At 39.3% G+C, this 144,179-nt stretch overlaps 7 protein-coding genes across 13 annotated transcripts in view; 6 read left to right on the top strand and 1 right to left on the bottom strand.

Moving 5' to 3' along the window:
* igsf10 (immunoglobulin superfamily, member 10) overlaps window positions 1–28,116 on the top strand; it is a 29,627-nt gene extending 1,511 nt beyond the window's left edge. Inside the window, exons 2-8 of one of the 2 annotated variants that reach the window (XM_067365567.1) lie at window positions 2,092–2,211; window positions 8,060–8,323; window positions 8,416–8,545; window positions 20,216–20,606; window positions 20,760–24,491; window positions 24,646–25,546; window positions 25,886–28,116. In XM_067365567.1, the coding sequence (XP_067221668.1) occupies window positions 8,124–8,323; window positions 8,416–8,545; window positions 20,216–20,606; window positions 20,760–24,491; window positions 24,646–25,546; window positions 25,886–27,800 (7,269 nt within the window). In that variant the 5' untranslated portion in view covers window positions 2,092–2,211; window positions 8,060–8,123 and the 3' untranslated portion in view covers window positions 27,801–28,116. Of the gene's footprint in view, window positions 1–2,091; window positions 2,212–6,701; window positions 6,808–8,059; window positions 8,324–8,415; window positions 8,546–20,215; window positions 20,607–20,759; window positions 24,492–24,645; window positions 25,547–25,885 lie in introns of those variants that run through there. The other variant, XM_067365566.1, reaches the window with a different exon arrangement.
* Window positions 28,117–34,930: 6,814 nt separating this feature from the next.
* On the top strand, window positions 34,931–39,447 carry p2ry12 (purinergic receptor P2Y12). Its single transcript, XM_067365366.1, has 2 exons — window positions 34,931–35,043; window positions 37,185–39,447. The coding sequence occupies exons 1-2, from the start codon at window positions 35,036–35,038 to the stop codon at window positions 38,272–38,274; spliced, it is 1,098 nt and encodes a 365-aa protein (XP_067221467.1). The 5' UTR covers window positions 34,931–35,035; the 3' UTR covers window positions 38,275–39,447.
* A 19,291-nt stretch (window positions 39,448–58,738) lies between these two features.
* On the top strand, window positions 58,739–71,334 carry p2ry13 (purinergic receptor P2Y13). Of its 3 annotated transcripts, none has more exons than XM_067366115.1 (4): window positions 58,739–59,054; window positions 63,822–64,009; window positions 65,923–66,632; window positions 69,255–71,334. In XM_067366115.1, exons 3-4 carry the CDS (start codon window positions 65,931–65,933, stop codon window positions 69,594–69,596), a joined length of 1,044 nt encoding a protein of 347 aa, XP_067222216.1. In that variant the 5' UTR covers window positions 58,739–59,054; window positions 63,822–64,009; window positions 65,923–65,930; the 3' UTR covers window positions 69,597–71,334. The 3 variants fall into 3 exon arrangements, with proteins under 3 accessions (XP_067222216.1, XP_067222214.1, XP_067222215.1); XM_067366114.1 differs by lacking the exon at window positions 63,822–64,009 and adding an exon at window positions 64,762–64,856 and having other exon boundaries at window positions 58,740–59,054; XM_067366113.1 differs by lacking the exon at window positions 63,822–64,009.
* Window positions 71,335–73,174: 1,840 nt separating this feature from the next.
* mlf1 (myeloid leukemia factor 1) lies at window positions 73,175–91,434 on the top strand. Of its 2 annotated transcripts, XM_067365767.1 has the most exons (7): window positions 73,175–73,279; window positions 75,043–75,202; window positions 85,483–85,560; window positions 86,312–86,440; window positions 86,517–86,676; window positions 87,109–87,247; window positions 90,759–91,434. In XM_067365767.1, the coding sequence occupies exons 1-7, from the start codon at window positions 73,233–73,235 to the stop codon at window positions 90,835–90,837; spliced, it is 792 nt and encodes a 263-aa protein (XP_067221868.1). In that variant the 5' UTR covers window positions 73,175–73,232; the 3' UTR covers window positions 90,838–91,434. The 2 variants fall into 2 exon arrangements, with proteins under 2 accessions (XP_067221868.1, XP_067221869.1); XM_067365768.1 differs by lacking the exon at window positions 85,483–85,560 and having other exon boundaries at window positions 73,177–73,279.
* Window positions 91,435–93,342: 1,908 nt separating this feature from the next.
* On the top strand, window positions 93,343–110,302 carry gfm1 (G elongation factor, mitochondrial 1). Its single transcript, XM_067366207.1, has 18 exons — window positions 93,343–93,507; window positions 93,603–93,755; window positions 93,882–94,014; window positions 94,090–94,294; window positions 97,854–97,970; window positions 98,062–98,212; window positions 99,908–100,062; window positions 100,146–100,230; window positions 100,311–100,448; window positions 100,539–100,640; window positions 101,092–101,148; window positions 101,224–101,361; window positions 101,443–101,525; window positions 106,725–106,887; window positions 108,913–109,057; window positions 109,135–109,295; window positions 109,430–109,483; window positions 109,625–110,302. The coding sequence occupies exons 1-18, from the start codon at window positions 93,439–93,441 to the stop codon at window positions 109,754–109,756; spliced, it is 2,241 nt and encodes a 746-aa protein (XP_067222308.1). The 5' UTR covers window positions 93,343–93,438; the 3' UTR covers window positions 109,757–110,302.
* On the bottom strand, window positions 101,610–113,014 carry lxn (latexin). Of its 2 annotated transcripts, XM_067366211.1 has the most exons (8): window positions 112,986–113,014; window positions 112,458–112,530; window positions 105,692–105,847; window positions 105,539–105,601; window positions 103,809–103,986; window positions 103,601–103,737; window positions 103,305–103,367; window positions 101,610–103,218 (listed from the first exon to the last, which is right to left on the bottom strand). In XM_067366211.1, the coding sequence occupies exons 3-8, from the start codon at window positions 105,827–105,829 to the stop codon at window positions 103,102–103,104; spliced, it is 696 nt and encodes a 231-aa protein (XP_067222312.1). In that variant the 5' UTR covers window positions 105,830–105,847; window positions 112,458–112,530; window positions 112,986–113,014; the 3' UTR covers window positions 101,610–103,101. The 2 variants fall into 2 exon arrangements, with proteins under 2 accessions (XP_067222312.1, XP_067222311.1); XM_067366210.1 differs by lacking the exons at window positions 112,458–112,530; window positions 112,986–113,014 and adding an exon at window positions 111,372–111,571.
* Window positions 112,992–125,354, top strand: mfsd1 (major facilitator superfamily domain containing 1). 2 transcript variants are annotated; one of them, XM_067366209.1, is made up of 17 exons: window positions 112,992–113,201; window positions 113,412–113,464; window positions 113,650–113,762; window positions 113,872–113,914; window positions 113,998–114,065; window positions 114,149–114,257; window positions 114,489–114,591; window positions 117,918–118,016; window positions 118,102–118,213; window positions 118,362–118,418; window positions 119,034–119,190; window positions 119,275–119,372; window positions 119,453–119,565; window positions 120,051–120,098; window positions 120,180–120,231; window positions 124,974–125,085; window positions 125,280–125,354. In XM_067366209.1, the coding sequence occupies exons 1-17, from the start codon at window positions 113,054–113,056 to the stop codon at window positions 125,337–125,339; spliced, it is 1,545 nt and encodes a 514-aa protein (XP_067222310.1). In that variant the 5' UTR covers window positions 112,992–113,053; the 3' UTR covers window positions 125,340–125,354. The 2 variants fall into 2 exon arrangements, with proteins under 2 accessions (XP_067222310.1, XP_067222309.1); XM_067366208.1 differs by lacking the exons at window positions 124,974–125,085; window positions 125,280–125,354 and adding an exon at window positions 123,226–124,899.
* The last annotated feature ends 18,825 nt before the right edge of the window (window positions 125,355–144,179 follow it).

Genomic DNA, 144,179 nt, shown 5'->3' with positions numbered 1-144,179 from the left:
ACTGTCGCCTCTGGCATGCTTAGATGGGGATGCTTAATATTCAGGAATATTATAGATTGTCCAAATATTATTGATCAAAGGACATTTGTTACATATATCATTGGTTTGGGCTCAAAATATGTGCAGAGTTTAATGATTATGAAACACAATATCTGACGAATATCAAACATAAATCTAGCTTTACCACACTGTCAAAATTTAAAATTACTTCAGTACACAAGTGAAGTTTCCAGCTGCAATGTTCAGTTTAGACATATTTCATAAGAAAACATATCTCCACTGTGATTTGAACAGTCAGTGTGGGCCCACTTATCTCACTTATGACACATTTCACATCAAATCCTACCCCCACCCCCTCACTTAATTTAAACCATTCATATATATATATATATATATATATATATATATATATATATATATATATATATATAAGAAGTAGTTTCTGCGACACTAGTGGCATCTAGCAAAACCCTTGACTCAAACATCACAATTTTAGTGTGTGTGTGTGTGTGTAACCTGCAAAAAGATGACTAACAAAAAAAGATCAATGGACTCTCCATCACGGGAAATCTGAAGTTCAGCCTTTATATTGCTCTTACGAAAGGTTCCCGTTTACTCCAGTGACTAATTCTGCAGAGTGAGAGGACAGGATAGTGGAAAGCATTACTCAGATTGTGCAGATGAGCCCCCAGACACAAGCTGAGAAATGTTTTATTTAGCACTGCTGTCTTGACTCACTCCGACAATAAAGAAAGTGAGGCACAGGTGTACACCTGGAGAGGTCTTAGTGTCATAAATTAGTAAAGTATGTCATCGTCCTCTGGTCAACAGGAGATGATTTGGGAACAAAAGGAACTCCAGAGAGTTGTTTTCTTTCCCAGTTCTGGGTCATTACAGCCATATTCACCAATCCAAAACACATGTTTCATTGTTCTAAAAAATGTTCTCTTGCCCAACACTGGATAAATCTTCATATTTGAGAAGAGTCAGTTGGCCAGACAGGGCATTATGACACACTTTGATTAGAATAAAACATGTTCAAAAAGACTGCATCAAACCCTTTTCCTGATCCAGTCTTGCAGAGCACCCAGCTATCATTCCAAGGAATTATCTGTTTAATTGACATAATGGATATTCTTGTTATTGCTATGCATTTTATTTTTAATTTTAAATCTCCAAAGAGGAGAATGCTCTTTGGCATAACTTGGGGCAGTGAATGCAATGTGCCGATGTGTTCTTTCTTTATTTATATAGTGCTTTATACAATACAGATTGTTTCAAAACAGCTTCACAGTAATAAACAAGAAAATAACCGTGTTAATATAGCAAATTTTGCCAACTTTAATTTCAGCTGTAAATCGGCTCTAAAGAAGACAATCGGGCCATTGATCAGTTGAATGGTGATTCAGTTCAGTTTAATGAGTGTTCATTATCTGAAACAAACTCTTGTGATCCCATCCAATAGTGTCAGACTGATTGGTTATATTTTCTGAATATTAATTGTCTTTTAAGCCCCAACTGAGTAAACCACAGGCTCAAGGAACCAAAACTCTATCCAGTGACAGTAGTGCAGAAGAAAACTTTGGGAAAAACCAGGCTCAGTCAGGGATCCAGCTGTTCTCTGGCCTAACTGAACAAACACAGCATGTTTTATGATTCCAGACTGCATCATAAGTCAGTCATTTTGTGTACTGATATTTTTGAGTAAAGCTTGCTGCTTGGAGACCAGAATTAGGTGAAATGTTCTCAATATGTGGTGCAAAGAAAAAATACAGATTTACAAATGCAGCAAAAGGGGGTTTCATTAATATTGGTTAAAGAAAAAAAAAACACAAAGAAGGATGTTGCTGACATTAAACTTTGATAGTTCACCTAAAACTGAAGAAAACAACATTAGACCCCACTGACTTTGACTGTTATGTGTGAAAAATAATTGTTCCTGCCATGTCGGAATTACTGTAATTATGACATTCCGACTGTAAAAAGTGTTCACATCCTCATAGAACTTGTAATTACAACTTGCAAACTCGTAATTTTCTGAGAGCTCCGACCTTTACCACGTGTCTCATTTGAAGTCTGTGTCCTTCGCAGGTCACATTTGTCAGCCGCATTCATCATAGAGGCCGTCTCCTTTCACAAAAGCAAGTGGGACACTCTGAATGCAGACTTTGAATGCGTCCTGCTTTCACAGTAATTCGGAAGATGCATAAGGTTTATTTTTTGTTCTTACAGATAACCCACAATTCTTTGTGTCACCTTGAACAAATGTTGTTTATTTGAAAAAGAAAAAAAAATCTGACAAATTCGTGAGTATACAGGTGTAGTACACAGGATAACAAATAAACATTTAGAACAGTACAAAAGTTAAATAGAAAACCCTATGGTACATTTTAGGGGTCACTTTCGTATTTTCTTCTTTAAGATTTTGTATTGGCTAAGGTCTGAAGAGGAGGTGGGAGAGGGAGTCTGGGAGGAAATACTGGAAGACCAGGAGAAGAATCAGCGGGGGCAGTGGATCAACCTCTTCAAAAAAGACACATATCTGAACATCATCAGTTGCATCTGGGAGCACATGAAGAGACCGAATCAGTTGAGACTACAGCCTAAATTCATGAAGAACTGTGACCATTTCATGATGCTTGAACCTACCTGCAGACTACCTTAAAACTATATGTGCAAAACTTTTTTAAAGCCAAAGGTTGATCATACCTAATATTGGTTTGATAGTTATTAGAAAATAACTCTTCATGGACATATTTTTTCTTTTTTTTTTTCACTTTATTTCCGCATTTCCTTTCTTTTAACTCCAGCATACCCAGGACTATGCGACGGATGGATGGATGACAACATTTTCCCTAAATCATTTAAAGTAAATTGTTTCAATCATCTTGGCCACTGATGGAAGCCCTTATGGAAAACAAGTTTATTCAAGTGTGCTATTAGTATACATCTTTTAAACTAAAAAATAAGTATACTTTCAGTCTACTTTTTATGTACTTCACAGAAATAAACTTAAAATTGCACTTAAGTATACTTGACTTGTGCTCACAGAAAAGTGTTTATTTGGTGCATACTTGTACTCAATCTTTTGACTGAGATATACTTAAAAGTCTTAAGTATTTTTAAGTATACTTGGCTTATAGTTGTTTAATCTCTTGATTGAGTAGCCTATTAAATACTACTTTCACATAGTTTTACATACTGTCATAAACTTACACTGTTTGAAAATATTGTTTTGTAAAAAAAAACATGTTCATAATTCTGAGTATCTGAATTTTTGTGTAGGCTAGTCCTCATAGGAATTTATTTCAGATCTACTTTACTCTTTCCCCACCACTGCTGGAATTTTCCAGCTATCAGTATTTTCACTGTTATACTGCAGGGGGCGCTATTACACATCATCTGAAAGAGTACACAATTTCTGGATCAAAACACAGGTCAAGAAGAAACAGAAACAAGCACATTACAGCACCATATATGCTGCGTCCGAAATTGCATACTTCCCTACTATATAGTATGCGAAAAACAGTATGCGAGGCGAGTAGTATGTCCGAATTCATAGTATTCGAAAAATAGTAGGCGAGAAGTACCCGGATGACCTACTGCTTCCGCCCGAATTCTGTAGTACGCATTCGATGGACGCTGCGCTATCCCGTGATGCCACAGGAGAGGATTCTTCATATTCAAAAATGGCGGAAAGCGGCGATATGCAGCTCATTCAAGTCCTTAAGTACCTCAGGGAAAAACGGTGTTTATTGTGGTTAAATTGCACTTGTTTAACATAATGTAAGTAAACGGCTGACTTATTGAAAGTTTAAACAATGTAATGAGAAGATTAAGAGTTGGCTGTAAAAAGATGTTTAATCATTATTATTAACAGCACATCAAGCTAACGAACAGGTCGAGATAATGTTAACGTACATCCGCTTGTTAACACTGTTATTTAACAGAGACGTTCGTTGTTAAGCAGTTTAATGAGATTAGAAAACTTAACGGACAGCAACATTCAGGCGGCAGTAGTTTATAGGGCTCACAGTTTGTAGTTTTTTTAGAATATGTATATTATTATCATTGTATTTATTTGTATTGTATATAATATTTAGGCCATGTTGTGCATTTCTCTCGCCCTCTCTGTCTATCTACACATTATTTATTTATATATAATGTATTCAAGTTTGTTTATTGATTCATGTCTTTTGTTTCTCGTGTATTTTTATATGCATTCATTTTAACAATAAATTGCTTAATTTCGTTGCTTCAAATCGGCCTCTGTCGTGATATTCACAGATGTATTTTTATTCTGAGGTAAAATTTCCTAGCTAAATAGGTCATTATACTTTGACATATTTAAATTTGCGCGCTGTTGTGACGACGCATGACAAGTGACAACATTAACATGGCGGATGTAGTACGTCCGAATTCCATTCATACTACCCATATTCATACTATATAGAACGTACTGTTTTAACGGTCGGGAAGTACGTTCAAATTCAAATGTAGTACCTACTCATGTAGTATGCGATTTCGGATGCAGCCAGAGTTATATGAACTTATTTCTTCTCTTTAACTCCAATGACAAGTTTGGGGTTTTGAACTTTAAACTTAAAGTAATGCATTGTCTTGACTATTCGTCGGAGTTGAAACAAAGGTTGTCTTCAAGTTGAGTTAAGTTATGTTTAGTTGAGTTAACTCACATTTTTATGGCTGCAAGTGAACTTACATTTCTAAGTTTAACCAGCTGGAAATGTTTTACAGTATAACGTTACCACATATATATATATATATATATATATATATATATATATATATATATATATATATTATACCTATACTTACCACATAAAGTATAATTAAAAATGTACTTGAACATTACTTAAGGCGCGTTCACACTGTGCGATTTATAACAGTCCTTTACGATTGTTGCTTGTCAGACTGTAGGAACATGATCCTCATGTCACACTGAGGGATCTCAGCTGTCATTTATGACGTGTTAAAAACGGACGCGTGCTTGAAAACTTGTCCAGAGTTTTACATCATCAACCCACACACATTCGGTGACAGTGAGCTGCATTACACGTGCGACTGAAAAGGTGGCTATAACAAAGACAGAATTTCGTCGGAGGTAAAATTTGATCGCAGCGTACGCAATTGGCTGTCGGTGATCATGTCAAATAGCGATCAAAGAGACAGATTTTTGCCAAGGATTATAGGAATCTGTGGCGAGCGGGGCGGGCGAGAGCCGTGAGGGAACGGCGTGAGGCCAGTGACGCGAGAGTTAATGAGCTCCACCTGTGAGGCGCACCGGTCTTGAGTCTCTCACGGAGGAGCTCCGGGAGCATAAAAGGAGGATCGACGACAGTGAAGGACGAGAGAGGACCAGGCCTGGACTTTATTTTATGTTTTATTATGTTTTATTATGTTTTCAACCGGAGGAGCCATCACTGGCTGCCAGGAGGCGGTCGAGGATCGGGCTGTCCACCGAGCGTCCAGTGCCACCGCATGGCACCGTGAGGAAGAGCCTCTCGGCAGGCTGAGGACCGAGCGGCAGTGTGTCTGTGAACCGGACCAAGAATTTTTTTTTCTCTTTCTTTTTCCTCTCTCCCCTCTCTCATCCTGTCACTCCCCTTGCTTCCGTCTCCTTTCTCTCGTCTCGTCTGTCCTTACCCCCTGGTGCTGCGGCCGCCGAGACGCCCCGGGAGGGAGTAGAGCGCAGTCTCGGGAGACCTGTGAGGGGCGATGGGGGTATGTGACGAGCAGGGAGGAAGAGAGCCGTGAGGGAACGGCGCGAGGCCGGTGACGCGAGAGTTAACGAGCTCCACCTGTGAGTTAACTGTTGCGTCAACGGCCTCGCGCCGTTCCCTCACGGCTCTCGCCCGCCCTGCTCACCACAGAATCTTTTAGGATTCTCAAAATTTGTCCACAACACATGCAAATAGAGAAACGTGGGGACATTCTAAAACGCTTAATGTGAAAAAAGGCTTAACGTGGCTTAATGTACTAAGACAGTGATTTTAACTGACCAAACTCACTAAATATCATTATAATAAAGTATACTATGTGCAAAAAAAAAAAAAAAAATCATATGAGCCCAAAATATGATCTTAACACGTTTTTGCACATAGTATACTTTATTATAATGATATTTAGTGAGTTTGGTCAGTTAAAATCACTGTCTTAGTACATTAAGCCACGTTAAGCCTTTTTCACGTTAAGCGTTTTAGAATGTCCCGAAACGTGCTGCAAAAGTGGCTTCGATCTGGTTTGAGATTTTTTTATCTGAATATAATGAAATAATTTCTAATAAGTGCAAAAAATGTGTTTCAGTTGTTTGCTTCAACACGCACTAAGAAAAAAAATATATGTTTAGTACTAGGATAATTGCTAGTACTTTAAGTTTACGGACATTTTCAGAGCATCGCGTGATTTAAAATTGCTAAAACACCTGTAAAAAATCAATACGGAAAGTTCAGTCATATCAATATATTTCACGGACTTTTCTTTGAGTGAAGTCGCGTTCATATCTGTCCTCATGATGATGATGTTTTCCTTTTACTCCGTGTGAACCTCTCGCACTAAAGCGCAGTACAGACTGAAGAAGATCGCGAGGAGGAGGAGGATCAGTCTCTCGGTTTACACCATCAGCAGACGCGCGTTCTGAATGAAAGCTGACTTGATTTCACTTGATGTTCTGAACTGTAAAGAGACAGTAAAGGATACGACTGTTCCTTGCTAGGATTCTCTGGATTATCAGTTCCATCATGTGGACAGTGTTTCATATTTTATCTGACTAGTTCAGCTGTGCATTAGGTAAGTGTGCTCATGCTCTTTCTGTCGTATTAATTCATTTTTTGCTAATTCGTTGGCACATTAAAACAATTAAATCGAGATGTCGCTAATGATTTTCAGTACGTGTCAAAAGTGCATTTTCTGGTTAACTAGATGTTTGGGAATTGTTCTGAGACATAATAGCCTAATTAAATAAGGTTAACAATATTCATAAACACATAGTCATAATGTTTTCAATATCAACATAGGTACAAAACAGCCAGGTTTTCCGTATATTGTAATCATTTTTATCACATTATTTCTTAATGTGCTCATGATCTGTTTTGTCTTAGAAATGCACATTTTTGTCATATGGACATTACTTCGACAGTCACCTCTGATAACAGATTACTCTTGATATAAAGTCTGTAGAAACATGCACTGCTTTGAAACGATAGGCCTATGTATTGTGAATAAATGGGAATTGAATTAATAAACATGCATATAATATTTTGATATATTATGAATAATTACCTTTTTATTGTTGAATAAACATACTTTTTTGTAATACGATTGGCACTAAACTATAAAGATTTTTTTTTTAAAGGGTAATGCTTAAAATGTACTTTTGTCAAGGTCTCAGGAGAATATTTTAAAGTTATTTTGCATGTAACACTTTGTTAAAGCATTAGTTCACTTCAGAATTAAAATTTCCTGATAATTCACTCTCCTCCATGTCATCCAAGATGTTCATGTCTTTCTTTCTTCAGTGGAAAAGAAATGAAGGTTTTTGAGGAAAACATTCCAGGATTGTTCTCCATATAGTGGACTTCACTGGGGTTCAACGGGTTGAAGGTCCAAATGTCAGTTTCAGTGCAGCTTCAAAGAGCTCTACATGATCCCAGACGAGGAATAAGAGTCTTATCTAGAGAAACCATGATTTTCTAAAAAAATTTTAAAAATTTATACTTTTTAGCCACAAATGCTCATCATACATTGGAAAGGTCACGTGTGATGTAGGCGGAAGTACCGCGGTAGAACATCGAATTTTTTCCTCCAACTTCAAAAACCGTCCAACATTGCTGTTTTACCTTTTTTTGTAAAGGGTGTTTGACTAAGTCTTTGAATGTTCGCTTTGTAAACACTGGATCGGTACTTCCGCCTACGCCATGCGTGACCTTTCCAACATGATTACGTCATGCGTGGAGCATCACAGAGCATTCTGAAGTGAACTAATCCTTTAACGGTGGCGAATGATAATGTAAAAAATTTATTCATTATTTTCTTCTTACAGAAAGCTACTGATTAATGGCTTGAGCTTGTCACAAATAAGGAAGAAACAGATCTCCTTCTCCAGAATGTGTGACCCAACAGCAGAGTCGTGTGTGCTGTGGAGATTCATGGTGCTTCTGTGTGTTTTGGCCAATATAACACACAGAAGCAGCGGCTGCCCCAAATCATGTGCCTGTTACGCTCCATCAGAAGTGCACTGCACATTCAGATACCTGAGTGAAATACCCAGGGACATTCAGCCAGCTGTGCAACGAATTAACCTGGGGTAAAACATACCACATGGAACTTTCTCTAAAAAATATCACAGAAAACGGCTTATATTGGGCGGATTCCTGCATTTGTAATTTTGTGTTTCAGGTACAACAGTTTATCAACTCTTAAAGCGAACGACCTCTCAGGACTAAAAAATCTGGAACTATTAATGCTGCATAGTAACACTATCAAGATTGTTGAGGACAGCTCGTTCCATGACCTCACATCTCTGCAGGTAAAATACTCAGTTCACTACTTTGAGATCAACATTATATAAATCAAATTCTGTTTTTAAGGTATGTTATCCAAGTTTTTTTCCTTTTTTTTTCATATTTGAAACATTTACACTTAAAACAATGAATATGTGATGCAGACTTCAGTCATATCACTGTTCTAAAAAAAGCTGTTTTATTTAACACAAGGGCTATTCATCAATATTACGTATGTCATGTTGGGATCACATGACCAGCCACATTCTAATCACTGCTCCAGAGTGTTCAGAGAGTAATTTGCTATGGCTAGGATGCATGTATCTTGCATGTTATCTAGTTAGCTTCACTGTTTTTAAATAGCCCAGTGTTACGTTCACACTGTCAGTCCAAATCTGTATTTTTGTGTATCCGATTGGAATCCATTCTATAATTATTGACGTCCACATTGTGTGTCCATTCTGTGTTTATTCTGTGCTGTCGTCTCCATTGGTCTCAAAACATGTCTCCATTATATTGTCATTTTCTGCTCGTCTGGCACTTTGCAACAACAAGACCTTGTTTCTGCAGCGACTTTCAGCATGTTTTCTGACGTCTATAGTTTACATGGCGTGAGAAAGACATATAAACCATGCAAAATCCAATCAGATTGTGATGGGAGAAACATTGCTTGCTGGTCAAAACAGTGCAAAAGCAATGAGATCTAGGCCCAAACGTATTGACACCTTTTACAAAACAATTTAAATGTTTTCACAGCATTGTTTCCAATATAATTTACTATTCATTAAATATTAGTGCCTGTATTATGCGTTTTATTTAGGGTCTTTGCTAATCATACCATTTACATGTAATCTCCATATTGGGTTAATCAATCAATCCAAACTCCATTTTAAAAAGTAATTAGTTAAAAAGGTTAATTTTCAAGATGAAACAATCAACTAATCAGAATACATCCTTGTCAAACTGACATAAATGTAAAAGCTCGTACACAGGGAGCCGCGTTTAGATGTATACGTAAAAATTACATATCGTATCTGCATTTCATCCAGACGGATCCGGCATTTTGGGAGTCTGAAACCGCTATTTTTTAAAACCAGGTCCCAGAGTGGATAAATCTGAAAATGACACCCTTGCATTTTCATGTCTGTATATTTTGTGAAACAAAGAACGATGAGGAAAAAAGAAGATTGGCTTTGTGTGGATGTGCCCTAATACATTCTCATATCCTGAGGGATTCAATCAACAAGCATCAAGGTAACAACTTCCATTAAAAAAAAATAAAAAATCAGACAATACACACAATACATTCCAAACATCACCAAAAAAAGTAAATAATCTTAATTCATACCTTTTGGAAATGGATTGTTCAAATTAAAGATCCTTTGTTGCATGTTACTTCAGCCATTGCATCTGCAGTGACACTGTGGACCTTTTTTGTCTCACTTATCCTATTGTCTAAGAGTTCCCATAAGTTCTCCTCTGCTGAAGCTGATGGCTGGGGTTACTGGTGGAAGCAGTGTTGAGGTTTCACGTATCACTGCACTGCATTAAGCATTGCAATCCTTCACTGCAGCATCGACTTAAACCTGAAATCCAAAAGTGTGCCAACATCCTTATGGATTCTACACCTCCGAAGCATTGCTTTATCTTTGTGCTCAAGTCATTTGTGAGATCAATTGCTGTCGGTGTGCTTTCCCAGCAGGCACCTTGATGTTGAAAAGACTCCAAATTGACTTCAAGTGTTGTCAAAAAACAGGTCAAAAATGTAAATCAAAAACTTGACGTCCATTTGACATCCACACACTGATGTTCTTTTGACCACCAAAATAATGACACAAACGCAATGCAATGAAAGAACTTTTATTCAGCAAACTTGAAATCGGTAATACAAATATAAATTAAAAAATGGATCTATTCTGATTGAGAACAAAGATCAATGGCTGTCTGGCTCTTTTGGCGTCCCATACCCCCATATCTGTTGGGAGCTGACCGGAGATAGTTCTTCATGTATTTGTTGATGTCAGCCTCAGACGATGCTGGATTTGACTGCTGTACAGCACCTGAATGAAGATGGAACAACTTTGTTGTTCGTTGTATCACTCGTTTTAAGCCTACAGATTTAATTGCACGATTTTCAGACACCATCACTCATAGTAACATACTGTATCAAACCACAAAATAATTAAAGCATGTATAATCTTGATCAGTAATTTCTTCCAAGTGAGCCACACCAGCAGGATAAAGTCAACAAGCAAGTCGCCACAATAAAAAACAAATAAAAAAACACACACTGAAATACACATCTGCCTAGTACGCCACTGCCATTCTAATAGTACAAAACTGTTAAGGTGTACAAGTAAGTCTTATCCACACTCAATATTTGTGTAAGGCCTGAACAATCGTCCCAATGATGGTTTCCCATAGGGCGGGGAAGGTTTCTTGTGCATTCAGTCTTTTCAGCGTCGCATTGTAGTTTAATTCCAATTAACCTTGCATCTGACTACATTTTATAATGACCTCAAATTTAGGTTAGAATGCCAATTGATTATAGAACATTTATATGATAATTTATCTAGACATTTGCTTATTCTATTTAACTCTTTACTAGTGCTGGGCAACGATTAAATATTTTAATCGCGATTAATCGCAGCATGCGCAAAATTCAATAATGAAATCAAGAGTAGTGTATTGCGTAATTTTATTCTTTCAAAGTACTGCTGTATGAACAAAAGTGCAATAGAGAATATGAACCGACGTCACACCTCGTTGCATGCCGGGGCGGCGCCGCCATTTTGACAGGATCGCCCTCTATTACTCGTACTGAAATTAATACGGATTCTTGCTTACCTTTTGTTTTGTTTCTGCCATTAAGTGGAACGTTAACACTTTTAATGGTATCGTTTGCAGGGAATAGAAGCTATTTTATTGCATCGCATGATAATTTATTTTTTATTTTTTTCACTGAAGTTTTGTAGAATTTCGTTTACAGTGTTGATCTGTTTACCGTGTCGCGCGCTGGACGCTCACCGCTGCTTCAGCCATCGTATGAATATCCAAATAAATCTATGTAATTAACACACTGAGAAAAGTCGATTCATTTATTTGTTGGAAACGTTTAAATGATGCTTAAACGAGCATATTGAGTAGGCCTACAACTGTTGTCATTGTAATTCCCCTTTTCCACGATCACAGATGAGGAGAATCAGAGATTATGGGTCAAATTCAGCGGACAGACGGACACGAACACACTGTATTTTTATATTTATTTTAACAAATGACAACCACACTAAGCCTTTATAAAACCGTTATGAAGAAAATTTATAAAATGGTTACATTTTAAGTGATACTGAAAGTTTATATTTTGGTGTCATCCGTTTTTCTGCATGTGCTTTATTTGTAAATAGAATTTGGTCTCTTTAATATCAGTCTAAGTGCATTAAGCGTTTTCTTGAGATGACATGAGAGGAAACCGTTTAAGATATAAACGTGTTGCATTCATATTTTGGGCTCATTTGTGTATCTCCACACAGTATGCTTTAATAAACATGTACAGAATTGTTGGTCACATGAAGCGTTTTGTTAAGCATTTGAATGTCCCCGTCAAGTTCTGCTAATTCACGAGCGCAGTGAGAGTCAGACTCGCAAAGGTAATGTTAATTATTAAATCAAACGAAACCAAAACGTTCAAAAACACTTAGCAATGTGATTCTTTTATTGAGTGATAAGCAGTGGGTACCTTTTTCCATTTTTCTGTCCGCACCAGATATTTTCTTTTTCGCGCTGTAGCTCTCTTAGGCACACAACAAGTGCTTTCATTGGTTGAGACGCGTGATGACGCTCATCCCAAGCAGCCAGTAGCCTACTGACAAACATCCCACCCCTCCTGTGACCCATGGTTTGTGTTGTATTCGGTTGTAGTCTATCTATGTGTATTAAAAAGCAGTGAGCAAAGGACTTTCAAAATAAAAAGTATGTTAACGCGCGATAAACTAATTGTCGGCGTTAATTAATTAATGCGTTAACGCGATAAAAACGCGTTAACTTGCCCAGCCCTACTCTTTACTCTTATTATACTCGTTCAGCTGTTATGCAGGCCCATGATCAACAACCAGAGGTTATGGCTAAAGCAATTTAACAATGCTGCCCATGCTTGCTATTGATCTAGAATCTCGCCTGATGTGCCCCATGATCCATACAATCTGAGATCTAGTATGTACTTAACCATGGTCATAGATTTGCGGTAAAAACTGATACATCAATACATCAAGTCAATAACTTCAGAGTAAGTCAGAATAAAACCAAATGTAACAATTTATTATTAGTCAGGTAAATGTATCATGCCAAGTACATAATCAATTCAAAGATGATCAATACAAAACATCAAATGCTCAGAAACAGAGTAAAAGATGTACCTGACATCTGGAAAATACATAACGATGAGTGTCTGGAAGACACTGCTTTATGCGCGGATCTGGCTACAGAATCGCACCTTGAGCTTCTGCAATCTCTTTAAATACTCAGACCAAGACAGAAGCTTCTTTCAAATGGAAAAATGAGTTCACAATTGGAATTTGCATTAATCGGGGCCCCAGACTGGGTAGCTTACACCTTTTTGGGGACAGAAATCTATTTGCACGAAAGACGGTGTGAAATGGGGCACACCCACTACAGAAAGCAAAATATCTCTAAACTATTAAAACCCTTATTACCTTCTGGTTTACTTCAGTGGGAATGAGACCTTTGTACCAGTCGCACTGAGATTTCAAATGATGCCAAACATGTATAGCATTGTGTGAAATCAGTCTTAAAGGGTCATGAACCAGCACTCCGAATCTTGCCGGTAGTACATGATGACGTCAGATTTTGTGACATTTCTCCGACTTTGCTTTTCAAACCGGAAGATAGAAATAATAACTAATTTTAACTTTTAAATAAAATTAATGAGTACCTTTAGTGTTTTCAATGATGTGCAGCCTATACATATCTGTTCACAGCTCAAAAAATGTGTTCTGGGGTTTAGCCATATTTACATGAGTGCATTCTAGAGAACATGTATGAATGTTCCCATATCATTTACATTTACCAGGAGATGAAAATGAATGAAAGTGTGGTATGATGTGATACTGAAGGACATTGCGCTCACCTGCAGGGTGTGTTGTTGTTGTGAGAAAGCGGAGCTGATGTGTTCCTGTGCGCTCCAGCCCAATTTAACCTCTGCTTTTGGACATGGAAAGCACAGGGATCCTCACGCTATCTTTTGCACTCAAACGTTACTATCTCTAAAACAAATTCTATCCAACGCTAGGCTACTGTAGACTACGACAGTACACAACAGCTTTGGGAATCAACAGCATAGAGTTGAGTAGGCTACTTTTAAATGTTTCCATTGTGCATCTGCAGTGCTGAAAAGCTTGCCGTGCAATGAGTAACACTGATACACATAGACATTATATCCTCTAATCATACTAGAAAAGTAATGTAGTACTATACGTACCAATTATAACTTGGCAGAGCCATACTTTGGCCCTGTGCCATCCAAGTTCATCATGGCCATCAACCTTTTAGAACTCTGCCAGTGCAAAAAAAAAAGTGCAATCAGTAACCACTTTGTGTTTTCCTGAATGATCAATAAAAATAAGTGACAAGAGTAACTGAGTCTTCAAGCAGAGGAGGACTGTCTTACAGTTTTTCTCAGTCACTTTAATGACGATTTGGGAAATGCACCAACGTTTGCATAACATTAAGTGCATTGCTCAAACTAATTAGTGCAAACGACACCACACAGTGGATTACCTCTAAAATGCTTAGTTTACATCTCAAAAGAAACTAGCTATGCCAATCAACATGTCAGTGGCAACAGAATGAACTGTTAATGAATCACTTATGACCAAGTTGGTCAAAATGGTTAGCAATGTTGTCAATATGACACTTTATTCTGTGAGCATTTTCTTACAAAAAAAAAAAAAAAAAGGTACAAGGCTGGAGTTTTTCTGTTTGGCAATTTCAACAGTAAAAAAAATGCACACATAACTGAATGTGGCATGTGGAATGACATCAGATATAATTCTTATTTATTACATACTTTTGCAGTTCTGTTTGTACTGCAGTTTGACATCAGTCATTGTCATAAAAAGAGAAAGACTACTTACAATACAGCAAATAATTCTAGAAAAGTGTAATAGAAAATGGCAAAATGTACAATACAGATATTGCATTTTGGCTGACATGACATTTAATTGAAATTTGGACACTAGCTATTGCATGTGTGTATGAAAGCATTTGCTGTTTGGTCGAAGACATGACAAATAGCTTTATATGATGTGCAGAAATGACTAGATCATGTCAAAATTGAGAAGATCTTCAATTCTAATCTGACACACCAAAGCAACTAACAAAACTGCATTATGGAGTTTCATGTACCCTTTCATCACATTTTTCACACAGTACTCAAGGTTTGCAGCCCCGACCTTGACCGACTCTGACATCTAAAGACATTTTTTTTTTTTTTTTTTTTATAAAATAAAAAAGGAACAGCATTACTATTGGCCTGGCAAAGTAATCCTGATCGTGAGATTCCTCTGTCCTTCATCAGCCAGTTGCCCTTCCAGATTCTTGCGCTCACACCTGCTGTTAATCTTCTCCAGGTGGAACTGAGAGTCTGGGGGCTCAAAGTTTTGGCCCACCTGGGACAGCTTTGCCCGAATATCGGCGAACAGATAGAGGACCCTTTTTTGGAACTCTGAAGGTCAAATGAAAATGAAATTGCATTCATCCCTTTAGCCACAACAACACGATCTGTAAGAAAATAATGAGGTACATTTAATTCACTTATCTAAAGAAAATAGGTCATTGCCCTGTTGGTGCTGGTTCCCTTCTACATGAAGTGTGGGACCACCAATGAGAAGAGCGGGAGCGCTGGTGTGGTGCGGACAGTGGGATCTCTGCAATGGAGCATGGGTTCTGTGGCACTGCTGGTGGGGAGTGTGGGATTTCTGGCACAGACTGTGGAACTGCTGGTGTTGAGTGTGGGATCTCTGGCGTGGACTGTGGGACTGCTGGTGTGGAGTGTGGGATCTCTGGCACGGACTGTAGAACTGCTGGTGTTGAGTGTGGGATCTCTGGCATGGACTGTGGAACTGCTGGTGTTGAGTGTGGGATCTCTGGCACGGACTGTAGAACTGCTGGTGTTGAGTGTGGGATCTCTGGCATGGACTGTGGAACTGCTGGTGTTGAGTGTGGGATCTCTGGCGTGGACTGTGGGACTGCTGGTGTTGAGTGTGGGATCTCTGGCATGGACTGTGGAACTGCTGGTGTTGAGTGTGGGATCTCTGGCGTGGACTGTGGGACTGCTGGTGTTGAGTGTGGGATCTCTGGCACGGACTGTGGAACTGCTGGTGTTGAGTGTGGGATCTCTGGCACGGACCGTGGAACTGCTGGTGTTGAGTGTGGGATCTCTGGCATGGACTGTGGAACTGCTGGTGTTGAGTGTGGGATCTCTGGCGTGGACTGTGGGACTGCTGGTGTTGAGTGTGGGATCTCTGGCACGGACTGTGGAACTGCTGGTGTTGAGTGTGGGATCTCTGGCACGGACCGTGGAACTGCTGGTGTTGAGTGTGGGATCTCTGGCACGGACTGTAGAACTGCTGGTGTTGAGTGTGGGATCTCTGGCATGGACTGTGGAACTGCTGGTGTTGAGTGTGGGATCTCTGGCACGGACTGTAGAACTGCTGGTGTTGAGTGTGGGATCTCTGGCACAGACTGTAGAACTGCTGGTGTGGAGTGTGGGATCTCTGGCGTGGACTGTGGGACTGCTGGTGTTGAGTGTGGGATCTCTGGCACAGACTGTGGTTCTGCTGGTGTTGAGTGTGGGATCTCTGGCGCTGATTGTTGGACCAATGGTGTGGAGTGTGGGATCTCTGGCACGGACTGTAGAACTGCTGGTGTTGAGTGTGGGATCTCTGGCACGGACTGTGGAACTGCTGGTGTTGAGTGTGGGATCTCTGGCACGGACCGTGGAACTGCTGGTGTTGAGTGTGGGATCTCTGGCACGGACTGTAGAACTGCTGGTGTTGAGTGTGGGATCTCTGGCACGGACTGTAGAACTGCTGGTGTTGAGTGTGGGATCTCTGGCACGGACCGTGGAACTGCTGGTGTTGAGTGTGGGATCTCTGGCACGGACTGTAGAACTGCTGGTGTTGAGTGTGGGATCTCTGGCACGGACTGTAGAACTGCTGGTGTTGAGTGTGGGATCTCTGGCACGGACTGTGGAACTGCTGGTGTTGAGTGTGGGATCTCTGGCATGGACTGTGGAACTGCTGGTGTTGAGTGTGGGATCTCTGGCATGGACTGTGGAACTGCTGGTGTTGAGTGTGGGATCTCTGGCACGGACTGTGGAACTGCTGGTGTTGAGTGTAGGATCTCTGGCGCGGACTGTGGAACTGCTGGTGTTGAGTGTAGGATCTCTGGCATGGACTGTGGAACTGCTGGTGTTGAGTGTGGGATCTCTGGCACAGACTGTGGAACTGCTGGTGTGGAACCGCTGGTGTGGAGTGTGGGATCTCTGGCGCGGACTGTGGGACCACTGGTGTTGAGTGTGGGATCTCCGGTGTGGACTGTGGAGCTGCTTGTGTTGATTATGGGACCGCTGGTGTGGAGTAACCACCCTTGGTGGAAAGAACAGGCCTGATGGATGATAGAACCAAATGGAACAATTGCATGACAGAATTGCTCCAATTATATACACTGGAAAAAGACATAATAGAAGTTATGATGCTTAACAGTTTGCTTACTGTGTTGTGCTTGTGCTTCCACACATTGCTTCTGCAAATTACACCCAGTTCCAGAACGATCTGGGCTGCTGTCATCTGTGTAAGAGAAACAACAGTATTATTACAATGCATAGTGTCACAAGACATAATATTCTCCAGCACCAAAAACTAGGGACCTGTAGGAGTGTGCACTTATTGTATACCTAAGATAAACCCTGAGTAGTTTTTTTTTTTCTTTTTCTTTTCTTTGATATCCTCGTCAGGACTGCATTTTTCTTCATTCAGCTCTGCAGTTGTTGTTTGGTTGAATGCCTCATGCATTTTCTGCTTCTCTGAAGTAAATAGAAAACAACCACACTTTTAATAACTTAATTTGAGTATCACAAAAAAATAAAAAAAAAAATAAAAAAAAAAGGACGCAAGCTTACTTGACTTCAGTTTGAATTTCAGCAATGGAAACGTTTTCCAGTTGCCTGCTGGCTGTCGCATCTCTTCGACTGCTTTGGTTACGTTTGCCCCTGATGGCCAGTGAACCATGCTGTTCTTCATCCAAACCTCTGGAATGACTCCGTCCTCCTCTCCATTTGGCTCTGTCTAAACTGTCCTGATCCACATCATGAGACCTGTAAAAGAACCAGAATCATTATGCATAGACCATTGGTTTTATTTCAGTTGGAACTCAGGCAACTGCAAAAAAAAAACAAAAAAACAAAAAACTTACTTTAGCCAGCTTATTCATTCTCTGAATGTGTTGGATGCAATCTACATTAGGGCAGCACTTTACCCTCCACCCTTAGGGTGTTGAAGTTGTATGTTTGTTCTAACTGGGATAATGTCTGGATACACCCTTAGGAACATTAGTTTTACTAACACACTTACAATTCAGTTATTTCCACATGAAATTCCGGCAAGGGGAACAAAATGTACCCTGTTTCAGCTTCACCAGGGTTGGCTATCAGACAACTTTATGATTCAACTGCTGATGTCTCTAACATGGACGATGTTAAGCAGTTTAGAATCACAAGGATCAATGAAGAAATTCTCTGTGCTGCATGGGTGTACGGAAGCATTTGCTGTTTGTTTGAAGACATGAGAAATAGCTTTTTATGATGTACAGAAGTGACTAGATGATGTCAAAGTTAATCTACAAGTTGAGATTTTCAATTCTGATCTGAGACATACACCAAAGCAACTAACAAAACTGCATTATGGAGTTTCATGTATCTTTTCATCACATTTTTCACACAGTCCTCAAGATTTGCACCCTCAATCTTGACCAACTCATCATATGAAATACTTATTAGGATAAGAAGGAACAGCATTACTATTGGCCTGGCATAGTAATACTGATCGTGAGATTCCTCTGTCCTTCATCAGCCAGTTGCCCTTTCAGAGTCTTGAGCTCACACCTGCTGTTAATCTTCTCCAGGTGGAACTGAGATTCTGGGGACACAAAGTTTTGGCCCACCTGGGACAGCTTTGCCCGAATATCGGCGAGCAGATAGAGGACCCTTTTTTGGAACTCTGAAGGTCAAATGAAAATTAAATTGCATTCATCCCTTTAGCCACAACAACACAGTCTGTAAGAAAATAATGAGGTGCATTTATTCCATTATCTAAAGACTTACCCTGTTGGTGCTGGTTCCCCCTACATGAAGTGTGAGACCACCAATGAGAAGAGCGGGAGTGCTGGTGTGGCAAGATGTGGTGCAGACAGTGGGATCTCATAAATGGAGTGTGGGATCTGTGGTTCTACTGGTGTGGAGTGTGGGATCTCTGACACTGACTGTTGGGCCGCTGGTGTGGAGTGTGGGATCTCTGGCACAGATTGCCAGACTGCTGGTGTGGAGTGTGGGATCTCTGGCACAGATTGCCGGACTGCTGGTGTGGAGTGTGGGATCTCTGGCACAGACTGTTGGGCCGCTGGTGTGGAGTGTGGTATCTCTGGCACAGATGGCCAGACTGCTGGTGTGGAGTGTGGGATCTCTGGCACAGATTGCCGGACTGCTGGTGTGGAGTGTGGGATCTCTGGCACAGACTGTGGGACCACTGGTGTGGAGTGCTGTGGCATAGGGACTGGGATCTCTGGCATGGAGAGCAGTAGCTTTGAAAGCAGAGTGTGGATGAACCCCCAAAACCCCAGAGTCTTAAGTTCCTCTGTCTCCCATGAAGGCAAATGTTAGTCTAGACATCCATTAAAGAGCTCTATTATTTCTGAATCCTTATACTCCAGCCCCACTGCCAAAGTCCAAAATAGCTGAGCTAACCACCCACCTCCATTCCCTGCTTGTGTAGGGCAGTCAAGTTCTTAAGTCGTGCCCCCCACTCCTTCTCAGAGGTAGGGGGAATGATCCGGATTACCATGCTGCTGGATCTAAAGATGATCAAGGTTTTTGTCACATTTGCTCTGAGACTTAGGGTAAGATCCAGAATCATAGAATACAGCCAGGCAAGAGTCAAAAACCATGAAAACAGTCCACACAAAAACAAGAAAACAAAACCAGCCAGAGTGCTCAGAAGTGCAAGTAACAAATACAAAACCTCAATGAATAATGGCTGGGACAAACTGGGTATAAATAATGCAGAAGACATGAGTGAATACAGCTGAGTGCAATAAAGAGTAATGTGTCCAGTACACAAAATTATGGGAGATGAAGAATTAATTTATTTAATTATATATATGATATTCAAGTGAACTTTTTAAAATGTAATACCATAACTGTAATATGATACTAATTAGAAAAATGTGTATTTTATAAGAATTGTGGTATAACTGAAGTCCTTTTTTTATAATTTGTGCTCTTAGCTGTGGCCATTGAAACGGTCTGAAGCTTATCTGAAATGGAGTCAATTTAAAAATCATATACAGTCACTTCATTTTCACATCTTAATGATTTTTATTTTATTTTTATTTTTTTGTATGTCTAGGTTCTGAAAATGAGTTATAACAGAGTTGAGAAGCTCAACAAGAACACATTTAGAGGCCTGAACAATCTTGTACGTCTTCATATGGACCATAATCACATTACCTTCATCCACCCAGAAAGTTTTTATGGATTAAAAATGCTGCAGTTGATCAACCTTGAGGGAAACCTACTCCAACAGCTTCATCCAGATACATTTATATCACTCCGGTTCAGACAGATTTTGAAATGGTCATCTCTCAAGACCATTTACTTGTCAGATAATGTTTTAACCACATTGCCTGCAACTATATTTGCTGGCTGCTACAAGATTGAGAATCTCTTCCTCAGTGGAAACCCCTGGTCATGTGATTGTCGGATGGGCTGGCTTGTCCAGTGGATAGAGAAACACCCTGGTGAGATTGGTATATATTGAACTTAAAATAAAATTAGCAGGAAAAGCACAGAAGTGTGAATAATCAGGAACTGGACTTTTTCCTAATCCCAATAAATAAAACTGTATTTATTTTTACATATACATATAATGAGAATTAATTTTGCTTTTGCAGGTGTTCTAAAATGCAAAAAAGAACAGTGTCCCCACTGTGACTTCCCAGTTTCCTCCAAGGGCAGAAGCATTGTGCAATTGCAAAGTGATAGCTACACGTGCACCAGACCATGGATTCATCTTCACTTGAAACAGAGGAATTTTACATTGGGTGATAGTGACTATACATCAGTCTCTCCAGAGGATTTTGTTGCACCCCTTGGCATGTTGGAAATGAACATGACAGATCAGTTCCACAATGATGCTAGGATAGTGTGTAATGTGCAGAGACCTACAGGAATTGAAAACCTAACTGCAACCTTTCAACAGAATGGCAAAGATTTAACTGCCCTGAGTGCAATAGTTTCTACATCGCTGATCTGCAACATTGATTATGATGATGTACGCCAGATTTGGAACATTTTGGCTACCTATAGTGATTCCCCAATGAGACTTGAGCGAGGATTATTACTTTCTTTTAAACCAGATACAGTGTACGCATATAAACAAGTACTACCGACTGCAGATGATATTTTTACAGAAATTGAAGCAAAAATCAAAGCCAATCCTGAATGGTTAATGCAAGGTACAATCCTGCTACAGCTGGACCGTGTTACAACAACATTCCCGACCCTTATTATCAAATATTTATCCAATGTTCAAATAGATGTTAGCAAAGATATTAGAGACCAGTATAGCTGGGCAATGATAAGAAGGGACAACCAGACCAAGACTGAACACTCAGTCCTTGCTGGTGGAGTGACTGAATTGAATTGCCAGGCCATTGGGGATCCTAAACCAATTGTAGAATGGATTCTACCAGATGGAAGTAAATTACGCGCACCATACAACAGTGAGGATCAAAGAATCATACTAACTCATGAAGGAAGACTTACTTTAAAATCGGTCGAAATCTCAGATACAGGTGTCTATCATTGCATTACAACTAACTACTGGGATGCAGATGTTCTTGCCTTCAGGGTAACTGTGCTGCCCCTGGATACTGAAGAAGAAGAGATCAAGGGGAATAAAGTCTCACATACCCTTGGTCAGGACCTTCTTCTTGACTGTACATCAGCCAGTAGTCCACAGGCTTCTATTCAGTGGATACTTCCTGACCACACAGTTTTAGACAAATCCTATGGCAACAGAGAACTCCACAAAAATGGCACTTTGGTAATACATGAACTGACATCTAGAGACACAGGTTTTTACAGATGTTTAGCTGGAAATTTTCTAGGAGCAGATATGATAGCGTTTCAAGTAACTGTTCATGATTATGTGTCATATAGCACAAGGCCAAATTATGTAAAGGAATCTGGTGATCAAGTTGTACAAATTATAAATGATAGCCAGAAACTTGGAAGTAGGTATCTCTCACAAAGGGTTAGTGAAGAGTCAAGAAGCATTACCTCAGGGAGACCATACACTTGGCTACAGTCCAGATTTCAAAAGGTTCCCACTCGCAGAAGAGGGAATGGAAGGAACCCTGGAAGAGTCTTTAATAAAAAGTACAAGAAAGAAGGTGTCACTTTAATCAGAAAGTCTCAAATTAAAGGAGGAAATAAAAATACAGTCAGTTTAGAGGGGTCTAAAACACTTAAAGGACCCTCTGATGACAATGACATAACCTCAGGGGATGGTATCTCTGAAGATGAATTTATTGTAATGACAACTACTCAAACACTCAAGCATAAACCAGTTAGCACCATTACAATCAAAGATATTAAAATCCCAGAGACTTACAAAACTGTCACCAGTGCTTCCATTGAAGTAAAACCTGAGAACACTAGTAATTTCTTAAGAGCAAAAGAGAAAACAAATTTGGTTGAAGCACCATCACACTCTCATTCTCAGACACCTGCCACCCCGATTATGGCCAGTTATACTTTGAGTAGTTATGAGACAACCCCAAATACAAACAAGTCAGATTATAGGTTGAGTCATAGTGATTGGAAAACCATCATATATGAGAGAGCAACAAATGGACCCTTAGGGAATCTCATTACTCTCAAACCTTCTCTGACAGAAGTTGCAGATCTTCAGTTCTCTGGGGACTCAGAAGATGTTGCCACTGGAGCTACACCACTTTACAACTTCCAGGGCCCAAATGCCACCTATTTGGAACCTAAGAGTCAGACCATATTAACAGCAGTTACCACAACCGAGCAAGACAGAGAAAAGATCACATTTCAGACCACTCAAAGAATCAAGTCAGAGCTCCTTCCTGGGTCCACCATCATCTCCAAACACCAGATCCAAATTGTTCCCTCCAAAAAGATGCAATCAGGAAAGAGGCGTAACTTTCATGGCAGACGTAGGATCATTCGGCCCAGCAAAATTACAGACATACAATCTTTACTTGATAAATTTAAACACCTTTCTATAAACAAGGAATACAATCTTACATTTTCACACACTATGGACAAAATCACAGATTGTGAATATGGGAAAAGAGTTACATCTGGAGTGTCTACAGATAAATGCAAAACATCAGTGGATCAAAGCTTGGTCAACCCTACAGCTAGGTATCACATGCCAACTTCCTCTTTCACAGTGACAGAAAAACCTGTCATGGCAACTCATTTGTCAGTCTCTGGAAAGACTTACACTGTCACTGATTCACAAATGGCAGCAACTATGGTGCACTCCATTTCTGAAGAGTCCAGTGATTATAAAAGTTATTCTAATGCCATAGAGAAAGAACTAACACTCACAACTACAACCACATCCACATCCGTGATGTCTTCTAAAACCACAAAGGGGAAGATTCCTTGGCATAGACCATTTGGACACAAGGGGGAACTGAAAGAAACCCACAACAAACATCAAAACCCATTTACGTTGTCCTCAAATGAGGAGCAGATGGTCTCAGTATCCACAACAGAAACTTACAAGGCAAAAACTGCAGTACCTACTACAGAACTGCAGCTTACACATATTGTAGCTTCTCTTCCAGTGACAAGACAAAATATTAATACTCCAGAGACATCATTTGATGACTCATCAGGTTCTTCCTCTTTTACAGAAATACATTTTTCTGACAATGTCATAACCCCATCTACAACACCTGAGTTTTTCAGCTTTCCAGCCTCCCATAAGCTGTCCACAACCACTGAGTCACTTCGGGTTTCTCACTCTCTATCAGCACCACCAACAATGAGAAGTGAACTAAAGAAAGACACTGGTCAGAATAACTTGTCAGGTTCTCAAAATGGATTGTGGGGAAACCAAAAGCCTGGTTATCATAGACGAGGTTCTAGAAGGAGAAGGCCCATAAAGAAAACAACCACAAAACCTCCAATTATCACAGTGACTAAAATCGCTGGCAAATTGGCCACAACTGGAGTGAATATGAGGAATTCCTCAGAAAAAGGTTGGAGATTTACAACACAGAGACCCACGATCAGAGTTCAGCCAACCATACATGAACAGAAATACAAGGATTGTTTAGAGTGTCCTCAGCCAAATGCTTCTGGTATACCTCGGAGTAGAACTGTTACTTCATACATAATGATTGATTCAACAGCCAACACGTTCACTCCATTTCCATACAGCAGTAGTACTGCCAATGCACATGATAACACAAGGTATGACACCTCATCTATTAGGGATTTTACCTCCAAGCCAAGGATTAATGGCGGAAAAGCTGCCAGTTTTACTGTTCTGGCAAACTCTGATGCTTTCCTCCCCTGCAACGCCACTGGCAACCCTGAGCCCATCATCAGCTGGAACCGATTCTCATCTACCACAGGTACAAAATTGAAACCACAAAGCTTACCCCTACTGTTATACCATGTTCATTTTCATAGTATTTTATTTTACATTTTGGAATGTCTTAAGTCACAACATAAAATAAAAAAGGACTTTTTTTTGCTGATCCTTTTTTGTCTCCTTTATATCATTAGGTAATATGTTGACCATCAAGGGGAAAATGGGTAAATTTGAGGTTTTGAAGAATGGAACATTGCTCATCCAAAGAACAAACATTAAAGACCGTGGACAGTACATATGTTTTGCCCAGAATGAGTATGGTTCTGACAAGCTTGAGGTTACATTGTCTGTTGTGGCCTATCCTACCCGGATATTGGAGAAAAAGATGAGAGAAATGAAGGTTTTTGCTGGGAAAACTGTGCACTTGGAATGCAGGACAGAGGGCAGGCCAGTGCCCACTGTGTCATGGATTCTACCTAACCACACTGAAGTTATGGGTCTGAACACTGAGCATGACAGAGTAACAGTAACCACATTGGGGACACTAACTATTCAAGAGGTGTCGGTTTTAGATCGTGGACATTATAAGTGCATTGCAAGTAATCCAGCTGGTACTGACACTGCCACAGTCCATCTACAGGTGGTAGCAGCACCCCCTGTAATACTGGAAGAAAAGCGACAGCTGGTGAAAGCTGATACTGGGCAGAATCTCTTTTTTCCATGCACCACTTATGGTGACCCGCAACCCACAACACACTGGGTCTTACATGATGGCAGGATAATATGGCCTCTAACTTACTCACACAGCAAAGTTTCAGTTTTTGTAAATGGTACACTTTACCTGAGGAATGTAGGAATAACTGAAAGTGGAAAATATGAGTGTATTGCAACAAGCTCTACAGGATCAGAAAGGCGTGTTGTCACACTTTCTGTGAAGAAGGCAGAAACTACCCCTCAGATCACTGAGACATCACAAAGAAGAAATTATGTGATATATGGTGATCTTCTTCATCTGAACTGCTCTGCAGTTGGGAACCCAAAACCTCAAATTATTTGGAGGCTTCCCTCCAAGGCACTTGTGGATCAATCACACAGGTAGACTATAACAATTATTTTATTTTTGTTTGATTGCAAATACTTGAAGCTGAAGTTGGTAATGTTTAAATTACAAAATATTCTCCTCCGTCTCTGAATGAAAGAGATTCCCCAGAGATTTTTTTTTGTTGTTGACGAAATGTTTTAGAACTGAACATAATGAGTAAAAGTGACTTTTCCAGGCCTATTTATTTTTTATTGTATTTTATTTTATTTATTTTTTTTATTACTGACTTAACCCTGGAATCAACAATTAGAGTAAATCTCAATAAGGGTAAAAGAATTAAACATGAGCATATATAAATGCATTTTAAAAAAAATAACACATTCTCATTTCAGAATGGGCAACCGTATCAAAGTCCTGGAAAATGGTACCCTCATCATTGAATCAGTCAATGAGAAAGATGCTGGGGACTTCCTTTGTGTTGCACACAACAAAGTTGGGGATGATGTACAGCTAATGACGGTGTCAGTTTCTATGAAGCCTGCTCGGATTCAGCCAAACGTCTTTAGTAGGAAGCAAGTGCCTTATGGCAATGACCTAAAAGTGGATTGTATGGCTGCTGGTGTCCCCATGCCAGATATATCTTGGGGACTTCCTGATGGGACCTTGGTGAATAGTGCCCTGCAAGCAGATGAAACAGAAGGAGATCAATTCAAACGGTACATCTTGTTTGATAATGGAACACTGTACCTGAATAATGTGGGTACTGATGAGGAAGGTGATTACACCTGTTATGCTGAAAACAAACTGGGTAAGGACCAGATGCATGTTCACATAAGTGTGGTATCTGCAGTGCCTCGCATTCAACCCCCAAAGCTCTCCTACGCCAAAGTGAAACCAGGTGAAAACATTCGATTTGACTGTAAGGCTATAGGTGAGCCTAAGCCAAAGGTCCTTTGGATGCTGCCTTCCAAAGACATGATTGCTGCATCAAATGAGCGTTACTTAGTGCATGCTAATGGCTCCCTTGATATACGAAATGTTAAATTAGCTGATGTTGGGGAATATGTGTGCATGGCTCGAAATGCTGCAGGTGAGGAGAATAAAGTATATAAGCTGGACATTGATGGAAACCCACCCATCATCAATGGCTTCAAACAAAATAGAACTGTGATGAAAGATACAGCAGTCAAACATACTAGAAAGCTGATAGACTGCAAGGCTGAAGGGAATCCAGCACCAAAGATCACATGGATCATGCCTGACAATATATTTCTTACTGCTCCATATTATGGCAGCAGGATTAATGTCCATAACAACGGTACGCTAGAGATTCGTAATGTTCGGCCGTCAGATACAGCAGAATTTATTTGTATGGCTCAGAATAATGGAGGTGAAGCAGTCATGTTGGTTCAACTGGAAGTGATTGACAAGCTCAGAAGGCCCATTTTTAAGAACCCTTTTAATGAGAGAGTAGTGACTCGGGTAGGGAGAACTGCAGTGCTAAACTGTTCTGCTGATGGGCAACCTATACCTGAGATCATATGGATGCTACCCAACAGAACTCGGTTCAGTGGAGGACCTGGGTTTGAGGGCTCAAGATATCGTCTGGGTATGGATGGCACATTTGTTATTTATAACTCCAGCATAGAGGACACTGGTAATTACCGTTGTGCTGCAAAAAACAAAGTGGGGTATATTGAGAAGCTGGTTGTTTTTGAGGTGATTCAAAAGCCTTATATTCTAACACGGCCAAAGGGGGTTATTCGAGGTATTTCTGGAGAGACACTATTCCTACATTGCCTGACAGATGAAATCAAGGCTAGTGTTTCTTGGACCACACCAGGAGGTTTTGTTCTTGCACGTCCGCAGGTGACTGGACGCTACCATTTAATGGACAATGGGACACTTGTTGTACACGAGACAACCATGCATGATCGCGGGAATTACGTGTGCCGAGCAAAGAATGATGCTGGTGAGGCAGTTCTTGCTGTGCCTGTCATAATTATTGCACATCCACCACGGATCACTAATGGGCCACCAGCAACTATGAGAGGAGTGGCTGGAGTTCCTCTTCATCTTAAATGTATTGCTAATGGAATACCTACACCAGATATAACCTGGGAGCTGCCAGATCGGTCTGTTCTTTCTACAACTGGAAAGGAAAGACCTGTAGGCAGTGAGCTTCTCCATGCACAAGGGACACTTATAATACGAAATCCCACAAGAGCGCATTCTGGTAATTACAAGTGTATAGCCTTTAATTACCTGGGCAGAGATACCAGAACAACATACATGACAATAATATAAGGATGGTCATGATTTCATGACTTTACCACTGTGACTCCTCAAAAGGAATGGCCTGCTAGGTAGTGAGTGAAGGTCTAGCAAAGACATTTAACAGACGAAACATGGGTAATTATGCTGTAGGGGAGGAAAACAAGAACTGTGAGGATTCTATTCTCTCTATATAAAATGATGATGCATTTTTATTTAACAGCGCCTTTCATAACACCCAAGGTCACCTTTAATTATAAAAATGTAATTTTATATGTCATGTAGAAGAGTGAATCAGAGTGAATGTTATCAAATTATTATGATTTGCCTAACTGACATGCTTATTTCTGAGACAAACTAAAATAAATATGTATAAAAGTGATATGTAAATGATTGAGCTTTTTATAGCAATTGTAACTTGAAATAACTTTTTTATTGGGAATTGTTTATTCGTATACCAATAAGAGTTACAATACAATATGGTTTCTATCTCTCTTTGTGTAGTTTTACTGTTGTTGTTGCCAAGATTATTAAGTATGCCTTACTGTGGTCGTGGAACATATTTGTAAAAAAATTACAAGCTTAAGTTCACTGCTCAAGATGTTTATTTAAAATGGGACCACAACATGCAATGTTCCTATTACCCTTTTGAGAAGTGTCCTGGGGTCAAACAACCAGGCTTGCCACAGAAAAATGTATATGATGGCCCTCTTGGGTTAGCTTGAACTGCTTTCCTTTTCACTATGCATGTATTTCTTCATTTCTGTAGATTGTTTTGTTCTGCCAAGTAGTGTTGAGTTGAAAAATAATGAGTTTAGAAACATTTATAAAGATTGTGTTCTCATAGAAAGGTTCAGTTATGTAAAACAGATGGATGCTTGCATGCGCATACACATTTTCACACACACACACACACACACTTAGGATGAGCATGATTCCAAGAGCAGACTCTGGTGTAAACTAAAGGCTCTCCAGGTTTTCCTCTCCCCAAGTAACATTCCATGGCTTCCCACTTTTCAACCTTTGCTTGGATCAACACCTTTCACCAGCACCCCTGGAATTTCACGATAGGATTTTAAAATCCACACCTCTGTTCTTCAGACACAAGGGACAGATTCATCTTTAGCTCAGTACCTCATTCTTCCTACTTTCATGAAGGATCTTATGTGCCTTTTTGAGTGGACATAATAAGGACACACAAGGGAATAACCTTAAAGTTTAATTTTGTTCATGTAATTAAGTAAATCTTACACGAGTCAGGTCACTTACTTTGACTAACAGAGTGTCAGTGTGTGAGAAGGCATCGGTTCTGAATGAATTGTTTTCAGGTGTAGTGAAGATCAGTAATGAGTGTTGCTACATCATTCTAAAGGAATGACTAATTATTCCGAACAGTATTCTAAAGTGCAAAGCATGATAACTCTCTAGTAATGACTGAAGTCATTGTAAGCTTTTGGGGTTTTGGGTTTTGTAATGCTTTTTACTATAGAATACTGTTCCAAATATTAGTAATTCCTTTAGAAGGATGTAGTAACACTTCAGTCATTACTAGTGGGTTACCATGATCTTCACTAGAATTAATTATGCATCATTCACATTAAGTACGAACCTGTATATAGGCCCTAGCAGTTCTTATTAGTCCTCTGGGGAGTACATTATCAGCTGAATGCACGAGTGCTCTTCTTCATGAGCACTTCATCTGCACTAGCCTAGAGTGCTATCTGCTGTTAAGTTTAGAATTGATTCAAGAGAGAATCGCGATGTATTCGGAAAATCTCAGAATCAATCCATGAATCGGGATGAATCGATTTATTGTCCCAACCCTAAGTGTTACCATACTGAAAACCATTTTTTGTAGAGTAAAAACTACTCCAGCAGTCTAATATAGTCATTCACCTTAGTTACATTTGATAAAATAGAGGAAAATTAGCTAATTATGCTGATTCAGCGTGTAGTCAATGTGATGTCACTATCAGGGATTAAACCTGCCAGATTAGGTCATGGTTTGGGTGAGTTGCTATAAATTTTAAACATCATCCTTTATAAAATTTAATTCCCATCAAAACCTGAATCTTAAACTTCCAAAAAAAAACTCTCAATCAAGTATACAATCAAAGAGCATGTGTCCTTGACAGACTTTATTGATGGCGTGACCTGATCACCTTTAGAGGTCAGGGTTTATGGTTGGACTAAAGTGGTGAAGTGTAGATTTATTGCCTGCCAAGGGAACTGGAGTCTTAACTTTCAAACTGTCTGGAAACTGGAAATTCTGACAGAACAACACTGGATGCTTTCTATAATTGGCCTGTGAATGGGTCTAAATGCAGGTTTCTGTGTTAATGAAAATTATAGATATTTTAATAGGACTGTCACCAGCAGGTATATTTAGGCTATAGGTCTTGACTGTGATAATAATACCTCAAATAAAAGATGATACTGAGAGCGGTGCAGGGCTATTCTATGTAATCAGACATTTTATTATATTCTCTATGTTACTAGCGCTGATAATGCTACTGGAAATGTAGTACTATTAGAGCTTGAAAACGTTGTAGTATGGGGTTCATTAGAGTAACAAAGCGTCTCTGTTTATTTGTAACTCCTCATCTCCAGTAAGGGTTGTCTTGTGTGTTGAACAGGCCTCAGTGTGTTTGCAGTGGTTGGAGGTCATGTTTTTGCTCCATCTATCAGGCAGATGTTAACCTCCCCACTTACTACTTATAGACGTGCTCATTACTGGATATTTGACCTTTGAAGCTTCTCAAGGAAGGAAAGTCAACAGAATGTGTTTTGTGGTGGTGGCGTGTGTGTAAGTAAATATTCTGTAGAATCATATTATTATTATTACTGTTTATAATGTTGTCTAACACATTTAATCTTATATGCAAGTGTTTTTTACATTGCGATTGAGAGAGAAAATGAGAAAAATGGAGAAGGTGTATACAAAGAGTTCACACATGGCCAGTGGTGGACCGTGAGGGAAATGTTTTGGGAATGCTGACACATAAATCATTGACCAAATATTGCTCAGCCTTACAGTATGTCAAGATGAATTTTGTGAGATGGATCTGCCTGAAGTGTACATAAGAGTAGTCTCGGATCATTTGAGCTGTAGCCCCACTTACTGTTTTGGAAGAGGACATTACTCAGACCATTTGTGAGAAAATCATTACTGGTGGAAAAAAGTAGCCAAAAGAGAAAAAACATCCAAAATGTACAGTAGTGGACAGGTTTGAAAAGCACTAATCCAGAGGTCTCCAAACTCAGTCCTGGAGGGCCACTGTGCTGCAGAGTTTAGCTCCATCACACCTGCTTGAAAGTTTCTTGAATAACTACTGAGACCTTGATGAGTTGGTTCAGGTGTGTTTAATTGGGATTGGAGTTAAACTTTACAGGACAGCGGCCCTTCAGGACTTAGTTTGGAGACCTTTGCACTAATCTAACCCGTGGATTTCAACTCTTGGTGCCATGTTCAGACTGCCACTAAAAATCAGATATCCAAATGGGTTTTTGAACATCTGGAAAGCAAAAACAAAGACATGTAATTGTGAGTTGTTGTTTTTTTTTTCAAATCTGATTCAAACCACATATGGAGGTGGTTTGAAATGCGATTCCAATCAGATTTTTTACAGATGTGTCTCAGTCTAGACGCTCTGGCTGCTCAAATCAGATTTAAAAATTTTGCGTCACACTTAATGTGACATACGACGATAATGTCAAAACTGGTGACGGAAATGCTGAAGTATTCATACGGTGTTCAAATGGTATGTCCAATGATTTCAGCATTGTCCTGTGTGACAGAGGAGTTCTGACAGGGCGCTTATTTGTAGAGTGAGATTTGCACCTCTATGTATCCTGCATCCATTTTGAAAGCCTCGCCACATTCAAGGGTACGCCAACGTCATTACCAAAGCAACTCATGCAGATAGGCTGGTTATGTCTGGACACACAAATCTTATATGATCACTTGTGATTAATAATGTGGACAGTCTACCTGAAAAGATCTGATTTAAGAAAAAATCCAATATTCCTGCAGTCTGAACATAGCTTTGGAGTCTCAAGCTGATGAGTTGAATCAGGTGTGTTTGTTTACACTGCGTTTCAATTTATGCAAGTGACATATCAGTAAGATATCAGTAGAATAAACATTTAGAATTTAGTTTTTCTAAGAAAATGTTTGTTTGTTTATTTATCCATGTCTTTTTAGATAACTGGTATCAATCTCAGACAAAATAATTTGCCAGGTCTATGGAAACCCTACTTAGAGGTTGTTCCACATTATTAAGCAAGTCACAGTTCTCATGCAATATGGGGAGGAAGAAAGATCTTTCTGAAGATGAAAAGCATGAAATGGTGCAATGTTGTGCAAAAGGCATGAAAACAACTAATATTGTGTGAAACTGAATGGAGATTATCGAATTATCATAGGATTTGTGAGTGATTTAGAGCACAGCAGAACTCAGTCAGATAAAGGCTTATTGAGGAAAGTTCCTGTCAAAAAAATGAATTGTATTAAAAGGGCAGCTATAAAAAAAGCCAGTGTTGAGCAGCAAACAGGTATTTGAAGCTGCTGGAGTCTCTGGAGTCTTGAGAAGCTCCCCATGCAGGCTGGCAATTGTGCGTAAAGATGCATTTCAGCCACTCCAAACCAAACCTTTTCACACAATATTAGTTGTTTTCATGCCTTTTGCACAACATTGCACCATTTCATGCTTTTCATCTTCAGAAAGATCTTTCTTCCTCCCCATATTGCATGAGAACTGTGACTTGCTTAATAATGTGGAACAACCTCTAAGTAGGGTTTCCATAGACCTGGCAAATTATTTTGTCTGAGATTGATACCAGTTATCTAAAAAGACATGGATAAATAAACAAACAAACATTTTCTTAGAAAAATTAAAATCTGAATGTTTATTCTACTGAAATCTTAATGATATGTCAATTGCATAATAATTTGGAACGCAGTGCAGGAAGAGTTCAAGATTGTGTACTGTTGGTGTACCTCCAGGAGCTGGGGAAAATGTGCATGTGCTCCGAATAAATTTATACTGTTAAATTAGCCAACTAATATGTAACAAAATATAATTGCCATAGAAGTGAGGTGTACATTGTGACTGACAGAAGTCAATGTCCATGCTCAGAGCTTCATGCTCATGTCTATGGTCAGCACAACTGTACCTGAGTACATCAGTCTTTAAGTTTCCAAGTAGTCTGAGGAGCCATATGTATGGATTTCAGCCAAAATAAAGTTCTGTGGGTTACATGTATGTAAAGTTGGAAGCATTTATTCTGAACCCTACCTTCTGTTTTTAGTTGGACTGAGATTCTTCTTCAATAATAATGGTAGCACAAAACTTCAGTCTGTGTTGAGCAAAGAAAGGGGTCTATGGAAAAATAAATCTGTTCATAGAGCGAGCTGCCAACATTTTTGCAGAAGCAGTAACCCTGCACTGAACAAACACAGACCTGCCTACTCATTCAGCTAGCCTTTACTAGTCTGCGTGTCTGCCAGAGAAAATGTGCTCTTCACAGCCATATTATGAAACGCCGAGGATGCTTTAACCATTAAGAGGTTTTGTGTTTTTGTTGGTTCTATGCTATCTACATTTTCTCGTGCATGGACGGGTTACTAATTCAATACTTTCATATCTCAGCATCGTCCATTTAAAGAAAGAAGAAAGGTCTCCCTCCAGGGCTGTGGAAAGAGAGAAATGTTTCCTTTCCTTTCTGGACAAAGTTTCAGATAATTAATCTGGCAGATTATAGAAATGCAGATGTTGAAGAGGAGAGTTTCAACCCTTTTTCATAATTTCTGTGTAGCTTACTGGTGTTTTTAGACAATGATATTAACAAGAAGTCGGAGGCTGGAGCTGAGGTCTAGTCAGTGCACATGCTCCAGAAGTGATAACACAATTTTGCCCTGTTTGAAGGTAAAATGGGTGTCAAAATACCACAGATTTACACTGAAGGATAACTAGAATGCACGTTGGAGATGCAAATGTTATTGCATGTGCACACCAGTGTGAATATTTCATGCCTAACATGTTCCTCTGTTAATCAACATGTGCGTCAAAATGGTGGTGTAGTAGATGGATGTCTGTCTATTGTATTGTATCTTCTCTTCGATTTTGGCATGATGAAAGTATCCGTTACCTTTCATGAACAAAATGAAAAGATTTTTAGAAAGATTAATAAATCAAATTTGTGTGGGATATTATTTTATTATAGTTTTAATAATACAGATTTGTGACAATAGAAGCTGCACATGTGTGGGATGGTAAGTCTAAGAGTGATTGGGAAACTGGTTTCCAAGCCAAATTGGACCATTTGCTGCTTTGACAACAGTTTAATGATTTGGCTCGTTTTTATTTTTATAACTGTGTGATTTAATATTAACACCGTCAGGTGCACTTAGATCACAAATATATGGTATATCCACTCCAATACTGCCGCCTTTTGGTGCAGTTGTGTAACCTACACCACTTCTTGCAGTCTGACACCCATTTCATGTCTTGGAGTCTCTGTGCATGAGCTGATTACCTGAAGACACTTTTTTTGTGAACTAGTGTAAAGGAGTATGAGTGATTGGATGATAATGAAGGCTACAAAACGAAGACTGCCTTCCAAGGATCATTCATTCAGATGAGATTCGGCTGAACTTGATGACATGGCAGCCGGGATATGCCACCTTTAAGCCAAACGTTTAAGAAAGCACCCAATATGTGCAGTGAGAACTGATAATTTAATCTTTTCAGCATGACTTGTACAACACATGTGTACAAGTAACTGTGTAACTGGATAATATTTAGCATATGTACATTCATTATAATGCCAGAGGATCATGAGTTTCGCCAGCGGAGTCCGGTTCCTCACAGGGTGTTTGAAGACAAATTTTTATGAAAAATTTGCTTTGAAATAACACGTATTGAGAAAAGCTCTACATTTTTGAAAATGAACATTGGCACTCTTTAAATACATTAAATTGAAGGTCAAACGTGTTGTATTTTCAGTGGTTTAAGGCTCACAGACTCATGATCTTTTTGGCTTGGTCAGCAAAAACAGTGTTGAACTAACACAGAGTCGACATTATAGCAGATTTTAGACCGTTTTAAACTTCCCCTTGTGTCTGCATGGCATGGCAGGAAGCAGAAAGCAGAAGGGAGAGAGTAAGATTCATTTCCTTTCAGAAAGGTCCAAAATAAAGATTGTTTGCTGAAACCATGAAGTGAGACCTGCCTCAGGGAAAACTCATCACTCTTTATCTTGGAGTCATGCTGAGGTACGTGTTACATTTGACATAATACACTGACACTTAAGTGATTTACAAAACAATCAAATAATAATAATAATTTCTGTGGAACATCACAAAATGTTTCACAGTGTTTTAATGAGTACTGCTATCTTCACATGATGCATGCATTAACCTCTCTTTCTCTACACTGCTCTAAATGCTATTTTTAAAACGGAAATGTATTTCTTTATATTTACTGTTTACGTTAAACATTAATATTGAAGGTAATATTTGAAATAATTTGTGTGTCCTGGCAAAAAAATAAAAAATAAACCAAAAAAAGTCACACTTTATATAAGGTGTCTTTAAATACTATATATATATAAAGTAAAATGTATTTATTGTGTAAATGTTGTATTGCAAAACTGTATTGGGTATTTTACAGTGTCACTTTTACAAATGTTACATGCAGTTGCTACAGTAATAATCATAATTTTTGCATAACACTATCCCTAAACCAAACCAATATAACTTAATATTACTCAGCACTTAAAAGTATTTTAAGGTGTCTCTGTTACACTGTAATTATACATTTAAATACTGAGTAATATTAAGTAATTACATGTATTTACTACAGGATTAGGTTTAGGGTTAGTGTCAGTGTTAAAGTGTAAGGGAATTAATTACAGCTGTAATTATAAGCAGGTATTTTTTAAATATAAGTAACAATGTAGAAACGTGCATGCACACAAAATGTGGATTATATCAAATGAATGATTTAACCCTCATGTTGTGTTTGGGTCATTTTGACCCAGAGAGGATTTTCTTTTTCCCGAAAATGTTAGTTAACGTTATCGCATTGGACTAAAATTTTACTTTACTGGGTATAATTACTTGCACCATTTTATGAGTTTTTCTTCTTTTGGTGTTCCCAGTCAAAAATGACCGGCCTACTAAATCTTTCATTACTCTACAATTAGTCAGTTTCAAAAATAAATACAAAACTTTGAAAGAAAACAAGTTGACAAAAAGATTGAATCCTATATTTGGTGATAATATAGCATAACGAGCAAATTACAAGCAATTTTTGACCGGGAACACAAAGGTGTTATAGGGTTTGGGGTAACACTTTAGAATAATGCTCCGTCATTAATAAGTAACTATGCAGGACTAATGAGCAGTACTACATTAACCCTTCAGCTACTACTAATAACTAATATAGAAACAAGCTTAACTAATCAGTAATGTCAAATTTAGAAGATAGTTCCTTATAAGCTAATCAATAATACTATACCTATTAACTAACTGACGAAATGTAAAGAACATTATCATGTGTCTGAGACGTAATCAGTCATCATTTTTACTCTGAATATAGTCATAAACAAGTGTCAAGTGTTACCTAGTCACTATGCAGGAACTACTAGTGATCTGCACCATTATTTTAAAGTGAAAAACATCTTTTTTATTTTAAAAACTTTCATTTTAAAATAATGGTCCAGATCACTAGTACTTCTTGAAGAATGACTAATAAATGATTCATTTTATGACCACGTTCTGAGTAAAAAAAAGGAACTACTAGTTCCTTCAAGAACTACTATTGATCTGTACCATTACTTTAAAAGTGAAAAAGATGTTTTTGAAAAAGAAAATAATGGTCCAGATCGCTGCATAGTGACTAGGCAACACTTGAGTAATTAATGATGCATTTCATGACCACATTGAGGGTAAAAAATATATAATTGCTCATATCTCAGACACTTTAAAGCTTTATTAATTAGTCATTCTTTATAATTTGTCATAATGATGCCAATCTCGTTCTCTAATTACTGATTAGCTAATAAGGAACTATCTTAGTCCTAAATTTGATATTACTTACTGATTAGTTAAGCTTGTTTCTATATTAGTTAATAGTAGTAGCTTATGTGTTAAAGCAGTACTACAGATTAGTCCTGCATTACGTCCTCCATAGTTATTTATTATTGACGGACCATTATTCTAAAGCGTTACTGGGTTTTCAACACCGCACACGGGTTAAATGTAGTACATAGTAGCTAAAGACACTTAATATAAAAATTGTGATACAGTAAGTCCTTTGTATTATACTATTAAAAAGAATATGCTAAAAATGTTCTTTAGTCATTATGGTAGTATGCTCTTCTAAATATAGGCAGTGTGTGTTTGTGTGACAGGAATTACTCCTCCGTGGAGCTCACAACAGTGCCGGCAGATGTCACGGACACTTACTCCAACCAGACCGACAGGAATCAGACGTCGGAGGCCTGTTCCCGCGACAGCGCTCTGAAGACGACCGTGTTTCCCCTCCTCTACACCATCCTCTTCATCCTGGGCATGTCTCTGAATGGGCTGGCAGCATGGGTGTTCCTCCGAATCCCCAGTAAATCTCACTTCATCATCTATCTGAAGAACATTGTCGTGGCTGATATTATCATGACCCTCACCTTCCCCTTCAAGATCCTCGGCGACGCCAACTTAGCAACCGTCGGCGTGCGAGTGTTTGTCTGCCGCGTGTCGTCTGTGCTGTTCTACCTCACCATGTATATCAGCATCCTGTTCTTCGGCCTGATCAGCATCGACCGCTGCAGGAAGACCATGTGGCCCTTTGTGGGCACCAACGCTAGACGGCTGTTCCGCAGAAAGCTCCTCTCGGCCTTCATATGGACGTCGCTGTTTGCTCTCGCGCTGCCCAACGTGATCCTGACCAGCCGTCGCAACACTTCGGACCGCTTCAAATGCAGTGACCTCAAGACGGATCTGGGACTGAAGTGGCATGAGCTGGTCAACCACGTGTGCCAGGTGATCTTTTGGGGAAACCTCATAACCGTGATAATATGTTACACGCTCATCTCAAAAGAGCTGTACAAGTCTTACGCCCGCACTCGAGCTCAACACGAGGCAAGGCAGGCAGCGAATGTGCCGCACAGACAGCTGAACAAGAGCAGCATTCAAGTGAACGTGTTCCTGGTGCTGGCCGTCTTCTTTGTTTGCTTCGTTCCCTTCCACTTTGCCCGAGTGCCGTACACGATCAGCCAGACACGAGGACGCATGTTCAACTGCCAGCAGAAGCTGTTCTTCTTCCAGCTGAAGGAGAGCACGCTGTGGCTGTCCTCCCTTAATTCAGTGCTGGATCCTCTCATCTACTTCTTCCTCTGCAAGTCCTTCAGGACATCCCTGTTCAACACCCTGCGTCTGTCTCCTGGCCGCTGCGGGGAGCTTGGGACGGACTCGACCAGCACTCCTCTGGGCAACACGCAGACATGATGGACAGACGCTCTGTGCGATCCATGTGACAATGTTGTGGATCTCCTACACGTCTACTCTTCCGTTTAAACTGATTTACACAGCAAACATGGTGAATCAAAGCTTTTAACATCATCATCATCTGTCTCTCTCCTCTTCACTCTGGCTCTTTCCACTCTCTTTCACACAGTTACCTCAGTCTGACCCTGATTCAAATCAAGAGGCTTTACCTGCCATGATTGGCCAGCGGAAGAAAGGAGGTCAGCTGACACAACGGCAGGAGTGATCAATGTTCTCTGTGTAGATGTGTGACCTTAAAGCTTGTGTTAAGATAAACATAATGTGCTAGTGACAGAAGTACTACTGATTTGTAAAGGTGTGGGATCTGACAAAGCTTCTGCCAGATGTGCAAAAGTACTAACATTTTTCATGAAAACGTGGCAATGGTGATAATGAGAATTTTAAATAGATGCAGTAAATAGAAAATCAATGCAACCGCTTAACTGATCAATGCCACAGTGCATGCTGGGAATCTAAGTACTGTACATATAACACTATAACAGGTAATGTGTGAATTAAAGACATTATTGTAATGCAGACACAGATGATCATTTTGATTCTCAATGCTGCTACATCAGTCATTTCCAGCTCTAGCTCATTGTGAAGTCACAGTAGCTGATATAGTGGTCATATTTGTAATGAATATAAAAAATAAAACTGTGACTATGGCAAAAAGCTGAGATTTATTGTAAACCATTGGCAAAGGTCTTTGGCTGTTGCAACACATCACTGTTTTTCTTCATCTTGTGCTTCACAACTGAAAGTTGCTTCCCAAACCTTCTGTTCCAGGATTGTTGCACAATTTAACATAAAATGTAATGTTTTTTAAGATATGAACTAATAAAATTAATACACCAGAACAAACTAAATAAATACATCTCAAAAAATAGATCTAAAAATAAATCATGTATCTCTTCTTTCTTTCTTTTACTCAAACTATAAAAACACATTTTGTCTTTAGCCAGATGTCATTAAATACGGTTATGGGAGTATTATATTTAAGCATAAAAACAGGCCTTTACACACTTTACCTATTTATTAAACAAAACTGTAAAATGTCATGTGGGACATCCGTGACTGCTTTGATGATTGGCGGCTGAATGGAATAAAATGATTTATTTGTGGAATTCATTCAAAATAAATAAATAACTTAAAAGAGATATTTTCAAAAAGAATATAAAAGGCATAATTTACTGACTCAAGTGCATTTCTACCTTCACTGGAACATAAAAGATGTTGTAAAAATGTATCTCTGAAATCCAGTAATCTCCAAAATATCTTGTTTTAAGTTCCAAAGAAGAAAAACAGTCATTCATGTTTGGGATGACTTGAAGGTTGAGTAAATGATGACAGAAGTGCCATGATTGTGTGTTACATTTGAATTATATTCACTGCATCTTCACCTCAGAGCCTGAGCATCTGTTTTCTCTCAGATGCTGCCATCACACACTAAACATGTCAAACGACGATCATTCAATACAGCAGGAAATCGATGGCAAATTTGGCTAGTGTGAAGAAAACATGAAGCAGGTTTCCTAAGGTATAAGTGGGAATGGAAAAAGTCTTAAAGCTGCAGTTAAATTATATTTGAGCCTTCAAGAAATTTTCAGGGCACCACAACAGACAGGATATGATGTCAATAAATAAATAACACCCATTAATTTCATTGAAAACGTGAAAATATTTCAACACTTGTTGCAGGTTGTTTATATCTTTCATTGGTCACTCATGTTCATGTCATATGAACTCACAGGACAGAATTCCTCAAAGTGTCATATGCCCGTGGTCTCCCACATTCACATGCGGTCAGTGAATGTCAATGGAGAAAAGTCTAGCCTGACTGCCTTTAAACGCATCAGTGAGAATCTGCATTAATCTACATCAACAGAATTCTGCAAATAATCAAATATTTCATAATAAAGACTTTTTGTTGTAATATTTGAGCTATCTTTAAGCATTTTAAGGTTTTAATGACCCATGGGAGGGCCCTTTTGGTGGAATGAGGTTTGCAAACCTCAAACCAATCTGCTGACACCATCACAACTTTCGAGAAACAGCGGAAGAAGCTCCTCTTACAGGAACTAATCCATAACCATGAACACACTTTGTTTGTTTGTTTGTTTATATTTGGCAGTGTGTAATATGTATGAATATTGTTGCTCATGATAAATTGCTTGTGACGTTCCTTAGGATAAAAGCATCTGCTAAGTTAATAATTAGAATTGTATGGTTTGTTGAAGATATTGCTTCAGAGGAATAATTCATCTTTCTCCATGATCATCTTCATTAAATCTAAAACTGAAGTATCCTTCCTTTATTGACAGATGTCACGTTCCTGTCTGAATTCTCTGTTATGAAGCTGAAGTCATTCACTTGGTCTCCTCATGCATGTTTGCTGCAGATAACTGCAAGTACACTTAAAAAAACCATCACTGGCATTGACACATGATGTTCAACCAAAGAGAAACCACTTGAACAATGTTTTCTTCATCTGTTCTTTACTGTATTTTACTCAAAAACTGAGTGCAAAAACTGGCTGTACCATGCAGGGATAAAAATAAAGGATAATTGTGCAAAAATTCTTATTTTATTTGTAAAATCTGATATGTCATAATTATGTGCACATCTAGCAATTGTACATTTATATACAGCAATGTTCAAAACAGAAAGAGAAAGATAAGTATGTCAGTGTTTGGTGGTATTTTCAGCATGACAGCCAAAGCAGAATGAATTCACCATGCTGAGTCTTGGTTTCATTCTTACCAACAGGGAGATTTTGCCAGCCGCTGCTGCTCTAGTTTTGCACACTGGGAATGTTTGTATGGTGCAATATGAACTGTGAAAACCAATACAGAAATAAAACTAAAATATGTGTTAAAATAAACACACAGAGATAAAACCCTGAGCATATGAAACTTCTAATTCTCTGTCAGAAAGACACTAGCCCCAGTGAGAGTATCTGTAGCAGTGTTGTTGTGTTGTGACAGATCTGGGCAGGCATGAGCACAGATAGTGTGTTTGCTCTGGGCTTCGACATGTTTATCACTGCTATGAAATTCAACCACTTTTAAAACGTCTCAATACAGTAATAGCCCTCCATTAAGCTTAACAACAAGCAAACGAGTCTGGCGTAGGCATAAAATAGTGTCATTCAAGCAAACGCCACCACAATTAATCAAAAATATTCTTGTTTGTTGTATTTACAACAATTAATGTCTCTAAGAGTGCTGTTCTCCCGAACTCGGATCACTGTTCTCAAAACAGTGAACTCATGAGCTCTTTGTAAATGTCCTTAACTGATTGTAAGTTTTCATTCATTTGACACAAATGACAATCATTTACTCAAAACACTGCGTACAAAATTCTCAGATGTTTTCATAATAGTTCATACATCCAACCAAATCTTTAATATATCAGGAAAAAATGATCACAGCTTTTTTATTGGCTTTACACAAATCACAAACAGTACAATCTGTCCAAACACAACAAACTAAACTCTGGAATTTGTCATATTATCAAATGAACATGGTATGTTTTCAATTAGCCCCAAACTGGATTTAATAATACACGCAACACAGGAAACGCAGTTTTACCAAATGATTACGCATTTATTACAATTGCATTACATAATAAGGAAGATATAAAGGAGAAAGTATAAATAGAGCAAGAAAATATGTAAAAGAAGTGGGAAAAAAAGAGGTGGAGGTGTGGGTAGAGGAAGGGGTGTAATGAGAAGGAAAGGAAGAGTGGAAGAGATAGAAGGAGATCAGATATGAGGATAGGAGAAGAGCTGAGTACAGTGGAGGACACTGGTGTACTGGAAAGAGCAAGAGGAGAAATTGTAAGAAGACATGAACATAGTGAATGTGGAGGTGTAGAGGTGGATTTCAAATGAAATCATTACCCTAAATCAGTGGTTCTTAATTCTGGACCTAAGGAGCTATATCTGAGGGTTTGCGGGATTTTGGATTCAGCCATAAGATGTTATATAGATATAAATATTCATGAAAATAAACTGGTGGAAAACAAGTCAGTATTGAGCTTGTCTGAATTTATTATGAAAGTAATGTTTTCGGACATGAAAGCATAGATGTTTTCTTTGGTTTTGGTGTAAATTACTCACTTAACACTGAACTGGCAATAATGTAAGCCACTGGGAGACACAGACGGCTGTGATTCATTGTATTGCATTAAAAGAAAGCCAGATAACATATCAATTTGTAATAAAAATATTTTTCTAAAAATAAGTTTTACATGCACTTACTAGACCCTCTCATTCTAGCATTTAATGCCAAGGAGGACTTGAGTCTACAGGCCTTTGAAGGACTGAACTAGGAAGGACACAGCCTCGGCTAGGGGCTGAAGACATCGCTGGACTCCGGTCAGGGGCTGGAGCCATCATTCAGGCCCTCCCAAAAACAGGCATTGAGCATTTGATCGCTTCAGATCACCAGGTGGGAAGACTCCACAAACTTCTATCGTCCTATTGGATGTCCTCCTCAGCCAGTCTCCGAGTTCATGTCCATTGGTGGTCAGTTCTTCTGTCACGATTGTTTACAGCTGAGATGAAACAGGATCTCAGTGCAGCAGTCTTTATTCAAATTCAAACTCAAAACTTCACATGACATGCATGAAACTGGAACTGGAACAGGGACAAAACAAACATCTTGACACAACGTAGAACTGACAATGAACTGAGAGAAACACAGGGCTCAAATACACAGCAAACAGAGGAACTACTGAGACTAATTAACAAGACACGCCTAAAACTGAAACTCAAATCAATCTGCAACTCAAAACGTGACAATATGGATATTGAAATAAAAAATAAATATGTATTAATTTAACAGATGTTTTATAGTATGTAACTTTATGTTTTATAAATGATTACGCGATTGGTGCCTTTTTTGCCCAAAATGTCTGAATAAACAATTGTGCTGTGGTTTTGTTTTGTTTTTCAAAAGTTAGTATATTTGGGTGTGAAAGAAAAAACAATGCTAGAGAAGAGCTTGAGAGGAACTGAGAGACATGATACATGTTTCTGATAAATAAAATAAAATAAAAACAGGTCTTGCTTGACTATTCATGGTATTGACTAATCAGTAAAGTAGTCAACTAGTCTGCATGCCATTATCAATGACTCAATGGATAGCACAGCTTCTGTGGTCTTTACTGTTTCTGTCAAGTTCAGCTGATGGAGAATGTGTGAATGGAGAGAACGTTCGTGCAGCTCAGATCAAATCACACATGCATCTCAACTGACATGCTCCCGATGCTTACATTGTCATTTAAACCGGGTAAAGATTCAGAACGCAAATGAACTCAGACCTTCTCTGAGGTCCACGGTATGTTATTTGAATGCAAGTACATGCATGTATTCCAATAATTAGAAATATATTTAGCTGTTACTGGTCACTATGTAAGGTGTTAAGCACAAAGCAGAAATGACTGGAATTTGTACCACGCGATGCTAGTCAACACAGACCAAACACATCTCCTACTGGCTAACTAATGAATTACATTTTACTCCAGACGTCATCTGACTGCTGTATGAGTCACACTAATGAATTACATTCTACTTTAGATGTTCTCTCATCTGACTACTGTAGAAATGAAAGCTTTAGAGAGTTTGTTTTCCTCCTAGCACACTGACACTTATATCCTCATTTTAATTCAATTACTGATAGAAAAAGAAGCAGGATGCTGCAAACATCTGGCAAGAAAGCAATCCTAAATCAATCCTAAGACACATTTATTCATGCACCGCCACAGAACATCCATTCGTGCTGTAGTACTTCACCACCATCTGGTGGCCAACTCACAGACTCTGACAGCTCAAAGCACTTCACTGTCTTTGGCATGTGCACATTACACACTACTAAAATGCTCTTTCTATGGTATCCTCAAGCAGAGACTGACAGTCATAAAGCTTAGAAAGCGATTTAGTGTCATCAAGGCTATGATGAGTTTACGAGACACTCGTGATTTAAGGTGACTATAACTTTCTCCAGTAGAGTGTGTTGCTGTGTTCATGTGTGAATTACATCAGGCTTGTTGGACTGGAAGCGGCGCTGCACAGACCGATCGGTGAATGACATTTACGTACCGCGAGAGTGATTCAAAACAGAGCCGTCTGCTCTCTAACCGCTCTACACTACCACAGTGATCAGCACATAAATCATTACCAGATCAACGATTGATCAATCAACAAAACTCACTCGTACTGCCAAAAATGACTAAAACATCATTCAAATTCATTTTAATTTGACGACTCATTTTTCTAATCAAAATTATGCAAGTGTACAATGAAATGCAGCAGTGCTAAACAACACAAACTATCAATATATGAATCAAACTCACTGAGACTGCCAACAGTTTCTTTTTCACACACTCTTTTATTATATCCATGTACAGTTGTAAGACTTGATTTTCCTGCTAGACAAAAACTGAGATCAAGCGCCCTGCAATAAAGCAATAAAACTCATCTGGAGAGAAGATCTCAAAGAAATAGCATAGGACAACGCCTTGCCCTAAACTGTCCTCACACGTCTTCAGTATGCTTGAGTCTCAGAAAGCCTAAAAAAATGACAGATGACACTAAAAAAAGAGCTTTTTGGCAGCAAACCCACCAGATGGGTTTGGTGCACACATGGATAAAAAGCACCCCATGCCCACGGTTAAATATACTGCTGGATCTTTAATGTTGTGGGCCTATTTTTGTGCTGGAGGTCCTGGACATCTTGTTCAGATACATGGTATCATGGATTCTAGCAAATATCAACAGATAAAAAAATCAAAACCTGACCACTTCTGCTAGAAATCCAGTAATGGGCCGTTGTTGGATATTCTATCAGGACAATGATCCGAAACAAACATCAAAACCAGCACAAAAATGTGTCACTGAACACAAAATGAAGCTTCTGCCATGGTCGTCCCAGTCCTCTGACCTGAACCCTAAAGAAAATGAGTGGAGTGAACTGAAGAGAAGCACCACCAACATGGAGCTGGAATCTGAAGGATCTGGAGAGACTCTGCATGAAGGAATGGTCTCTGATCTCTGGTCAGGTGTTCTCCAAACTATTCAGGCATTATAGAAGAAGTACTGAATAAAAGGGTGCCAATAATTGTGGCTAACATGTATTAGAGAAAAACATTTATTTCATGATGTGATTTCCCACCCACTATCATTTCTTTCCCTTCAATGAAAAGTTAGATGTTTGCTAATTTAATGAATTAACAAGGATAACAAGGCAGATTTATTTTTACATTCATCTGTGATCATATTTACCAAGGGTGCCAATGATTCTGAGCACCACTGTATGAGGGTACAGTCAAATAAATCATATAAAACAGTGAAATCAGTCTTGTCTTGCCTGCACTCGAGATGGTGACATGAGCTGCTATTGGTCGTCACTTGTGAAATGTGCTGCTGAATTGCATAAAGTTAAACTTTTCTTAACTTTTGTTGTGTGACTCCTGTCGCTTGAGAGAGCACAGTTCAACTGCAAAAAAATGCTACCTATCAGTTTGTGCTTCCAGCATGATATTAAAGGTCCCGTTTTTCGTGTTTTTTTGAAGCTTTGATTGTGTTTATAGTGTGCAATATAACATGTGTTCATGTTTCACGTGTAAAAAACAGTATTTTTCACATACTTTACTTATCTGTATACCGCTGTTTCCACTGTCATAAAAACGGGCTGATGACTTCCTTGTTCTATGAAGTCCCTCCTTCAGAAATACGTAATGAGTTCTGATTGTGCCAGCGGTTCCTGTGTTGTGATTCGACAGCAGTTTAGCGCTCCTTGCCCGGAAAGGTCACGCCTCTTACCATAACGTGGAGATGCACGCGCTCAGTGTTATTGTAAACATGTCTTTAATTTGACCCTATCAATTTGAGCCGGAATCAGACCCGGTGATTGGACTGCGGGATGAAAATAACAGCGTTTCGACGACATGGCGACAAACACACTCTACAAACGCAACTCTTGTGTAGTCCTGTGGGCGGAGGTTAGTCAAAAACTGTTTTAGTGACGTCATTAAAGAAGGAAGTAGAGCGATGTAGTCCAAACTGGCCGTTCGATGTAGGCGACTTCTGTTAAATAAAATATCTCGCTTGGCATTGAACTTTGAGCTTTAAAATTTTACAGACTTTATTTATGCTCTAACAACAACATTACACACTAACTAAAGTTTGAAACATGGGATCACGAAGAACGGGACCTTTAAAACGGTCATGAACTGCATTGTTTTATTGTTTTATAATGTTTCCTGGGGTGCACTTATAATGTTAGTATGCTTTTTACATCCAAAATTGTCACAATTTAGAAATAAAAGGAATTTTTCCTACCCCTGCTCTGTTTTAAGGGCCGTGTCTGTGCTGTGATTGGCTGACATCTTTCCATATCAAATGGTCAAGTATTACTCTCTCATTTAGTGCGTTTTTACTGTTACAGCTCTCAAGGTGTAATAATCGTGCTGCATTACATTTAGATTGTGGCATGAAAGGTTGCAGTGATGATCATTGTAGTCGATCACAGACATGATGTTGAGCGAATGAAAGCAGTGATCTCGTCATTGCAACTTAATTTCTGCACACTAACGAATGCTTTCATCATCACAGTAGGCCTCTGTTACTTAGGCCAAAGAATATACACTAACAAGAAGTGACACTCAATAGAAAGTTCCACTGAAACAGCGGCGCCTGACAGCAGACCGAGTGGTCTGTAATTTTCTTGCATTTAACCAGAATGAACGGATGACTGTAACTATATGTTACTGCCTCTGAAATAAAGCAACATGCAACATGACATTGATGTTTTCTGGCTCATCCTGGACTGAAGCACAGGCTCTACTCTCCAGCACAATGGTGACCCACAAAACACACGATAGAAACCCTCTAAATCCCAACAGAACAAGAAACACTAACAGATCTCTCAAGATCTCAGCATCTTCACTTATTACAATCCAGACTTTATTTCATATTAAAGTTATTATTGAGAATTAACAGAGGTTTAGATGTTGATGTTTTATTGAATAAAATAATAAAGTCACCGTTCTGGTGGTCAGTACTTGCTTTAGTTGAGCTCTTGACCCTTGACACTTTAACATTAGTGTTTCTCAGATTGCTTTAACTGTGTGTCTCTGATACACGTTTGTTATAGCGAAAGAGAAAAAAAAAATCTCAGCTCAGATGATGTTGGTCACTTTTTAAGTGATGACAGTCCTCATAAAGTGGTCTAACTCACTGGTCTTTAACTAAATTGTTTAATATCAATTGTAATTTAAAAAACCAAAACTTCTGCTGTAATACTATAAACAAAATTTAACACAGAAAATGTTCTGTCAGGGTCATGCAGACTCACACAGACATCAAGAATCAGTGTATGAATCTCAACAATGGTGACAAAAAAAATTCAGATCAACTCACAACGTCACAAAACAAGCTACTAAAGTCACAAAAAAAGCTTTGTTGATTGGCCATTTTTTACGCTTTTAAAGTGAAGGTATTTGATCGTAATAATTCAGGAAATACCTGTAAAAGTTTTTCGGTTTATTTAAATAGGATATTTTTCTTTAATTCTACAGGTTTTTTTTTGGCTGCCATTCATTTGACCGTTTTACCATTTAACTGTTTTGTTACTGTTTAATTACTGATTATTTTTGTAATTTTACATACATTTGTTTGTAATTTAAGAAAACAGAAAAAAAACACTGTATGAAAATACAGTAAAGTTTCAGTAAAAAATATGTGAATTACTGTAATTTTTCATTAATGTCATAACACATAAAATAACAGCCGAGTTGTTAATTTACATACATTGTTTGTAATTTTACAGAGTTTTAAGTATAATTCAAAATAAAAGATAATGACTGTAAAAAAATAGATCACAGTTATCTTCCATAAAATTAGGATTTTTTTTACAGTGTAGGAGCCATACAATTTAAAAATGAAATTGTGAAGATGTGAAGGATTCTATGGTCCAGTTAATATTTTCACCCCATAATGGCGGTCGCGCTACCGGAGCGCCATCTAGTGGTTGTTACCCAAAAAGTATCAAAGTGTCGCCTCTTGAGTTCTCTTTACTTAGGCTACCTATTGCATGTCATGTTTGATTCGGTGGGCGGGGCTAAACAGGCAGTGATGAAGTAGGTGTTGATCTTCTTCTGCGGAGGCGGTGCTTGCTGCCCTTTGGTGTCATAGATCCCCACTTTGTAAATCCTGTCGTTTGCTGGGTCTGGTGTCAATTAAAGCAGCTTTTATTGGACTAACAAGGAAGTTTACAGGATATTCTTAAAGTATGATGACCTCTTCTATGTCAAAAGCTCAAGGAAAATTTTATTTCTCAGTTCATCACCCCTTTAATGTTAATATATTAACAAAGGGTTATGACACTTACACGTTTTGTCTATCAAGATAATCTTTACAAGTGAACACAACATTTATAGATTTTGAAGCCTAAATAAAGTGGTCAGATATAAAAGGCTAACAGTAGGCTATAAACTGACTACAGCACACCATGGTCGCGGATCAACGTCGTCACCACCAAGCGTCCTCAAACTGTATTTAGAAAACAACTTTATTTAAAAACATGATTATGATCTGTGCTGTGTATGAATACTTATCCACTTTTTCATGAGCAATGCTGTCCAAATGTCCCGTTTTTAATGATGACGTCCCCGCTAAAGGAAGTAGTCCCTTTTAGCAATTTGTTAGCAACCGCCGATTTGAAGACACAGTAAAAGTTTAAAAAAATCTCAAGTGGGTTATAACTGGTGTGTTTTATGTCATAGATCAAAACGTGAAAATATTTAGAGGCTTTGTTAACACAGACCTTATTTCAGGCGATTTAGCAAAAACCCATAGACTTTACGGCGGTGGAACCGGAAGTCCTAAAATGCTAACTCGCTTCCGGATTTTGCCTACAGAAATGCGTCATCCCTGGGGCACTCTATTGTGTATAATTATTTAAAATACATGAATGATGATGCAGTCGTCTGGCGGAAGTTTGATACTGCTCCAAACTGAGGTTATTGCGTAACATGTCAACGCCCATCGTCGTACGTTTTACATTCAGTTCATCCATCTTCTTTTACAGTCTATCCCTGCATCTCAATCAGCTCCCTAGCTGCCTAGGTCATGAATCAGTATATCATGTAAATGAATGTGGCCGACTCCCTGATCAGTGCCCTGACTAGTGAACTAGGGAGCTGATTGAGACGCACCCTGTGTTATAAATGAATAATGGTAAATGTCCCACAGTAGGGGGAGGGGCAGTCTTAAAAATAGTGATTAAAACATTTTTATAAACCTTAAATTCAGATATTTATTCTTTATAATATGTGAAAAGAATTGATATTAAAAGTTAAATTTTTTTACCTGACTTTTTCATAGTGTGATTTTTGGGGAATTGTATTGAATCAGGACCATACAGGCAGTCCTGGACCTCCCATCACTAGTTGTGAGTCGGCTGATGTACGTTCATGATTTTGGATTAAATTACTTCAAATGCAGTTTTGCAGGCTCTTACTATATGACGAAACACTAAATAAAGCAGCAAAGGGAAAGAAAACAGAAACTACAAGGGGAAAACTGAAAACTACCATTTACACAACACCATTTTCAACTAAAAACAGAAAACTTAGTTCACTTACATAACAACAGCGTTTTGGGGGCCTGAAAACACAAACTTTTGAAAATGTGTTTCAAAGTGTCTGTGTAAGTCATTGAGTCATTCATTCATTCGATTCATTCAATCAAATCACCATGACTGCAAAGATCACGCATTTGTTTCCTTTCCTGAGTCTCTTTTGTCCAGAACCCATCCACAGCAAAATGATTTCCACATCCCTTCTCATAAGACTGGGCTTCAGCTAGAAAAAGAAAAGGTAAAACACAGCACCTACAGGACTGATGGGTCAAGGGCAGAAAGAGATGAAGAGTTTGTGAGACGACACACCTCTGTCTGAAGGAGCCAGATTTGGTTGGTTTCCAAGCCACGTCTTGTGTTGTCATGTCATTTGTAACCTTGTTTTCTATTTATTTACCTCGTTGTCCTCCTCATTTCCTTCTCTATTTAATGTCTTTGTGTTCTCAGACGTGTGGTTTTGTGTTGAGGTTGATGAGTTGTTTTGTGTTGAGGTTTACTGTCCTTTTCTAAACTATGCTTGACCTTATTTTGTTTGGTTTATTTAGACACAGACTGTGTTTTACTGAAGTACGTGCTGTTTTATGTCGAATGCTTGTCGTGAAAATTGAGTGTGATTTCCGCTGGTCCATTCAATGCAGAAAAAATGCCAGACAGGTTGAACAACAATGCTAATTCTCTCTAGCCGTTTATCAAACAACATCAAAGACAGAAGTTGCTCAATATCCACCTCCACTGGTGCTTATGGATTTTTCCTCTGCTATTCTGTCAGTTTGTTCATGAGCGCCACCAAGTTGTAGGTTTATATAACTGTAGCTGCTCTGGGCACATGACCAAAAGCACAAAGCGTGGTTGGCCACCTTTTTTCGCAGTGGGCAGCCATTTTAATTCTGTGCATTTTAATCTTCCATGTGTCTCTATCTATATGCACATGTTTATGACATCTAGATGTCACACCAGAGAGATAATATCTAATAATAGGTGTTTTATTTTAAAAATGAGGGTTTCAGCATCAGGACCGGACAAGGCCAACACAATGTAACGTCTGGACCAATCAGCCACACAATTATTCATTGTATTTAATGAATTACCCATAAACTCACTCTCCCTATCAAAGTTCTCTGAACTCATCCCCCTAAAACTGTAACCAGCATCCCAATGTTGCTAGCACACAGGCCAACCTAGGTGTCCTGTTACAGTTATATGGTACTTTTATGATCCAGAAGAATTCTGGAGAGACTAGTGACTCATTCTTCCTGAGAAGGACAAATAAACTCTCTTAATCCTATGTATTCTCTATATAACCACTTGGGAAATGTATAAACATGTATCCAAGTTTCCCATCTCATGACTTTCCTTTTATAGGCTTTATTCTATATGGTATTAATTAGGTATAGGTATTAATTCTCTCTTTTGAACTATTTTGGTATTAATGTTCCATAGTTGCAAATGTATAGTTAACTGAGATCACATTGGCAGCATGCTTGGTATCTACGGACTCCAACTTTCATTTCCTATTTGGTAATTTATGTTACATGTTACTAACTCTGTGACACATTAGTATTATAAGAATCTAGAGGGTTCTTCTCTCAAACATCCAATCCAGTGTCTTATGCTAATATCTTGCTACAGAACAAAGACTCGTAAAACTTCCCTCCGAGGGGGGAACTCCTTATTGGCTCAGACACCTCAAGAGGGTGTGACATCTTCACCCCTTATATTCACTGATCACAAGATCAAACTCTTCTCTTCCTGCTCTTCCTCCTCTTCTTCTCTTTTACTGATGAATGCTGACGTCAAGATGATGCTTTAAGAAGCTAGAAGCTTCTAAGGAACCCCAAGCTTGTGCCAGGCCTCGGCCTAGACCTTCCATTCACCAAAGATCCTCTGAATCCAACTGGTTCTCTTTCATCAAGACAATATCAGCAAAGATTCAACGGGAGCCTCCACAAATTGCATCAGGACACTTTAATTCAACTTGGAGAGACATGCAAGTATCAAACTTAGTCTCATTATCGGATACATTGAGTATCCTTACCCCTTTTAAAGAAGGGCCGGTTAAAATTAAAACTGATGGTTTGCTCAAGGCTGTTGATCTGCTGAATGTCCAACAATGCTGTAACCTCTTGCTTCCTGTACTCTGCTTTAGCTCTCTCTCTCTTGGTAAACTGTATGCATGTATGTGTGTGAATGTTAGAGTAGTTTAAGTGTTTAGTCTAGTTGATAAAGTCTTGTTCATGTCACACGTAAGGTTGTCCGTGTTTTGCGCTCATATACGGGAGTCCCTATTCATGTCGGTCCTGACTACAGGCTTTTAGTAGAATAAGATTATTTCCCATAACCTGGAAATGAACATTTCTTAGTTAATAAACAATTAACACTGTGTGTTCATTGAACAACAGGTTAATTGATTGTAATATTAATTTTATTACATTAAGTTAATTTTATTAACTGATTAAAATATTAATAATTAATTATAACTAGTTATGATTAATTATTCATATTTATTTTGAGCTAATTTGCTACAAATGGTGGAGAATGCGGGCATGAATAAACAAAGATTATGAGCTTAAACCACTGTCAATTTAAAAGTGTGCATTTGATAATTCCAGTCAGAATATGTCAGACGATGCGCATTTTGGTCACTAATTGCTGGCTTGTTAGATGCTGATAAAGTGATAGCTTGAATTGACATCTCTACTGTAACTGAAAGAGTCTACTCTTGACACATTTTAGCATATGTTCAAATGGTATCAGTGTAAAGTTAATCTGATTTTAGCGAAGAAATCCTAATCTCAGTATTAGAGCGTAAGCCTGTGTTGACGAAGGAATCTCAGCTCAGCGGCATGTAAACTGTACCAGAATTGATTATTCTGCTTTGGTTGGAGAAATACCAATTGCAGTATTGCTTAACCTGTTTCTGATGAATGAATCTCAGTACAGTGTTATATAAATGTAGATTTGGGTAATGCTCCCCTGTTATAGTTAAGATTGATGTCATTCATCTAAACTTTGCCTGCACCTACAAGCATAGCTACCTTTTGACCAAAACTGCATTTCACTCGCTGAAAGGAATATCAGTATTCATGCACAAGACGGACTTAACTATATATGCTTAAACAAGCTTTGACTTACAGCAAACTGTGTAATTACCCTTTAAACAAGTACAAGACGTTGTTTAAAGTAGAGAGAAGAGTTTACATGAGTAAAATTTGCAAATGCCAAAACATATTTGCATTTTACTGAATGTAATATCAAGTTTTTGAAAATCTGAAAGTATAAGCGTCACATTTTAACTCTATACGTAACTTGTTTGAAATGAGCAGACAGTCTCAATAAACTGTTTGAATTGCCCAAATGTGCATTGGTTCCCATGACAACGACTTGTCACAGGAAGTGCTAACTCATCACCCTGTGATGCCATATTGTAAACAAACCAGGCTAGGTGGCTAAGCTAACCTCACCTAGCAGCCCTGCACCTCAGGCTAAGCTAACTAATAGCTTCTACAGTTAGTGGTTAGCATCATTTACGTGAAGCCTTTAACTATAGCTTGTGTGTATGCAGTGTGAACTGATCTAAACCAATTTCCCTTAACCACATTCCTGGTTTTCTGATTTCTTTCTTTCCTTACCTTTAATTCTTCTCAGCTAATTTCACCTGCACTTAGGTGCATTTCTCCCTGAACACTGTTCAGCTAAATCTGCAGTTACTAGGGTGATTAAATCTAAATTTAATTACATGTAAACTGTTTAACTAAAGAAGAATTCTAGGATTTATTGAGATATTTCAATAACACGTTGACTAAACTTCTGGGAGGGACACACACATGGTGTGGTCCTGAACACGCTGCAGCTGTGACCAACTATAGAGTGATTTCCAAAGCTAATCTAATTGTTAATCACTAGTGCTATTGACTATTCCCAATACCAGGTCATTCTGCTGTTTTAATCACTTCTTTAAATATTTTATTGATTTTAATTATAATAGCAGTCAGCTATTTGTTTTTACTAGTATTTCTTTCATCTATGTGATTTATTTACATTTTCCTGTTTAGTCTTGTGTGGTTTAATTTCCCAATATAACCACAAGCAACTAGACATACTCTCCTTCTTGATTTTGTTTATTTACAACAGTTGCTTCAATTTTATGAGCCAGTTACAAAGGAATCCGAATGATTGCTATGGCATAATTTTGAGCACCACTAATAAGCACAATCTAATAGGAAAGCTCTCCTCTTCCTCTCTCTTTCTCTTTTCCATTTGTTCGGAGGTCAAGCCTGTTGTGAGCCATCAGTAAGAAATACTAAGAAATAATCTGACCACAAGAACCATCTTAAGTCATTTATTAAAGCTAGCTGTATTTTATACACCTGGCTGCTCACTGTGCCTTTAGCCCTAAATTCTGTTTGATCTTGCAGTAGTCTCTTGCCCTTACTCTCACCACAAGCGTGCCTAAATGTTGCAGATGCTCAGCCTAACTGCCCAGATGGCAGACCAAAAGGACTGGCTATGTGTCGTGAGGAACACCCTCCTAACCAGTGCTGCTGAGCAATTACGGCACCAGAGCCAAAAGCAACTGGACAAAGATGGAAGAGAAGTAAAGGCAGATGACTCAAACCAGAGGTGTGATCACAATGATCTGACTGAAGTCAACTTTTTCTTGGCCCACATCCTCACTGTTTTGAAACAGGAGGTGGAAAACCTCAAACTCCAGATCACAGAGACTCACAAGGAGCTGATGCATGCTAAAAGCCACATAGACCAGCTAGAGATGGAGGCTCGGGACAGACACAAGGACCTGACAGAATAGAGACACAGAAGAAAAGAGAACTGAGACTCTCTTACCTGCAGCAAACAGAACCACTGCAGGAGAAACGTCTCACTTCACCGCATGGAGTCAGCAGAAGAACCTCCCCCAGCCAAGCACAGAGGTACAGAGGGGGAGGCCAAAGCCTTCTGCTTGACACCTTATCAGCCAATTTCCTGAAATCCTCTGCAGCTGCAGAAGGAGAAGGATTAATTCAGACAGACCCAGGTACCAGACCTACCACAGGGAGAAGCCAGGGATGGGAGCATCCTCTCCCTGCAGACACAGCAGGATCTCCAACAGCAGGCAGCCCAAGGACGACTGGACACGCCTGCATCGGACCTGCAGGAGCTTCTAACGCTAGTAAGATAGCTCCTTGAACAGTTCTTACCTGAGGAGTACTCAGCAGTACAAGCTTCTGACCACTCACACAACACCAGCTCAGAGACCTGAGCTTGTCTACTGTCTACATCAACCGCAATGGAACGACCACCACTCCAGGAGACACATACAACCAGAGCCCATCACAGCCTTCCAGCCTTGTGTGCCAGTGGTGTGTCTGATCTCTCTACACCTTCAACGTCGCTCGCTGGTGTCCATAGAAAGAACAACAACGACCGAAAGGGGGGATGTAACGTCTGGACCAATCAGCCACACAATTATTCATTGTATTTAATGAATTACCCATAAACTCACTCTCCCTATCAAAGTTCTCTGAACTCATCCCCCTAAAACTGTAACCAGCATCCCAATGTTGCTAGCACACAGGCCAACCTAGGTGTCCTGTTACAGTTATATGGTACTTTTATGATCCAGAAGAATTCTGGAGAGACTAGTGACTCATTCTTCCTGAGAAGGACAAATAAACTCTCTTAATCCTATGTATTCTCTATATAACCACTTGGGAAATGTATAAACATGTATCCAAGTTTCCCATCTCATGACTTTCCTTTTATAGGCTTTATTCTATATGGTATTAATTAGGTATAGGTATTAATTCTCTCTTTTGAACTATTTTGGTATTAATGTTCCATAGTTGCAAATGTATAGTTAACTGAGATCACATTGGCAGCATGCTTGGTATCTACGGACTCCAACTTTCATTTCCTATTTGGTAATTTATGTTACATGTTACTAACTCTGTGACACATTAGTATTATAAGAATCTAGAGGGTTCTTCTCTCAAACATCCAATCCAGTGTCTTATGCTAATATCTTGCTACAGAACAAAGACTCGTAAAACTTCCCTCCGAGGGGGGAACTCCTTATTGGCTCAGACACCTCAAGAGGGTGTGACATCTTCACCCCTTATATTCACTGATCACAAGGAACCCCCTCTCTTCCTGCTCTTCCTCCTCTTCTTCTTTTCTTTTACTGACAAATGCTGACGTCAAGATGATGCTTTAAGAAGCTAGAAGCTTCTAAGGAACCCCAAGCTTGTGCCAGGCCTCGGCCTAGACCTTCCATTCACCAAAGATCCTCTGAATCCAACTGGTTCTCTTTCATCAAGACAATATCAGCAAAGATTCAACGGGAGCCTCCACAAATTGCATCAGGACACTTTAATTCAACTTGGAGAGACATGCAAGTATCAAACTTAGTCTCATTATCGGATACATTGAGTATCCTTACCCCTTTTAAAGAAGGGCCGGTTAAAATTAAAACTGATGGTTTGCTCAAGGCTGTTGATCTGCTGAATGTCCAACAATGCTGTAACTTCTTGCTTCCTGTACTCTGCTTTCTCTCTCTCTCTTGGTAAACTGTATGCATGTATGTGTGTGAATGTTAGAGTAGTTTAAGTGTTTAGTCTAGTTGATAAAGTCTTGTTCATGTCACACGTAAGGTTGTCCGTGTTTTGCGCTCATGTACGGGAGTCCCTATTCATGTCGGTCCTGACTACAGGCTTTTAGTAGAATAAGATTATTTCCCATAACCTGGAAATGAACATTTCTTAGTTAATAAACAATTAACACTGTGTGTTCATTGAACAACAGGTTAATTGATTGTAATATTAATTTTATTACATTAAGTTAATTTTATTAACTGATTAAAATATTAATAATTAATTATAACTAGTTATGATTAATTATTCATATTTATTTTGAGCTAATTTGCTACAACAACAAACACAATCTACTTCTAAAACCCTTTAAATTTCCTGAAAGCAAAATAAACTTACCCATCTGCCTAAATCAAAAACTGTGAAAAGATGCATACACAAAAATGAATGTCATCTCAGCCCCTACTGTAACAAAACTACATTTAAAAAAAAAAGTATTTACAAAAGAGATGTACAAAGTGATGGCAGAGAGAGGATGATGATCCAGAATGGATGTTCGTTTTACAGGGAGACACAAATGAAGCTGAATTGTTAATAATGGCGGACGGGATGCCAGTGAACATGCTAATAGACCAGGGAGCGAGTTGTTACTTCGTCATTACTCACATAATGTGCATGATGACATTACTGTTGCTTGTGTTGGTAACGCTTTAGATTAAAATCTCGACTTAAATCCTAAGGTGCCAGAGCTTTCTCCGTTCTTGGTCCTAAGTTCTGGAATTCCCTACCTTTGTCTAATAGACTATCCCCTACTCTATCTTCATCTAAATCTTCTCTTAAAACATACTTTTTTTTCTCAGGCATATGGTTCATTTGATATTAATTTTCGTTTTAAATTTTGTTTTATATTGCATGATTTTTTTGTCTTAATTTCATTAATTTTGTTTCGGTTTCTTTCGATATATTTTATTAGTGTTTAAATTGTATTGTATGAGGACGTTTTGTCTTGTATGTTGTGCAGCACTTTGGTCAGCATTGATGTTGTTTTAAGGGCTACATAAATAAACCTGACCTTGAACAATCTTACGTTTGGGAGCAATTTAGAGAAAGTGCACTGATTAAGTTGTGTCAAGGCAAGTAGAAAGAACTATTGCAATCTTTTTTAATACATGGGGAAATATGCTTTTGTTTCATGTAGTTACAGGGTAAGTATGACATTGCGGGCTGTTAAAGTGGAGCTTGTTACAGGGTGAGTAATATAATAACTGATATCACTGACTCTGAAACCTTTATTTGAAAAACAACTTAATTAAAAACTTTATTATTATTCATTTATTCATTTTTAAAATTAACTTTTCATTTCAATAATTGTTGGGAAATACATACTATGAGCACGTCACCACACAAGCAGGCCTTTAAGTATATAATGTTCAATCAGTGCTTACTTCACGGTCTCCTGATCCCCCTCAATATAGATGAGGCCTCCTCATCCTGAAACCAGCAATCAAACTAATGATCCCCACTTAACACTGACAATAAATCAGTGCTTTAAAGTCTCTCATACTCACAGGGATCAACAAGATTTGGCATCACAATGACACAAAACATGTTTAACATTTTTTTATAGTGACTCCTTCTATTAGGTGACATGGATTCAGAAGATGTTGCCCCTTCTATTCCCTCAATGACTAGCCTCGTCTTGTTCAGTTCCAGCTCCTCTGCAGGTGTGTGCCGGTGGTGTGTATGTGTGTGTATATAAATATATATATTAAAATAGTATTTCCTGTTTCACTTCTTTATAGGTTTCTAATAACAGGCTCTTCTCAGTAGAAAAAGTGTGCACACGCAATTATCTTGACTGGATCAAATTAGTGGGATTGCTTGAAATTCAATTACCTTTTGTGAAACCGTGCCCTTATTTGTGAGGAACAATTACACTGACATATTTTAAGATGTATACAGCTCAAACATGCATTTTAGTCTGCAACTAATCTCAAACCTTGTCATTGAAACCTGGGGAGTGAGTGTGTATATATTTGTTTCTCAACAAATTATGCTCAATGTGTTTTTATGGACTCTGTGCTCTTTTTCAACAGACATAACCTCAGTGAACAGAACTTTACCAGCACAATGTCAAGGCTTTATTAATTTATGGACTAAGTGCTTTTTTGAGAATTCTAAACTGATTCAGAAAACTTCCGCACAACTGCACTGCAAAATAAGAGAACAATAAGACACAAGACATACGATTTTAGCTGAATGTGCTGCTACTTAATAGGGCAATTGCTATAAATGGGTACATTTAAGTAGGTCTACTGAAGCTTGTGGTTAGGTATAAATACAACAGACTCTACTAGACTCACGCTAGATTCTGCATTTAGCTTCAGTCGCATTTTCTGGTAAAAAGCAGTGCATGGAAGTTTTGAGGAAACGACACAGAATTAAACGCTGAGGAAGAATTACACAACTGGACTCCACAATACTGATATGATCCACCTTCATGCTAAAGGTAATTAAAGCTTTAAATACATTATTACTAAAATGTTATGTTTTAATATAATGTAGGGTAAAATGGGGCTTAAGACACACCTCAAGAATAATGTGTTTTACTCTATAGAGTATGACTGCAGAAAAAAATACATGTTTTTATTAAACACTGATGGATCAACAGATTTTGTGTGAAAATAAATCATAGAAGTGGTTTATTTGTATAAAATCTTATAAATGTAAAAGGTGGTGATGGGGTCTTTTACCCCTCAGACACACGGGGCAAAACACGCATGGGGCAAAAGACACAGTATTGATACAAATACTTTAGCTAGAATAATATGTTTTTAATAATGTCTACGTTAATATTTGCTCAAAACAAACACTTTAGCTAAGTTTGTACTATTTTCGTTTTATTATGCATTTGTGTTCAATAAATATACTCTCATTAAAATATGTTCATTTTAAAAAAAACTGAAATTATTTGTCAAAGTCTGGCTTGGTTGATCATGTGATCTATTAAAGGGTTAGTTCACCCGAAAATTGAAATTCTGTAATAACCCTACTCCACATTTAAGATCTGAGCTGAATTTTGTGCAATCTAGTGGTTTAAAAGAGAATAAAGTCAAATGTGCTTTTTTCTTGTTGAGTCTTTTGCCTTTTGTACCCTACTAAAATGTTAGGCAAGGATCTGTTTGCAGCTCTTAATCAAAACAGGAAGGAAATTAAAGTATACAAGAAGAATACAATCCAAAGGGGAATAAAATCCTTCCAGCTGCTTGTTATAATCACGCTTAAAGTCTGTGTGAAATGGAAGAGATAGTCTTTACTTCCCTATTGTGATGTATATCTGAGTCTCGAACAAGAAACAAATGTACGGTGTGTCCTTCAGCAATTGATTGGACAGTTGGATCGTTGTGGTTTGCTATTAATGTGACCTCAAGTTCTTCCAAATGTTGATCAAGAAGTGCAGGAGGACACAAGGATCTGCAGCTTTTAATAAAGAAAATAAGCACAGGGAATAAACTACTGGCAACGAAACAGGGAAACGAGGGCTTAAATACACAAGGGTTAACAAGGAAACATCTAGAGTCACAATCAAGGGCATCCAAAGAACACGAAACAGGAAACCCAGAGACAAAAACAAGCCTACAACATAAAAATCAAAACACAAGAAAAAATCCGGGAACATGTTTAGAGAAGTGTGTAGCAGGAGGGGAAGTTATTTGATTAAACCTTATGAGGGAACATGAATTTAAATAATAATAATAATGACGTGAATGGATAAATCATTTATATAAATACTGCAATATTCCATAAATAAATAAGAATTGTACATTTTGATTCTATGGTGACTTTAAAGGGCAAATGAGAAGACACTTTACCTGCTGCTAGATTACCATAAACTTCAGCAATATTATTGAGTTGACTGTACTGACACTATTGGATGAGAACGTCTTAGGATGCATATGCGACCCGGTTAACTGAGAAGAGATGCGGTGTCTTGGTACTGATGATATGGGGATCAGTGTGACTGATGTATGATGCACGAAAAAGCCAAAAATCAAATATAGGGCTGAGGGCTCTTCCGGCAAAGGAGAGAGGAAGGTGACTCTCCGGGACTCCCATTGCTGTGGAGCACAGAAGCTTGGGGATCTTTCCTGGTTTATTGTCTTAGGCAGTAGCGCACATGGGGTTGACACGCTTCTGATTCCAGCTGGGTTGGGACACTCTTTGGTTATTAATGTTTTATTTAACCTCACAGCTGACATAACAAATGCAATACTTGGAGTAAGATACACAGATGATTAGGTTTTGATGTCACTACCAGGAAATAACCTGATTTATTAATAAAGTCTTGTGCTGCCGGGTTTCCACGCAAACCAGAACAGCTGGTTATTTCAATAAGCTGATTTCTTGTGAACATGCTCAATATACGTTTCTGGGAAAGTAATTTACAGTTAACAAATTAACCTATAACACCAATTATCATTTCAGTGATCCTGACTGTCCATTCCAGTCAACTTTTGTCATTTGTGGTGGACAAATCAAACCAATCCATTACAGAGGTGCACATGACAGACTCAATGACTGTCGAGTAGGACTGTGAAGCTGCTGGGAAAGGAAGTGCAACGTCTGCTGGCCTTTTTCACAATGGAGTCTTAAGAAACAGTTTGGCTTTCAGTACTGAAGTACACATTTGGTAATTTTGGAAAAACTGCAGTTGTTAAAGGGATAGTTCACCCAAAAATGAAAATTTGATGTTTATCTGCTTACCCCCAGTGCATTCAAGATGTAGGTGACTTTTTTTCTTCAGTCGAACACAAATTATGATTTTTAACTGCAACCGCTGCCGTCTGTCAGTCAAATAATAGCAGTGATTGGGAACTTGAACAATAAGAGTCGAAAAAACTTCCATAGACAAATCAAAATTAAAACCTGCGGCTCGTGACGACACATTGATGTCCTAAGAGACGAAACGATCGGTTTGTGCGAGAAACCGAACAGTATTTATATAATTTTTACCTCTAATACACCACTATGTCCAACTTCGTTCAGCTTCTGGCTAGTGAGGTCTGATCGCCAGAACGCGTTTTTTGACCTCACTAACAGGAAGCTGAACGGAGTTAGACATAGTGGTGTATTAGAGGTAAAAAATTATATAAATACTGTTCGGTTTCTCGCACAAACCGATCGTTTCGTGTCTTAGGACATTAATGTGTCGTCACGAGCTGCAGGGTTTCATTTGGATTTGTCTAAGCAAGTTTTATTTACTGTTATAGTTGAAGTTCCCATCCACTGCTATTATTTGACTGACAGACGGCAGCGGTTGCAGTTAAAAATCATAATTTGTGTTCGACTGAAGAAAAAAAGTCACCTACATCTTGGATGCCCAGGGGGTAAGCAGATAAACATCAAATTTTCATTTTTGGGTGAACTATCCCTTTAATACTAGAAGTGGGAAGCGTTCTGAAGCACAGAACAGAAAAACAAAAAGTGAAAATGGAAAAACAATGCTCTGAAATGTGTCCAAGTGGATACACAGAAAAAACGCTTACATTTTTATCACTGTAAGTCTTGAAATCAACATTTAACGTTGTTGCCTGAGAGGGCAAAGTGATTAACACTCATTCCTGTTCACGAGTTCACACTTGATCACAAATCATCAGAGTATGTGTATTTGCCGTGTTGTCCGATGGGAGTGCTCCAAGCTCTGAATTCGGCCGATCCCAACGTACTCCCCCTGTATCCCTGGCTGGGATAGGAACCAGCCAAAAGTGATCAGTCGGGGTGGTGGAGGGATGCTGGAAACTGATGAGGAACATAGGTGATTTGGCTATTTATCCCACATAGCAAATATTGTCTGGCCCAGCTCCGGGTCACACTACTAGTTTCTGTCGGCCCAAATACAGCAAAGAATGACGGCCCTGGGATGGCCCAGATCTGGACTACAGACATGAGCCACACATGAGCCGTAACTGGCCCAAATCTCGACCAACTGAGCCTCCAAACTGAGCCTCCCACCACCAAGCACAACCTTTTTGGGCTCTTCACCCTATCCACTCTTAGGGACAACAAGAAATCAAAATTGTAGGGCTGGGACAATAAATCGTTGAAGAAGTGATTCTTGATAAATTCTGAGATTCGTCACGATTCTCTCTCAAATCAATTCTGAGCTTAGTTTTTAACAGCAGATGGCATTACATGCTTTTAAAAAAACCTCTACCTCCTTGTAATTCCTTGCACACAACACTTGAACCTAAAATAATCAAGTTTGAAACCATTGAAGCGAATTACAAGGGTGTTTGCAGTGGGCTGTTCACATTAATCTCATGTCATAAAAGCTTTCTGAGGTGTAAGTACTTTATCAGACTCGAACGCACGAGCGCTCTTCTTCATGAGCATTTGAGCATGTGTTTAAAAACTAGCCTAGAGCGCCATCTGCTGTTAAAACTAAGCTCAGAATCGATTCAAGAGAGAATAGCGATGCATTTGGAAAATCTCAGAATCGAGATGAATCAATTCATTGTCCCAGCCCTACAAAACTGACCATTCTTATTTTTTTCCTTTACAGAATTTTACAGTGTTTAGAAATGATTTATCCGTGCACATAATTATTTTTAAAATTCATATGCCCTTGTAATCTTTAATGAAAAACATGAACCTCTTTTCCCCTCTAAATGTTCTCTTCATGACATTTGTCTCGGACACGTCACTACCAGCTGCAAAATGCCAACTTCCTACAATTCAATCAATTCCTGAGGACAAAATCAACTCCCGTCCTACATTTTTTCTAATTTTAAAAGCTGTTCGACTTGGATATATGTCACAATAGGGAAGAAAAGACTTTCACAACTTCTGTTTTACGCTGACTTTAAAAGGTGCAGTAAGCGATTTCTGAGAAACGCTGTTGAAAAACAAAAAAAAAGCGTGAATATTTGCTAAATGTCTGTTCTGTGTGTGCTGAAGAAAATTGTGTTTGTACATAGTCCTGTCTGTGTAAAGAGAAGAAAAACAGAAGTGGATCTAACTGGGGATGAGAAAGATCAAGACATTTGGCCTATCACTCATCACGATAGTTTATAAGTTGCACGTTTTTTAAGTCTTGTAAATTTATACATTCAAGTGCAAGAAGATGCAAAAGGGAACTCTGTGTGCTAACACTGAATGGAGTTTTCTTTCACATCTTCTTGCGCTTGAATGTTCTGCTTTGCCGACCACACCGTGGTCTCATCTCCGCTGGCTCTGTCATGGTCCCTTGATTCTCTGTGGTCTCTTGCTCTGCCAGTTCCCCTTTGGACCCATGCTTCATCATCTCCACCTTGGTGATCCCGTCACCATCTTAGTGGTCTTCTGCTCATTCTGGTCCACTGTGGCAGTCTCCTAATCTGCTGTGGTGCTCTTCTGCTCAGCTGAAGCTCTCAGGTTCTCTTGCTCCACCAAAGGCCACCCAGTATTCCCGTCCCCTGGCTCCAGGTCCACTGATCTTCATGCTCTACATCTCTTTGTTGTTCTCCTAGTGTGGCTTATTCTCTGAATATCTCCTGCTCTCCTTGATTCATCTGTCAGTCTGTTATTTACCTGTTTCCAACCTTCAATAAATGGCTGCAGTTGGATTCACAACCATTGTGTGTCTGTGTATCTGTGATAATTGCTTCCTGTTTCCTCTCACTGTGTCCTTTTGCAAATAGACGTGTTACCAACTATATGTAAATGAATATGGATGATTTTTCCCAGGAGTGAATAACAAAGTTCCACCACATCATATGATGGGCAGCCCACTGCAGCAGAACAGGAAGCTAGACAGGAAGAGTAACTGACTTTACTATGATGAGAAAAGTCCTCTGGGCAGCAGTTTGTAAAACAGGCATGTGTGTGTGTGCTTAACTGTGCATGTGCTTGTGTACATACTTATCAAAAGTTTAGGGACAGTCTCCAGCAGTGAGCTAAATCTGACAAAAACCTCCCACGAGGGACATCCGGGGATATCTTCAATTGGGGAAACAAACAAACAAACAAACAAATAACAAATATAGCATATAATGTTAGCAATATCCAATGATATATAAGTATATACTTAAAAAGTTTTTAAGGGTAGAGTTAGAATGGGTATTAGTCTGTAGTAATTATAGTTATAAACTTTATATAAAACCAATAGAAGTATATGATATATCCACACTCTTTCTGTATGTGTGTGTGTGTGTGTGTGTGTGTGTGTGGCTGTACAGAAGTGCAGAAACACACTGCGCTGTGGATGCAGCTTGCGGAAGGCGTTAACACATTTATTAATTCCTCTTTGAGCTTTGCCAAAACGCTTTTCCTGGTGAGTGTTTGTTCTTGCATATATACATTTGAAATTGTATTATATGTATTTTTGATTGTGTACGTCTGTGTTTGTTTCCACTTTCCCCCCAAATGAATTGCAGAGTGCCAAAATGATTGCCATTATAAGCAAAATGATATACTTTAATGCGTTTTGTTTAATGCTGTTTTATATACATGTTATTTCTGGTTTCCTTTTCATGTCATAAAAATATTTTTTCAATAGATTTAAAGGATTAATTCACTCCAGTATTAAATTTTCCTTGCTCAAGTAATTTACTCTCCTCCATGTCATCCAAGATGTTCATGTCTTTCTTTCTTCAGTTGAAAAGAAATGAAGGTTTTTGATGAAAACATTCCAGGATTTTTCTCCATATAGTGGACTTCACTGGGGTTCAACGGGTTGAAGGTCCAAATGTCAGTTTCAGTGCAGCTTCAAAGAGCTCTACATGATCCCAGACGAGGAATAAGAGTCTGATCTAGAGAAACCATCGGACATTTTCTAAACAAAAAATCAACATTTACTTTTTAACCACAAATGCTCATCTTGCACTGCTCTGTGATGCTCCACGCATGACGTAATCACGTTGGAAAGGTCATGCGTGACGTAGGTGGAAGTACCGATCCAGTGTTTAGATAAGACTCTTATTCCTCGTCTGGGATCATGTAGAGCTCTTTGAAGCTGCACTGAAACTGACATTTGGACCTTCAACCCGTTGAACCCCAGTGAAGTCCACTATATGGGGAAAAATCCTGGAATGTTTTCCTCAAAAACCTTCATTTCTTTTCCACTGAAGAAAGAAAGACATGAACATCTTGGATGACATGGAGGAGAGTAAATTATAAGGAAATTTTAATTCTGAAGTGAACTAATCCTTTAATGGGAACAGGAGATCCGTTGTAAAGTTCAGGGTAAATCATTTGTTGTATTTGTGTGTCTCCCCATAACTCATGAATTCTCCCAGTGAGCATGAATACTTATTCTAGTAAAGCCGTTTGTAGCAGTATGTGGATATTACTTGACTTTCCCAATGCTGCGTTCAGCTCTATTGATGTTTTTCCTCCAGGCATCAAGATGAACGTGAGTCAGGTGAACACTTCACTCAAGTGCGAGCGGGACACTAGCGTAACGTCCATACTCTTCCCTTGCCTGTACGCTGCTCTCTTCCTGGTTGCTTTTGTGTTGAACAGTCTGGCCGCCTGGATCTTCTTCCAAATCCGCAGCAGCTCAACATTTGTTGTGTACCTGAAGAACGTAGTCATGGCCGATCTGTTGATGACCCTGACCGTGCCTGTAAAGGCGTTGACCGATGCCGGGTTGGGTTCCTGGCACCTCCGGGCTTTTCATTGCCGGTACTCAGCTGTACTCTTCTATACCACTATGTACATCAGCATCCTTCTTCTGGGATTCATTAGCTTGGACCGCTACCTAAAGATTGTGCATCCGTTCTGGAAATGTGCTCTGCAGAGGGTCGGGGTGGGTCGGATCCTGTGTGCAGTTATCTGGGTGGTTATGCTGTCGCTGGCTCTGCCGAATGTCATCCTGAGTAACCACATGCCACCGATCTCTGCTGGTGGTAAGCTGCGATGCACCAGGATGAAGGGGAAGATGGGACTCATCTGGCATGAAGGTTTCAACTACTTCTGCCAGGTTGTTTTTTGGGGAACGTTGGCACTCATGGTTGTCTGCTACACCTTCATCAGCAGGAAAGTGTTTGAATCGTACCGTGCATCACAAAGCAGCAGTGACACCGCCAGCAAACAGACCACATCTAAGGTAAAGTGCTCTTTCTTCAACCTCTCTTATGCAGACACTGAAGTTCTGATGCAGATGGTAGTCATTTGGGATTAGGAAGAGTTAGAAAATGTGTACTGCCTGGTGTGCCTCCAGGATGAGGGAGGTGAAACACTGACTCAAGAATTGGAAATGATATTGATTAATGGAAACATAGGCTCTGGCCCTCGAGACCACTCTCCTGTAAAGTTTAGCTCCACCCTGATCAAACTCAACTTCCTAGTAATCCTGAAGATCGTGGTAAAGTGTGTAACATGGCTCTGCGGTGATTTCAAGACATTACTGTGTTTGTTTGAGCAGCCAACATTGTCAAATTCTGACATAGGTTTGGTTTTGATACCTCAGTTCAAAAATCCAATAGACAATCCAAATGGGTTTCAATCATTATTTCTTAACAATTCTAACATGGAGCAGCTGAATAACCTTCTTGATTCAGGCAGAGTTGTTTTACTGTGCTGGAGTAATTATACCTACAGTGGATCTAAAAGTCTACACATCCCTGTTAAAACAGCTGGGTTTTGTGATGTATGTGATGGCTATCTCCCGTATTCTCCATCCTCCATATTCTCCAGAACCTTCTGGTGTCTACTAGAAAGCTAAAAATGAAGAGAAGTTCTCCTTTCAGCATCACAGTGATCAAAAACATATATATATAAATCAACAAAAGAATGGCTTCAGCAAAGAAAGATGAATGTTTTGAAATGGCCCAGCCAGAGCCTAGACCTGAAACAGTTCAGGCTGCATGATTTTAGTCTGATTTTGCCTCAATCTGCTTGATGTAGGGTGTTGTGGGAATTCGTAAATGACAGTAGGCATCAGGACGCAAGATTCAATCATTTCAGCTTGTGTAGTGTGTCATTAGAAGTGAAAGTATTTGATGAACGTATACTATGTGCGGAGAGCATTCGCTCAATATCATTATCTAATTTTTGATGGAGGTGGCGTTTAGCGGCTTTTGCATCTGAAGTCTTCAACTCAGTTCTCTTTGGAGGAAATCCAAATATCCATGCAGTTAAGATAAATGTCCACTTTTGGGCTTTTCTGACAAGACAGAGCAAAACATGCTGCTGTTCATTGTTTGTTTATAGCATCTTCTGTCAGCATGCCCGTGGTTAAAGACGGCAAGAGATGAATGCTCGGGTAGCAATGCGTGACACTTTTCTTGTCCACAACACGACAAGATTTTAGGAGTCAAAATCATATAATCTGACACAGTGACTATCGTAACCGACAAAAATACTGTGTAGTCTGAACTCGACAAGTTCTGATATGATTTAATTTTGTTTAATTTTTTGACATCATGAAAACCAGCTGTTTTAACAGAGGTGTGTAGACTTTTTATACCCAGTGTAAAGTTATGTAAATCCTGCCAGGAGACACACACAGAATAATGAACACCAGCACCAGCCTCGATATGCTTGAGATCACCACATTTACCACAAACCGCTTCTGTGGATTGTGAGGACACACTTTAAAGGGCAGTAGGTTAAACCCTTCAGAGTTTCTTTCTTGAATTAAGTGTGAGAAAAGCTGCTTTTCCACCGTCAGGCTGAACGTTTCTACGAACGGTAAGTAATGGTTCCAGTTATCTTTCCACTTGAGCTTGGTTCGGCTTGGGGTGATTATTAAACCGCTCTCAGTCCGAAATTCTAATGACGGTTGGCTAAAGCCTTGCTATACTTTGTTTTTTTACTAGTGTACATGTACAGTCGAATGCACAGCCTTGCAAAGTAGACTTCATTTGACTCGTACGCGTACAAAAGCGTTCGGCACATGCACAGTTTTGAGCAATGTCTCACCACTAGTTACAACCCATGTAAACATCTTTGTATTCTTTCATGCTAAAATTGTACAAATGAGAGTTTCTAATCTCTTCACACAATCCCTCGTCTATGTAGGCCTCCATTGTCACAGTAGCTCGCATGTGTTCCGCCTTGTGGATACACTAATTACTGCAAAAAAAATAAAATGTGCATGTGCAACCTGCTTGTACATGTACACAGTGTTACAATAAGCCAGCGGTGCGCGTACTCTTCTGATGATGAAACTCACGTTGCACACTGTTCGCTGACCCCCATCAGTTCATAGCCTGTGGGTTGCGCCCACCTCTCATGGTCACCATAATTTTGCCAAGTAAGACATGTTCCTGGATCAACATCTTTGTTGATCCTGGAACAACATTCCAATCAACCAATCAGATTTGAGGGACAAGTTTACCGTTTATGTCAAGTTTAGGCTTGCAGCCAGGGTTAGGTGCTTCTACATCAATGCTATTCACCTATCTTTCCCCTCTGATTTTAGGGATAACTTATGGGTAGGGTTAGGTTTAGGGGTAGGAATAGGGTTAAGATTAAATTTTCAAACTGGAATGTTGTTCCAGGACCAACAAAATATGTTGATCCAGGAACATGTCTTATCAAAATCACAGTGACCCACCTCTCGTATAGCTAACTGCTCAGAGATATTGCTCCTTTATAAAGCTTCAGTGTAGTTAGCAATGTTTGTTGTGAGTTTGCTTCTTAGGCATTACATTCTGTGTTTGACAAGATCCAGTTTCTGGTGTCCAGCATGCTAACCAGTGCTAAACTGTCCTCTCCTCCACAGGTGTTTGTGGTAGTGGGAGTGTTCTTCGTATGCTTTGCACCGTTCCACCTGGCCCGAATCCCTTACACCCTCAGTCAGACCCGGAGCACTTCTTCCCAGTGCTGGGCCCAAAACCAGCTGTATTTTGCCAAGGAGATGACACTCTGGATATCATCAACTAACGTGTGTCTGGACCCTCTCATTTATGTGTTCCTGTGTCGAGTCTTTCGCAAGAAGCTGACTGCCACACTGAGCCGCCGTCCGCTCCCACACGGACTGGGCTCTCTGACAGAGTCCACCACCAGAATGGAGATGCCCAACAGAGGCCACTGTAACACCAATCTGGATTTAGGTCATCAATAACACCCTTCTACTCATCCTGTGGCTGTTATGAGGTTCCAGGGTTCTTAATCACTATTTTTGTCCAGGAAAAATACCTAAATGTATCTATAAGCTTGTTTTCAAGATGTGGATATTTTCATTGGAGCTGTTTTTTCAGTGTATGATGGAGCAGAAATAACAGAATATAAGAAGACTCCCTCATCTCACAGTACCACACGTTGTCTCGCAATCATTTGGACACACTTTACTTTAAGGTTTCATTTGTAAACAGTATTTAACTACATTAGTTCATTAGATAAACACCTGTACACCACTTAACAATATTAGATAATAATAATAATTTGCAATTAAAGGATTAGTTCACTTCAGAATAAAAATGTCCTGATAATTTACTCACCTCCACGTCATCCAAGATGTTCATGTCTTTCTTTCTTCAGTGGGAAAGAAATTATGGATTTTGAGGAAAATGTGATTACGTGATTTGTGGTTAAAAAGTATATAATATTATTCCTCGTCTGGGATCATGTAGAGCTCTTTGAAGCTGCACTGAAACTGACATTTGGACCTTCAACCCGTTGAACCCCAGTGAAGTCCACTATATGGAGAACAATCCTGGAATGTTTTCCTTCATTTCTTTTCCACTGAAGAAAGAAAGACATGAACATCTTGGATGACATGGAGGAGAGTAAATTATCAGGACATTTTAAATCTGAAGTCAACTAATACACTATCAAAATCAAAAGCTATATATAAGGATACTATTTATTAGACCTGAGCTCACATAAACTAGCAATGAATAAATACTGTAACAAATGTATTGCTCACTGTTAGTTAACTAATGTTACCCCATGAGACCTTATTGTAAATGGCCACTAAAAATGTCATAGTAAAATGTGTTTTACAGCGTTTTCTGGCAGCCTCATTTTTAAAATTTGACACTTTTGTGATACAGTATATGTACCAACCTTGAGCGTCAGCTCATGAATTATATCAGTGTTAGATCAGGGTTATTTTCACTGTCCCCATTATCAGAAAGCACAGCAGCTGTTATTTCCCTTCAGTTATCGGGCCCTCACTGCCTCCTCTTCCTGTGAGAGCACTTTCTATTTGGGCATCAGTGTCAGCTTAGTATGAATTATTAAAAGTAGGAGGAAATTAAAAATGTCCTGAATTTACATATAATTATAGCTATTGTGACCAACATAAAAAAGAGAAGTGGAGGGTTTAATAACAGTGGTTCTGAAATAAAGTTTGTGGTTAACTGTACTTGAATATAAATTAGGACTACCGACTACAGTTGTAGCGATTTTTGCCTTTGCTGAACAGAATAAACATGTTTTAATGTATATGTAGGCAATCATTTCAGTATTTTTGGGACTTTGTGCTCTTTTCTCAGTGGTGGCAAATATACATGATCCCACCATCAGTGCAGTCAATGATGAGACCGGAATAACCCGACAGTCTTTCTAAAAGATCTTGTGAACGACATGCTTTTAATTGTCCATGATAACGTGAATGAGCACAGATGGGAATATCACAATAACTGCCACACTCCACTGAAAGGATGTGAGTTTACACACTTGATAACTGGACAACAGTTGTAGTCCTTATCTATCAAATTGTTAGCAACTTATGCTGTACAGTAACTTAAAAGAAAGCCCTAAGGGAACCACTGACAATCCTCTGTGTAAAATCATTATTTTCTAATGCTCACCTTTCCTCAGTGTGTTCAAGGCCAGCCGATGTTTCTGAATAGGATCTTTTCACCTGTGGCATAAGATAATAAATAAATCACTGACTAACAAACAGAATCAGTCCCTTTACACCTTCAATATATACTGACATATTTTTCCTTTAATAAAGTCACATACCCAATCAGTTCAGAAGATACTTCTCACACAGTTGACTAGTATATATGACTAAGACTTAATGTTTTGTATGTTTATGTTCATTTCAAATATAAGATCAAGACGGAGCATTCTCTGCAGTAAACACTGCTGTTTGTGTAACTAGATTTGACGATATTATTGATTCAGGGTCAGTGAGTAAGAAGTTGCAGTGTTATTGTTGCAATATTATTGCCACAGTCTGTTTTTTTCATGGAGTTCAGACTAGAAACAGTAGATGGCGGTGTTCCCCTGAAAACAGTGGACCTGCATGTGTTGAAGGCAGAAAGAGTGTCTTTGCTAAAGCCATGTTCTCCTGTTAGAATAAAGTCACTGTGGAGAGAGTGTCCAGCTCAATAATGCCTATAGATCACTCTGTTAAAGGGGAGGTTGATTTAACTTTAGTTAGTGTGTAATGTTGCTGTTTGATCATAAGCAACATCTGCAAAGTTACGACACTCAAAGTTCAATGCAAAGAGAGATATTTTCTTTTACAGAAATCACTTTTTAAAGACTACAAAAAACGGCTGGTAGGGACTACAATGAGCTTCTTCCTGGATTAGTGACATCACAAACCCTAAAATTTACATAAACCCTGCCCCCGAGAACACTCAACAAAGGGGGCGGGGCCATGTTGGGCTGCTTTAGAGAAGAGGAAGAGTTGCTGTAGTCGAGTGTTGTTCATGCCGTCATTTTACACCGGACTGCTTCACAAACGAGGGTCAATTCAACACAAAAGATGAACATGACGGCACATGCTAGTGGATGAGTTGAATCAACTCCACAGCAACTACATCAATTTATCCACTAACCATTCAGAAACGTCTAAAAGTTGTAACTTCTTCCTGAGTCTCTCCATCAGTGTCGACTCCGGTTTGAACAATGTAAGGCTGAACACTTTCCTCATTTTGGCTGCGTGAGATTCTCCAGCTTTGTTGTTGTTGAGCTGTTAAAGCTCCGCCCTCTTCTGGAAAGCAGCAGCTCATTTGCATTTAAAGGAACACACCCTAATAGGGGCAAATTTGACAAGTGTTCTCGGAATTATTGTAAATAGTTTCCTAGATAAAAATTGCACATGAACGACCTCCCATTTTGAAAATTGAATGCGATGAGCTCGTAATCACAAATTATCACATTTCTGCTAGCACATGACGGCAGCATAAAACACACACACTGCATGATTAAGTGTAAACGTCTGGTAAGTTATTGACAGAAATGAGAGAAAGCCTAATGTCTGCTCTGAGGGAATGCACGGCCTCTCCGTCCGACAGATGCCAGAGTATCGGGTCTCTCTCCGGCCGGCTGGATGTTCTTACACACACCTGCTTCAGTGGACATGACAGCCAGAGCCTGCTGCTCTTCAGTCAGTGAACTTCTGTTTCTCTAGGCTACAGATATAATGTTATAAAGTTACAGATGAACTCTGTTAGGTTTTCTATCTAGGTTTTACACTATACAAGTGCAAGTGACAGTATAATATCAGTATGTAATGAAACAGTGTGCAGGTTAAGCCAGTATGTTCATTCATGTGAATAAATGTGGGAATAAATATGTGGATGCTTCTGGAGAATACGAGGAGTTGCCATGACGACACATACACAACACTTTAGTGAGAGGCGGGACCTACACTTCAGTATTCAGCCAATCACAACACCCAAAGCTGGTCACGTGCCCACTCTCCGCCTGCAGCTTTTGGATTTTCGACAGTAACTGAGCGCGTCCTTCTAGAAGCGCCTGACGCGCGAGCATTGCGAGCACTGCGAGCGTCAAGATGTTCAACAGCCTCCTCGGACAGTTTGAAGAAGACCCTTTCTTCTCGTGAGTCTTATGCTCTTTTATATTATATATGTTGCTGTTTTCTAATTTTAAAAAAATGTGAAAATATACACTTAAGTTATATTTGACATAATTTTAGAATAATTTCGAAATCAGAAAATTATGCTATTTGAACATTTGATCCAGTGAGTCATAATTGAAAATGTAAGTTTTTATTTCATTAGTTGTGTTGTGTTAAAGTGTTGTTATGGTTTGAAAGACGCTCTTTCTGGTGACTGATATCGTTCACACGGTTTGCTCTGTATATTTGCTCTTTATTAGTGCAACAAATACATATTATTTGAATTTATTTCACCCGCTTTTTCCACATGCGCTGAACTCAGCTCACACACAGCACTTTATTTACAGTGTCCTTGATACACGTTACTATGGTAATAACTATTATGCGCAGTTATATGCAGCAAACCCTACACTGTTCATTAATATTACTCAATATTTAAATGTATAATTACACTGTAATAAGGACACCCTAAAATTAGTGTAACCAACAGCTTTTCCTGTGCCCTTTCATGAACGAGTGTTTTTAGATTGATCTCTGATCTGTCAGAGTATAGTGTGGAGATGAACACTGGCTTTGTGCCATTATGCTGTAAAAATAGAAAGTGTGATGAAGTTTCTTGTCTCTCTCCTCTCTGCTCTGAAATAGCTCCTCAAGGTAGGCACTTCTGCATGCTGTCACTGCTTCAACACTGGACAGCAGCTGATTACTGTGCAAACATAACACAGATGTCTTTGAAACCTAACATTAAAGTCTAGTGATATTACCATTAACTACACTGGAAAACTATAAGCATGACACAGTCTGAACCTTTGTTTATCCTCACTGCAAGTAAAGCCGTATTTTAAAGGATTAGTTCACTTCAGAATTAAATTTTCCTGATAATTTACTCTCCTCCATGTCATCCAAGATGTTCATGTCTTTCTTTCTTCAGTGGAAAAGAAATGAAGGTTTTTGAGGAAATCATTCCAGGATTTTTCTCCATATAGTGGACTTCACTGGGGTTCAACAGGTTGAAGGTCCAAATGTCAGTTTCAGTGCAGCTTCAAAGAGCTCTACATGATCCCAGACGAGGAATAAGAGTCTTATCTAGAGAAACCATCAGACATTTTCTAAAAAAAAAACATTGTATACTTTTTAACCACAAATGCTCATATTGCTCTGCTCTGTGATGCTTCACGCATGACGTAATCACGTTGGAAACGTCACACGAACTGACATTTGGACCTTCAACCCGTTGAACCCCAGTGAAGTCCACTATATGGAGAAAAATCCTGGAATGTTTTCCTTCATTTCTTTTCCACTAAAGAAAGAAAGACATGAACATCTTGGATGACATGGAGGAGAGTAAATTATCAGGACATTTTAAATCTGAAGTGAACTAATCCTTTATTGTCTTTCTCATGTCTTGTGCAGTTTTGTTGATGTTTTTGAGAATGAGAGCATGTCACACATCATGTCCATGTTGACGTCTGTGGCCAGTTGCATAAACTGGTCTTAAAAGTTAGTCACATAAAAATGTTGATTGGTCTCATTTGAATAGGAAAAGTAAGACTGATTTCCTCTTGTCTTAGTTGGTCAAACCAGTTCTGAAGACACAGTCTAAACACAGAAGTTTATGCAGCTGACCCTGTTGTCCGAACAGAGCAAGACCTATTAACGTGTCTCGACTCATCCGTTGAGAGTCACTGTCATAGACTGCATGGAGCATGATGTGATGTTTCATTCATTTTCATTCCTCCTTTAGCGACCCATTCCAGGTCCATCATGAGCGCATGCGGCAGATGATGAGGGGTTTCTCTGACCCCTTCGGTCAGGGCTTCATGCCCAGCATCACAGATGGCCGTCACAGGGGGAACAGGGGCGCGGGTCAGCCTAACACGAGCCCGAACCGCCGCAGCGACCGAGTGAGTGTTTGAGTTCAGCTGTTCTTCATGCATTGTCTGTCACTGTTGATCTCAGAATGATTTACACACTTGGCTACTAAAGTGTTGAGCTTCTCATTCTAGAAGCTTCTTCATCATGGACATTTGGCAGTTCAACACTGTCAGAGTCTTCTGGTGTTTGTAGGTCATGAAGCTCTTTTGTGTGGCACAGAAGGCTGCTGACACAGTTCTGACACTCAGACACATGACTCTTTTGGCAGGCTGTCTGCTGTACAGTAGATAATAATAGACAGCTCTCCTGAAGCAGCGCACAATCAACTGATTCCCTCTTTAAAACACAAGTCCTAATGAAAGTGTAAACTAATAACCATGATGATTCTGGTTGGCTGCTGGTGTAGGTGAGGTTTTACACCTCAGCTCACGTCAGCGGCAGTTCGTCCGATCAGCGTCAGTGAAAGAGAGAACTCTGATTGGCTGTTGAGTTTAGCGAGTGAGTCGGTGCATGAGAATAAAAGCTAAAGCGATGAGAGCGATCAAAGACATAAGGCTTTTCTTGTGCGTCATCTTACCTGAGCAATCCAATTCAAGAATATTTTATATTACAACATGTCTGGAATGAAGAAAGTGATCAGTGTGATTGATATTCATATTTAAATGATAAGCAAGCGCTGCTTTGTTTACAGTCTGCAGTCTATTTTGAAAGATGAATACAGGCTATTGACACCTGTGGATATAGACGCTTATTTTCTTACACTCAGGCTCAGAATGCAAGTGCTGGTTGACAGTCGTCTTTAGGCCGTGTGTCCACCAAAGCGTTTTTTCCAGTGGCTAGCGCAAATTGTATTCAATTTGAGCTCCGCGTTTTTAAAATGCCAGGAGCGTAACGAGATGGTGTCATGACAAATCGGGTCCTCCCTCGAAATCGGGTCTCCCCAAACTGAGTTAATGATTATCCTAAAGTATAGCTTACTATATAATGCATAAGAAAACAAATAAGTGGATAATAAAACCAACTGAACATAATTTCTAAACGTTGATTAACTGTGTTAATAAATAAATAATAATTATAATAGCCTATTAAAGATGGTAAAGAGGATGTTTTGTTTTATACATTTTTGCAATATTACTTGAAACTGTCTTTACTAACTGATAAAAGACTATTTATTAGGTGCACTGAAAGTAATAATATTAATATACATCATCTGTGCACGAGGTAGGGCCTTAAAAACATCAGCCAATCGTTTACGCGATCATCGACTGGCCCTCTGGCTTGTCAATCACTGCCATGACGTTCCTTGTGAGAGACGTGTGCGGCTGCGCGCTCCAGTAACTTTCCACACTCCACAGGCGCCGCATGCAATGTTTTTGTCAGGAGCCAGGAGTAACAACTGCAGATTATGAGTTACCTGCGGTGAGTCTGACATAATGAATCCACTAACACGACACAGCGAATGCCGGTGGTAAACACTCGTGTTCCAATACTCGTGCACGAGTTTTGGGAGGCGTTCCCTCGAAATTAGCTGTGAAGGAGGGGGGTTGTTCTTACGCATGCGCTCATTTAAAAAACTCACTAACAGTCTTTGGTTTCTCAGTCAACGAAAACATCCTCTTTAGCACCTTTAAGTGAATAATTGAATATATTTATAACTCAAATATTTGGACATTTAACAGTTAATTTAACACTTAATTACATTAAAGGTTATTGTAAGTACATGCAGGGCAAGTGCAAATGTGTTTAAACCAAGCTATCAACCTAATTGGGTATCTGTATGCTATGCTAATACAGACATAGCATTTATCATAACACGTTTTTGTAGGAATTGTAAACAGGCATTAAAGAGAGTACCTAATTTCACCATGTAAATAGCAAATCCATCATGGCGCGAACGCAACTGGCTAAAGGGAATGGGAGATGAGACTCTGATTGGTTTATTGCATGTTACACCCAAAACACACCAATGACTCATTAAGACACTAGATACAACCCTTTTAGACCATGTGCTGGGCGTCACAACCATTTCTTCTGTCTTTAAACTATCAAAAAAGGGTTCAGACAGGTCCTAAGTGCACCTGTGAGATGAGCTTCAGACCATGAGCTTAGATCGTCAAAATATAGCCCTTCCTTCGACTGAAGCAGATTTAAATACTTAGATCGGCATTTAAACACTTTATTTCCAGATTCAATCAAATGCTTGTTCTGACGTGCTAGATCACGTACGCACACTCTCCAAAAACGGTGCTTTAGATCTCTTGACAAACTAAAATATATAAATGTCATTTGTATATATTCAAAATAAAAGATATGCATTGTACTTAATGTCAGCTTGCTTACTTTGCTCAAGATAACGATTTATTAAGTCAGATGTCATAAAAACAAGAAACTCTTTTTCTAACCACAGCTCGAGAGCTGTCGCTCCTACCACACAAGTTTGTGATGCAGTTTGCGAATGTTCGTTTGAACTATGGTTTCGGGAAACATGAAATTGTTGAACTGTGTAAGTAACGAAGGAACTTGCGATGTTAGCTGGCTAATGATGCTTTTGGGAAAGGCACCCCTGATTGGCTGACGCCTGCGTTGACGCTTGAAAAGTTGAGAAATCTTCAACTTCTGCCACTTGCAACGTGAGTGAAGCGAAGCGACGGAACCCACAATTCAGTTTGGCAATGCATAACGTCACCCATTCAAAGTAAACGAGAAGCGCTAACGCCTACGCCTCATTTGAATGCAGCGTAAGTTCGTAAGTGTTCCCGGCTTAACTATGAGGAATAGCACTAGTAATGCTTGACTTAGCAAACACCATTCTAGGAAATTATTTAAATGCAGTTTGTGTGCAAGTCTGGAATAGAGATAAAAATTTTCTGATTTATGGTCGGCCAGTGAATCTCTAGTATTAATAATATAGGAGGGTGAAATCAGGTTAATTGGGATCATTTTTCCCAGTCATCTCAATGGCAAAAAGTCCCAATTAACCTGAATTCACTTTTCTTTTCTTTTTTTGATGGTGGTGGTGGTTGCTTAACTGTTATTATCTATGTATTTCTTTATTTTAATTATGGGGTGAACTATGACCTGCAGATGTTCCTGACAGTTTATGTAAGATTCACGCAGTAAGAAGGTTTAGATGTTCTAATGAACCGTTTGAAACGCTGTGTGAGGTGCTACTAAAAGTTGTTGTCTCGCTGTATAACAGCCGGGCCGCAGTGGACAGCGTGTCACAGTTACGGAGCGTCACAAAGACCAGCTGGCCACTTTGGCAGCTCAGAACGCTAAACTTAGTCCCCGTGTCCATCTGTAATCCCCCACCTCTCTCTGCTCAGTATATTTATCCCTGGTAATTACTTTCATCTGATGCCAGCCTCTTCACAGCCCTGCAGTCTCTTGTTTTTATCTAGTGGCCTTCCCCTAGAGGCGGTAAAGATAGCATGCTCACCCATGGGTCAGGGCTTTACATGAGGTTTGGGTTGTTCTGGGGTCATGGATAGATGGTACAGTCTGCATGCTAGCACCTACATAGCCAGACGTTTGACTAGCAGCATAAAGTCTGGTCCAGACACTGGTGACAGAAACATTCCATCTGACTGGCTAACATACAGTGACCATAGTTTACTTTGTTTAACGTGTCGTTTGGGGGTTGTAAGTGTGAAATCTGGGTTGCAATAGATGCCACATTAGAGAGCAACAGCAGGATTCTGGAAGTAAAAATCACATATTTATAATAAATATGTGAAAAAAGTATCGTAAATATATTAAAAAGGTATTGAAAAACTGTTTATTGAATTACCTTGAACAAAATTGACATGTCAAATTTGGCATGGAATAGCTTACATTCATAGCTTAATTAAATTAATTTTATGAAGTAAACTTAAGTAAAGTTCAAATATATTTTCCAAGTATACTTTATGTAGTAAGTATATTAATATCAGTGCCCTTATGTATGACACTTAAGGCGTGATTTCCCCTTAACTAAGGGAATGACTTAAGGGTGTTGCATATAATACCTTAAACTGTTCTCTTAGGTAAGAGAAACCGGTAAGTGTTTCACGACAGCAACCAGGTTTTGCCGATATAAAATTCTACTGTTGCCATGGACATGTTATTTGTTAATACAGATTGCGGTAAGTTTTAACAGAAAAATTATGCAAATTAAACATTTAGAAGTAATTCAAGTATAATCGACCAGTCTCTGTTGTCCTGTTTCCACCGTAACGGCACTGGATCTTGTGCCGGAGATGACTTGTGTTCGGCAGGGGAACTGCTAACTTCAGACCACTGTCTGCGTTTCACTTATAGCCGAAAAATGCTGTGACTGACTCCATATCCTGTCCATAAATAATAAGTGTACAGTTCTGAGAACAGATTTTAAAATCCTAAATATTTATATTCTGTATCTTTTTGAATAAAATCATATGATTTTATGCAAGGCCTCAGGCGTTTCTATCACACTCGTTTAGGTGACTCACATTGCGCCCCTGTATGTTGCTTTGCATAAAAATAAAAAATATACAGAACAATAACAATTTTTAGATAAAACATACACAAACCTGTATTTTGCTGAAGACATGCACCAATTTGATGGAGCTGCACTGCTCTCTTCTGAAGAGGGTGCAAAAAGCCCGCAATAAATAACTCAACCCCTGGGTTATTATGTCTGACCCAGGATTTGGGTAACACAAAAACTACCCAAACACTGGGTTGTTACGTCTGACCCAGGATCTGGGTAACACAAAAACTACCCAAACACTGGGTTGTTATGCCTGACCCAGGATCTGGGTAACACAAAAACTACCCAAACACTGGGTTGTTACGTCTGACCCAGGATCTGGGTAACACAAAAAACTACCTAAACACTGAGTTGATACGTCTGACCCAGGATCTGGGTAACACAAAAAACTACCCAAACACTGAGTTGATACGTCTGACCCAGGATCTGGGTAAAACAAAAACTACCCAAACACTGGGTTGTTACGTCTGACCCAGGATCTGAGTAACACAGAAACTCCCCAAACACTGAGTTGTTACGTCTGACCCAGGATCTGGGTAACACAAAAACTACCCAAACACTGAGTTGTTAGGTCTGACCCAGGAGCTGGGTAACACAAAAACTACCCAAACACTGAGTTGTTACGTCTGACCCAGGATCTAGGTAACACAAAAACTACCCAAACACTGAGTTGTTACGTCTGACCCAGGAGCTGGGTAACACCAAAAACTACCCAAACACTGGGTTGTTACATCTGACCCAGGATCTGGGTAACACAGAAACTACCCAAACACTGAGTTGTTACGTCTGACCCAGGAGCTGGGTAACACAAACACTACCCAAACACTGGGTTGTTACATCTGACCCAGGATCTGGGTAACACAAAAATAACCAAACACTGAGTTGTTACGTCTGACCCAGGATCTGGGTAACACAAACACTACCCAAACACTGGGTTGTTACATCTGACCTAGGGTCTGGGTAACACAAAAACTACCCAAACACTGAGTTGTTACGTCTGACCCAGGAGCTGGGTAACACCAAAAACTACCCAAACACTGGGTTGTTACATCTGACCCAGGATCTGGGTAACACAAAAACTACCCAAACACTGAGTTGTTATGTCTGACCCAGGATCTGGGTAACACAAAAACTACCCAAACACTGGGTTGTTACGCCTGACCCAGGATCTGGGTAATGTAAAAAACTACCCAAACACTGGGTTGTCACATCTGACCCAGGAGCTGGGTAACGCAAAGACTACCCAAACACTGAGTTGTTATTTCTGACCCAGGATCTGGGTAACACAAAAATAACCAAACACTGACTTGTTACGTCTGACCCAGGATCAAGGTTACACAAAAACTACCCAAACACTGGGTTGTCACGTCTGACCCAGGAGCTGGGTAACGCAAAAACTACCCAAACACTGAGTTGTTATGTCTGACCCAGGATCTGGGTAACACAAAAACTACCCAAACACTGGGTTGTCACGTCTGACCCAGGATCTGGGTAATGTAAAAAACTACCCAAACACTGGGTTGTCACGTCTGACCCAGGAGCTGTGTAACACAAAAACTACCCAAACACTGGGTTGTTATGCCTGACCCAGGATCTGGGTAACGCAACAACTACCCAAACACTGAGTTGTTACGTCTGACCCAGGATCTGGATAACGTAAAAAACTACCCAAACACTGGGTTGTCACGTCTAACCCAGGAGCTGGGTAACGCGAAAAACTACCCAAACACTGGGTTGTTACATCTGACCCAGGATCTGGGTAACACAAAAACTACCGAAACACTGGGTTGTTACGTCAGACCCAGGATCTTGGTAACACAAAAACTACCCAAACACTGGGTTGTCACGTCTGACCCAGAATCTGGGTAATGTAAAAAACTACCCAAACACTGGGTTGTTACGTCTGACCCAGGATCTGGGTAAGACAAAAACTTCCCAAACACTGGGTTGTCACGTCTGACCCAGGATCTGGGTAATGTAAAAAACTACCCAAACACTGGGTTGTCACGTCTGACCCAGGAGCTGGGTAACGAAAAAACTAACCAAACACTGAGTTGTCACGTCTGACCCAGGATCAAGGTAACACAAAAACTACCCAAACACTGAGTTGTTATGTCTGACCCAGGATCTGGGCAACATAAAAACTACCCAAACACTGGGTTGTTACGTCTGACCCAGGATCTGGGTAACACAAAAATAACCAAACACTGAGTTGTTACGTCTGACCCAGGATCTAGGTAACACAAAAACTACCCAAACACTGGGTTGTTACGTCTGACCCAGGATCTGGGTAACACAAAAATAACCAAACACTGAGTTGTTACGTCTGACCCAGGATCTAGGTAACACAAAAACTACCCAAACACTGGGTTGTTACGTCTGACCCAGGATCTGGGTAACACAAAAATAACCAAACACTGAGTTGTTACGTCTGACCCAGGATCTAGGTAACACAAAAACTACCCAAACACTGGGTTGTTACGTCTGACCTAGGATCTGAGTAACACAAAAAACTACCTAAACAATGAGTTGTTACGTCTGACCCAGGAGCTGGGTAACACAAAAACTACCCAAACACTGGGTTGTTACGTCTGACCTAGGTCTGGGTAACACAAAAACTACCAAAACACTGGGTTGTTACGTCTGACCCAGGAGCTGAGCTATTTTTTAATGTTTTGATTATTCAGACATTGAATGAAAGTAATTTTATTGCACAATGTTGTTTGTCACTATTATTGGCTCATGGATATTTTTTTATTGAACACATACACTAAATTGGGTAGCACCTCTCAGCATGAACGTTCTCTGGTTCGCGTCTTGGCTGAGTCAGGAGGCATTTCTGTGCTCCAGTCATGGTGTAGGTTTCCCAACAATCCAAAGACACGCAGTCCAGCTGAACTGGAGATTTTAAATGAACCCTTTCACACATACCAGTCATTACTGGTAAATTACCTTTTAGAGATCATGAGTGAACAGGACCTTTTCAAAAATATGCTAGGCAGATGTCTGACCCTGCCTTCTTTTCCATTCATCAGCGCCTGTGGCTCTGCAGTTTCTATTGCTTACTATAGTCAGTGTTGCCAAATCTGCGGTTTTTCCCATGGAATTGGGCTACTTTAACACTGTTGCCATGGGTTGTTTTTCATGTCCACGGGTTGAAGCGACCCCAGATAACATGATATTTAGCCCCTAGAATGCGAATTTTACGAGGGGAACCCAGCCAAAAATGTGGATTTTGGAGCGTGATTTGGCTAGTTTTGAGTAGCAATTGAGCGGGTTTTGTTGTGAAAACCTGACAATTCCTACTATCGGAAAAATCTTTATAAACTAGATGATCTCACTAATAGAGTAGGTGGTTCTAGAACATTTGTGACCCATTTATTTGGTTGTGCTTCATTGGACTGTAATGGAGAGCAGTCCGCAGAGTGAGGTGGAGTTTACGTCTGGAAGAATATTTAAGCTTAATGACTACTGGCAGACCAAATCGCCACAAATGCAAACAGAGCTGTGAGCTCAAGTTCTTCTTGCAATTAAACTAGTTTGCTGTTACCTAGATCAGTTTGCTAAAAGTGAACAATGTCGGACTATGACATTTCCTTTTTGGTCACTTACTTCACAAGGTGATCATCATTTGATCATATAAAATACTTCTACACATTTGGCCAGCTTGTGATTCACATGCACAGCTTAGTAACAGATGTGTCCACTAAGTAACCTGAGAAATGTTTTCGATGTTAAGGTCACATCCGAAGCATTGCTGGTGTTCTGATTATTCCCAGAACTGTGTCCTCTTCCAAGAGCTCTCTTGGGTGGGTCATTTGCTAAATCAAAAGTGTTTTTCCCAGTGCATCTGTTGAATAATCCTTCTGCCCAGATGAGACACAAGACCTGCAATATGAGACCCACTGCTGTGATAGCATGTAGCATAAATGGGTCATGACCTCAGGGTTGTGTCTTCTAAACACAGCTGACCTAAAATAGTGTACATGACCTGTCCTCCAGCAAATTTTGAAGCACTTAAAAATACACTCCAACAGCGAACAGATAGTGGTGTCGTCCTCTTCAGAGGCATTAATAGCTTGAGGAGTGTTGATGGTTTTAAATCAGCTCAGCTGTAAGGTGGCACTGAGGCAGTGCTGCCCTAAACTGTTCAGAGAAACACGAGCTGCTTCTCCATTATTAGATGTGATAACCAGAGGTGACAGCTACCAATTTTGGGACTTATTCAGAGCTCTCAGCACCATGAGTTACAGAATCATTCAAACATAGAGACACTTTTTCACACACATATCATATAGATGCCGTAAATGGGTGAATCTCATAAAAAATTACAAGATTCGAGCCATGAAATGACGAGGCTCTGGCGTGGTGTCTGTGACTTGAGAAGACTCTGCTGTGGCAGCCGTGACTTGACGAGGCTCTGGCGTGGCGGCCATGACGTGATGAGACACTTGTGTGGCGACGTGACTCTGGCGTGGTGTCTGTGCTTGATGAGATTCTGCTGTGGCATCCATGAAATGACAAGGCCCTGGCGTGGCGACATGAATTGACAAGACTCTGGCGTGGTGTCCGTGACTTGATGAGACTCTGTTGTGGCGGCGATGACAGGACGAGGCTCTTGCATGGCGGCCATGATGTGACGAGGCTCCGGCTTGGTGGCTGTGAGGCGACGAGGCTCTGATGTGCCAGCCATTACGTGACGTTGCTGTGGCATGGCGGTTATGACGTGATGAGACTCTGGCGTGGCGGTCATGACATGGTGAGACTCTGGCATGGTGGTCATGACGTGGTGAGACTCTGGTGTGGTGGCCATGACGTGGTGAGACTCTGGTGTGGTGGCCATGACGTGGTGAGACTCTGGTGTGGTGGCCATGACGTGGTGAGACTCTGGTGTGGCGGTCATGACATGGTGAGACTCTGGCATGGCGGTCATGACGTGACAAGGCTCTGGTGTGGCGGCTTGTGATCGTACTTCTCAAAGGTTTAATGGACACAGGCGAATCATTGTTATTTAGGAATAAGATCACGTGGGTATTTGAATAAAGATCACAATCTTTTAGCGATTGATCATGTGGCTCTAGTAATTAGCAATTAATAATTCTAAAAATAAAAAAAAGTTTGGAAAAACATTGAAGTTGCGTATGTCACCTGTCATATCATTTCAACTACCCATTTATTAGCTTCAGTTTACTCAAGTTCTAGAAACTGTAAGGCCAGTGAACTCTGACCTGTGATCTCTACACACTCTGTATGACTCCGGTGTGCCCCCACAATTATATATTCTTCTCTCTACCTGTGATTTGTTGTGTATGTGACTGTGTGCTGCACAGATTAGACTTTTTTCATAGTATTTTTACAGTGTTTGTGCTGCACTTTCTATTTGGTACCACAGCATGTTACATGTTTTCATTGATCATATAATTGATCCACAGACTGGTGTCAACACTGACTGGATGCTCTAGATCACGACACTCTATTGCTTTAACATCACTCATTTTTTCATGTTTCATGTCTGGTAGCACAACTTAATGCAACTTCTCACGGGCCAGTGAACATCACAGCTTCACACAGTCAGCTTTTAGTGTCATATTTTAACTCTTAATACAAAATATTAGAGAAAATGTAAATTAATGTTGACTTAAAGACAACGTAGGGCAGTGTACACCTTGAGTACATTTCCTTTAAATAACTACAGTATAGATTGCAGTAGATGAATCTGTGTTGTAGAGTACTTCATGTGTACTTGCATGTGAAGGGTTGTCTGCTGTGCCACTGAATGTGTGTGATAAATGTCAACAGGAGCTGGATTTCTTTGGCAATCCTTTCTCTATGATAGACAGCATGAGGAACAGGATGGAGGCGATGCACAGAAACTTTGTAAGTCTGACCTCTCTGTTCTCATATGGTACCAGCATCTCTTCAATACTCCATGAACCACAGTGTCAGAGAGTTTATATGCACCTTCTGCCACTGATGTAATAACCTGACCACGTGTAAGATCGTGAAAACATGCTGCTCTTTTAAAATGAGAATGGGAATTGTGTGGGAATTTTTAATGCGTTTTGTTCATATTACAATTGGAATTGTATTTTTTAATATATTGTGTTCATATTTGCCTTTTTAGGCACAAAGGTCATGTTTAATGACTTCAGCTGTCACTGTGGATGAAAAAAATAAATATTCATCTGTTTTGTGTGGTGTTGAACACGAAAAGTGACACAAAGTCTCTGTTCTCTTTCTAAATAAATGCATATACTAGCCTATAAGCTATATATTATATGTATAATCTGTATCTTTTGTATATTTGTATATGTATATATTGTATGTATTGCCATCTAATTGCATTCTGTACACTCTCAAGACTTTCAGTCACAACAGCACATGTGCTGCTGATGATGAGACAATAAAAGAGTGATATAAACCAAAACTATTGTTTTTTGATGAACATATTTCATAAAATCTTAATAAAAAAGGGTAATTTTGTTTTGCACACACTGTCATACGAACTACTAGTTAGTAATTACACTGATGAATCAGTGACGCATGAATACTACACTGAATTCAGTGTCCTGCAGTTATTGATAGACACAAAAAAAGTTTCAGATGTTTTCGTAACAATTTCTTTCAGGAAAACATGGCGTCAGACTCCAACAGCCACTCGTTTTCCTCGTCCTCTGTCATGACATACTCTAAAATGGGAAATGAGCCGGCAAAAGTGTTCCAGGCCTCAGCCCAGACCCGCTGTGCTCCTGGAGGAGTGAGTACTGCTCTGAATCTCTCTCAAACATCCAATCGTTTGATCAATGTTAGTAAGTGATTTATGGTGTGTTCAGTTAAAGGAGACCAGGAAGAGTCTGAAGGACTCCGAGAGTGGACTAGAGAAGATGTCCATTGGCCATCACATCCAGGACAGAGGCCACGTCATCGAGAGGAAAGAGAACAGGAAAACCGGAGAGAAAGAACTCAACCAGGACTTCCAGAACATGGATGAAAGTGAGGATTGAATTACAAGATTAGTTCACTTGAGAATTCAAATTTCCTGATAATTTTCCTGGAGGAAAACATTCCAGGATTTTTCTCCATATAGTGGACTTCACTGGAGCCCAAATGGTTGAAGGTCCAAATGTCAGTTTCAGTGCAGCTTCACAGAGCTCTACATGATCCCAGACGAGGAATAAGAGTCTCATCTAGAGAAACCATCGGTTTCTCCCCCATTTTCTTGGATGAGTAAATTTGAATTCTGAATAATCGTTTAAAGAGACAAACAAGTGTTGACGTTTCTCTGGTGATGTAAAGATGTGAAGAAGTGAAAAACACATCCAATACATGTTTATACAAGCAAATGCTCAGGAAAAAATATAGTTAACTACACAGTTAAAAGAAAGCATCAGATTCTGACAATGTTCTTGTGTTTTGTCTCTTCAGCGGAGGCCCAGTCCTTTGATGATGAATGGCAGCGTGAGGTGTCCAGATTCCACGTTTCTGCTCCCATGTCCCGCCTGGAAGCACCGAGACATCGAACGGTACACCGAGCAGCCATCACAGGACCACCAGAGACACGCAGGTCAGTGACAGGTGCACATGACACACTTCTGACAGAACAAAGATAGGGATTTGAAGATTCGAATCGGAGAGAAATGAATGAACTGTGTTTTTTAACTGGAGTCCATCTGAAAGTCCACTGATTCTCAGTATGGGACTGAAGCTGGGAGAAATCTGGATTTATTTTAAAGGGATAGTTCACCCAAAAATGAAAATTATTACGCAATTTACTCACTCTCAAGCCATCCGAGGTGTATATGACGATCTTCTTTCAGACGAACACAATAATATCCTGGCTCTTCCCAGCTTTATTAGTGAATAGAGCCTGAGTTCCAAAAAGCTCATCCATACGACTCCAGTGGGTAATAAATGGCTTCTGGAGCAAAGCAATGGGTTTTTGTAAGAAAATTATCCGTATTGAAAACTTTATTAACTACACTCTAAAACAGGGGTGTCCAAACTTTTTTAAAAGGGGGCCAGATTCGATGTCGTGAACACATCTGGGGGCCAGTTCCTTTTATCTTTTATATATACACACACATATATATTTGGCCTACATGTTTTGTTTCTTGAAAACATAGATTTGACAAAAGCTTGAGCTGACAGTAGAGTGGGGGTGTTCGATTCCAGGTTTTTTGGAGTCAACTCCGACTCCTGACTCCCACTGTAGGAGTTGATGGAATCGACTCCTCGACTCCATTTATTGTACATCAAAACAGGGTCATAAATAAGCCAAGATGGCAGTCCTTACACACTTAATTTATTTTTCCCCGACACGAAGCTTTAAAATCCCCTCATTAAAACAACACACGTTTAGCGAGACTGTCCAAATTAGTCCAAATTAGAGATGACTTGATGAGTAGATCAATGTTGCTAATTGCCGATACTTAGTTTTACAGAGAGAAAAGTCACGAAAAACATCTGCGGTCGTATATTATGTCAGAATTAAATAAACGAGAAAGCAGGGATTCTTTAATGAATTCATCTCATAAGGGTCGGGGGATGGCGCTAAACGCACATGCCATCTTAAAAGTGCTTGGACACGAGAGTTAAGATACTAAAATTAATACAATACATACAAAATATACAATAATGTACACTTATTAATGTGTTTATTGTTGATGTGAGTTTTTTATTATTTTTATTTATGGTTAATTTAATGAACACGGTTAAGTATGGAAAATCAAATCTGTAATTATTGCAATAATATAAGCTACCATCAATACTAAAGCTGACACGGAGGTATGTATAATTACAAACTAAACTAACTATGACTGTTATCAATTTCTAAAGCTACATAAATGTATGTGACAAAGTTTCTGCGACAGCTCTCTGACGCGATTCGTCAGTGTCCGAATTCCTCGCTTCATTTTGTTCACTCCTTGATTAGTGCACTTAACCATAGACATTACGCACTGAACTGCCTGAACATGCATTATGTAGGCCAGTGAATCTCAACCTTTTTTGAGTAATGGACCCCCGTCATATTTGGAACCATCCTTACGGACCCCAGAATAAAATTTGCTTATTGGTATCATTCATTTCTTTGTGACGACCAAATGCAATAAAGTATAATTTACTACTACGTTAGTTGACTTGTCCTATATTTAGTCATATCGTCAGTTATATTATGCATATCTTCTTCTTTTATGGGAACATGTCAAATGTCAAAATATACAAAAATTCATATTCAGGTAAGTGTTATAAGGACCCCCTGGCATTATGTCAAGGACCACTAGAAACACTGATGTAGGCTATGGATTCGAGAATCAGTAAACAAGTGAGCGATTCCGGACCCAGCAGCAGAGTCGACACCGGGAGTCCATTCCTGTGCTGGAGACGACCCCGACTCCACATCACTACAGTAGAGTAGTTTAAGATAGGGCACAGATGCAAATTTAATACACAAACAATATCTATAAAACTTAACCTCGTTTTTAAAGGGGGGAATTTAAATATTACTGAGTTAGGACTCTATTCTTATTTAAATTAAAAGTACTCTAATTAGATCACTGCAGGTTAAACCACACATGGCACTAACTACATGGTAAAAAGTAAAAATATTGTTTTTATATCTGCTTTAATAGCTTTAAGGTATTTAGTCTAGAAACACATTTAATATAAATACGAATGCACAAAACTATTTCAAAACAGAAATAGTGTGGCCCTATTGGCATTTAATACTAGTCTACATTAAAGATGAAATAAAGTAAGATATTAACCTACATTTCTGAAAATATACCACGGTTACAGTTAGTGTTACCACAGTAAATCCATGGTAAATGTTGGTGAATTATTGGTTGAAGTATTCAAACTGGATCGGCTCAGTGTTTCTCCTGATTTGCCCGTTAGTGTTGTTTATTCAGTCAGCGCTGTTTAAACTAGCTTTAAACTGAATCACGGAGAGATTTGCAGCTTGTACCTGAGACCTCGACGCCGAACTCGAACACTTCTCGCTGTTTAGTGGTCTCGAGACACTCAGCAAGTAAACACATTTGAGAGTCGCGCGGTGCGCACAAGTACCGCTGTTTCGTTCCGCTTTTGGTGCGTTAATGTTTCCCTCGCCTAAAATCTAGTACTGCCGCCTTGTGGTGACATTGTGAAACTGCACGATTTGTAAATTATGTATGGCGGGCCATGCGGCTGTAGTTTGGACACCCCTGCTCTAAAAAATGCTGAGTTAAAAACAACCCATGTTGGGTTGAAATGGACAAACCCAACGATTGGGTTGTTTTAAACCAGCGGTTGGGTTGGGTTTGCCTAATCTGTTGGGTAGCTTTATTTAACTCAACTATTGATTAAAAATGACTGTATTTCTTCCTTAAAATGAACCCAAATATTTTGGAAATTAACATTTATTAATATGTTTAATAACTGAACATGTATTAATAAGTTTAATGAATAATAATTAAACAATAAACATTTATTACATTGCTTACTAATAAATATTCACCTTTTGATTATTATTGTTGCCTCTATGAATTATGTTTGATTTTTAATGTCCAACATATTTTGGGTTCATTTTAAGTCAGCCATATAGTAATTTTTAATCAATAGTTGAGTTTAATAAAAACTACCCAACAGGTTTGGCAAACACTTAACCCAACCATGGGTCAAAACAACCAAATTACTGGGTTTGTCCATTTTCAAACCAACCTGGGTTGTTCTGGTGGAAGGGTGACCTCTGACCCGACTTACGCAGAGCTCCTATTCTCTTAAATCACACATTTTAGATGAGTAATTGATGACTGGTGTTTTGTTTTGCTCTATCCCTCATCAGTTCTCACCTAAGCTTACGCGTACATCCTATGTCATACGCGGGGTCAGAGGTCACCCTTCCACCAGAACTCGACTTATAAAGGAGGGTGACCCGTATCACTGTATGAGCTGCAGCTCGGCATGGTGGAGCGTTTGCAGGAAGCTCATGTTCCTTAAATAACACAGCTCGATCACATGACACCCTAATGTTAAAGGTCACTTCTGGAAGAGATGTGATTTGTCCAAACTGTTTCTTCACTCATTTGTGTTCACAGAAATGCCAACGCAGCTGCAGGAAATCAAGCCCATTACAGTGAGCTGAACGTTAAAGGCTCCAGCGTGAAGAAGCACTAAAGTCTTTCTCAATAAACACTGCTGCAGTCTCCTCTCATCTGACACCTGTGTCCTCAAACACCACGAACTTGAGCTGAACTTCTGCTGCTCTGTAGAGAACTTAGTGTTTTTCTTTTCTTTTCTATAATGACCATGTGATTTAAAATGGTTATCAGCATGACGAGCGTTAGAGCTGGTCTTTGATTAACAGTACTTGTTGAATACTGTCTCCTGGTCCAAGATTTCTCAGCAGTACTACAGAACACCATGAGTGAACATCACGCTGTTTGTGGGGATGTGAAGGAGCGATTGGACCTTGATGATGATGGGATGTCAGAACAGCGTTGGGATCCGGTGCTGTGAAACACTTATTGATGTTTATTCTGCAGTCATCACCATAAGCCCTCTAAAACCCTTCCTCTGTACATTTGTAAAAAAAAAAAAAAAAAAGGCATGAAAGTAGAGTTTTATATAAATGTTTCTCAGAGTGTTTTCCTCCTGACTTGAAGATATGCTTCACTTTTTCTCATTTCAAGAGGCACATTGTTTGAGAACAAAAGAAAATACCATCACAATAAATGCATTTAATATGGCGGTTACTTAATAAAGTCTTTATGCTGCTGGTTTCATTTGTCTCCTGATTTGATTCAGCAAGATGAGCGATTGACACATCTGGGGCTGTATGTATAAGCTTCTGTTGTTTAAAGTCCCCCTGTGGTGAAAGTCAAGTTCCCGTCAGGTTTGTACGACCGAGGCTGCAGAGTTCTGTCAGAGGGAGAGAGGATGACCATTCGGCTGGACTTCTCACCCCCCAATGGAGTCAAACACATGCCACATATATCTGCAAACTGCCAAAGTCACGTGATTTCAGTAAATGAAGCTTTGTTACGTCATAAGCGTTTCGAAACGTTTTAAAATTTTGATGGTTCTCATGACTCTGGCAGCTTGATTCACACTCTGAATCACTGATTCGACACAAAAGATTCGTAAAGCTTCATGAAACAGTGTTTTGAAATCACCATGAGTAGATATTGTTGAATAAAGTCCTTATTTAGTTTTTTTGGTGCACAAAAAGTATTCTCGTCACTTTATAAGATTAAGGTTGAACCACTGTAGTCACATTTAAATATGTTTTACTACCTTCTGGGCATCTTAATGTGTGTTCTGAAGATGAATGAATGTCTTACAGATGTGGAACGACACGAGGGTGAGGAATTAATGACATTATTTTCATTTTTGGGTGAACTAACCCTTTAAATATTGTCTTCTTCAAATGAAAGATTAGAATAAGTTTTTCTATATACCAGTTAGTAGTTATTTACCTCTAGTGACCAATGAATCAGAAGTGAAAATAGTTTAATTCCACATTGCATAAGATGGAAACACAAGTACACAGTTGTGTAGAAGGGCCTAAACCACAGAGAGCATCACTAACATCAGTTTATTGACAGTCAAATGCTTTCTGACAGTAATGCTCTGGCACCATCTAGCTGTGATAAAAGAGTTCACTCCAGAAAATACATCAGTATTTCTATAAACATGCAAACTTTATACTAATGGGTGTTGCTTTGAAAGGAGTCACATGACAGAATGTGTTTTTTTTTTTCTTCTTCTGATTGGCTACATTAAAACACGTTTTGATTATTGATCTGTAATAATGACACTTACTGAAAATGTCATTTCATCAGTGGTCACTTCTACCCATACAGTGCACAAATTAGTCCCTCCTAGTGATGAGAAAAGTAGCAGCTATCACGTGATGACGCTCTGTCAATTTATCACACACTGAGGAGTTAAATTAATTAAGGAAAAAATAATTATTTAATATTTAATAAAGAATTATTGAGTACTGTATCTGACCGATTCTGACCTGTTTCATAATAAAAAGTAAATATAGTACAGAAATATGCTATATAATAAAGTGAAACAAATAAATAGTACAGAAATTACAATAAAATGTACTTAAAACAGCAGGTTTTTGTTCAGTTCGTATAAGGCAAATCATTTAAAATACTGTTTTGTCTAGTACTGAAAGAAGCGAAGCTTTTCCAAACTTTGAATCAATTGAACCAATTTCTTCACAAAATGATTCAGTGTTTCGAAGCCGCTGGTGACCCCTGCTGGTCAGAACAGTGTAACTGCAGCGAAAACTCCGACCAAAAACAGCCTTTACAAACACTCAAATGATTTATTAAAGGTGTAATATGTTACATTAAATTAACAATTACCGTTTATTATGAAGTGTCTTTATAATATGTGTAATTTTATTTAATTGTAGGCCTTTTTCGAGCTGGTTAATCAGACTTTTAACTACAACTCTTTGTATTCAACAAATGAATACAAACGTATGGTCAGAGATCAGGTTTTAAAAAAAAAATCATATGGTTCATGGTTTCACAGAGACATTTTATGTTTACGCTCCGAATCACTGAATCAAAAACAAATGATTCAGAAAGGTTTCGAAGCTTCACGAAGCGCGTTTCGGAATCTAGTTATGTCCCTCTTGGCTCGCCGTAGATCAGGAAACTGTCTCACAAGTAGCCGGTCGGCGTGACTTTGAGCTCGTGTGTGACACCAGAGTAAACACACACACACACACTCACACATCTACAGTAACTCAAGATGCGTCTTCTGAGAGCAGCGTCAGCTCTAACTCACCTGCACAAGCCCGGACTCACCTCTGTAACACAGGTGTGTGTTTTCACTTATCCAGCCTTATGCAACTGTGTTCTGTGTGTCTGAAGACTGTGTGTGTGTGTGTGTGTGTGTGTGTGTGTGTGTCTCAGGTGCTGATCAGCTGCTGTCGCTCGTGCTCCAATGGATTCACCCCGAACGAGCGGATCCGGAACATCGGCATCTCCGCGCACATCGACTCCGGGAAGACCACCCTGACCGAGAGAGTGCTGTACTACACCGGCCGGATCGCGGAGATGCACGAGGTGAGCGACTGGAGCTGACAGACCTCCACTGAGAGGGTCAATGTTGTGTTAATGTCACACGAGCGGGACTCGAACCCCGGTCGCCTACATGGGTGACTAATGCGCAGCTGTGTTGTGTGCTGTCAGGTGAGAGGGAAGGATGGAGTGGGAGCGATCATGGACTCAATGGAGCTGGAGAGACAGAGAGGAATCACCATCCAGTCAGCTGCCACATACACCATGTGGAGGAACCACAACATCAACATCATCGACACGCCAGGTAACACACGTCCGTCACATGATCGATCAGTGCGCTGATGTTCTGATCATAAGAGCTGAGCTGTGTGTCGGTCAGGTCACGTGGACTTCACCATCGAGGTGGAGCGGTCCCTGCGCGTGCTGGACGGGGCGGTGCTGGTGCTGTGTGCGGTCGGGGGGGTGCAGTGTCAGACCATGACCGTCAACCGGCAGATGAAGCGCTACAGCGTGCCCTTCCTCACCTTCATCAACAAGCTGGACCGCGCCGGGGCCAATCCCGGCCGAGCGCTGCAGCAGCTCAGGTGAGTCCGGCGCAGAGGTCAAAGGTCGTGAGCTTCCCCTGTCATGTAGGACGGTGTTTACTGAGAGAGTTCAGCCAGAAATGAACATTATGTCATCGTTTACTCCGTCCAAACCCCTATAGACTCTAATTGAGCACAAATGGAGATATTCCTGAGATTTCTGTCCCTTTCAGAAGATCTGTTCACTCTAAAACTTTAATTTAGGCTTTTATTCTCATATGGATATTGATCACAGCGCACACACAGAGCTCATCAGACATGCATCTGTGTTTCAAAGATGAACAAAAGTCTCTAGAGACGGCCCAGAGGATCACCAAGAGTCAGATACGGTCAATCATCATCCTATTAATACATTTGATTCAGCAATCAAACTGATGGATATATATGCTGTACACACACAAACACACACATCAGGCTTTAAAAAACTAACTTGATTTATGTGAACTTAAAACACAAACTCATAATAAATATCATATTTACTTGTCTAAAGGGAAATATACTAAATTTAATAAAGTTATCAAACAGTTTGCTCTGTGTAAATGATAAATTAAATATGATTAATCCTTATTAAAGCTACAGTTTATCTTTGATAAACATTAGTGACAGACATGGCAGAAACTGGTTTATTAGGCTGCTGTCACTTTAAGAGCTGCCGAACATGATCTGACGCGCATCTCACTTTCTCACAACACTTTAAGTTCATTTTAGACGTTATTTAACTAATTTAATACCGCTTTTATGAGGATACTCCACAGAACGGGAATTTGTCATAATTCTGTGTTATTGTTTGTTCATCCGTGAAAGAGTACTCTATACTGGCGCACGTCTTGATGTGTGTCACATGACACGACGTTCACAGACAGCGTGTTCTCGTTTGTCTTGTGGCGCTTAATGGTTTGTGATCCTATAATGTAACACTAGCCAAATTATGAAGGAAAAATGGATGCTGCATTAATTGCGTTGAATATTTTTAATGCGTTAAACAAAACAAAAAAATTGCATGCGTTAACGCGCTAATTTTGACACCACTTATATATATAATATTAGTGCTGTCAATCAATTAAAAAACTAATTAATCACTCATTTTTCTGTAACTAATTGCAACTAACTTTAAAGTTTAATATATTTTTATATTGTAATAATTTCACATGTAATCTCCAAGTTAAAGCAGAAACAACATAAATGCAGTATATTTTAAATACTTGATTTAACATGTTGGGAATATACAAAAATTGAATAAGATATTGAACACCACACAGACTTCACTGCTTAAATGATAAATTAAATATAGATTTATCCCAATTTCAGCTTCAAAAGTGATTCAGTCAAGAGCAGTGAGTGATTTTCTCTGTCTTTTGTTCTTTAATGTTAATCAATGACAGACTGTAGCAGGTTTATTAGGCTGCTGTCACTTTAAGAGCTGATGCACATGATGTGGATCTGCATCCTATTTACTCTTTACGTTCATTTAGGCTTTATTTAACTCATTTAAGGCTGGCATTTTGACATTGTTTTGCGTGTTTTTGTCCGTTCAAGCGTAAAAGAGAACATAGTCAGCGTGCTGTGTGTGTGTGTGTGTGTGTGTGTGTGTGTGTCTCATTTCAATAGTTTAAAGGGATAGTTCTTCCAACAATGAAAATTATCCCATGATTTATTCACCCTTAAGGCATCCTAGGTGTATATGACGATCTTCTTTCAGACAAACACAATCTGAGTTATATCCAAGGTTTATAATGCTTGTGAATGTTAGCCCAAATTCTGAAGACAAAAAAGCACATCCATCCATTAAAAAAAATAATCCATAATTCCATATGACTCTGGGGGGTTAATAAAAGCCTTCTAAAGTGAATTGATTTTGTGTAAGAAAAGTATCCTTATTTAAAGCTTCCGTCATGTATACGCATTTGACGTACATCCAAAAAGCGTTAACTTCCGTGACGTAGTACACAATGACATGACGTACCATGCGTTGCACATCATGGCTTAGTGTAGAAAGCATAACAAACGCATTGATTCGCTTCAGAAGGCTTAAGGGTGAGTAAATCATGGAATAATTTTAATTTTGTGTGAACTATCCCTTTAAAAGAGCTTGAATGAATGATAGTGTGATCGTATAATGTAACTCTCGCTGAAGTATGATGGGAAAAAAGGATTCTTCATTAATTGTGTTAAATATTTTAAAGCATTAAACTGAGAAAAATAATGGACTATACGCACAGAGCGTTCTTTAGAGCTTCCGCATTAATATAATCCAGCTGGAAAACGTCCGGTGAGATGTCATTTGCTGGTGTGTTGAGCATCAGTAGTGTAATACTTAGTTTATAATCAGAATATAGTCACTTAAATAGTGTGGCATAGCATTAATTTAGTTATTCAAACGCAAGACAGCATAAAAAATAAATAAATAAAGATGTACCTCAGTGTTCCTCCTCGGCTAAATTCAATTCGACCATCAGTTTTCACACTTTTATGTGAAAAAAAGCTTAAACAATTAAATATTTATTGTGCACTTTAGTTAGATTAATTGAATAAATTGTATGCTGAAATCATTGATCTTGTGCTGCACTGACTGACAGCTGCTGTGATTACAAAGGGAGAGCACGGTGCTCGCTTTCTGTGTCATTCACAATAAAAGTTATTGTTTTTCATGAGATTTAAGTATTTCATACTTCACATTGACAAAATGTATTTTAAACCTAGTTATTTTATAATGTTTAATATTTAGTCAAAAACGAAGTGAAAAACGTTTAGAGGAAATGGCTGATATCTGCGCAAATAAATGCAACTTTGCCGCCACCTGGTGGTTAAAATGCTAATTACTGTCTTTTTATTTTTAGAAAAGTGTTTTCTATCAAATGTTACATTTCCTATATTTTTAAACGTTCGGTTTTACAATGGGGACAATCTCAGAAGGATGAACAAGTAATGTTTGTGGTCATCACATTAAAAATGACATTTGAAGTGCTGGGGAATAATGTGTGTGTGTGTCTAATTACAGATACGGCGTTTTTAAACGCTCCCAATAGCTTCGTCTTTATTGCAATCAATCAAACTGGTTTATTGGCAAATTAGGTAAATGTGATAACTACATTAAAATATAAATAAACCATTAAAAAGTCAACCATAGATGGTTTTGTGTCGATGTACAACGACTACAGAATGAACAGCTAACAGTTCACCGGAAGTGCTCGAGCTGGCTTAACCACAAACAGGAAGTAACCCGTGCATATAGTCCATTACATGCAATAATGTGTTAATTTCAACAGCCCTCTTATGTGTGTATGTAGTTCAGTCAATAAACTCTAGAGGGCGTAGGCTGATGGTCTTTTACATGAAATCTGCAAGCAGTTACATCATTACCTCATGGCTCAAGCTGATTGGCTTCTGCTGATCCTGCAGCCAATGAGATTGCTTGCTCAACATTTAAATGTTCCTCTGAACCCCTCCACCTCCCCAGCTCCACCTGCCCAGATCTGCTGCAGGATTTATGTGTGTCTGTTTATACAGCAGCAGATCTACTCTGAATAGACCAATATAATGTTGTTGTTTTATCTGACAGGACTAAACTGAATCATAATGCAGCGTTTGTCAACATTCCCATCGGGCTGGAAGGGAATCTGCAAGGCATCATTGATCTGATTGAGGAGCGCAGCATCTTCTTTGAAGGCCCTTTCGGGTAGAGCATGAGTTTGGTGCTTTATAGCTTGAGACGTGCTGCCGGTCACACCGTTTCTCCTCATCCGTGTCTCTCTCGTTTCACTCTGAAGTCAGATTATCCGCTATGACGAGATCCCGGCGGAGATGCGTGCCGAGGCGGCCGACCGCAGACAGGAGCTGGTGGAGTGTGTCGCTAACGCCGACGAGGCGCTCGGAGAGATGTTTCTGGAGGAGAAAGTTCCCACGGTGGACGACCTCAAGGTCTGTCAGATGCTGTTCAATACACTCTGCTCTCTTCAAACCCGTTTGCGTCCTACAGAAGTGTGTGGTTACGCTTTATTAGGGGCCGAGCTCTGGAGGTGGATATGAACCTACTGTATCTTTTGACCTTCTTCTTCTTCTTCTGTTCTTGTGTCTATGGCAGCCCATAGAACTGTATGTTAAAAAGTTGTGGAATTTGGCACACAGATAGAGGTCTGTCCCAACATTAACCACACCGATTTTGGAGTTTAACTCAATTCCTCTAGCGCCACCAACTGTCAAAAGTTTCACTTACATTTATATGAATAACTTTTGAACTTCAAGGGCTACAAACAAAATTCCCATTTTTGTGACGAAAATTGAGAACACACTTTTTCAAACTCCTTCTAGGCTGTTGCTCTGATTTTCACGAAAATTTTACCCAATCATCTTCATACCATGCCGACACATAGTTATGGAATTCATGTTGATTCGTCAAACTGTTTTCGAAATAACTCAAATGAATTCTATGTAACGTTTGTAAAAATGGATGTACGGCTGTTTCTCTGCAGTGCTTTATCGTATTCAGACCAAACTTGGTACGTGTCAGCACAATCATGACCTGAGGTTACATGCTGTGTTTCGGTGCAGCACCACCTACTGGTCTGGAGATACAAAAAATAGCTATTTTTGCTTATAACTTCTGAACAGTTTGTCCTAAAATCATAATTTGTGTCGTTAGTTTCGGGGCGTCATGTATTTTATGAATGCATTAGCGTATTGTTACGAAACTCTGTATGGGTTATCAGCATGATTCCCTGAAGAAGCCAAAGTTTCGGACCAGCACCATCTAGTGGAGAGAAAAAATGTGGTTGGTTGATTTATTTTCACACCTCCTTAGACCTCTGAATCCTTGCCGAGTCCAACTATACCAAACATGCTAGGTTTCCGCTTATGGATCGTGCAACGTGGTGATTTAGCATTAAAACAACTTTTACCAACTTCTTCCGATAGAAATAGTCCAATTGGGACAAAACCATTGTAGGAAATTCGAAAACATATTTCTATATGGCCAAAATATTGATAGTAAGTGGCAAAAAAACCAAAACAACATCGTCCATGGGTCATTTTTTTATGTTCTCATAAATATAAATGTTTATAACTCTAAAACGAAGTGAGATATTTTCACCAAATTTGAGTCCGATCACCTTCAGACCATGTCAGCAAAAAGTTATGGATTTAGTGTCAATAGACAAAACTGTTGTACGTAAAGTGCAGCAACAAATCTGAGGCATGATGCCAGAACGCCTCTGAAGCTGTATCTCTTTGCTCTATCGACACCAAACCAAAGCATGTTTCGTCGTCATCTTACTCTGACCTCACCACATCAGTTTGATCACAGCGACACCTAGTGGTTCAACCTTTCAATCATATTTCTAATGACTGGATTTATGATTTTTCAATTTAAATGTCGTTACTTGCTCGTTACTTGCATGTTGGCATGGCTTATCGTGCTCTTTGTGCTTGGCCCCATAATTCCTGCTTGCAGCTATATGTTAGATGTGTCCTCGATCCAGTGTAATTAACAGGTAACGTGTGGGTTCAGGGTTAGCTGTAATTAGCTTGTAATTGTGCATAATTTGCTGTTATTAAGTATGTTTAACGTGTAATTAAACGCGCTCTGTGACCGCGTGTCTGTGTGCTTCATGTCTTCAGGCTGCAGTGCGCAGGGCGACGGTCAGGCGGGTGTTCACTCCTGTGCTGGTGGGCAGCGCCCTGAAGAACAAAGGCGTTCAGCCGCTGCTGGACGCTACGCTGGACTATCTGCCCAACCCCACTGAAGTCCAGAACTACGCCATCCTCAACCAGGAGTGAGTCCTCGGGTTCGACCGAACAGCACTTCACTCAATACAGTGCCGGAAAGAGTGTGCTTACTTTAAAGTGTGCTTTTCAGGGAGGCTCAAGGAGGCGCGAAGATTCTGATGGATCCAACGAGAGACGACACACAGCCCTTCGTCGGCCTGGCCTTCAAACTCGAGGTGAATTCTGATGCCCGTTTCGATCAGTCGTGTGTTGGAGTTGATGTCGTAGCCGTGTTTAATCTGTGGCGTGTCTGCAGGCGGGGCGTTTCGGTCAGCTGACGTACGTGCGGGTGTATCAGGGCTGCTTGAGGAAGACCGAATACATCTATAACACCCGCACCGGTAAGAGGGTGAGAGTTCAGAGACTCGTGCGGCTCCACGCCGACCAGATGGAGGTGAGGACGTGTTTCTCTCTTCTGTCAGTGAGGCAGATTGCTCTTCCGATGACGAGTGTAAGTCGTGTTTGTGTTTCCTGTGGTGTTCAGGACGTCGAGATGGTGTATGCTGGAGACATCTGTGCCCTGTTTGGCATCGACTGTGCCAGTGGAGATACATTCACCGCCCGCACTAACGCCAACATCTCCATGGTATGTGATGACCGATTCAAATATAAATGAAGAACGTATTCGAAAAGTGACACTAGTGACTTATGTGTATTCAGTAGGCCTGTTAATGAATTTTGATGCAGTGTCCTCACGTGGATCGTGACTCGGGAAGCTATTATTGTTATGCATGAATTATATGTCATTTTTATATATACTAGTGTATGCGTACAGCTGAACACACCGCCTTTCAAAGCGTTCTCCATATATAACATTAAATAAGGCGTTTGCCTTTAAAATGAACTGTAATTTATATCCAGTGATCAAAGCTGAATTTTCAGCATTACTCCAGTCTTCAGTGTCACATGATCCTTCAGAAATCATTCTGATATGATGATTTTCTGCTCAAGAAACATTTATGATTATTATCAGTGTTGAAATCAGTTGTGCTGCTTCACATCTGTGTATTAATCTTCATAATCATGTGTATTTGCAGGAGTCTATTCACGTTCCCGAGCCGGTGATCTCGATGGCCATACGGCCCTCTAACAAGGTACCAGAATCACTGCAGCGCTCGCTCTCGCTGCGTCACTGATCACAGAGTAACCCGTCCTCTTCTGTCCTCCAGAACGACACCGACAAGTTCTCGAAGGGCATCAATCGCTTCACCAGAGAGGATCCCACGTTCAGAGTTCATTTTGACACAGAGAGTAAAGAGACCATCATCTCCGGCATGGGAGAGCTGCATCTGGAGATCTACTCGCAGGTACGGCCGACAACACTTCATACGCATCATGTGACCTGGGTGTGAAAACATGACGTAGAAACATGTGTGTGTGTGTCACAGAGGATGGAGAGGGAGTATAACTGTCCGTGTGTGATGGGGAAACCGAAAGTGGCTTTCAGAGAGACTGTGACCAGCGCTGTGCCGTAAGTCCTGCAGTTACACACATGAAGAAACACATTCATATCTGTCACAACACTGCAGATCTGATCCTGAACAGAGTCCTTATCATTAACTACACCCAAAACCATGGCCACTTTATTACAGTGCGTTTGTTACACGGTACATAGTTAGTGTAGTGATGACTGTAAACACTCAGTGCTCAACACTTCAGTGTGTGCATTTCAGCAGCATCTAGAGGTGAGGTTGTGAACTGCGCTCACCCCTCCCTTTCGAAGCACATAGAGAGCTACGGTGGCTGAAACAGGACAAACATGACGTCGTCTGAGACAGCAGAGAGTAGCCAGTCAAGCTATGAGGTTTCGTTACAGTTTGTCCGTTTAGGGCTGCTGTAGAAACATGCCGGCGCAAAATGGCGACTTAACATGTAAGGAGACCCGCGGTGTGTGTAGATAGAAATGACTCGTTCTGAGGTTATAAAAACATAACAGTTCTTTATATAAGGTCTTTATACACCTACATCATGCATTTCTGTCAATAGATCCTCCTGTATATCACACACTGCACCTTTAAATGTGAAATTACAGTGTAATACAGACACCTTAAAATAGTTGAACCAAAATCATTATTTGAAATAAACATTAACTGAAATGAAATAATTTTTTTAAAAATTAACTAATTTAAGCTAGTTGTCAAGACATTTCTCATTTTTGTTTAAGTTGAAGTACTAAACTAAACTAAATCATAAAAGAAAACTAATAAAATTAACAAACAGCAAAAAGTTATAAAACTTTGAACAGAAAATATAAAATCTAATTCAAAATAATAGTGTATATTATTAGCTATATGTTTCCATCCACCTATTTTTATGTGCATTTTGGGATATCGCAAAAAAAAAAATGTGCATAAGAACTATACAGTGTGTGTGTATATATATATATATATATATATATATATGCGTTCAGATGCTGGTGTTTGGGAACACAATTGTGTGAGATGCTTCTATGACGGAAACTCATTTACTGAATAAATCCCTCGATGCTCAACGAGGTTGTGATTGGATAACTGCACAAACCAGTGGACCAATCCCATCACAGCATCTCAGATGTTGTTTTGGTGGTTCTGAAAGTCAAAGTCTGTCATCAGAATGATTTGGTTTAATTCACATGATTGTGTTCCCAAACACCAGCCGAATGCAAGATCACATGACGGTGTTTATTTAGTTTCGTCTGACGCTCTGAGACAAACTCATTTATGATGGAGGAAAAAGAGACTCTTCCATTTTTATTACTGATATTTTTGCACCAAGTGATGACTTTGTTTTCTGGAACACATGGGATAGAAACGCTGCTTTATTCACAAATGTTTTATGCGATTTTCCAATTTTTGTGCACAAGTTAAATTGGCAAATTTGGATGGAAACACAGCTAATGATCAAAAAACACTGATGTTAAAATAAAATCCATGTGTTCAATGTGGTGAACAGTGAGGAACAGCAGTGAGGTCAGAATCAAGAGTTTGATTAATGAACTGAAGTCAGCTGTATTCTCTCTGTTTATTAGTACTGATGCGTGATCAGACAGTGTGTGTGTGTGTGTGGGCTCAGTTTGCCGATGGTGGTTTGGTAGCGTGAGGGCATTTGGGCTGCCACTCCGTCTCCAGCACTCTGACACCCCCATCAGGAGACCAGGATGATAGCAGCTTCCAGTGAATGATCTCCTACAGAGCAGATGATGCACACTATTAACACACACTCTTCCGTCTGAGACGTCGGTTTGCTTTATCGCTCAGTGATTTGAGTTTACCTGGGAGACGAAGTCATGCAGAAGAACGTGATACTTCAGCATCAGCTGCTTCTCGCTCGTCTCCTAAAAGAGATGACATTATTCTTCAGCCTCGTATTCATGCGCTTCATAACCATGGGTCAGTCATTTAAATCACTTAAGTTTGGACACATCTGCACACTCGTTATCATCACTATTATCCATTCTACATTCCATTAAACTATATTAATGTTCGCCCAGTGAACGAATGTCCAGCAGAAGCCTGTAGATGTAGAGATGATGACCCGTGTTCGGTGTGTCCTGACCCCTGCACTGACCTGCTGGCTGACGTTGGCCACCTGAGCCATGTTGTACTCCGTGTTCTCACTGGACTCTCTCAGCATGATGAAGGACGCCGCCACACGAGCCAAATGCCAGAACGGCTTCATGTCTTGACTGATGTTACCGCAGCTGTCTGTGAACGCAGTGAGAGTGCTTTAGCCTCATGTGATGTAGGTGTGTTCCCACTGTTAGTGTTGGTCTCACCTGGTATATCATGCGCAGAGACGGCGCTGTCGGGTGAGATGTGCTTCTGGTAGAACGCTTCCTCCTCCGGCGAGCTGCTGATCTGCTGCAGACCCTCACAGCGCAGCTGGACTTCAGGAGGACTGTGCTTCTCCGTCCTGGGGAACAACACGTCCGCCGAGCAGCGCAGCACTGAGCCCTGACACACGACACACACATCAGAGCTCGATACTACACATGTGCCGATATTCAGAAATACGATAATGAGTATGCATGATGTTGTTATCGTGGGCACTTCAAAATACCGTAAATAATTTATTACCAATTATTAAAATTTTTATAATGCATATAAGAATATTTTCCATATAAATGCACAACACCGCTGCATTCTGCGTCAAAGGGACACGCGCTCAGATGTAATCAAGCCCAACGAGAAGCACATGACTGAACCAGTGAAGGAGACGCGCTGAATGAAAGTGCACGTTCACTCTCTGACAGCAGAGGGCGCTGATGGAGCAGCAGAAATGCAGCGGTTACCCCGGAAACCCCATAAACAAAACCTGCGCTAGTGAAGTTTTAAAATGTCATTTTTTTTGTAATCTCAATGTTGTTCATCACAGCAATAAATATTTAAAGACTAAATAGGATATTTATTTTCAAACTTAAACATTTTTATATTTTAATCTGGACTACAACATGCCCTAATGATTAGAAATGTTCTGATTATTTGTTATTGTTCAGTAAAACTTTGAGACATACGGCTTCATTAGTTAACATGTTAATTCATTATTACCAAACTGACAATGAAAAATACTTTGCAAGCACTAAGCATTAATTATTCTTAGTTAATGTTAATTTCTTAGTTACTGTTTAATAACATAACTAAAATCAAAAGAACAATCTTAGTTAATGCATTAAACAATGAGATCTTATTGTAAAGTGTTTCCTGTTGTTCTTTATAGTCTAATTCTTTTGCACTTTAATCTGTTTGAAAACTTTACTTTAAATATTTCTGTATTGTATTATTGTATTTAAACATTCAGTTATTTGTATTACAAAAACCGTTCTTAAACCTGTTATACTATGACACTTTTTTTTTTTTGCAACTTATTTCAGTATCGTGATAATACCGTATACCGTGATAAAAGCTTCAGCAATTAATCGCAACATGAAAATTTGATACCGTCACGTCTACTCTTCACTCATTAGAGCAGAACTCCACGAACTGAACTGAGATCAGAGAGAGCACGCGTAATGTGCCGAGCGGTGATTGAAAACCTCGCCTCAAAACCTTCTGTCCACAAAGCTGACGTGTTAGAAGCCAACAGTGGGAACGTGAGCATTAGAGAAAATGTGCTTATTACGTTTAAACATGTTTATTGGCAGTCCGTACTGTTACTCCCTTAGGTTGCGCAAAGGAAAAAGATGGAGTTTGATGTGAATAATCTTTAAATGCCTTAACTGATAGTAGTTCATTCACACTGATGGATGTGAAGACATTGCTCTCATTTCTTGTGCTGGTAAATGTATATTTGGAAACAGAATTAAAGAATAATCTGATCAAATCATTGTCATCTATAACAGATCCACTCTTCTCTAAGAATGAGACTACTTCACTTGAGGATGTTTATTCTTTGATTTATGATCAAAACACCTCCTTTGTTATGAGAACCACTCCCCTGGTTTGGCAAGAGTGAGTCAGACTGATTTACACCTCATTTATAATGGATATGAACAGAAGTGAAGCATACCGAACTGCCGTAGTCCGTCACAGAGAAATCCAGGCTGTACTTCCTCCCTCCCGTTCCCACGTCCTGTCAACACAAGGGTCAGCAGTCCTTTATCAAACACGTTCATGAAGTCTGAGATCTTCAGGCATGATCTGAAGTGAACAAGAGCCTCACCTCCGCCGTGGCCTTGTGAACCTGCTGCAGTCCGAACACTCTGAAGGGCGAGCCGTGACGGGTGTTCAGGTGATGCAGGGCCACCTGAGCCGCCCGCCGCGCCGGGAAGTGTGTGGGCACCAGATCTCCTGTGGCCATTTCCACTGCTGCTGGAGTCTGAGAGAGTCAGAGACAAACACAGGACTGAGTCTAAGGGTGTGAGGCTCACTGCTCTGGACTTTGAGCCTCTCTGTCTCTGACAGTTGTGCAACACACTGTGAAGAGCATGTGATCTCTGTCAAAACGAGGAGATGAAGAAATGTTCAGTTGAAAGACAAAAGCAGGAATGTAGAAGCTGTTAGTAAGAGTTTCTGCGATGAGGTCCTGCACTTCCTGTGTTTGTGCAGTGGCCCCGCCCTCTCTTAAAGAGACACTGCACATGAAGTGTTTACAGTATTGAAGCACTGAGGGCTGGATCATAAAGATCTGTAGTGGCTTTCTTCTCTTTTCAATCTCAGGAACCATTATTGAAGCCAAACAGTGTAGCTAAGTACCTTCATAATGTTTGTTTGAAGATGTAAAATACACTTACATTTAGTGGTTTGTGTGTGTGTGTAAATGTTTTTTTTACATAAACAAAAAAACAGTTTATATACACCACTGAAACATTTTAAAGTATATAAACATCTCTCAAATGTTGATGTTATCACAATATTGTTGGTTAAGAATATGAAGCGTATTGTGAATATTTGATTATGAATATGTCTCAGGAAGATGTGAAACAGTATTCGCACACTGTGAGACGTGGCGTTCTGGGCCCGTGTGTGTTTCTGCGCACACAAAACTTATCACACAGCGCTCGAGTACCAAACTGAGGGACATGGGTACTTTTGCATCCATGTGCACTTGAATATTTAAATTGGCGAGGTTTATAAATGCGCGAATGATCAACTTCTGTGAAGATACAGCACTGGCCTGAGAGTGTTTCTGGCCCCGGGCCATCTTTATTGTCGAGCCCTGTATATTCCAGCACTGACGCAGGCGTGTGTTGCAGGTTTGACTTCACACATAAGAAGCAGTCTGGAGGATCAGGGCAGTACGGTAAAGTGGTTGGAGTCCTGGAGCCGCTGGACCCCGAGAACTACACCAAACTGGAGTTCAGCGACGAGACCATCGGGACTAACATCCCCAAACAGTTCGTGCCCGCTGTGGAGAAGGTGAGGCACCCGCATCTCACGAGTCTCTGAACACAGTCGTTTTCATCATCAGCATATGATTATTAATGTCCACTATTGTTCTGAGACTAAAGTAGGCATGACATGAATGCAAATATATAATATAAATGCACAAAATTCACTAAAACATGAAAACAGAAAGGGTCTGCAGATTGTGGAGGTAATTCTCAAATACTTCATAAGGTTTCTAGACCTACATGGACTGATCAGAAACACAAAGAATAAAATACAAAAATGATGACTTTAAGACTATTTAATGCATGCTTCATTCACGACCCTCCCCCTCATTCATTGCTTAAAGTTTAACCTTCATAGTATTCCTCAATCTATTCATTATAAACAATGTAAAAAGGAGAGATAAAAATATAATTATAAAAGAATGGCTGTTTTTTCACTGCAAAAAAATGTTTTTTTTGTTTTTTTTTTAACTTAGTATTTTCTCTTGTTTCCAGTCCAAATATCTAAAAATTCAACATGCATTTACTAGTGAAGTCAAATGGCATTAGAAATAGTCTTGCTTTCAAAAAATGAAGTGAGTTTTTGCTTAAAACATGCAAAATTATCTGCCAATGGTGTAAGAAAAATATCAATTCAAATGGAAACAAGGTTATTTTTCTTACCCCATTGGCTTGGGATTTTTTTTTTTCCTCAGAAAACAAGACATAATATCTTATGCCATTTTATTTATCTAGTAAATGCATCTTGATTTAAGAATTTTTAAATATTTGGACTGAAAACAAGATAAAAATACTGAGTAAGATAAGCATTTTTGCAGTGTTCTAATTAAATTGTTATAAAAAGTATATAGGGTCACTAACGACCCGAGGTATTTAATACTGTAAGTATATTTATTCTCTGCACAACAATAATGGGCTATACGGAGCGTTCCTTAGAGCTTCCGCATTAATATTAGCCAGCTGGAGAATGTCCGGTGAGATGTCATTTGCTGGTGTGTTGAGCATCAGTAGTGTAATACTGAGTTTATAATCAGAATATAGTCACTTAAATAGTCAGACATAGCATTAATTTAGTTATTCAAACGTAAGACAGCATAAAATAAATATATAAAATAAAATAATAAAAAATATAATAAATAAAATAAAGATGCACCTGAGTGTTCCTCCTCAGCTAAATTCAATTCAACCATCAGTTTTCACACTTTCACCTTAACAAATGTATTTTTAAACCTAGTGATGTTATGTTTAATATTGCAGGAAATGTCTAATTTATGTGCATATAAATGCTGCTATGCCGCCACCTGCTGGTTATAGTGTCTTTTTTATTTTTAAATAAGTGTTTTCTATCAAATGTTGGATTTCCTACATCTTGAAACATTCGGTTTAACAAATGTGGACAATCTCAGAAGGATGAACAAATAATATTTTTGATCATCACATTAAAAATGACATTTGAAGTGCTGGAAAAATGTTGCATCTAACTAGGCTACAGAAAAAATGGCAATTATTCCAACGTTCCCATTAGCTTCATCTTCATTGCAATCAACGAATCAGTCGACGCGCCGCGTCGTGCCTAACAACACCTCTTAGCTGTTATAAATTCACTGTAAACCACCGGCAAAAAATACATATCAATGCAACTCTCATGAAGTAAAATCATGTGATAGTTTTCATTTTTGGGTCAACTATCCCTTTAAAATATACAGCATTAAAAAGTCAACCATTGATGGTTTTGTGTCGATGTACAGCGAGTACAGAATGAACAGCTAACAGTTCACCGGAAATGCCCGAGCTGGCTTAACCACAACCAGGAAGTAACCGTGCATATAGTCCATTGAATCTCTGATGACTCAGTGAAGTGCAGTTCACCTTTATTCCTCAAGGTGACAGTGTCATAATGACCTGATGTTTCACTCATAATTACAGCAGGCAGAAAGCAAACAAAAGCTGATGCTGAATGTACCGGGATGACAGATGATGGTTTTAGGTTGAACTTTGTTTCCCTTTAGGTCTGATAAGCATTGATAAATCTGTCTGTCTCTGTCCTCAGGGATTCAGGGAAGCGTGTGAGAGGGGTCCTCTGACGGGACACAAGATATCCGGAGTGCGTTTCGTGTTGGAAGATGGAGCGCATCACATGGTGGACTCCAACGAGATCTCCTTCATCCGGGCAGGAGAGGGCGCTGTCAAACAGGGTATGACGTCCAGATCTTCCTCTCTTCTCCTCGGTGATGTCTGATGGTAGTCTGACATGCATGTCCTGTGTCTTCAGCGCTCGAGAAAGCCAACGTGGTGATCCTGGAGCCGGTGATGTCTGTGGAGATCGTCGCTCCGAACGAGTTCCAGGGGGCCGTCATCGCAGGCGTCAACCGGCGGCACGGCGTGATCACGGGACAGGACGGGGCCGAGGGATATTTCACGCTCTACGCTGATGTGAGTCGCATCTGTCCACATGATCAGACTCACTGAACCACACCGATCATACATGTTCTGACTTCATCTATAGCTTCTGTTTCTGTAGCTGAGATTAAAATCAAAACCCTGATGTCTGTCATCCTGTGTTTCAGATCCCGCTGAATGACATGTTTGGATACTCCACAGAGCTGCGCTCCTGCACGGAGGTAAAACACACTGGACACATGCAGTCAGACTCTTTCATATGCTCCTGATCTCACTGTGAATGATTCATCTGAGGATGTTATTCTGTAGATGTGTGTGTGTGGATCCAGTAAGGCATGTGACCGTGTGTTTGTTGTGTTCAGGGTAAAGGCGAGTACACCATGGACTACAGCAGATACCAGCCCTGTCTGTCCTCCGTACAGGAAGATCTGGTCAACAAACACCTGGAGGCCACGGGACAGCTGCCCGCCAAGAAGAGCAAATGGAAGAACTGAACAGACACAAGCTTTTACACACACACACACACACACACACACACACACACACACACACACACACACACACACGTCAGCTCACGGACTTCCTGCAGATGTTTATCACATGTCCCTCCTCACAAGAAGGTCATGAGTGATGCAGTGTGTCTGCAGAGATCGCTCTGGATGGTTTGCTCATACTCTGTAAATGTCTTTGTACAGCAAATGTTTGCAAATGCAGTAATTAATATAAAATGATGATGTTTTAACTCCGTGTTTGAGTCTCATTGGGAAAGACATAACATCACCCTAGCTATTGAACAAACGATCATACGGCTGAGAAGAATCGTTCAGAGACCGGGGCTTCAGAAAGCATGGTATGCCACATTCCTGGGTAAGTTTACACTTAGACATGTGATGATATTCAGTATTCCATAATGAATATGCACTTCAAAATACCATAAATAATAATTTATTACCAATTATTAATTTTTATAATGCATATAAGAATATTTTCCATATAAATGCACAACACCGCTGTATTCTGCGTCAAAGGGACACGCGCTCAGATGTAATCAAGCCCAACGAGAAGCACATGACTGAACCAGTGAAGGAGACGCGCTGAATGAAAGTGCGCGTTCACTCTCTGACAGCAGAGGGCGCTGATGGAGCAGCAGAAATGCAGCGGTTACCCCGGAAACCCCATAAACAAACCAACTGCGCTAGTGAAGTTTTAAAATGTCATTTTTTTGTAATCTCAGTGTTGTTCATCACAGCACCAAATACTTAAAGACTTTATAGGCTATTTATTTTCAAACTTAAACATTTTTATATTTTAATCTGGACTACAACATGCCCTAATGATTAGAAATGTTCTGATTATTTGTTATTGTTCAGTAAAACTTCATTAGTTAACATGTTAATTCATTATTACCAAACTGACAATGAAAAATACTTAATTAATAAGCATTAATTATTCTTAGTTAATGTTAATTTCTATTGTTTAATAACATAACTAAAATCAAAAGAACTTATTTAATGGACCTGAGATAAAACTAACAATGATCAGTTGTGTTTCTAAACTAACATTAACAAAAATCAAAAATCTTTCAATTATAAAATTGTGGGAAACCACAGACATGACAGTTTCAGCCATGATAATCCTCTGAACGCACACACTAGATGATTCAGACACACACCTGTCGACTGTAGGTACGATCTCAAGCGTCTGTTTCCAGAATAAATGTGTCCAGCAGGATTCATCCTGTCTACTGAAATACCTTCATCTGACTGATGTCCTTCGCTATACCATCTGAAAGCAGCTCATTAGACGCTACTCTTCCTCAGAGGCCTGTCAGAATGAGGGGAAAGTGTGGTGAGGAACCTCCATGTGTCTGAAATCCTGCCGACGCTTTCAAACGCTGCCAATGTCTTTGTGTTCACCGTGAACATACCCTGAGCTGACTGAACTGACCCCTGCCGCTCTTCTCAAACCAGTAACTGAGAGTAAGCAAGGTTTGGGTTAATCAGTCGAGAGTTTGACGGTATGACTGGATCACAACCCTGAAGATTCAGCAGGAAAACACTCAGAATAACCTCAGCAAACACTGTAAAACAGACTGTAGCTCAGTCTTACCACACTTCTGTCAGCTGGGTTCCCCTCGGGCTCCTGAGAGACGGGCAGAGCCGGACTGAGCCGAACCAGAGACACGAGCAGCCAAAGCAGACAGAACATCTCCATGATCCTCAGCAGTGAAGAATGCGGCTGTTTATGAAGCTGAGTTACACAACACGAGCTGACGCCTTCCAGATGAGCCCACCTTATCTGCTCTCTGACTGGACCAAATAACAAACACACCACGTCTGCTCAGAAGATCTTGAACTAGATCATTTAAATGAACAGGACGTCCACGATGATGTCAGCTTGAAGCTCATTTTCATATTTCAACCATATCATAAGATAAAATGATTCAGACACAAAACACATCAGAATTCATCAATCCATTGACTGCTGTATTCCTTACAAAATTATGTCACTTCCTGCCTGGAAGATGATGTTGAAAAGGAGCTGGCTGTTGTTAGTAAGTTAAAGAGATTATTAAAAAGATGAAGGTGGAAAGTGATATTGAGGAGGACAGATTGATAATGCATAATAAACAGTGAAGTGATTCATCCCATCTTCAGAGGGAGAACATGTCTGTCAGAAAAACACACTGCTCAAGCTACTGATCCTACTAAAGACTACAGAATAACACGAGACGCGTCACTCCTATTGTTTTGAATGGGAGAAAGTGCAACGCGCAATATGGCGGAAAGCTCCGGTTTCTATAGAAACAGTCAGACGCGCGCCTCCGAAAGGAGGCACAAGAGACGCGCATTAGGTTAATCCAGACTGAAAAATACCGTTTTTTGTCATGATTCGAGCCTTTAGAAACAAATTTTCTGAGACAGTTGTCAGATTGTATTAGTGATTTCAAATATGAAATTTAATCAAAAGCTTTATCAAACAGCTTTGGAGAATTTAATGTTTCCCATTCAAGGCGTTTCAAAGATGGCCGCCGAGTGAAATGAAAGGGACTTAAAGGGACTTTGCCATTAAAGAACAACATGCTAGCAGAAGATTAGCATTTAAAAAGAAAATCAACATTTTCATGTCCAGTATAAATGAACACAACAGTAAGACATGTTTTGAGTCGTCTAAAAAAGAGTTTGACACACTTACTTTGTTCTTGGAGTTGCTTTCCCTCCAAGGAAATTATGTCACTTCTAGCAGGTCATGTGATTTAGGGCATAAACTGGAGTTTGACAGACACATGAAATAAATATGCATCACAATATATCTAATTTAATTTAAGAGAGTAAGTAAATATACAAATAATTGCTAATTAAGAATTTAACCTTCATTACTCCCACTTGGGTGACTTTAAATATTATGTAGCATACTTAATATAATGATAATAATAATTGTTAGGTATCAATGATATGTAAAGTCATATGGCATGAATGTTAATTAACATTTTATGTCAAATATGCAGTATTGTTTCATGGGGAAATAAACTGAATGACCTAACACATGACCAAAGTGCTGAATCAGTCTGAGAGTTTGAATCAAATTAACATTATTATCATTACTGAATCCAGTTCGACGCGTTCCTAACCTGTGTAAACACATGTGTGTCTTTATAAACGCGTTTAATCGTCAGAAGAGTACACATAACATCGATAAACACAAGAGAAATAAATACCATACGTTCAGGAAATGTTGTGATCACGTGACCCGCGGCAGCAGCAGCTGTCACATGACTGTGCGCTGTAAACATGGCAGCCAGAGAGGAGTACCAGAGTCTCGTAGATGATGAAGATGAGGAAGATAATGATGTGTCGCGGCACCTGAGCCCACTGTGTGACCCGAGACACCTGCTGCACCGGATCCTGGTGCTGGTCTTCATGTGCTTCCTGGGCTTCGGTGAGAACTGATTCAGATTCAGACTCTCAGCCGGTCTGATCGCTGTACATTCACACACACACACACACTCATATTCATCTTCACATCGCGTTATATTCTCACGGCAGAGTGTGTTTCACAGAGGTCCGCTGTTTTCACCGTGTTTGGGTGAGTTTGGGCTCAGTGGTGTCAGACTTCATGTGAAAGTGAAACTCTTTCTCTCTGTTTCAGGTAGTTATTTCTGCTATGACAATCCAGCGGCTCTCCAGACTCAAGTCATACAGGTGTGTGTCGATTACAGTAGTGTGAAGCTATGGTCAGCCCATGTCCTCTGAGAAAACATTATAAATCCAGTAAATCATAAGTTTATGGTCTATGGCATGTCTTCATTGACACAGCTACAGTGTGTGTGTGTGTGTGAGATGGTTCTTGGCTCAGAGTGTGTAATAATGCAGTCTCTGTGTCGCAGGACATGAGTCTGAACACGGCCTCGTTCATGCAGCTGTACGCCTGGTACTCATGGCCCAACGTCATCCTGTGCTTCCTGGGCGGATTTCTGTTGGACCGAGTCTTCGGCATCAGGTCCAGTTCAGCACACTCAGATCCAGTTTATTGATATGTCATCTGGACTGTGCTAGTGTAACGCTCTTAATAGTGTAAATGCTCTAACCCGTTCTTTCACTCTCTCCAGGCTGGGGACGATAATCTTTTCAATGTTTGTGTTACTAGGGCAGGTATGTTATTACTCACGTGATGTATCACATGGTAACGAGTGTCTGTGTTGCAGTGGTCAGACGTGTTTATGCTTGTTTTGCAGATCATTTTCGCGGCCGGTGCTCTGGCCAATCACTTCTGGCTGATGAACTTGGGCCGGTTTGTGTTCGGGTGAGCAGTGTGAACATGTGTCCTGAGTGTGTGTGTGAACATGTCCTGAGTGTGTGTGTGAACACGTGTCCTGTCTGCTTCAGCATCGGCGGAGAGTCTCTGGCTGTGGCGCAGAACACGTATGCGGTCAACTGGTTCAAAGGCAAAGAGCTCAACCTCGTGTTCGGCCTGCAGCTCAGCATGGCCAGACTGGTAAGAGATGAACTCTGTGTGTGTGTGTGTGTGTATTCTACGTTAATATCTAGTAAAGTGTAATTTATTCCTGTGATCAAAGCTGAATTTCCAGCATCATTACTCCAGTCTTCAGTGTCACATGATCCTTTAGAAATCATTCTGATATGAAGATTTGGTGCATGTTTAATGTCTTTGAATATGACTGTGACAGTAGTGTGTGTGTGTGTGTGTGTGTGTGTGTGTGTTCAGGGCAGCACGGTCAACATGAACGTCATCGGTTGGGTGTACGGCCGCATTCAGGCTATGATGGGCTCGGCGGGACACACCACTCTCGGGATCACACTCATGATTGGTAAGACTCCCGCTCTCATGGAGCCCGTGCCAATATCAGAGCATATTAAAGTGGACCTATAACGCCCCTTTCACAAGATGTAATATCAGTCTCTGGTGTCTCCAGAATGTGAAGTTTCAGCTCAAAATCCCCCACAGATCATTTATTATAGCTTGTCAAATTTGCCCCTATTTGGGTGAGAGCAAAAACACGCCGTTTTTGTGTGTGTCCCTTTAAATGCAAATGAGCTGCTGCTCCCCGCCCCCTTTACAGAAGAGGGCGGAGCTTAAACAGCTCAACAACAAAGCTGGAGAATTACATCAACAACACTCGACTACAACAGCTCTTCCTCTTCTCTAAAGCAGCTCAACATGGCCACACCCCCTTTGTTGAGTGTTCTCGGGGGCGGGGTTTATGTAAATTTTAGGGTTTGTGATGTCACTAATCCAGGAAGAAGCTCGTTGTAGTCCATACCAGCCGTTTGGTGTAGAAATATCTCTCTTTGCACTGAACTTTGAGTGTCGTAACTTTGCAGAAGTTGTTTATGATCAAACAGCAACATTACACACTAACTAAAGTTAAAGAAGCCAAATCATTTAAAAACTCTTGGACTCTTGAACTCTGGACATGAGTCATGTCTTAAAAAGTCCAAGCGTTTCTTGGTTAAACCTCTTCTCTGGTTATTTGTAAGAGTGTGCGTTCAGCATCTATACATTGATTTTCCTCTCAGTTCTGTCAGTGTGGCGGTAGGATATGAGATCGTACACTGACTCAAACACACATCAGATGATGTTACAGTCACACTAACCCTGATGTACTTTCTGACGCCTCATGTTTCACTTCTGCTTTCATTTGTCTTCTTCTGTCTTTCTCACTAAATCTCTGAGTGTTTCTTCTCCTCTGGTGTGTCAGCTCATGTTCTAGCGTGTTTTAACCCTGATCGAGGCCTTCGTGCTGAAACACATTTTCCAACATATAAGTCGTGTTTTTTAAGCTTGCTACGACTTGTAATCCAAACTCAACATATATAATGAATTAACACAAGCATACAAAGCACACACATTTGCACTGTTTTCGTATGAGAGAGTTCATTTGCATAGTGTATTTCCCAATGTTTCGCTTATTGTTTATAATGAATGTCACTATAATTTATGTTTGTTTATTATTACAGTTTTTCTTTCCTGTTCTGTCCAGAATACCATTACGTTTAAAGGAACTCTTGTGGAAAAAAGAGGAACTAAAACACAGTTGTGCTCAAAAGTTTACACCCCCCTGCAGAATCTGCACTGTTTACATGTAGTCCACAAGACTAAATAATGAAAATAACCCCGTTCATTAGTTTGTGAACTGTTATCTAAAACTGCTTATTCAGGAGTCCGGACAGTACTAAACAAAACAATAACATGCCATTTTTTTACGAACACTTTTATTTTGTAAAATGTATTAAAATGTTGTTCTAAACACAGCCTCGATGTTGTCCTGATTCTGCAAGGGGTGTGTAAACTTTTGAGCACAGCTGTACCCGTTTATAATAGCACTGTCAAGCAAGTACAATTTTTAATCTAATTAATCACAAATTAATCACACATCAAATTTTTACTGAGTAATTACCCCCATAAGATGAAGTCATTATTGTATAAAGCATCAAATAGACATTACAAAAAGAAGCTTAAGAAATACATTTTTTATTTGATTCAGCAAAGAATTTATTACACATAATTTTTGGACCATGAGGGTGAGTAAATGATTCATTTTTGTGTGAACTATACCTTTTCAATTTTAATCAATATGGAAATATGATTTTTTTTAATTTTTTTTTTTTATAAAATCATACTCAAAATAAGAAATTATACTCTACTAAAACAGTAGGTGGCGATCAATGTCTTAATGATTAAGTCATTGAGTCATTCATTCGATTCATTCAAACAGCTGACTCATTCAGGAGTTGAAGTAAATGATTCTCTTTATGAACGGTCTTATGAATCATTGGTTCACACGATTCACTCAAAACACAGATTCAGAAATGAAACACTGCTGTGTGTTGCTCAGAGACGATCAGTTCTGCTTTGTTTTGTCAAAATTGAGCAAAACAAACAATATTGTGTCTAAAATAACATAATATTAATTTCTTATTTAGTGAACTGTCGTATAAAGCAGTATCACATTTCCACTCGTGTTATTCTGAACAGAGGAACAGCACTCGTGTGATACTGCACTCGTTATTCGTGATATAGCTTATCTATGTCACACATGATGTAAATATGAGCGATAAACTCACAGAGGGGCATTTTTTGCCCCATTTCTTGAATTTTATGGTCGTTTTTAATGAGTTGTTGCCCTGCATCATGTTCGTCATCAGTCAGCTGTATGTAATGTCAGATGATCTGTGTAGATCTGGGGCGTGTAAGTGCGTTTAATGCGTTTAACACGTTATTTTTTACCATAATTAATCTAAGTAACATGTTAAACCGGCAGCCATAGTTTATAGTTTTGACATTTGACATTATTTCTGAATGTAAAAATAAAATGTGACTTATTTACTGATCTGTTTGTTTGTTTGTCCCAACAATGACATTTTGACCCAGTGTGACTTATTTTCTGGAAAATACAGTGCTTTAACATAAAGATTGAATGAATATTACCCTTTAGTGGAATTCCTAATTTCTGAAGAGCTGTTAAAGCTCCGCCCTCTTCTGGAAAGGGGGCGGGAGCAGCAGCTCATTTGCATTTAAAGGGACACACACTAAAACTGTGTTTTTGCTCACACCCAAAAAGAGGTGAATTTGACAAGCTATAATAAATGATCTGTGGGGGATTTTGAGCTGAAACTTCACACACACATTTTAAGGCTGTCGTTCATCTTCACAAAGAAAGATATTTTTAATATCTGATTTCTGTCCCTCTGTTGAAAATCCATATGAATGGAGAGGTTTAACCCAAGTCTTCTGAAGAGACACGATCTTTTAAGATTTTTAATTTAAGTTTTTGTCCACGTATAAAAACTGATCAGCGCACATGCGTGTCGAGCACATCAAATATGGCAAACAGAAGCTCAGGCGTACTTATATAAATAAACCACTTGATTCATATTGATCCATTTACACTGTCTCTATGAGCTTTTCGAAACATCAGAGCTTAAATAGACTTTCAATGAAGAAGCAGAAATATCTCAGATTCATTTGTGAAGATGAACAGAAGTCTGGTGGGTTTGGAAGGGCATGAGTAAATGATTTTTCATCTTGAGCTCATAACCCTCTGAGCTGAGAGTGTTTCTCTAGTGATGGCCGTTAGTAATGTCACGTGTGGTGAGTTTGGTCAGTGTCTGACGCTCTCTGTGACGTCTGCAGCGGCGTCCACGTGTCTGTTCTCGCTCATATGTGCTCTGGTTCTGGGCTTCCTGGACAGACGGGCTGAGAAGATACTCAACAAGGAGCAAGGCAAAACCGGTGAGATGACCTCCGTGTATCCAACGCTTCAGCAGCCACTGGCGTGTGTTTTAGAGAAGTGTGTGTGTTTGTGTGCCTCATGTAGGGGAAGTCATCAAGCTGACCGACGTCAAGGACTTTCCCTTCTCTCTCTGGCTCATCTTCATCATCTGTGTGGCGTATTACGTGGCCATCTTCCCGTTTATTGGACTGGGCCAGTGAGTTTTTAATATTCATATCCAAAATCAAGTGTAAAGAATTTAAGGTGGTATAATACTTGACATAAACAGAACAGGGAATCATCTGCACATGGACATCATTATGATTACGATGGATGAGTTTAATTAATGTTGTCTTCACAAACAGAGTTTTCTTCATCGAGAAGTTCAGCTTCACTACTGTCCAGGCCAGAGCCATCAACAGGTGCACTCACACACACACACACACACACACACACACACACACACACACACACACACACACACACACACACACACACACACACACACACACACACACACACACACACACACACACAAAAACGTAGGGCTGAGTAAAAATTGATTTCTCGATTTTATTCGATTCTCTTTATGAAGAACCGATGTCTATTCTTAAATCCCAAGAATCAATCTTTCAGTCTCTGCTGTTTTCAATTGATTAAACAGCTTTAGCACAGCCGAATGTTGCAGCGCCTCCTATCCAATACATCACAATAAGTTTTCTGCTTTACTTCTGATATGAAACAGCATCTCATCTTTTAAATTCTGTCCATTTTATTATTAAAATTCACACAATAAATAACATTTTGCTGCTGTTTAATGTGGTGTGACAGATCATATAGTGCCTTCAGATCACGTGAAGCGGCAGACTCGTTACCACTGCTCATCCCAGCATATTTCCACAAGTGATTTACCAGTATTTCTGGAAAGCTCCTGATCACACATGAGCTCAAAACAGTAAAATGACAGTCATTTTTATTGATTTAGCGACTAAAAGTGCACGTTTGGCACTGTTGGTTTAACGGTATGTCTCTGACAGTGTCGTGTACATCATCTCGGCACCTGCGTCTCCTCTGCTGGGGTTTCTGGTTGATAAGACGGGCCGGAACGTCCTGTGGGTTATGCTGGCCGTGGTCACCACGCTCCTGTCACACATGATGCTGGCCTTCACCTTCTGGAACCCCTGGATCGCCATGGTAAGCTGCAGCTCCTCGTGGCCGTCCTGAGGATCCTTCAGGTCATTAACGGTGTGTGTGTGTGTGTGTGTGTGTGTGTGTCAGTGTCTCCTAGGTTTGTCGTACTCTCTGCTGGCCTGTGCTCTCTGGCCCATGGTGGCGTTTGTGGTGCCGGAGCATCAGCTGGGCACCGCGTATGGATTGTAAGTCCCTCATCCGATGTTCTTCATCCGTCTCCGGATGCTCCTGATGTTGTGTAGTAATGCCCGGATGTGTTGTGCAGCATGCAGTCCATTCAGAACCTGGGTCTGGCCGTCATGTCGATGGCTGCGGGAAGCATCTTGGACAACAAAGGTTACCTCTTCCTCGAGGTCTTCTTCATCGCCTGCCTGTGTTGTGAGTATGCACATAACACGAGCTGTTTGACCTCTAGGAGGCGCTGAGCGGCTCAGAAAGACAATCGCCTGTTGAGCTGCTTACAAATTAATTTTGTCCCATCAAACTCTATAAAATGCTTACATAAAATAGAGATGACAAAAGCCTCGCCCTCCGGAGGTCACATATGTCATGGAGGATGATCTGAATGTAAATGCTTCTCACTAGATCTCACTGCAGTGTCATTAATTCAAACGCTCTGAATCTCCCAGCGCTGTGTGGTAACGGTGTCACATGATCAATGATCGGTCCGCGAGTAAACCTGTTCTGAGTTCGCACTGTCTGCTACAGTGTTGCCATGTCTGCAGTTTTTCTGTGTAATTGTAGTTTCTTTAAATTGAAATTCCATAAATTCTGTCATTCCGAGTCAAATTCCGTCTGAACTTCCTGTGTGAACGTTGCAAATCAAACTGAAGGAGAGGCTGACGCTGTGCTGTGTGTTTCAGTGGCTCTGCTCGCCGTGGTGTTGCTGTATCTGTACGACTATCACAAAGGTAATGTCCGCTCTCACTCCAGATGAGTTCAGATGAGTGTGTCAGCCGTTATTCACACGCTTCCTTCACTTGTGTTCTCAGAGGGAGAGCTGAACCTGTCAGCCTCGACACGCGCCGGACGAGCCAAATCTGAGTGAGTAAATATAGCACACCTCAGACAGCAGCTCCAAAACACATCTGGACATGTCAGAAAATAACAACACGTGTTCCTCCGATACAGGAGAACACTAGAAAACACCAAAGATGCAGTAGAGTGAATCTCCCAGTCTGTCAAGAACACATGGGAGTCATATTTCAGCCTGAACATTTGAATTGTGAGGCTGTTTTTGTGACGATTCAACACGTTTAACCCCCAAGATCTCATCTTATGTGTGATTTAAGTGTCCAGATATTGTTTGGTGCTGCTGTGTGTCCTGTACATTGCGTCTTCAGAATGCACTTTTACATCACGTGTCCCTTCATTTGTTATATATATCATTTGTTATATACAAACTCTTTAGGGTCATTCTGTGTCAACTCAAGCAGAGGTCCCCGGCTCAAGTTTCTGATTTTGTTAACATTTTTTTCTGTAGTAAGACAAACATAAATAGTGATGTAAGCCAAAATATTAAATGTCACAGATGTATATTTACAGAGTAATCCAGTGTTTTGTAGATGAGGGACCATTTTCACCTGAGATTTGGAGCTAAATTAGAGCAGTGTAAAATGACTTTAGAAAGATGGAACATCATTATTATATTTTTACACAGAGATTGGTAGATCTAGTGAAATCTGTTGACTTTATCAATCTTTGTTGCGTTATACGCCAACAGTGACAGTTCAAAAATGACAAAAAGCACTTCTTGTCTTTTTTACTTCAAGTCTGTAACTCAAGAAGTATTAAAGATATCTTAATATCCTTTTAGATTCTGGTTCATAATAATCTTTCCTTTTGGTATCTTCATTTTAAAGGCTCTCAGTGGTTCAATCCCAGAGATTTGGGGATTTCAAAGCAAGTCCATGCTCAAATTGTTGAATTTTACCCATATTCAATGGTCAAGAACCAAATGTAGGTAACTTTTTCAACAGCTGATAGTTATTGTGTTTAAAGAAGAATGAACACTGAAACTAGAAATGTATCTTGTTTTCCTCTATCAAAACAACTGAACACAACACACCTCTCTGAGAGCCAAAAACAAACATTTTCCTGAAGTTTACATGTCTTTAAGTCAAGAAGTGTTAAAGATATCTTAATGTCATTTTAGATTCTTGTTCTTATGAAACTTTTCTTCTGTAATCTTGATTTTTAAGGCTCTATATGGTTCAGTCTCATAGATATAGGGATGTCATTGTGGTAATGTGTAGTTATGATACTGCGTATTTGAAATATTGGTATCCTCAGAAGCTGTTAAAATGAACAAAATCCCATCTTCCAAATATCCCTAAACTGATTCAAATATATATTCTTATAAATACACTTTTGAGAGCAACTTAATGTTGGTTACACTTCATTTTAGGGTCTTTTAACTAGTTGCTTATTCCTAGGATATTGGCTGTTTATCAGTAATTAATAAGCACATATTAATGCCTTATTCCACATGACCTTAGTCTACATTCGTAATCCTACCCAATACCTGAACTTAACAACTATCTTACTAACTATTAATAAGCAGTAATTAGGAGCGTATTAAGGGAAGTTGTAGTTAATAGTGAATATGTTCCCTAAACTAAAGTTTTAGCGTTAGTGTTCCTCAACTGAACCATTCTCTGTGGCACTCCGAGAGAGTTATGATTTATTTTTGATAAGAGGGAAACAAGATACACTTGTAGTTTCAACATGATTTATTCTTCAGATATTCCTCTTTAAATGCATTGAGTATCAGCTGTGTGCAAAGTGAACCACATTTGGTTTTCGACCAATGAAAATGTGTAAAATTCAACATATTGATCATGGAGCTGCTTTGAGATCCTCATATCTATGGGACTGAACTATATAGAGCCTTGAACATGAAGATTGCAAAAGGAAAGTTTATTAAGAATGAAAATCTTGAAGGATATTAAGATATCTTGAATAAGAGTCACAGGCATGACAACTTTGGAAAAGGAGTATTTATGGCACTCAGACAGGCGTGTTTTATGCAATTGTGCTGATAGAAAAACATGAGATACATTTCTAGTTTCAACATTATTTGTTCTTCAGATGTTCCTCTTTAAAAGAAGAAAGTACTGTATCAGCTGTGTGCAAATACAAAGTGACCCACATTTGGTTTTTGACCACTGAAAATGTGTACAATTGACTCATGGAGCCACATCAAGATCTTCATATCTCTGGGATTGAACCATCGAGGGCCTTCAAAAGGAAAGTTTGTTAAGAACCAGAATCTAAAAGGATATTAAGATATCTTAAATATTTCTTCAGTCACAGATATGCAAACTTGAGGAAAAAACACAAGAAGTGCTTTTTTTCCCATTTTTGAACGGGCACTGTTGGCATATAATGAAACACAGATTGATAAAGTCAACAGATTTCACTAATAGATCTTCCAATCTCTGTGTGAAAATAAAATAATGATGCTCCATCTTTATAAAGTCATTTTACACTCCTCTATTTTAGCTCCAAATCTCAGGTGAAAATGGTCATTTTGACCCTCCTCTAGTGCATTACTAATAAATATACATCTGTGATATTTAATATTTGGCTTTCATCACTATTTATGTTTGTCTTTCTACAGAAATATCAAAAATTTGAGCTGGGGATGTTTCTGAAATTAGTTTGATTTGACGTGGATTGACCCTTCAGTGTTTTACTCTGCTCTGAATGCTCTTCAGTTGTCTGTAGACAGCGTCTCAAGGCATCATGGGCCTGTTGTAAAAATGCTGCCACAAACAATCTGCTGCTTTAGATAATATTTTTTTGGGAACATCACATATAATCCCACAATCACTTTGTCAATGCCAGTAAACCCTTAAATACCAGATAGAGCTGAGCTGAGAGAAATGGACGTGTTTCGTTCAGTACTGTATGTTAATGCGTCACATGTCAAACTCTTTCAGGATGTTTTCAGGGCTCTGCTTCAGATGCGTCCTCTGAGGTGTTTCTCTCCTCATCTGTGTGTTCTCGCGTCTCATGGCCCGCTCTGTGTTTCAGGTGAAGGCTCTTCTGCACTGCGTCTGAGCGCCGGTCGTCCGGTCGGCGTCCTTCACCTCGGGCCTTTCTGCACTGACCACTTTCCTCTGACACGTCACACCAGACCACCCACAATCCTTTACATGAGCACCGGTGGACAGACAACATCCGCACACCTAGAAATGATTTGAATGATCTTGTGACATTATTCTCTTTAGTTTCAAATCCAAAATACTCGTTACTGAAATGCGAAAAAACATTTATAATATACAATTTTAATTTTCTTTTACCATGTAATACCAATAATTAAATTCATTATGATTTTTTAATAAAGAAATTGTGCCAGGGTAGGATGATTTTAATCACTGTATTATTGTAGTTAATGTGTTTGTCCTGAAAATAATGTCACAAGGTCCTAAACTGTATTCTTTCCACTTTTCTTCCTTTCTTTTTTATTTTGGTATGAAATATGACGCACATTTCTTCACGGATGAATGTCTCAGGGAAGCATCTTGAAGATTATAAATGTTAAAGAGCTTTTTGTGTCCAGCCTTAGAGACGAGAGGGATATTCAGGGTCCGTTCACACATGACCGTTGACCAGTTCTCGTTGGTTCTTGACCCGAGTCAAACCCCTTTAGTGCTTAAGAGACATTTTGACATCTGAACACACTGACAGCAAGAGCAGTGTTCATGGGCGGTCTGTTTAAAGTGACACACATCTGTAGCTCTGGACTGGTGAGTGTTCCCGTCCTGACCTCCACTGGACACGTCTCACTCAATCCTGCTCCACAGATGCTGCTCAGAGACTGTAAGTGCTCACTGAACTAACTCGGCTTATTTGTGTTGTTGTTTCAGTTTTAATCGTTCCCATTATTCTGGTTTGTTTTGCACAGTCACATGGTTTTACTTGAATGATTTTATTCCCATAGAACTGACTTTACCACCTGTTTTTCAAGATAAACTGTTTTACTCAAATGTTGCAAATGCCATGTCATGTTGATTTTAAAGCATGAAGATTTCTTTTGTACTTTAGTTTGGTTATTAAACTCTAGAGGGATGATGGTCTTTTACATGAAATCTGCAAGCAGTTACATCATTACCTCATGGCTCAAGCTGATTGGCCTCTGCTGATCCTGCAGCCAATGAGATTGCTTGCTCAACATTTAAATGGTCCTCTGAACCCCTCCACCTCCCCAGCTCCACCTGCCCAGATCTGCTGCAGGATTGATGTGTGTCTGTTTATACAGCAGATGTCTGTGTGTCTGTTAGCAAGACCAAATGCATTAACATTGCCATATTTACCGTATATATTTTGAAAGTGTTACATTTTGCTTTAAAATATAGTGGAATATGAACAGCAGCAAACAATTCTGACCTTATGTTTTCTATCAGAAGAATTTGGGGTGAAATATAAACTCTTGACAGCATGACATGTATATGCCTATAAATTCTGTACTATGATTATGGCTTCAGCATCATCTCTCATTGTTCATCTTGTAATATTTGATATGAATTTGTATGAGGTAATGAACAAGTATTTTCAGTTGAAGCATCTGCACGGATGAAGCTCTGTCAGGTGTGTGATTCGCACCGCTGCAGTGCAGCACCGACACTATTGATTGGTCTTCAGTCTCAATCTGTCACTGACTCTCTTGTGATAATAATAATAATAATAAAAAAAAGAGATCTATCATTTTGTTTTTTATTTTGTGTGTAAATGTCAGAGGTCAGTGTAGTCAAACCGCAGTTGTGTTGTTGGTGTCTCAGGGATGTCCAGCGTTCGCGTGTCCATCAGCAGGCCGTGGACGACCGTGAGCATCTGAAGCCTCTGTCTCCGTTCGGACTGCGCAACCGCTATCTGTCCAGACTGGGCGTGCAGGTAACAGAAAACACACTTCAGCAGAAACCAGCGCTTTCAGTATTGATTTGTCAGGAAAAGAAAATACTGTTACAGAAACACCCTAACGTCCATGACTGCAGTGTTATTTCTGATTGCAGCTACATAAATCTTTGCTGCAGATGGATATAACAGCCATTATCTTCTTTGAAAGTCATTTGTTGTTCTGTCGACAGATGCCGGACCACTGCTGCCCACATCTGTCTTCACTGGCCTACAGGAGTCTGCTCAAATGAGTGTGTGTGTCACAGCAATGCTGCTTGAAATAGAAATATTTGAATTTATAAACCTTTATTTTTGAATGCATTTGGATGTTTTGTTTGATTCAAATCTGGCAAACGCCCCTCAGCACATGAGTTGGTTCACTCAGGGTCCTTATACAAATTACACCAATTATCATATATAACTATATCATATATAACTCATCATCTACTGTACTGTCACTTCATTTCAGTGGTACTTTGGGTTTTTGTTTTGGTGTTTCCAAAACCTCCTTTAATTGTGCACATTTTATTAAGATCACGTACTATACCATAAAACATCATAATTATCTAGTTACATTCATAAACATTTATCTTGTATTGTTTGTAAGAAGATGATTTTGAAGGGTTTTTCTACACAATTGGTTCAAAGTCAGAGTTAAAAACAAATTTTGTATTTATGCAACATAATATCTAAGATACACATTTCTAGTGATTGTTCAGTTAATTCTCATATTGTATTTTCAGAAAGTTCTGCAATATTTTTCCTCTCCTCAAATTTGTCACTACCGAAACACAATAATAAATCATTTAATAAGAAGATTTTGTTCACATCTACCTTGTAAATATATATATTTTTTATAAAGTTTTAACAGGTAAATCAATTACAATTACAATTTTATCAATATTTCAAGTGTAATTTCTGAGATTTGTTGTATTTCGAATCCAATCTTTCTTTGTAAAAGTCATAAAGTTTATCAATCTGATTTCAAAGTGAAGGATTCATTAGTTTGAATAAACATTGAACTAAACACTATAATAACATCTTAGTGGATCAAAAATATTTATTTTATAAGTCCTAAAGTAGCTGAGACGCACCTTGTGACAACTAGCCCCGCGTCCCCTGTAGCATCTGTAGGTGGAGCGTGACTGATTGATGCTGATGCTGCAGGATGCGCTCGTCTGATTGGCTGAGAGGAAGCAGCCCAGGACAGTCCTGACGCGACGCTCTTCACGCGGGTCAGACGCTCGCGGAGGTGATGCGGTGATGTCATGTGTTTGACTGTCTGAAGCGGTCTGAAGACGCCGGACGGGCTCTCCTCTTCTCTCAGGTAAGGCGCTCTCTGACTGTCTCTCACCCTCGGTCCAGCGTCAGTCTGGTGCTTCTGATGAGAGTCGGGATCGCGCGGTTCTGATCGGTCACAGACGCGATGACTCGAGATTATTCACCGTGACATTGGGATCTGCGGCGGGTTTTCTTCAGCTCATGCACAGGGCGATTTTAATTCAAAACTCTTGCGTTTGTGTGAAGGTATTCGTCTTAACTGTAGGCAGGCTAATGGGCGAGGTGAAGCAGAACTTTCCCGTAGGTGTTTCAGCAGCTCGAGCTCCAGCACTCGCCGGCGGCGCCCATCCGGGATTCGGTGCTTCGGTTCCGAACCAGAATCATGACAGAACCGCGCGACCGTCATCTCTCGAACTCTTCTTCATCAAGCCTTCAGTGGAAGAAGCTGCTTACTATCAGAACATGTTGATCATCAAGCTTAGGAAGTCAAACTAAATATGATAAGTTTTAGCCTGTTTAGTTTTATTCAGTGTTATTGCAACCCTGTTACTAAATTCAGCACATGATTTGTTTGATTTATATTACTTTCGTGCTATAAACATCAAAAATTAAATAACACCATTTAACAGGGTTGCATATTAAAGTCACCACTAAATCAACATTCTTGTTTGTTTGTTTGTTTGTTTGTTTGTTTGTTTGTTTGTTTGTTTGTTTAAAATGTAAAATATTTGTTTGGTTAGTTGTTGTATCTTGGGTAACAAGGTTGAATGCCGGAGCTTCACATCTTACATTTTTGGAATGGGGGGAAATGTGGTATAACAGGGTTGCATGCAAAATATTCATTCATTCATTCATTCATTCATTCATTCATTCATTCATTCATTCATTCATTCATTCATTCATTCAAATATGTAATAAAATATTATTCATAATCAATTTGTTGAATTACATACATTTAATATGTTTATGGGTATTTTTTTAATTCTAGGTTAATTTTAGGTTAGATAATTGTTCATCTAATAGTTCAAAATCATTGGATTTGAGCCAGTAATGGAAGGAATAGTGGAGACTGAGAGTAAATACACTGGACAATATTTCAACATGTTTGAAACGGCTCCGGAGCTTGGGAGACACTCGGCTCGGCTTGTAATTCCTCTCACATGATGCGAGCCCATCTGTCCGCTCTATATCACTGAACAGTCCCAGTGTGTTTGACTCATGCTGGGGGTCTTTATTTCCAAATGTGAAAACCCCACTTTATATTTTAATCAAAACAAGCTTCTTTTACCACTTTTCAAACAAATTGTTTGGCTTTATTGATATTCAGATGTATATTTTCAATTGGTTCACGAGTTGGGACACTTCCACTCTTATCTGAGTTAAAAGGATCTTCTGCCTCATTGTGTCATTTATTATATATTGAGAATATTAGTTCTTTGCTGTGTTGATAAACTAATTGACATTCAGCCCTTCTGTCCCTTCATTATAGCTATCAGTCACTGTCAGTTACAGTTGTTGGTGGATCATCACATTAAAGGGGCCATGACATGGATTTTTTAAATTATTTTAATATATTCCTTGAAATTCACTTAAAATGTTAATAAAGTTGCACAAAAAAACTCTTAACATTCAGTGTAGACAGCGTCAGTGATTATAATGACTTCAGAAACTGAACACATCTGTATACTGTATCAGCGTAGACAGCGTCAGTCATTATAATGACTTCAGAAACTGAACACATCTGTATACTGTATCAGCGTAGACAGCGTCAGTCATTATAATGACTTCAGAAACTGAACACATCTGTATACTGTATCAGCGTAGACAGCGTCAGTCATTATAATGACTTCAGAAACTGAACACATCTGTATACTGTATCAGTGTAGACAGTGTCAGTCATTATAATGACTTCAGAAACTGAACACATCTGTATACTGTATCAGCGTAGACAGCGTCAGTCATTATAATGACTTCAGAAACTGAACACATCTGTATACTGTATCAGCGTAGACAGCGTCAGTCATTATAATGACTTCAGAAACTGAACACATCTGTATACTGTATCAGCGTAGACAGTGTCAGTGATTATAATGACTTCAGAAACTGAACACATCTGTATACTGTATCAGTGTAGACAGCGTCAGTCATTATAATGACTTCAGAAACTGAACACATCTGTATACTGTATCAGTGTAGACAGTGTCAGTCATTATAATGACTTCAGAAACTGAACACATCTGTATACTGTATCAGTGTAGACAGCGTCAGTCATTATAATGACTTCAGAAACTGAACACATCTGTATACTGTATCAGTGTAGACAGCGTCAGTCATTATAATGTCTTCAGAAACTGAACGCACATCTGTATACTGTATCAGTGTAGACAGTGTCAGTCATTATAATGACTTCAGAAACTGAACACATCTGTATACTGTATCAGTGTAGACAGCGTCAGTCATTATAATGACTTCAGAAACTGAACACATCTGTATACTGTATCAGCGTAGACAGTGTCAGTGATTATAATGACTTCAGAAACTGAACACACATCTGTATACTGTATCAGTGTAGACAGCGTCAGTCATTATAATGACTTCAGAAACTGAACACATCTGTATACTGTATCAGTGTAGACAGCGTCAGTCATTATAATGACTTCAGAAACTGAACACATCTGTATACTGTATCAGTGTAGACAGCGTCAGTCATTATAATGACTTCAGAAACTGAACACACATCTGTATACTGTATCAGTGTAGACAGCGTCAGTCATTATAATGACTTCAGAAACTGAACACATCTGTATACTGTATCAGTGTAGACAGCGTCAGTCATTATAATGACTTCAGAAACTGAACACATCTGTATACTGTATCAGTGTAGACAGCGTCAGTGATTATAATGACTTCAGAAACTGAACACACATCTGTATACTGTATCAGTGTAGACAGCGTCAGTGATTATAATGACTTCAGAAACTGAACACATCTGTATACTGTATCAGTGTAGACAGCGTCAGTGATTATAATGACTTCAGAAACTGAACACACATCTGTATACTGTATCAGTGTAGACAGCGTCAGTCATTATAATGACTTCAGAAACTGAACACATCTGTATACTGTATCAGTGTAGACAGCGTCAGTCATAATGACTTCAGAAACTGAACACATCTGTATACTGTATCAGTGTAGACAGCGTCAGTGATTATAATGACTTCAGAGACTGAACACATCTGTATACTGTATCAGTGTAGACAGCGTCAGTCATTATAATGACTTCAGAAACTGAACACATCTGTATACTGTATCAGTGTAGACAGCGTCAGTCATTATAATGACTTCAGAAACTGAACACATCTGTATACTGTATCAGTGTAGACAGCGTCAGTCATTATAATGACTTCAGAAACTGAACACATCTGTATACTGTATCAGTGTAGACAGCGTCAGTCATTATAATGACTTCAGAAACTGAACACATCTGTATACTGTATCAGTGTAGACAGCGTCAGTCATTATAATGACTTCAGAAACTGAACACATCTGTATACTGTATCAGTGTAGACAGTGTCAGTGATTATAATGACTTCAGAAACTGAACGCACATCTGTATACTGTATCAGTGTAGACAGCGTCAGTCATTATAATGACTTCAGAAACTGAACACATCTGTATACTGTATCAGTGTAGACAGCGTCAGTCATTATAATGACTTCAGAAACTGAACACATCTGTATACTGTATCAGTGTAGACAGTGTCAGTCATTATAATGACTTCAGAAACTGAACACATCTGTATACTGTATCAGTGTAGACAGCGTCAGTCATTATAATGACTTCAGAAACTGAACACATCTGTATACTGTATCAGTGTAGACAGCGTCAGTCATTATAATGACTTCAGAAACTGAACACATCTGTATACTGTATCAGTGTAGACAGCGTCAGTCATTATAATGACTTCAGAAACTGAACGCACATCTGTATACTGTATCAGTGTAGACAGCGTCAGTCATTATAATGACTTCAGAAACTAAACACATCTGTATACTGTATCAGTGTAGACAGCGTCAGTCATTATAATGACTTCAGAAACTGAACGCACATCTGTATACTGTATCAGTGTAGACAGCGTCAGTCATTATAATGACTTCAGAAACTGAACGCACATCTGTATACTGTATCAGTGTAGACAGCGTCAGTCATTATAATGACTTCAGAAACTGAACACATCTGTATACTGTATCAGTGTAGACAGCGTCAGTCATTATAATGACTTCAGAAACTGAACACATCTGTATACTGTATCAGTGTAGACAGTGTCAGTCATTATAATGACTTCAGAAACTGAACACATCTGTATACTGTATCAGTGTAGACAGCGTCAGTCATTATAATGACTTCAGAAACTGAACACATCTGTATACTGTATCAGTGTAGACAGCGTCAGTCATTATAATGACTTCAGAAACTGAACACATCTGTATACTGTATCAGTGTAGACAGCGTCAGTCATTATAATGACTTCAGAAACTGAACACATCTGTATACTGTATCAGTGTAGACAGCGTCAGTCATTATAATGACTTCAGAAACTGAACACATCTGTATACTGTATCAGTGTAGACAGCGTCAGTCATTATAATGACTTCAGAAACTGAGCACATCTGTATACTGTATCAGTGTAGACAGCGTCAGTCATTATAATGACTTCAGAAACTGAACACATCTGTATACTGTATCAGTGTAGACAGCGTCAGTCATTATAATGACTTCAGAAACTGAACACATCTGTATACTGTATCAGTGTAGACAGCGTCAGTCATTATAATGACTTCAGAAACTGAACACATCTGTATACTGTATCAGTGTAGACAGCGTCAGTCATTATAATGACTTCAGAAACTGAACACATCTGTATACTGTATCAGTGTAGACAGCGTCAGTCATTATAATGACTTCAGAAACTGAACACATCTGTATACTGTATCAGTGTAGACAGCGTCAGTCATTATAATGACTTCAGAAACTGAACACATCTGTATACTGTATCAGTGTAGACAGCGTCAGTCATTATAATGACTTCAGAAACTGAACACATCTGTATACTGTATCAGTGTAGACAGTGTCAGTCATTATAATGACTTCAGAAACTGAACACATCTGTATACTGTATCAGTGTAGACAGCGTCAGTCATTATAATGACTTCAGAAACTGAACACATCTGTATACTGTATCAGCGTAGACAGCGTCAGTCATTATAATGACTTCAGAAACTGAACGCACATCTGTATACTGTATCAGCGTAGACAGCGTCAGTCATTATAATGACTTCAGAAACTGAACGCACATTTGTATACTGTATCAGTGTAGACAGTGTCAGTGATTATAATGACTTCAGAAACTGAACACATCTGTATACTGTATCAGTGTAGACAGCGTCAGTCATTATAATGACTTCAGAAACTGAACACATCTGTATACTGTATCAGTGTAGACAGTGTCAGTCATTATAATGACTTCAGAAACTGAACACATCTGTATACTGTATCAGTGTAGACAGCGTCAGTCATTATAATGACTTCAGAAACTGAACACATCTGTATACTGTATCAGTGTAGACAGCGTCAGTCATTATAATGACTTCAGAAACTGAACACATCTGTATACTGTATCAGTGTAGACAGCGTCAGTCATTATAATGACTTCAGAAACTGAACACATCTGTATACTGTATCAGTGTAGACAGCGTCAGTCATTATAATGACTTCAGAAACTGAACACATCTGTATACTGTATCAGTGTAGACAGCGTCAGTCATTATAATGACTTCAGAAACTGAACACATCTGTATACTGTATCAGTGTAGACAGCGTCAGTCATTATAATGACTTCAGAAACTGAACACATCTGTATACTGTATCAGTGTAGACAGCGTCAGTCATTATAATGACTTCAGAAACTGAACACATCTGTATACTGTATCAGTGTAGACAGCGTCAGTCATTATAATGACTTCAGAAACTGAACACATCTGTATACTGTATCAGTGTAGACAGCGTCAGTCATTATAATGACTTCAGAAACTGAACACATCTGTATACTGTATCAGTGTAGACAGTGTCAGTCATTATAATGACTTCAGAAACTGAACACATCTGTATACTGTATCAGTGTAGACAGCGTCAGTCATTATAATGACTTCAGAAACTGAACACATCTGTATACTGTATCAGCGTAGACAGCGTCAGTCATTATAATGACTTCAGAAACTGAACGCACATCTGTATACTGTATCAGCGTAGACAGCGTCAGTCATTATAATGACTTCAGAAACTGAACGCACATCTGTATACTGTATCAGTGTAGACAGTGTCAGTGATTATAATGACTTCAGAAACTGAACACATCTGTATACTGTATCAGTGTAGACAGCGTCAGTCATTATAATGACTTCAGAAACTGAACACATCTGTATACTGTATCAGTGTAGACAGTGTCAGTCATTATAATGACTTCAGAAACTGAACACATCTGTATACTGTATCAGTGTAGACAGCGTCAGTCATTATAATGACTTCAGAAACTGAACACATCTGTATACTGTATCAGTGTAGACAGCGTCAGTCATTATAATGACTTCAGAAACTGAACACATCTGTATACTGTATCAGTGTAGACAGCGTCAGTCATTATAATGACTTCAGAAACTGAACACATCTGTATACTGTATCAGTGTAGACAGCGTCAGTCATTATAATGACTTCAGAAACTGAACACATCTGTATACTGTATCAGTGTAGACAGCGTCAGTCATTATAATGACTTCAGAAACTGAACACATCTGTATACTGTATCAGTGTAGACAGCGTCAGTCATTATAATGACTTCAGAAACTGAACACATCTGTATACTGTATCAGTGTAGACAGCGTCAGTCATTATAATGACTTCAGAAACTGAACACATCTGTATACTGTATCAGTGTAGACAGCGTCAGTCATTATAATGACTTCAGAAACTGAACACATCTGTATACTGTATCAGTGTAGACAGCGTCAGTCATTATAATGACTTCAGAAACTGAACACATCTGTATACTGTATCAGTGTAGACAGCGTCAGTCATTATAATGACTTCAGAAACTGAACACATCTGTATACTGTATCAGTGTAGACAGCGTCAGTGATTATAATGACTTCAGAAACTGAACACATCTGTATACTGTATCAGTGTAGACAGCGTCAGTCATTATAATGACTTCAGAAACTGAACACATCTGTATACTGTATCAGTGTAGACAGTGTCAGTCATTATAATGACTTCAGAAACTGAACACATCTGTATACTGTATCAGTGTAGACAGCGTCAGTCATTATAATGACTTCAGAAACTGAACACATCTGTATACTGTATCAGCGTAGACAGCGTCAGTCATTATAATGACTTCAGAAACTGAACGCACATCTGTATACTGTATCAGCGTAGACAGCGTCAGTCATTATAATGACTTCAGAAACTGAACGCACATTTGTATACTGTATCAGTGTAGACAGTGTCAGTGATTATAATGACTTCAGAAACTGAACACATCTGTATACTGTATCAGTGTAGACAGCGTCAGTGATTATAATGACTTCAGAAACTGAACACATCTGTATACTGTATCAGTGTAGACAGCGTCAGTCATTATAATGACTTCAGAAACTGAACACATCTGTATACTGTATCAGCGTAGACAGCGTCAGTCATTATAATGACTTCAGAAACTGAACGCACATCTGTATACTGTATCAGTGTAGACAGCGTCAGTCATTATAATGACTTCAGAAACTGAACGCACATTTGTATACTGTATCAGTGTAGACAGTGTCAGTCATTATAATGACTTCAGAAACTGAACACATCTGTATACTGTATCAGTGTAGACAGCGTCAGTCATTATAATGACTTCAGAAACTGAACACATCTGTATACTGTATCAGTGTAGACAGTGTCAGTCATTATAATGACTTCAGAAACTGAACACATCTGTATACTGTATCAGCGTAGACAGCGTCAGACATTATAATGACTTCAGAAACTGAACACATCTGTATACTGTATCAGTGTAGACAGTGTCAGTCATTATAATGACTTCAGAAACTGAACACATCTGTATACTGTATCAGTGTAGACAGCGTCAGTCATTATAATGACTTCAGAAACTGAACACATCTGTATACTGTATCAGTGTAGACAGTGTCAGTCATTATAATGACTTCAGAAACTGAACACATCTGTATACTGTATCAGTGTAGACAGTGTCAGTCATTATAATGACTTCAGAAACTGAACACATCTGTATACTGTATCAGCGTAGACAGCGTCAGACATTATAATGACTTCAGAAACTGAACACATCTGTATACTGTATCAGTGTAGACAGCGTCAGTGATTATAATGACTTCAGAAACTGAACACATCTGTATACTGTATCAGTGTAGACAGTGTCAGTCATTATAATGACTTCAGAAACTGAACACATCTGTATACTGTATCAGCGTAGACAGCGTCAGACATTATAATGACTTCAGAAACTGAACACATCTGTATACTGTATCAGCGTAGACAGCGTCAGTCATTATAATGACTTCAGAAACTGAACACATCTGTATACTGTATCAGTGTAGACAGCGTCAGTCATTATAATGACTTCAGAAACTGAACACATCTGTATACTGTATCAGTGTAGACAGCGTCAGTCATTATAATGATTCAGAAACTGAACACATCTGTATACTGTATCAGCGTAGACAGCGTCAGTCATTATAATGACTTCAGAAACTGAACACATCTGTATACTGTATCAGTGTAGACAGCGTCAGTCATTATAATGACTTCAGAAACTGAACACATCTGTATACTGTATCAGTGTAGACAGTGTCAGTCATTATAATGACTTCAGAAACTGAACACATCTGTATACTGTATCAGTGTAGACAGCGTCAGTCATTATAATGACTTCAGAAACTGAACACATCTGTATACTGTATCAGTGTAGACAGCGTCAGTGATTATAATGATTCAGAAACTGAACACATCTGTATACTGTATCAGCGTAGACAGCGTCAGTGATTATAATGACTTCAGAAACTGAACACATCTGTATACTGTATCAGTGTAGACAGCGTCAGTGATTATAATGATTCAGAAACTGAACACATCTGTATACTGTATCAGTGTAGACAGCGTCAGTCATTATAATGATTCAGAAACTGAACGCACATCTGTATACTGTATCAGTGTAGACAGCGTCAGTCATTATAATGACTTCAGAAACTGAACGCACATCTGTATACTGTATCAGTGTAGACAGCGTCAGTCATTATAATGACTTCAGAAACTGAACACATCTGTATACTGTATCAGTGTAGACAGCGTCAGTGATTATAATGATTCAGAAACTGAACACATCTGTATACTGTATCAGCGTAGACAGCGTCAGTGATTATAATGACTTCAGAAACTGAACACATCTGTATACTGTATCAGTGTAGACAGCGTCAGTGATTATAATGATTCAGAAACTGAACACATCTGTATACTGTATCAGTGTAGACAGCGTCAGTCATTATAATGATTCAGAAACTGAACGCACATCTGTATACTGTATCAGTGTAGACAGCGTCAGTCATTATAATGACTTCAGAAACTGAACGCACATCTGTATACTGTATCAGTGTAGACAGCGTCAGTAATTATAATGACTTCAGAAACTGAACACACATCTGTATACTGTATCAGTGTAGACAGTGTCAGTCATTATAATGACTTCAGAAACTGAACACATCTGTATACTGTATCAGTGTAGACAGCGTCAGTCATTATAATGACTTCAGAAACTGAACACATCTGTAAACTGTATCAGTGTAGACAGCGTCAGTGATTATAATGATTCAGAAACTGAACACATCTGTATACTGTATCAGCGTAGACAGCGTCAGTGATTATAATGACTTCAGAAACTGAACACATCTGTATACTGTATCAGTGTAGACAGCGTCAGTGATTATAATGATTCAGAAACTGAACACATCTGTATACTGTATCAGTGTAGACAGCGTCAGTCATTATAATGATTCAGAAACTGAACGCACATCTGTATACTGTATCAGTGTAGACAGCGTCAGTCATTATAATGACTTCAGAAACTGAACGCACATCTGTATACTGTATCAGTGTAGACAGTGTCAGTCATTATAATGACTTCAGAAACTGAACACATCTGTATACTGTATCAGTGTAGACAGCGTCAGTAATTATAATGACTTCAGAAACTGAACACACATCTGTATACTGTATCAGTGTAGACAGTGTCAGTCATTATAATGACTTCAGAAACTGAACACATCTGTATACTGTATCAGTGTAGACAGTGTCAGTGATTATAATGACTTCAGAAACTGAACGCACATCTGTATACTGTATCAGTGTAGACAGTGTCAGTGATTATAATGACTTCAGAAACTGAACACATCTGTATACTGTATCAGCGTAGACAGCGTCAGTGATTATAATGACTTCAGAAACTGAACACATCTGTATACTGTATCAGTGTAGACAGTGTCAGTCATTATAATGACTTCAGAAACTGAACACATCTGTATACTGTATCAGCGTAGACAGTGTCAGTCATTATAATGACTTCAGAAACTGAACACATCTGTATACTGTATCAGCGTAGACAGCGTCAGTGATTATAATGACTTCAGAAACCGAACACATCTGTATACTGTATCAGTGTAGACAGTGTCAGTCATTATAATGACTTCAGAAACTGAACACATCTGTATACTGTATCAGTGTAGACAGCGTCAGACATTATAATGACTTCAGAAACTGAACACATCTGTATACTGTATCAGTGTAGACAGTGTCAGTCATTATAATGACTTCAGAAACTGAACACACATCTGTATACTGTATCAGTGTAGACAGTGTCAGTCATTATAATGACTTCAGAAACTGAACACATCTGTATACTGTATCAGTGTAGACAGCATCAGTCATTATAATGACTTCAGAAACTGAACACATCTGTATACTGTATCAGTGTAGACAGCGTCAGTCATTATAATGACTTCAGAAACTGAACACATCTGTATACTGTATCAGTGTAGACAGCGTCAGTGATTATAATGACTTCAGAAACTGAACACATCTGTATACTGTATCAGTGTAGACAGCGTCAGTCATTATAATGACTTCAGAAACTGAACACATCTGTATACTGTATCAGTGTAGACAGTGTCAGTCATTATAATGACTTCAGAAACTGAACACATCTGTATACTGTATCAGTGTACAGTGTCAGTCATTATAATGACTTCAGAAACTGAACACATCTGTATACTGTATCAGTGTAGACAGCGTCAGTCATTATAATGACTTCAGAAACTGAACACATCTGTATACTGTATCAGTGTAGACAGCGTCAGTCATTATAATGACTTCAGAAACTGAACACATCTGTATACTGTATCAGTGTAGACAGCGTCAGTCATTATAATGACTTCAGAAACTGAACACATCTGTATACTGTATCAGTGTAGACAGCGTCAGTCATTATAATGACTTCAGAAACTGAACACATCTGTATACTGTATCAGTGTAGACAGCGTCAGTCATTATAATGACTTCAGAAACTGAACACATCTGTATACTGTATCAGTGTAGACAGCGTCAGTCATTATAATGACTTCAGAAACTGAACACATCTGTATACTGTATCAGTGTAGACAGCGTCAGTCATTATAATGACTTCAGAAACTGAACACATCTGTATACTGTATCAGTGTAGACAGCGTCAGTCATTATAATGACTTCAGAAACTGAACACATCTGTATACTGTATCAGTGTAGACAGCGTCAGTCATTATAATGACTTCAGAAACTGAACACATCTGTATACTGTATCAGTGTAGACAGCGTCAGTCATTATAATGACTTCAGAAACTGAACACATCTGTATACTGTATCAGTGTAGACAGCGTCAGTCATTATAATGACTTCAGAAACTGAACACATCTGTATACTGTATCAGTGTAGACAGCGTCAGTCATTATAATGACTTCAGAAACTGAACACATCTGTATACTGTATCAGTGTAGACAGCGTCAGTCATTATAATGACTTCAGAAACTGAACACATCTGTATACTGTATCAGTGTAGACAGCGTCAGTCATTATAATGACTTCAGAAACTGAACACATCTGTATACTGTATCAGTGTAGACAGTGTCAGTCATTATAATGACTTCAGAAACTGAACACATCTGTATACTGTATCAGTGTAGACAGCGTCAGTGATTATAATGATTCAGAAACTGAACACATCTGTATACTGTATCAGTGTAGACAGCGTCAGTCATTATAATGACTTCAGAAACTGAACACATCTGTATACTGTATCAGTGTAGACAGCGTCAGTCATTATAATGACTTCAGAAACTGAACACATCTGTATACTGTATCAGTGTAGACAGTGTCAGTCATTATAATGACTTCAGAAACTGAACGCATATCTGTATACTGTATCAGTGTAGACAGTGTCAGTCATTATAATGACTTCAGAAACTGAACACATCTGTATACTGTATCAGTGTAGACAGCGTCAGTCATTATAATGACTTCAGAAACTGAACACATCTGTATACTGTATCAGTGTAGACAGCGTCAGTCATTATAATGACTTCAGAAACTGAACACATCTGTATACTGTATCAGTGTAGACAGCGTCAGTCATTATAATGACTTCAGAAACTGAACACATCTGTATACTGTATCAGTGTAGACAGCGTCAGTCATTATAATGACTTCAGAAACTGAACACATCTGTATACTGTATCAGTGTAGACAGCGTCAGTCATTATAATGACTTCAGAAACTGAACACATCTGTATACTGTATCAGTGTAGACAGTGTCAGTCATTATAATGACTTCAGAAACTGAACACATCTGTATACTGTATCAGTGTAGACAGCGTCAGTCATTATAATGACTTCAGAAACTGAACACATCTGTATACTGTATCAGTGTAGACAGCGTCAGTCATTATAATGACTTCAGAAACTGAACACATCTGTATACTGTATCAGTGTAGACAGCGTCAGTCATTATAATGACTTCAGAAACTGAACACATCTGTATACTGTATCAGTGTAGACAGTGTCAGTCATTATAATGACTTCAGAAACTGAACGCACATCTGTATACTGTATCAGTGTAGACAGCGTCAGTCATTATAATGACTTCAGAAACTGAACACATCTGTATACTGTATCAGTGTAGACAGCGTCAGTCATTATAATGACTTCAGAAACTGAACACATCTGTATACTGTATCAGTGTAGACAGCGTCAGTCATTATAATGACTTCAGAAACTGAACACATCTGTATACTGTATCAGTGTAGACAGCGTCAGTCATTATAATGACTTCAGAAACTGAACACATCTGTATACTGTATCAGTGTAGACAGTGTCAGTCATTATAATGACTTCAGAAACTGAACACATCTGTATACTGTATCAGTGTAGACAGCGTCAGTCATTATAATGACTTCAGAAACTGAACACATCTGTATACTGTATCAGTGTAGACAGCGTCAGTCATTATAATGACTTCAGAAACTGAACACATCTGTATACTGTATCAGTGTAGACAGCGTCAGTCATTATAATGACTTCAGAAACTGAACACATCTGTATACTGTATCAGTGTAGACAGTGTCAGTCATTATAATGACTTCAGAAACTGAACGCATATCTGTATACTGTATCAGTGTAGACAGCGTCAGTCATTATAATGACTTCAGAAACTGAACACATCTGTATACTGTATCAGTGTAGACAGTGTCAGTCATTATAATGACTTCAGAAACTGAACACATCTGTATACTGTATCAGTGTAGACAGCGTCAGTCATTATAATGACTTCAGAAACTGAACACATCTGTATACTGTATCAGTGTAGACAGCGTCAGTCATTATAATGACTTCAGAAACTGAACACATCTGTATACTGTATCAGTGTAGACAGCGTCAGTCATTATAATGACTTCAGAAACTGAACACATCTGTATACTGTATCAGTGTAGACAGCGTCAGTGATTATAATGACTTCAGAAACTGAACACATCTGTATACTGTATCAGTGTAGACAGCGTCAGTCATTATAATGACTTCAGAAACTGAACACATCTGTATACTGTATCAGTGTAGACAGCGTCAGTCATTATAATGTCTTCAGAAACTGAATGTCAGATTTTAAGGGACTGAACACTGGCGGGACTTAGGGTGTGATTTTGTATAACTATTTGTCGATGTCGTGCTCTGGAGGTAGCCATATACAAATGTATTTTGCCATGTGATGTCACAGATATTTACAACAAAAATACTTATAGCCTAGACTGATGTGGTCATACTCAATTGTAGTCAGAATATGTGTCTGATACTGCTCCATTGGGCTTTGATTATGGGGGCGTATTTCAACCGATCCAGGAAAGACCTCAGTTGGATAGACCTACAACCAATCAGAGCTACAGAGTAAGTGATGTATGTTGAGCAACGCATAGTTGTCAACAGAACTCAACTGCACACATGCTGGAACTAGTAGAAGATGAGCGTAAACAATCTTTACCGGTGTTGTAAAAAGAATAAGTATACACGGAGTACTTGCCAATGAATGCGCTGTCGATATCTTCCATAAAGGACGCGATGGCGGAATCTACACATCTCAGTTCTTCAACAACAGCCATCATTGTTGTAAACTAATTCAACCCAAGCGCTCTTTGATGACGTGGCTGATTACGTTTCTGGTGATAATCTGTCAATCATCGCCCTGACAAATGTAATTGGTCCGAACAGTTTCTGTTCGGGCATAATTACTCCTCTACGGATCGAGTCCAGACCGAACTCCCCGACCTCAAAATGTTGTGGGCGGGGCTAAGTTCGGCTGGCATCCAGGCTTCTTATAGCCAGCAGAATGTCAGTTTGCGGACCATCACAATAAAGTGTTGCAGATATTAAGCAGACAGTCTACTAATCCTCAACTTATGACATGTAGGTGCAACATTATTTATAGTCAACAGAATGTCTAAATGGGACCATCGAAATAAAGTCTAACCATGTTTTATTTTTCTTAACTGTTCAGAGTGATGGATTCAGTCATCTTATATCTATATCCTATCAAACATTAAACTTTAGAGTGCATTTCTATCGGCCGCTCTCTTTAGTCTCGGCAGAGCTTCTGCCCTTGATGAGCTGCTTAATTACAGATATTAAATTAATTTGCTATCTGCATGCATAATGTGCATCTCTAAGGTGAATTGACTTCTAATTGGAGCGCTTTGGCCCGTTTTCTGCCCTTCATCGTTCTCTCATGTGTCTGTACATGTGACACAGGCTGCACTCCAGGGGATGTTTAGCCTTCGTCTCAGAGATGTTTGCATTTTTTTCTTTCTGTATCATGAAGATGATGTGTGTATTATCTAATAGCAGTCAATGCCTTTACCATTCAGAGCACGGATGCATGTTAGCAGTGGTCGATTAGTGCTTCTCATATTAGAATAGGACAGGACAAAGCATCTTAACTTCAAATGTTCAGCTTTAAGTCACTCAGCACTCGGTCACTTCAGAAAGTGTAAAAATCTGTTTGTGTCAGTTTTTCTCTCTCCTGTAGATGTTATTGGTGTAAATTGATTTCCAGTTTTCCAATTAATGAGCGTGCCTGCAGATAAAGCTCTTTCCCCTCATTCAACGATTCTCCTGTACTAGGGTCACTGATAGCATGCTTTCACAAATAAAAGCAGCTCATCTCTGATAAGACTGTGTTTGGCTGATAAAGGTCGGGAAAACTGCTGTCTGATATGGAGAGGTCACTGAATACACTATATGAAACTTGTCAGACTGAAGCGTACCTGATCTCAGCCCTAAAAATAACCTAATTTAAAAACATAATGTGGAAAAACAACACAAAAAACAAACAAAAAAAAAAAAAACTTTTTTCACATTTCTAAGCAATTTAACTAAATGCTTTGTTAGAATGGACTGCACAGATGCCCATCACGTCAAAGATGACTGTCTTTGCTGCAATTCAAATTTCATGACTAGACAAACAGCGACTGAATGTTCATTCGGCGACCAACGGCAACAGGGTTAACGCTGATTCAGCAAAACACGATGAAGTGTCTGTTGTTGTTGGTGGCCTGTATAGACATCTCAAGGACTGTTTGTTGTTCAATCAATGTCTTGAGGTTCATGTTGGGCCTGAAGGCTCCTCAGAGACATGAAAATATCACTTCAATGTGCTCCTGGTTATTTCCTGACCTCAAACCCTCTGAAACACAACAACGACTTTATGAGGTCGACCCATGAAATGTGTGTTTTGACACAAAGATAGTGTGCATCACTTAAATGTCCTTCTTCCTCCTCAGTTCACTGTTTTTTGTGTCCTTTTGCGAGATGCTAAAATATACTCTCCTCTGTCTAATACCTTGAGCCTTTTCAATCAGGCCATGTTTACTGGAACAAATTGAGGTAGAGGAATGAATTTACTGGATAAAAAGACTCTTTGGCATTGAATGCAGACTGCCTGTTGACTGTTCATTTTATATTGGACTTGACATTGTCTGTTTGAAAATGTGAAGCTGTATGACTCACTTAAAGAGATTTTATTATAACACATATCCAAAGTGAACTCAACTAAACTGACTGAACTAAACTAAATCTGAAATAGTAACTGAAAAATCGACATGTTTTTCACCAGACAGGGATTATATGCTCTTCTATATATTCAGATATGGTTTCATTTTATGGTGGGAACATTCTGTTAAACATCACATTAAAGAAGGACAGTCATTAAGAAAGAAATAAAGTCATACGTATTTGAAACAACATGATTTGTAAATGACATCTAAGGACTGATTTTACATTAGGATGAGTCTCAAATAGAAGAAAATGTAATAATAATTTCAGAGAGAGTCATTGCATACAATTCAAATGATTTCAGGGTCATCTTTACCATTTTATTAGTCATATCAAGGACATAATACCTTTGATTGCTTTTGTTTTTCAGGCAGAAAGACTCGTATCATCACCTCAGCTGTGCTGAAGAGCCACCAGAACCAGCGCTGGAAGGGTGAAGAGAATAATACATGATTATACTTGCATACACATGACATTTTATTACGTTTCAGCATATAACTGCAAAATATGAAGGGAAAGGTCACCCTAGAAATAGCGAGAAGTGGACCCTAAACTAAAGTGTTACTGATATTTTATACCCTGCGCTCATGATCATGGCAGATTGAACGTTATTTAATCATACTGAAGTCATTTCACATTGTGTTCCTAAACTTATCTGAAAGTCAACACACTGAGGTTTTCCCTCTATGTCTGAGACTTTCCTAAATGATCACCTACACAATGTGCAGTGCTCGTGTCTCATGCTGTCTTCTGTCTGTTGTCATAGAAACGGCCATCAGCAGAGAGAGGAGGCCGTCCACAACACCGCCAGCTGAATCTGCTGCTGGAGAACAAGCTAGAATGTGAGTGAGAGAAGTTTGCCTGTTTAACCATCTTTGTGTTGTGATGATTAGATACAAGCAACGGTGAGAAATGCACAATGAATGGATGAAAGCGTCATTAGTATTGTATTGTTCTTCTGTTCTTCTTGCTCTGTGTTTGCTAAAACTTGTTTTTGCCTGGATCCTGGTTTAACTTTAATGCAGTGAAAGATGACTGACAGGTAACTCATTGCGGCT

The sequence above is a fragment of the Chanodichthys erythropterus genome, chromosome 17 (genome assembly GCF_024489055.1).
Source record: "Chanodichthys erythropterus isolate Z2021 chromosome 17, ASM2448905v1, whole genome shotgun sequence".
NCBI classification, from domain to species: Eukaryota; Metazoa; Chordata; class Actinopteri; order Cypriniformes; family Xenocyprididae; genus Chanodichthys; species Chanodichthys erythropterus.
Note: the sequence above shows the minus strand (reverse complement) of the source record. Positions and strands in the feature narration are given on the sequence as shown.

Bases quoted from the DNA above. Each gene is read 5' to 3' on its own strand.
- mlf1 (XM_067365767.1), top strand. From the start codon at position 73,233: ATGTTCAACAGCCTCCTCGGACAGTTTGAAGAAGACCCTTTCTTCTC. The intron at 85,561-86,311 runs GTAAGTCTGACC...AATTTCTTTCAG, and splicing joins AGGCGATGCACAGAAACTTT to GAAAACATGGCGTCAGACTC. The intron at 86,677-87,108 runs GTGAGGATTGAA...TTGTCTCTTCAG, and splicing joins CTTCCAGAACATGGATGAAA to CGGAGGCCCAGTCCTTTGAT.
- lxn (XM_067366210.1), bottom strand. From the start codon at position 111,476: ATGGAGATGTTCTGTCTGCTTTGGCTGCTCGTGTCTCTGGTTCGGCTC. The intron at 105,602-105,691 runs GTGAGGCTCTTG...TTGTGTTGACAG, and splicing joins TTCACAAGGCCACGGCGGAG to GACGTGGGAACGGGAGGGAG. The intron at 103,738-103,808 runs GTGAGACCAACA...CTGCGTTCACAG, and splicing joins CTCTGCGCATGATATACCAG to ACAGCTGCGGTAACATCAGT.
- p2ry13 (XM_067366113.1), top strand. From the start codon at position 59,033: ATGATCCACCTTCATGCTAAAG. The intron at 59,055-65,922 runs GTAATTAAAGCT...TTTTTCCTCCAG, and splicing joins GATCCACCTTCATGCTAAAG to GCATCAAGATGAACGTGAGT. The intron at 66,633-69,254 runs GTAAAGTGCTCT...TCTCCTCCACAG, and splicing joins GCAAACAGACCACATCTAAG to GTGTTTGTGGTAGTGGGAGT.
- gfm1 (XM_067366207.1), top strand. From the start codon at position 93,439: ATGCGTCTTCTGAGAGCAGCGTCAGCTCTAACTCACCTGCACAAGCCC. The intron at 100,063-100,145 runs GTGAGTCCTCGG...TGTGCTTTTCAG, and splicing joins TACGCCATCCTCAACCAGGA to GGAGGCTCAAGGAGGCGCGA. The intron at 109,484-109,624 runs GTAAAACACACT...TGTTGTGTTCAG, and splicing joins AGCTGCGCTCCTGCACGGAG to GGTAAAGGCGAGTACACCAT.
- mfsd1 (XM_067366209.1), top strand. From the start codon at position 113,054: ATGGCAGCCAGAGAGGAGTACCAGAGTCTCGTAGATGATGAAGATGAG. The intron at 120,099-120,179 runs GTAATGTCCGCT...TTGTGTTCTCAG, and splicing joins TCTGTACGACTATCACAAAG to AGGGAGAGCTGAACCTGTCA. The intron at 125,086-125,279 runs GTAACAGAAAAC...TTCTGTCGACAG, and splicing joins TGTCCAGACTGGGCGTGCAG to ATGCCGGACCACTGCTGCCC.